General features: G+C 42.6%; 1 protein-coding gene across 2 annotated transcripts; it reads right to left on the bottom strand.

Annotated features, from left to right (window-relative positions):
* Positions 1–70,217: 70,217 nt before the first annotated feature.
* ADTRP (androgen dependent TFPI regulating protein) lies at positions 70,218–140,508 on the bottom strand. 2 transcript variants are annotated; one of them, XM_082847315.1, is made up of 6 exons: positions 140,318–140,508; positions 130,541–130,675; positions 128,892–128,993; positions 97,118–97,233; positions 86,674–86,825; positions 70,218–71,687 (listed from the first exon to the last, which is right to left on the bottom strand). In XM_082847315.1, the coding sequence occupies exons 1-6, from the start codon at positions 140,468–140,470 to the stop codon at positions 71,653–71,655; spliced, it is 693 nt and encodes a 230-aa protein (XP_082703441.1). In that variant the 5' UTR covers positions 140,471–140,508; the 3' UTR covers positions 70,218–71,652. The 2 variants fall into 2 exon arrangements, with proteins under 2 accessions (XP_082703441.1, XP_082703440.1); XM_082847314.1 differs by lacking the exon at positions 130,541–130,675 and having other exon boundaries at positions 140,318–140,507.
* Between the last annotated feature and the right edge of the window lie 3,671 nt (positions 140,509–144,179).

The raw sequence follows: 144,179 nt of genomic DNA, 5'->3' as shown, positions 1-144,179 counted from the left end.
CAAAGGCTTGCTCCATGAATGTCCAGGACCAGTCCTGAGTGGCTTCTCAGCTTTGGGGGACCGTGAAAGTCTCCAACCGTGGCAAAAAACCCCTTCAGTCCTGCATGCCTGGGATCAGGCCTGGGGGTGGGAAAAGCCAGTAGAGGTCAACACATGGACCCACATGCACCGTGCTTGGCTTTTCTGGTGGACCCAGCTAGAGATGTCAGTTTGGCAATAATCTAACATCCACAGCACCATGGGTCTCTTTGAAGAAGCCCAACTCAGGACCACAGTGGGGTGGAGTGGGGCCGCTCTCACTTGGCCAATAAAAGTTTCTGGCAAAGAGTAAGTAATTCAGCAAGTATTTGCTGAGCATCTATTATGTGTGAGGCATAAGCTAGGTCCTAGTTAACTGGACTGTAAATATCACTTTCTTTTGGTCTTACAACTTTCTAGATCACAGGATGCCTCAGAGTCAGCCTGAGGCAGGCCAGACTCAGAGAAGCCAACATTGGGAAGCTGGGCTGGAAAGTGAGAGGCTGGAGGCCAGAAGGGGCCAACGTTTAAGTAGGGGAAGTTTACGTGTGGCTACTCCCTTCCTATACAGTTCACACTCAAGTACCTTGCAGCCAAGCTCTGGCCGTGACTGGCTTCACGTGTCAGATTAACCTGGTTTCTGAAGTTTATCTGATCATGACTGTATACTCTGGGCCTGCGCAGGTCTTATTTTCTGCTCAGGTGGCATTATTGTCTTTCAACTATCACAACACAGAGGAAAAAACGATTCCCAGGGAACTCTGAAAAATAACCTGTAACAATACACAACAGTCACATCAGCAACACCATCATGTTGTGGATTTGTTACTCTATTTGGGGTGTCACCTACACACCTTACTTTTATTTCTATAAAATTGGAATAAACCTCATTCCACAGCATTTCTGTGAGGATTAGATGAGATAATTGACTTCAAGCACAGGGCTAGTCATATTGTAAACCATTAATAGGATTAGGTAATAATGTAATTAATAATTTTATTTGATCTGATTACTAATAAAAATTATAATATGCCCAAAGGAGGGCTCCGTGGAGGAGTGGGTCACTCAGGGAACTTCTGAGCCCATGTAAGATTTCCTTGATGGAGCCAGATAGGACCGGCTTGCTCATTCCAGGGATTTCCTGGGGTACAAAAATCAGCTGGCTACTGGAAGACGTACTTACAGGTCATTGTTTTATTTTAAGGTGTTTGCAATTTGAATGGAGGGGGGGAAAATGCATTTCTTTTTCATGTTCTGGGGAAACTGAAATATAGCGATGGATCTCGATTGCCTGGACAGAGCTCAGCCTCTTATCCATTCCCAGCACTCCTGACTCCATCCCAGAGAGGGATATCTTGTGAAACACCTTTTCTTTTAGAGAAAAAGTCAAGAAAGAGCTGTTGGCTCCTGCTGGCCCTGGCTGGTAGCCCCAAGCCTGGAGAACTAAATTCACGCACTGTCAGGTAGGAGCAAAATGGGGCCCCTGGCTGCGTTGCCGGGAGGACAGGGCACCGTGACCTGGCTGTCACTGTCTGACACCACCCCAAAACCTGAGGGAGGGGCAGGCATGAAAGGCATGGCCAGCAAGGCCTCCAGTCACCGCAAGAGGCTGTCTGGACCTGTGGGCTTTTTGGCCTGAGTGTGAAATGTCTGGTTTTTAACTCTTCGGTTGAGCTGGAAACTTTTTTTGGGAGATAATGTTCCACACTGATCATTAACTGATGCTAAGAAATCTTTTGTGATCATATTGTAATATCAGGGTTGAGTTTACACAATTTATTTCACCCATGTCTTCAATGTATCTTTCTTTCCTTGATAAGTGATAGATTGAGAACAGAAATAACCTCTGAGTCCCCTTCTAATCCTTAGCATTAAGTGCAAACGAGGTAAAAACCAATGTTGTTGAATGAATGAATGAAGCATAATGCAGGAGACACTGTGCCTATTTAACTCATTTTTCACAGGAATTTTATAAATAACATATTTATTTTTGTTATTAGGTATTTAAATTGAATTAGTAATTCAAAAGAACTCGAGAAAAATTTAGGAAGAGACATAAACCAAGAGAAGAAACTACAATTGAGTTTAAGAGGAATTGGCTGAGCTAGGTGAGAGGGGTTTACCAGATGCCTGTTTGCATGAGGAACAAAACAGGTGTGGGCCGAGTGCTCATTGGGAGGAGGACCGACCCAGACATGATCTGACTCACTCATACTGAGGTGGGTGCTGCCGGGCCTGGTGTCCACCCACCTGTGCTCGGTTTGCCTCTTACTCTGCCCTCACTGTTCTCACGCTGCTTAGACCTCACTGAAGCAGGGCAGAACCGGCGCCGAGACACAGTGATGAGCCAGATGAAAGATACCCGCAAGGGACTCCAGAACCACTTGGAGGTGCCTTCAGAGGGCTGGGAGTTCCGTATTAGCAAAGGGAGCACAAGGTGAGAAACTTCAGTAACTGTCATTAAAGTGACTCCATTTCTTCCCAGAGGCCCAGGTGGTTTAGGGAAATGTGGGTGTTTTGTGTGCGTGTGTGTGCTTGAGTGTGTATGTGTGCTTACTTTTAACAAAATGGGTTCATGCTCTATTTATGACTTTATAATAAATAATTTGTATTGTACTGATTATTACCTTGTAATAAATACAAAGCCCAATGTACTGTGAACTTTCCATGTCATTCTTTCTTCTATGTCGTATGCAGTCCAGTGTGTTACCTAAGGGAAGGATGGCTGCCTTTGCTGACGGGGAATTTAAGAGGAATTTACGAGCGCTTCTCTCCGAGACTGGGATGCACTGGGCAGTCGCCCCTGCAGGAGGCTTCATCTTGGCACTGGACTCCTTGGCTCCCTGGACAACATGCTCCCCAATGTCCCTTGTCAAGGCTGTCTGCTCCCAGCACACAAATTACTTCATTCCTTCCCTTCCCATATCTTTAGTTTTATGTAGTCATGCTTTCTAAATTCTTCTTTCTAAATTTCCAGACCTCAAGTCACCTTTCTATTCTCTGGGGAAATCGCAGAGGCTCTCACTGGCTTCTGTCTCTTTATTACCCAGTTATGAACTTACTGTGTCAACTAAACCCATGTGACAAAGTCCTTCTTTCTCCTCCCCTAGACCCTCTCTGCCCACTGCTCTGCCTCCTTCAGTCTTTTCCTCTTGGAGTGCTTCGGGTGCAGCAGTTCCGGCCCTGTAGCCTGAGGAAGTATGTCCTGCTGCCTTCCGTCAGCAGGCCTAGGCTGGGCACGCACCCCAGGCTGGAGGCCGTGGGGGAACAGAACCTCTGGGCAGTGCACGGGGAACGGTGCTTGTATGTCCCAGTAATTTAAGACTCACAAATGAGTGTATGAGAGGTTGTGTTCAAAATCACACGTGTGAAACGTGGTAGGCTTAAGCACGTGGAGGGGAGGAGACCATAGGAGAAGAGCGGGGAGCTGTCTGCTGTGCTGGTGAACCCCCTTCTCTACATGAGGGGGTTCCCCATCTCCTTCTGCCCTGGACCTGGTGCCATGGAGACCCTGAGCACCCTGGCAGAGAGAGCTGAGGTAGAGCCAGCAGGGACATGTGGCTGTATCTACGAAAGAGGCCTCACCAGCTAAATGCCTTATATGTTGAGACATATATGCCTTATATGTTTCCAGAAAAATCTGGACCCTGCGGCTCCATATTTCACTTGGAAAAGTACAGAAAGTTCAGATCACCACCTAAGCCAACAAAGGACAGTCTCAGTTTCAACCCTGCCCCAGCTTTGATAGGTTGATGTATGCCAAGACCTCACCATGGCAGCCTTGTGAGCTGCTTCACCTCGCTAGGTCTCAGCTTTCCTATCTGTGAAATGGGGATTGGAATAAATGTTGTCTGAGTCCTTTTTCCACTGTAATGTTGTGTTCTCCCTCTACTCCTCCTCCCTAACCCCCTCCCCCCCCATCTAAGCCTCATTCTTCACACAGCTGTCCTCGGCACCCTCAGCTGGCCGTCTGAAATTCTCCCCTGGGATCTCCGTCAAACAGAGAGTTGCCAAAAGCTTGGAGGTCTGCCATACCCACCAAGAATGAGAATGTGTGTTGTTTGGAAAGAAAGAGAAGAGGAGGGTCATTAAAGCTAATTATGGAAATAATGAGTTAGCAAGATACCCTAAGAAGAGAAAAATACGGGTCCCATTGCTTGGTAGTGATGAATTCATTCTGGGTTGGAAGTCCACCTTCTCTAGAAATGTTTGGGGGGGACTAGTGAGGGCCAGAGAGCAGGCAAGAGCTGGTCATCTTAAGTCACAGTTGTATCCCCAACTGTCTGAAGAACTGGAGAACAGGGTAGAATAATATGTATAAAGCAAGCTGGGCAAACGCCATGATGGCAGCCTCATTCCTCCTAAACCAGGCTATTTCTAGAAATCCTTTTTCCCCCAAATGTGAGGGAAGAGAGCTGGTTTTTATTTGTCACCACTGAATTAAAAATATGTTAACCATGACTTGCTAGAGCACACTGAGCACTGGCAATCAGCTCATTGAGGTCTGGCTGCTGCATAGGATCCAAAGGATACTTTAGGAAGGGGAGGATTTCAGCAATCACCTAGTCTTACTGTGGAGACTCTTCTTGAATCAGAGAAGATACAGACAGTCACAGGAACACAGATGAAGCTGCTCTGCCGGGCCCCAGCACACCTTTCCCTGCCGCAGGTCCCATAACTTCTCTGGGAAAACCTGAGGCCTTGGTAAAGACCAGTTTGAAAACCGCCTGTGTCGAACCTTCTTATTCACTCAAAAGGCATTTATTGAGCACCAATAATATGCCATGATTGGGGCTTAAAAGAAAAAGTAAATATGGGAAGTCAGCCATCCTTGTTGATGTCTCGTTAACTGTGCTTCCCTGTTTGAAGGTTGCTGCGGATGGTGAGGGCTCTGTGTGGATGAAGTGAGGGCGTGTGACTTTCACCATCCACCTTCCTTTTCTGAATCTGCCTTCAGAAGTTGGATGAACCTCAACCCTACCTCATGCTCATTCTCGCAGAAGCCTCCCTCGTCCCCCTCCACATTTCTAATTGTGGGACAGCCTGTCTGGGTATCTTCTCATCTGTTCATAACTGGGTCACCTTGTTGGAAACTGTGAATTGACAGTGTTCAAGGCAAGGGAAATCCTGGTGTGTAACGACAGAGCTACAAAAAAGTATGTTCGCGTCTCATCCTCAGTACTAAGCTGCTTCTGATAACCCAGGAAACGGATTCTTTATTTTTCAAACTGATTTCAAAGGTGAGTCAAACTGCCAGCTTTATCCTCATAATGAGCCAGATTGAAGGTTGTTTGTGAGAAGGACGCCTGCGTTCCCATGCTCTGAACCTGGCAGGAGTTCTGATCCTATGAGGGGCCTGAGTGAAAGTAAGAGCTGGGTGCTTCCGCCCCTCTGCAACGGGGCCTGGCAGCTGTTCCCAGCAGCGTCATGGAGGACGCTGCAGTCACGGGGCTGCCAAGAAGACAGATGCCCCCAGGAGAGATGAATCTAGGAGACGAAGGACACAGGATGGTCTGGCTCATTCCCGGCCTACATCTATGAGTCCTCCTCTCTCTTCTCACTTTCCAACTCAGGGCTTCTTTCATCAGCTCTTACACGGGGTACTGCAACAGCCTCCTAACTAACTTCCCTGCCTTACCACCCTCCTGAACTTTCTTCTCACTATGGCCAAAGTTATCCAACAGCAGCAAAGATCTCACCAAATCCCTAAATTAACAGTGATGCTTGTCAGGGGTGGAAGAGAGAGAGGGAGAGAGACAGACAGGCAGAAAGAGAGGGAAAGAGGATCCCTTTATGCTGCCATATTGCTTATGCTATAAGGCTAAAATCTCTTAGTGTGGTGGTCAGTGACTTTCAAAATCTGAATCACCTCGTAAGGTCCAGCCACAGGGGATCCCCTGCTGTCTACTGAACACTCCACACTCCTCCTCTCCTCTTTTGTTGCTCCTGCTCTCCCCTTTGCTCATCATGCCCTTCCTGCTTCCTTAGTGAGACCCTCCTCATTCTCCTAGACTCAGCACAGATGTTTCTCTACGCAGAGTTAGTCAATCCTTTATCTGTGTTTTCACATGTGGTATATACACTCCTTCACACCAAACATTTTTATTCTAATTGTCTCTTTTCACAACCATCTCACTCACCAGACAGAAGTGCCCTAAGTCAAGGCCAGCATTCTAGGATGCATAGTGCCTACAGTATGGTAGAGGTTCACCACAAAATATATTTGTTGAGTAAATGAATAGTCATCTCTGGTAGAAAGCCAAAAGAGATACAGTCAGGAGTTACTGTGCTTCTAAAAAACAACTACAGATGAGATGCAGGGGACGCAGGTTCGTGCCCTGGTCCGGGAAGATCCCACATGCCGCGGAGCGGCTGGGCCCGTGAGCCATGGCCGCTGAGCCTGCACGTCTGGAGCCTGTGCTCCGCAATGGGAGAGGCCACGACAGTGAGAGGCCCGCGTACCACAAAACAACAACAACAACAACAACAACAACTACAGAGACACTGTTTCACTTTTACAGAGCTCTGTGTCTGTAGCAGAATTTACAATTTACTGGTTTATCATGGACAAAACACAAAAGAAGCCCATGAAACATGAGCATAGTTGCACCCACCCAAAGGGTCCAGATCTATGTGTTTAAGTGTGTGTTTGTGTGTCCATACATATATGTGTATATGTGTGTGTCTGTGTATGCACGTGTGCCTTTGCTACCTGGGAATGCTTTTCCTTTGAGATGTTCTTGTCACCTGATTTCTTGCAGGGCCCTTTCTCTATTTTGGTAGAGGAAGCTTCCATTTTTCCTCTTTGCTTGGTCTTATTTTTCTCCATATGGAATGTTTCCCTAGACCTTTATAAACTGAATCATTGGCAGTGAATATTTTCCCTGACCTCTCTGAACCCATAGTTGGTAGAAAGGATTCTAAAACATAACAGCAAATATTTTTAAAGAAATATGAAATCTTGAACATAATATACCTCTTCCAAGCCATTCCCCTTACACATAACCATGTGCTTAATGGAAAGAAATGAAAAGCTATATTTTTGTTCACAGAAAACAATAAACAAAATGAAGATGCAGCTAGTTGTGTATGTGCATTCCCCCCCCCCCCCAGACTGTTTTTCATTAGAAAAGAGGTATGTGGAGGAGTGGAGGCTGAACACTGAATTGTGAGCCAAAAATATTCCTATGTGACTGTAACTCTGTAAGGGGACAGGGCTAAAACTGGCGACTTGTTTTGATTGGTGCACGGAACTGACACCTTAGCTCTCCATTTAGTACTAGTTCATAGAAACACAGCCTGTGGGTTTGAATAAGAGCCCAAAGGAACAGCAGAGTGACAGACACAGTATCCAGGGAATTAGGGGAGAGAAAAGGCCAAATAACCTCCAGGAAACAGGCCCAGTTTCTGTAGCTAACTACTTTATAGCTCACCCCTCGGCCTTTATTAGACTCACGGTGCAGTGAAAGTGATCAGGGACATTTTCGCTGAGTTGCCCTTTCCTATGCAGAGACATTTTAGAAACGTGCTGGGAAGTCAGGGGCTGTAGGAACGAAGTGGCAGTTGTACCTCTGTTAGTCAACTCCCAGCTTGGCTCAGGAGAAATCATCAGATGACTGACTGTGTCTCCCCCACTCGCCTACATCCTCACCTTCAGAACTTAAGGGGCCCAGTGCAGCCCCGACTCAATGAACAAATGATTGGGTGGACGCATGTGTCAAAGGTAGCTGCAACAGATCATGGATTTTCTCTTCTACTTTTGATTCCAGAAGGGGGAAGCGTGCCTTGCCAGTGAAACAACGAGGAATGAATGAGTGAGCTAGGGTCCTTCTCACACTTGTCCCATTTATGAAAACATGTGTTCGTATTCATTTCATTTGACACTGAGATGGATCCAACTGAGATGGCTGCTGCTGGATCTGCCTGGTGAGAGGAACTGGTTTCAATAGTCTTTGAACTTTGGAATCTAAAGGCAGGAGAATGAACCCTGCTGTCCTAGAGGCCCATCAGATCTTTACCCTTCAAGGCTCTTTCCAATTACTCAGTGAAAGAGTGCAGCAGGAGCAAATGGAAATGCATGTTGTTAGCAAGCAGATTGATGCCACCTTAAACTCTATTTGTAGATTCGTGATATTCTCCTGAAAATCCCTGTGCCCAGAATAAAATTATAGTTTCCTTTGCCTATGACCTATTTTGATGGAATCGTAGATGGTCATGGCTGCAAGAAACCCTGAAAATCAAATCCCCCATTTACAAATGAGGAGACCAAGGCCTGGAGAGGTTAAGCGTGAGGTCACTGACCTAATTAGTGGGGCTTGAGAGAAAATGAAGCACTGCCTTTTCTTTTTAAGAGGTCCTGATGGCCCCACTTTGTGAATGCATGTTGTAAGTGCTTTTGTGTGGTGCTACCAAAACTTTTTAGTAAAGAAGGGATTCTTTGAAATATGAAGCCAATTCTCTCCCTGCCAAGATACTTAACAACAGCAATGAGCTAGGACATCTGTCATTTGGAATTTGGGAGGCAAATATTTTTACAGAACCGAAGTGTTCAAACAAACATGAGGAGTAAATATGGCCTCAACTCCAGCTAAGCCATTAAAACTTGGACAGAGAAGCAACAGAAGATGGAATAGAAGGTGGATAGGAAATATAGGGTCCAGGATTCTTGTATGGACTACATGAAAAATGAAATTAAGGAAGATTCAGGTTTTCTTTAAATGACATGACTGCATTAGAAGACTCTGCACCATCATCACTGGTTTCTAGGAAAGCATATGAACTTACAAGTCTCTCCTTTGGAATGTAAGTTTCTGGTTAAAAACTGGCAGAGCTGGTTGTATGCTTAGAGGATTGGGCAACCCGAGCCAGGGAGAGCCTTGTTTCTGCCCTGCAGGACTGGGGTGGCCTAGAATTGTTAAGGGGCATGAGTTGGACCTAGAGGCTCTCAAATAGATTCAAGCCAGGACTTGATTAGGCAAGCAGGATCCTGGGCAGGGAGAGGTCATGGATGGGGAAAATGCAGCACGGGAGGAAGAACAGCAAGGGCCGGGCTGTTGGTTTCACGTAAGACAAAATAATTGAGTAAGGCAATAGCTGTCACAGAGGGGTCTATGCCCAGATTTGCTCCTGGTGGGAAAGGGCCAGGTGGGAACAGGTAAATGGGGCTCTTGACCGTGAATCTTCAAGTGCTTTTGAGGTAAGAGGTGGGGTAAGGGCGTGGGTCTTCCATCCCAGAGCAGTCCCTTAGTGGTCCTCCTACACCTACCCAGAACACATGCCATGAGCTCAGGGGGGCCAGGAGTGCTAGCTTACCCCAGGACTAGTGGAAATGGAAGCTCTTGGGATAACCAATGTCATCCAACTTGGGTTCTGATACCACAAATATTGACATAGACCTGATTCTCCCCTTCCTTTTAGGGAAAAGCTGTGCTCTTACAAAAAAATGAGTAGAATTCTTCACTATCTCTTTTGAAATACTCCTGCCTAGATACAGGAGGATCTTATCTCCCTAAAAATTTCAAGCAAATGGCAAACTTAGTCTTTCAGCTTATGAGGAATATGTGATAGCCTACACAATTGACTTAAAAACTAGTTACCCCAGACCAGTGCAATAGCTATTGGAATTCCAATATTAGAGATTCATTCTTTAGCATCGACTGTAACCCTAACAGTGCAGCTTGCCTTTAAAATGCGAAATACTGTTGGGGTAAACACTGCACATGACTTCAGTGTGAATTAACTCAGCAGTTCAGGGCCCTGTGTCAGCTCTGAGTGAGGATGGGTGAGGAAGGAAAACTGAGAGGTTAAAAGCATGGGGCAATGTTCTGAGAGGGGAGAAGAAACCCAAGGTAAGGTTCACTTACTGCAGAGGGCCGTCCTGGAAAACAGTGCTGCTTGTCTGCTTCTGATACAACACAGAAGACCATGAGCAGACTTGGTGCCAGGTAATATCCTACATGTCCAGGGAGAGGCACAGAGGACTAAAGCCTATCCTCCCTGTGGGCTGTACTTTCATTAAGAGAATCACCACGTATTCACACAGCAATCTGCAGTTCCAGTGCACTTCCATAATTGATATTTCACTTCCTCCTCAGAGTATTGTGATGGAGTAGGATGAAGCACTGTGACAGAAGATCATGGAAAAGATGAAACTCAGAGACTCAGGGAGGCGAACTGGTTTTCCTGATGTCATAATACCAGAGGTGATCTATTGAAAACCTTAGTGGGACTCCTGGAAAATTGGAGGATGAAGCTGGTGTTGTTGTTGTTGGTGGTGGTGGTGATGATGGTGGTGATGATTGTGGTGGTGGTGACAGTGATGCTGCTGATGGTGGTGGTGACTGTGGTGGTGGTGATGGTAATGGTGGTGGTGGTGATGATGATGATGGTGATGGTGATGATGGTGATGACGGTGGTAGTGATGGTGGTGACTGTGGTGGTGGTGATGGTGATGATGATGGTAGTGATGGTGGTGGTGGTGATTGTGATGATGGTGATGATGGTGGTGGTGGTGACTGTGGTGGTAGTGCGGGGTTTGTAAACTCTCCGAAATGGTATTTAAAGTTTACTTTTCACACGTGCATACATGCATTTTTATCGAACAGATTTTCACTACATTCTCAAAGTGGTCCTTGAACCACAAAACTAAGACCTTCAGCCTTTTCAGTGTGTAACTGGAGTGGCATGGAAAAAAGGTCCCCAAACACAACCGTTCTGGGAAGAGATAGGGGCCCACAAGTGAAGTGGGGAGTCCAGGCTGGGAGCGGTAGTCCCGCTGCTTCCAACATTGCTTAAAAGGCCTTTCTTCAGGCAGCAGGCAATGTCACTAGGTGGACGTTCATCTTCCATCTTCATTACTTATTCAGAAGACCCTCCAAATGCTCACAGGTACAGTGATCCTGGTATAGTACCAGCATTTTGTCACATGTAAGAGAGGTTCAATTTATAAAATGTTAATTTATAGGCCTCTTGTGATACCTACAAGTTTCTTAGAAATACTTGGCAACTGTGTGTGTTACTTTAGGTCAATCTCAGGTGCTAATCAAGAAGACCTAGTTAGGAGGTGGCCAGCCAGGGTTATATCAGAAAGGCCATTCCCATCTTTCACAAGGCCTCCTTGTTCAATTACCATTGCTTTGATAACTCTTATATTAGGTATCAACAATGGGGTTTTACTGATGAAACTAGAGTCTTGTTAATTATTTCTCATTGGTGAATTTAAAGAGATTCAAAATGTGTAAATCAGAGCTCAGAGGTGCTCCTTCTCTGTGAATGAACAGTTCCTAAGAATCGACTCAACAATGGACCCAGTCCCCTTGGGGATATTTTCTTAGCTTGAGCCCTATTTGGTCCTACATCCAGTCATTGGTTTAAGAGATGAGATGGTGTCAATGACAACGTTTTGACTCTTACCTAGGAATACTGCTGTATCTGCTATGAGCAAACATTTTACAGGACATGTTTACAGTACCTAAAGGAACAGAGAGTTGGGATTTGGTCACATTTAGAGAACCAGCTGACGAACTGTTCTGAGCCTGCTTTATCAAATGAATGTTTATCAAATAGGCGTCTGTCTGTGTATGAGATCTGGCCTGAGCCTTGCTCTCATAATGACTTGCTAATGAGGTTGCAGAGGAAAGTTAATTATTGCCCATTCAAATATTTTTGAAGGCTACTGTGATCTACCAAACCAAAGCAAACTAAACCAAACTCCAAAAGTTGTCCATGACCCAAGTGAATTAAGTTACTTCCAATAATTCTATTTTTCAGAGGGTTGCAATTTGTACATGTAATATAGAGTTTACATACACAGATTTGGAGCATTTTTATTACTCCAAAAATAGTGTGAGGAAAACAGGCTACTGTTGAAGAGGATTTAGTGAGATGGGGAAGAAGGTGTAAAAAGGCAAGTATAAAAAGACAGCTTAGGGGAGGTCTTCAGAGTATAGGTGAAGATCTGCTCTAAAGCATCAGGGAAGACAGGTGGAGACATGGAGGGATGGAGACCTCATCTCTGGACGGAATGAATGGAAACAATGAGCAGAAGCACCACCTCTCCCCCGATCCCAACAGAAAAGTTAGAGAAGGAAAATGATGACTTTGTTGTTTCTAGAAAATGCTTAAATGTACCTCGAGAAAAGTTCTAACTGGATTATAAGTAGGGCACGACCATAATATTTCTGAAAACTTCCTACTTCCATTTTCAGAAATCTGTGAACGTTTTACTTGTCTCACGGTGTTGGCATGGACCACATCTTTGTAGGTATTCCGAGTTCCATGTTTAGCAAAACGAATTAAATGTTTATTTAATGTCTATTATGACTACGTAGGCACTGAGGGGGAGAGTGGTGAAACACTAGACTCAGTTCTGGCCTCAAGAGCTGGTTGAAGATGCCCATTTAACAGGCATTAAATAACTAGCGACCTATTCTGTGCACTTTGTGCTCATGGCCATTATTGTAATGGAATTTAGCGAAAGGAGATCCGTGTAGGTAGACAAGAAGGCTCTAAAAAGAAGATAGGATTTGAACTGAAGCTGTAGTTTAAAAACATAAACATTTGTTTTGATGGGGAAAATGGAATCTTTGGAACAGAGCCAAGGGGTTGGGCACGGGGAAGAGGGAAAGCAAACAGTCCTCTACATCAGTGCAGCAGAGTCACCCATAAACCCGAGGGCTTGGGAGACAAGGGCCCTGTCCCCTCCTCTATGCAGCCAGTCTCGGCTGAATTACACTGTGTCAAACAGGCATCTGGCCAGTGATTTATGTGGCAGCTTAGCAGACAGAGCATCCTGTGCCACCACCGTTAAGTAAAAAAAAAAATAAAAAAGGCAAAACTATAACAACAAAACTCATGTCCAAAAAATGTTAGACCATGATATGATTCACCCACAGGCAAGGATTAATCTGCAGGTCTATGTGTTGCTGGGCTAGCAACCTAATAGTCTCAAAACCATATAGAAAAGGCCCTGAGACATAAGAATGAGCATGGGAGAAACAAGAAGGACTCGTGGGTCCTACTTAGAGTGAGTACAAAGGGGCTTCCCAGGTCCTCAGCTGGGTGCCCCCAGAGCCCGGTTCTAAGTAAGCAGATTTTGCTAGTTCACCCCCAGCCCAGCACACAGAAAAAGGCTGTTGTCAGCATGTAAACAAATCATGCTAATTTAAAATGCTTTGCTTTCATTGAAATCAAACACAATTAACTTACTATTTTTAACTACCCAATGGAGTTCTTGGTGGAATTTTAAAAACCAAGGAAAAGAATATTATAACTTTAGAGAGTTCAAAGAACAGTCAGACTGTTTTCTCGGCACAGTTGTTTGGGATGTCACTGTTTTTGGAAAGAATTAGAAGTGTGAAGGTCCTCAGAAAGCATTTGCTCACCTCACCTCAGAGGTGAGGACACAGGTTGGAGACTAAAGGGACATGCCTGGTTACTTAGCTGTTTAGAGTAGGGTCAGTGTTAGGACAAGACAGCAAAGACTCATGCTCTTGCAATGGAATTTGTCAGCAAATTATGAGTATGTAGAAAGCTCACAGTTGTTTTTTTAATGTTGAAATACAATTCACCTAACACACCCATTTAAACTGTACAGAGCGCCTTTAATAGATTCACTGGGCTGTGCATCCATCACCACAAGCAATTCCAGAATGTTTTCATTACCCTAAAAAGAAACCCCACACCTCTTAGCTGTCAGTCCCAAATACCCTTGTTTGGCCATTTCTGCATTTTCTTTGGAGAAACTTCTATTCAGATATGCTGCCCCCTCAGCCCTGCGCAACTGCTAATCTACTTTCTCTCTCTATTGCTGGTCAGTTCTGGACATTTCATAAAATGAAGTCATAAAATATGTGGTCTTTTGCAGATGGCTTCTTTCACTTAGTATGTTTTCAAGGTTCACCTGTGTTGCTGCACGTACCAGCGCTTCATTGTGTTTTATTGCTGAATAATATTCCGTAGTATGGCTTTATCGCATTTTATTTATCCATTCATCAGTTGTTGGACACTGGGCTGCTTCCACTTTTGGGCTACTATGAATAATGCTGTTATACACACTAATGTACAAGTGTTTGTGTGGATATATGTTTTTATTTCTCTTTGGTATATACCTGGGAGTAGAACTGCTGAATCATATGGTAACTCTACATTTAATTGTTTAAGGAACCGCCAGATTGTTTTCCAAAGTATCAGCACCACTTTACATTCCCACTAGCAGTGTCTGAGGCTTCCAAGTTCTCCACATTCTCACCAACATTTGTTATCTGTCTTCTTTATTATAGGCATCTTAGAGGATGTGCAGTAGTTCTGATTTGTGTTTCTCTGATGGCTAGCAATATTAAGCATCTCTTACGTGCTTTTTGGCCATTTGTATATCTTCTTTGGAGAAATGTCTATTCAGATTCTTTCCCACTTTTAATTGTGTTATTTGTCTTGAGTCGTAACAGCTCTCTGTACTGTATATTCTAGATTCAAATCCCTTATCAGATATATGATGTACAAAACTTTTCTCCCATTCTGTGGGTTGATTTTTCACTCTCTTGATGGTGTCTTTTAAGGCACATAAGTTTTAAAATTTGATAACTTCATAGGCTTTCAAATGGTGAATTATATTTTCTCTGTCTTTGGGTCATTTACATATAGACCTTATTATACATGTAGTAATTAAATATGTGCTAAAGAACATATAGTGTATTGATCTATATGAGGTAGTTTCAGCTAGATTTAAGGGACAATGATTTTTTTTTTTAATTTGGCCATGCCACACGGCTCGTGGGCTCTTCAGGGATCAAACTTGGGCCCTGGCAGTGATAGCGCCATGTCCTAACCACTGGACCACCAGGGAATTTCCTAAAGGACAATAAAATTGATAGATGCTTCAATATTAGAGAAAACAGCAAAACAGTAGGGTGTGGTGTCTGAAAGTGTTTTGTAGAGAAGGGCCCTTGCAGTCTTGTATAACTAGGAATCACTCCAGTTGCATAATACCAAAGGTCCCCTAATCAGTGTCATCATGAGAAGAAACAATATCTTTAGGGAACAGGACTCATGTAGAAAAGGACAATCATAAGAGATTATTGTTTATAATTTTCTGCATTCTCCTGTTTAAAATAAACAGAGCCCCGTAGCAATAACTGTTTATTAATGAAGCCAGGTGTGCTTGCTCATGCCCAGTCCGGTTACTTTATTGCACACATATAACACAAGGTTTTTGATAGATGTATGTGTATTTATGTACGGGTGAGCACTTTTATTACACTTGTGGATGAAGCCAGAGTTCCAGGTTGTTATCATTATAGCATGAATAGAATGAAGCTGTTTTTTTCTCTTGTTATTTTTCTTGTCTTTCTCCCTTCACTTCCCCCAATCCTGCCACTTCCCGTCTAAACACAGGAATATACTAATCAGGGAAATATGCACTGCTGTTTAGTAAAGGGGTCAAATCCATTTGGATGGAATTCCAGGCTCAATGTGCTAACAATGGCAGGAAACCGGGTCCTCGAGCTGGCTGCAGCATGGAGCTGTTGAGCGACAGATTGTTGAAAGAGTCGGCCCTGGGGTATGCTACTTTGGCTTGCTTTGTGTTTGGAATGCTGTGATTGTTCCAGACACAATGAGGGATCTGTCTGTCCACACAGGAGAAGTTGTAATTACAGGAACAGAAGCTAAATTACTGCTCTTAATTGCAAATGGTCTCTGTACAAGGCTGCTAATTTGGACTGTGTAGGGACAGGCGGGATTTTTAATTTAATGATTTTGGTGATTAGGGGAGTAGACCGTGTATCTTAAATCCACTTCATCCTACTGCAGGTGTTGCCAGGATCCCTTCTGACTACCTGTCTTGTTGATTTTGATGACTCAGGCCAGTACGTGATACTGTCTCTGCTGAAAAGACAGGGTGTTGAAAGTCTCTCTGTCTTTGGTGTCCTAAAACCTTGGTTTGTTGTGACCATAACATCCTGTAGAGAGGTCTCCTTGTGTGTTATCACTTAGGAACCATTTCCTAATTAGGAAAGAAGGTTGAAATCTGGCCTGGCGTCATGTTCTAGAAAACAGCTACAACAGGTGAGAGTTTGTAGCCAAACAGAATCACCAAGTGGATATATTTTTTTTTAATTGTGAACGAGGATCTTTGTCTCTTTACCTATGTAGGGCCTACTATATGCCAGATATTGCATTGGGAACAGATTGAAAAGCAGCATAAGAAAAGGTCTACGCCATGTGCTTATAGTCTCAGTGGGGACCAAAACATGTCAATGAATAAAGCAGCGGGGTTGTATCACGACAGAGTTATGAATGTTTCAAGGCCTACAGATAAGAGTGATGACGAACATTTCAAGGAACAGCCAAAATCCTTTCTTCACGTATCACTGCTCAGAATTGAGATGTGGACCAACACTAAACCTTTTGCTATGGCAAATAGTCTGACTCTTAGACCAATCAGGCACACTTAAGGAGATGGAGGGAGGGACGGTTTCCTCTACACAAGCGGTAAAGGGAGTTATAGATCCCTGAATAAAATCCAAGGAGATAGCGAAATGATGCTGGGAGGTAACTAATAACATCCAATGCCTTCAACTGACATGTCAGAGAGCTCAGTCTGGCAGCAGTGTGGAGAATGGGAGGCAGACTGAAGGCAGAGGACAGGGAGGACGTGCTGCAGTATTTGGAGAGAAGTGAAGAGGCCTCGAACTGAAGTGATGACAGTTACCAAGAAGAAGAGGGAACAGTTCTGGGAGCTCCGAGGAAGAATTTATAGTAGTGATTCTTACATGTCTGGGGGGAAATGTACCCTTTTGAGAATCTGATGTAAGCACTTTTGTAGTAAACATCAAGCTTGCCAGTTTGCTCCATTTTAGCATCAATGGCGGGGAAGCTGGGCTGGTGTGCCCTTTGCAAGGCCACAGTCCTTTGTTCCGGTGGGCACCAGCAATTTCTAACCACATCATGGGAGTTGGAGAGATAAAGAATGAGAAGCAGCATTTATCGGGGACTGACTGCTTGTATCATGCTCTGAGGCCCACCAAGCAGATGGGAAAACTGAGACGTTATAATATGCTGTTCAATGTCCTACCCTGAAAAATCACAGCTGTACGGTTTAAGCTTGAGTTTGTCCGAATCACAATACCAAGCAGCCTCCTACTGGTGCTGCCATATTTGGTCCAAATGTGAATTACTATGACTACCAGCTTTTTTCTTTCCTGAAATCCTTTGGTCGTCCCTGTTTGTACAGCTGAAGGAGATACTACCTCATTCCTGACAGTTTTGGGAGCTGACAGCAGAACATTCAAAGAATGACATCAAGCAACTTTCCTCAAGGTCATTTCCTGTCCATGATCTCCACAAGGACCACATTCCTTAAGGATGTGTAGGGGTCGGAAACAGCCCCTGCTCTGTCAGGCGAGAGACGTCTGAGGCAGCTGTAATAGGCAGATGAGTGTATGTGTGTATCTGCATCCTCTGTGACATGCTTTGCTGGTGAGCACACACACCCGACACTTGGCTAAAAACAAACCAGGTCTCCTAGGCTGCATGACTCATGCTTGAACTAAAGTCTTCACCCAGAGTCAATAATTCTCATTTTAAAGGCAAATGCTGAGCTCAACAGCTACTGAGGTTACACTGCCTGGGGTAGCTCTCTGTATTAATTTCGCTTATTAGAAACAGCACCTCCTTAGGTTCTTGAAGCAGGACATTATTCAGTATAATCACGCTATACTGGAGAGTGTTTATGAGACTTGAAGACAATGTGTGAAAAGTATCTGGGCACACAGTACATGCTTAACAACATGGGCAGCAGCATTTGCTTTGCTGCATGCCCTCTGCCTAGCTGGGACAGGGTTTTCTCCCTTCCCCCTTTACTTTACATTAAGAGCTTTATTTCTTTCTTTGAAGGAGAAAGACATTCAGTCTAAGTGATGTATATTATTATACTCCACAGTGGCTCTTGCCACCTCTCCCGTCACCTCTGTACTTTGCATCACCCGAAAGGAGGACATTGGTTACAACAAGCATTATGGGGAGGGAGAAGCAGAAAGTGCAGAATCAGGAGACCTCACATCCAACTCTGGCTCTTCTCTAACTTGATAAGGGCCCATGGAAAAGTCACCTAAACTCTTGGGACCTCCGTTTATTTGTCTGTAAAAAGAGAGGCTTGAACTAAAAGATCTTTCAGAGACTTCAGGCTCTTGCTGGGCTGTTTCTGGGGGCTGTTCTCTCTCAAACAGTGACTTAAATTCTGGTGATGAGCCACCCAGTGCACGAGACACCACCACTCTGCTAAGTCTTGTAGATGTTTTTCTGTACTGGCTGATACTTGGGACCAAATTTCCTACGCCTGGCACACTAAATAATGCCTTTACCATAAATGTTCCTCTAGAGTACGAGGCAGACAGGGCTTGTCTCTGCTAATCAACCTACACATTTCCAGGAAAATGATTTTTTTATCCTTGTTATTCAAATATATGGCTTGTGCATATGGAGATTTTAAAACACAGTTGATTTATAAGGGGGTGGACTTCCCTGAAACAGAATTTGTGTTAATTATGTCAGCTAGCTAAAATTGGTAACCTGGCATGGGTTTGTTAAGACATTAAATATCACTCTTCTTGTTTTTCTCATACTCAGGAATGAATGGTAGGTTAAGAAGTACACTTCCAGTTCATAAAACATCAGAGGGACTAATTGGGTCTATTTATGTTTTACTTGAGGGTGTGGAATGTAAACCTTTTCTCCAAGTGAAAGTGTGAGTTTGCTTGGACCAAGTGTTAGTATCAGAAACATTCTCAAACCTTTTGGAATCCTAGTATGTTAGAGATTGGAAGGGGCCTAAAGAATTTCTGGGCATTTCCTTCTCCTTCTCTCACTTTTCCTTCTTTTAGCTCAAAAATGAACTCTGCATAAAATACATTACTTTAAAGAACAATTTTCACTTAGAGAAGGACACCTCTGCAGGAACACAAATTGCCCCAAGTGGTGAGGTATCGCAGATGGGAATTTTTTTCAGTAAGAAATGTAAATTCTCTATATTCTTAGAAGTTTACCAAATAAGTTGTATCAGAGTTTTTCATATCTAGTTCATTAGAGAGAATGAACGTATTTACATTCTGTGAATGCTAAGAAGTCAGCGTGGATTTTGCCAGCAGGTGGCACCAAATATTTTCATTAGAAAAATAACACTGTGAAAGAAAACCTCGTTTGCATCCTCCCTGCTAGTAAAAAAGCCTTTTAGGTGAGTGTTGTGGTTCATTCACTCAAATTCAGGAAACATGTGCATTTCTTATTTGGTAGCTCTTTGGCAGTACACTGTTGTAGTTCAGGGTGAGTTATTTCCTTGAAGTTTGTTAAAAGGGAAGTATGGTGAAATTAAAGACTTGAAACAAAGCTTTATTAGAGTTTTGCCGACCAATTAAAGTCCAGTCTCTCAGCCTACAAACCCTTCCACCAGCCCCTTCTAGGCCTGCAAGCACACAGGATGCTGAAACAAAGGACAGTGAGATGGTGGATGGTTCAACTTTCCCTTTTTATCACTACCTTATTTTTTTCAGACACCAACCCAGCTTTTACAGTCTGCTTAAAATTTTGTCCTATTTAGAAAAGAGTATCATAAAGTGACGTTACTGATCCAGGCCCTGTTTTGGAGGGACACACACTTTCAGGTGTGTGGTGAAGGGGATGATATTTTTCTTCCTCTGTTCAGAGTCACCAGAAGAAAGTTCTGCCATACTAAGGATCCTGAAAAATATTGGGCAATTTGTGCCAAATTTTCATTCTTATAAGACTTTACTTTAAAAATAAAAGGCATGGTAATGCATTTACCATTTATTTATTTGAAATTTATTTTATTTATTGAGTGTCCACCATGCTGGACATTGTACTAAAGAGCCAGGGATACAGTGATGAAGAAAAACATGTGGTTTCTGCTCTTGTGGTGCTTATTGTTTAATGGAAGAACCAGATACTAATCAAGTCACCCACATGAATGTATAGAAACAAACTGAGGAAAGTGCTTTGAAGGAAAGGAACACTATCGCATGGTATTGTTGAACCAAGGAAGCTGACTTAGATTCGAGGGGAAATGAAAGCAGTCAAGGTTTCTTAGGGAAGTGACCCTGCCTAGAGCTGAGATTTGAAGGATGAGGAGGAATTAGTTAGGTGAAGGGGTGGGAGGAGCTGGGAAGAACGTTCACACCAGACAGCAGTGACCTCAAGACCTTGGGATGGGAGGGAGAAGGGAGAGTTTAAGACACGGAGCTGCAGGTCGGGAAGGAACTCAGCGATGGAAGGGGAGAATGGATGCTCTTACAGGAGTGAAAACTCATCATGATTTTTGCACTCTTCTCTGTGTTTATTATATTTTCCCTCCATTAAATAAAAAAGGCCAACACCCACACTCCAAAAGTCTATTAATCACCTGATCCCCACTAATTTCCTGCTTTTATAGTATTGCTGGTTTGAAGTCAATGACCTAGTATTTCTGAAAAGTCTGGGCATTTTACATTCCCCATTACAGTGAATTATATAAATAGACACAAGTACCTTTGGGGAAGGCAAGGAGGAAAATTTATAGAATATAGCTGCAATATTAGTAGAACATGATTCCTTAGGCATTCTCTTTCCCCCATCATTAGAGGATGTGGCTCTGTGAACTGACTGGGATTTAGAGCTACCATATGATCCAGCAAGCCCACTCCTCGACATATATCCAGAGAAAAACACGATTAGTAAAGACACACGCACTGCAATGTGCACTGCAGCACTATTTACAAAAGCCAGCATGGAAGCAACCTAAGTGTCCATCGACAAAGGAATGGGTAAAGAAGATGTTGTATATATATGTAAGAGAATATTACTCAGCCATAAAAAAGAATGAAGTAATGCCATTTGCAACAACATGGATGGACCTAGAGACTGTCACACTGAGTGAAGTAACTCAGACAGAGATTGTCATACTGAGTGAAGTAAGTCAGACAGAGATTGTCATACTGAGTGAAGTAAGTCAGACAGAGAAAGACAAATATCATATGATATTGCTTATATGTGGAATCTAAAAGAAATGGTACAAATGAACTTATTTATAAAACAGAAATAGTCACAGATGTAGAAAACAAACTTATGGCTACCAGGAGGGGAAGGGGAGGAGGGATAAACTGGGAGATTGGGATTGACATATACACACCACTATATATAAAATACATAACTAATAAGGACCTACTGTATAGCACAGGGAACTCTACTCAATACTTTGTAATGGCCTATATGGGAAAAGAATCTAAAAAAGAGTGGATATATGTATACGTATAACTGATTCACTTTGCTGTACACTTGAACCTAACACAACATTGTAAATCAACTATACTCCAATAAAAATTAAAGAAAAATGAAATGGCCCCAACTTTCATATATAGTGGTAGTCTTGATTCAAAAGACTTGAAATTTTTTCAGTTACATACATCAAGCTGGGCCAGAATCTCCATGACCAATCTACCATACCCTAAAATCTCACCAGGTCCGTCTATTCTAATGAGCCCTAATGTCTATTAAAGTAACCACACCCATTTGTATCTGACTCTTCTAGTGTAACTACTTGCCGTTTGCCATCCTGGGACTTTTTCACATTCACTGTAATCAAGGAGTCCTATTTCTACCAGTCTCCCAAACCCACAGAGAATAGCCACTACACTGCTTTTCAAAGATGCTGGCATTTCCCTTATTGGTGTCTATCTCAGGCCTTGATGATGAGAGATCATCTATAGGGCTAAATCTACAGCCACATTCCTATCTCTTGACATCTTTGAATTCCTTTCTCTAATTGAACGTCACCATTTCCGGCATCTCAACTTTCCCTAGGCTACACTCCCAACTGATCTCAAGTCTTCTTTAGCCAGCAAGCAAACTATCAGAACCACTCTCAGCTGCTCCAACTAGCATCACTACACCCAGAGTTATTGCTAAGTGCATCCAAATTTACGTTGATCAAAATGATGTTCCTTCCTCCGTGATCAGTAGCCCTTGGGATCCCTTTCCTCACACATTTTCAGAACTTTGCCAATATAGTTGAGTAAAGTCCTGTAAATCTTTTGGTGGGCAAATCTCCTACTGGGTTTGACATTGTAAATATCTTTCCTCCCTTGGAAAATGCTGGACTCTTGACTCCAGCTACAGGTCTCAGAATATCAAGAATCACTGTATATGGGGTGGAGATAGAGCATGAAGAGAATCTGCTCCCTCTTCCAAGGTAACTAATGGCCTCTGGAGAAGGTAGCAGTGTTCTCAGGCCAGACATGAAGAGTCTAATCAAGGTAGGGAAGAGGAGGATGCTAAGGGAGGCAAGAAGGGCTAAGAGTGGGCTGAGGGTTGGGAAAACTGGAGGTCTCTATATCCTCCCACACATCCCCATTTCAGCTCTCTTCTGATCAATGTCCTTACACATGCAAAACAAACAAACAAACAGACAAAAAGCCATCATGAAGATACGGGTTCAGCTGATAAGGTAATTCAGTAATCTCAGATCAAACTTCACCTTTGGTTTCCAGCTATCCTGGCCCCATCCTTTCGGCACAGTCATTGAAATCCTTGGTTAAAGTCCATGACTTCATGCTTTTCATCTGTCTTTCAATGTCAGTGCCCTGACCATGTCCCTTTGACCCTTTTCACTTCAGTGCACACATGCTAGACTTCTAGCTGCCAGCATTTATGTTCTTTACATCAAGCCCTTCTCTGGCCTCCAGAACTCCTCTGCCCGTGCACAGCAGACTAGAAGGGCTGGAGAGGAGCAACCGTGGCAGCAGCACTCGACCAATGACTGGTGGGAATTGGTGTACAAACACTCCAGCTGCCGTGTCCCTTGGGTGGGATGCTTCTGGCGTACGCTTTACTTTCTCACCTAGAGCACACCGTGGGCTTGAGCTCCAGTTGCCCATGGTGGTAACTGGCTTGCTAATGAACCCAATTGCTTGGCTTCCTTTTCCCGTCTCCCTCCTAGCTCTCCTGCTGGTGTTCCTGGGCTCACCTTCCAAATAAACTATTTGTACTAGAATTCTTACCTCAGGATCTGCTTCCAGGCAAATCCAAACCAAGATAGGACCTTATTGGAAAAATCCCAGGGAACTCACAAATGGATGAAGATGAGTGAGGGACAGAGATGCCAGGGAATAAGATTCACTGCCACTACTGATTCATGGGAACATCTGGTTGGGATGCCCCTGCTGGACACCGTATCTCCTAGACCCTGCATTCTCAACAGGAGTGATACCACCCCTGAAGGGGCAAAATACATAAATTCTACTCTTTATGTATAATGCATGGATATATATATACAGTATGTAAGCAGATATACTGAATATCTGTTGTCTTAAAATTACATGGTAGGGGAAATTTGGAAAAAAATGTCCAAAAAATCTCCTTATGAGAGCAATAATGAAAAAAAGATTGAGAAACACAGCTCTAGACACAGTAGTGAATACATGAATGCTGTACTGCTGCCCCTGATGGTGCTGCCTTGAATTCTAATCATAGCATCACTCTCTTAAGGATCACGGTCTGATAGGAACATCTGATTGACAGAGGATATATCATGTGACCCAGTTCTAGTTGTACGAGTGGGAAGAAGGAACATCTGCCCCCTTGTCCTTCTGTTGCAGCTGTCAGAGTCCAGATTTCCCCTAAGACTCACAAAATAGGGGAGTTCTCCTCCCAAAGACTGAAGGAGGTCTAGGTCTTCTGAACAGCTGTGGACCTTGAGGAGCTTGAAGGCTCCATCTTGGGAACTCCTGGTACTGCCTCCTTCCAGAAAGTAGAATTTACTCAGCAGCGCTTGTGGGGAGACATCAACTATATCTTGAGTTATAAACGTCTACCAGAGGTTTATTCATCAGAGCAGCTTTTAAAATAGGCAATAGTCTAGTTCAGGGTTCTTGAGTAAAAAGCATGAGATAAGAGAGCTATCCTTGTTGATATCCCCTTGGATTTGGACCTTTAAGTTCATGCACATGTACATTTTGGAAACTGGTATTTAGAATTTCTAATCCAGCTACATGTGCCCCCCACCCCAAATGGGATGGTGGAAAGATCACACTATATTCAGGAGACCTCAGCCTTGCCAGTGGCCAGCGGTGGGAAACGAGCAAGTCTCTTGCTTCTCGTACCTGTATGAGGAGGGTGCAGCAGTACAGGACTTTAGGGTCTTTTCTATCTCTACCATTTTATATATCGAGGGAGGTAGGAAGAGGGGATGGAGGAAAAGAAGAAAGGGAGGAACAAAAATAGGCATTGTGGCTTTTTCATGTGTCATGGCCCTTTAATTCTTCTAATAATACCAAGAAGACTATTATTTTCACTGCATAGTGAGGAAGTGGAAGTTCAAAGAGGTTAAGTCACCTGCTCAAGTTCACTCAGAAACTAAACAGCACTCAACCAAGATTTGTCTGGTTTTGAAAGTCATGTACTTTCCACCAAACTGCACTGTCCCATGCTCTAAGGGAAACATTAGTCAGCAACTGCATGCGTTAGGTGTTTTTCTTTCCCCTGATTTTGGGTGCATTCTCTTAGATGCCTCGGTGTCTCCCATGTTGCTCAGATCCTGAGCTATCTCATCCTGGCATGCATGTCTTTGCCAGTGCCCTACATTCACTCTCTCTCCTTCTTTATTTTCAGCTTTCCTTACTCTCACTGAAATGCACAGTCAGGAGACTGTAAAATGCACTGAATGGACTACCCAGGCTCTCAGGACTGAGTGCTGATAGCTTGCTAATCTAGTTAATATATATGTTAATGGGAGAAGGGTAAAGCAGCAGCAGGTCTTTCTGCCTTGAGGCTGTGGAGTAAATTAGATGTCCATTTCAATCCAATACCTCTAAAGCATACATCCATATAAACTGTGAGTATAGGGCTGAACACCACTAATTCACAGTAGATATTGCTTCTAGCGTAGCAGCAAAAGCCTTGGACCATGAACTGGGAGAGCGCAGTCCTAGCAGCTCTGGCAGGAGGGAGTGTGGTGCAGAGCAATGAGAGGCAAAGGAGAGGTTCTGAGCATGCTCCTTACTTAGTCACAAATCACTCCCATGGGCAGCCATCAGGTCTACCCCAGCCTAGGCTCACTCACCAGGTTCATGCGTGTGTTGCCCTGAGCAGAGATCAGAATGCAGACTGAATTAAAATTTTGGAAATTCGATTAGAAACAGATGATGAGTGGCAATTTCTGAAAAGATGTGATTACTTTTTCTCATCTCAAAGAGTGTAATGATTAAATTTCCCCCATGGTAATCCCAAGGCAATGTGCTCCGGTGGGGAAAGCTGTGTATTGGCAATCAGAGGTCCCTGGTTTGGGACCTGGTCTTCAGTAAATCGAGTAAATCCTCTGAGCTTCCTCCCTCCCTTCCTTCCTTTTAAATCAACTTTATTGAAGTATAATTTACATACAATAAGTGTACCCATTTTAAGTGTACAGTTGATAAGGTTTGATAAATGGATATGTTCACCATAATCAAGATATATGATTTTCCATCAGCCCCAACTTCTTTATTAGATATAAAGCTATAATGATTATTTAATTCTTCTTGAGTGAGTCTTGACAATTTATGTTTTTCAAGAAATTTGTCTATGTCACCTCTGCTATTAAATTTATTGGCATAAAATCATTGATAATGTTTTCCTTTTATGCTATCAATGTCCATAGATCTTTAGTGATGTCTGCTTTTGCATTCTTTATATTGGTAATTTGTATCTTCTCTCTTTAGGTAGAGGTTATCAATTTTATTTTGAAATAGTTCTTTTGAAAGAACTAGCTCTTGGTTTTTACTGATTTTTTTCTATTGCTTATCCATTTTTTGTTATTTCTGCTTTTATCTTTACTATTCCTTCCTTCTACTTACTTTGAGTTTAATTTGCTCTTCTTTTTCTAAGTTATTAATGTTGAAGTAGAGATCATCAATTTCAGATCTTTTTCTACTCTAAGCATTCAAACCTATACATTTCCCTTTAAGTACTGCTTTAGCTTCATCCCACAAGTTTTGATATTTGTGTTTTCATTATAATTCAGCTAAAATATTTTCGAACTTCCCTTTTCAGTTCTTCGAAATTTTGTAATTTGTTGTTTGATGACAAATATGTGGATATTTTCCAGATATCTTTTGTTACTAATATCTAATTTAATCAAACATTATTAGTGTGGTTTCTACCCTTTCAAATTCATTGAGATATGCATTATGGTCCAGTCTATTGTGTGGCGTGGTGGATGTTCAACACGCACTAGAAACGAATGTGCATTCTGTAGTTGTTAGGTCTAGTGCTCTATAACTGTTAATTAAGTCAGAAGGGTTGATTATGGTTTCCAATACTGATTTTTATGTGTATGTGTTTTCATAGTACATATTTTTCTCTTCCTACTTTTACCTTATCTGTATCTTTATAGTAAAGTGATTTTCTGTAAATTGTTGGATCTTGCTTTGTTACCCACTGTGACAATCCGTCTTCCAGTTGGAGTGCTTAGACTTATACACATTTAATGTAATTAACAATAGAGTTAGGTTTAAGTCTATCATCTTGGTATTTTTTTTCTGTATGTCCCATGTGTTCTTTGCTCCTTTTCCTCTTTTTCTGACTTCTCCATCAATTACGTTTTAGTTTTCCGTTTCATTTCCTCTATTGGCTTATTAGCTGTATCTCTTTGCTTCCCTTTTTCAGTGATTTCTCTAAGATTCACAAAACGAATCTTAAAATCATCACAGAATATATTCAAATAATATTGTCATTTCACTTATAATACACAAGTTTTACCCACATTTACTTACATATTTACCATCTGTGACATTTTTCATATCCTTGGACAGAGATGAGTTTCCATTTGCTAGTATTTTGCTTCTGCCTGAAGAACTTTCTTTAACATTTCTTATTGTACAGATTTGCTGGTGAGAAATTCTCTCAGCTTTCGTTTTACTAAAAAAAAATTTACCTTCATATTTGAAGGATATTTCCTCTGGACATAAAATTCTATGTTGACAGTTTTTTCTTTATTTCAATACTTCAAAGATTTTCTTCCAATATCTTCTAGCTCACATTGTTTCAGATAAGAAGTCTTTGGAAATACTTATTTTTGTTCTCCGTGTATGAGTCATATTTTTCCCTCTGGCTGCTTTTAAGGTTTTCTTTTTCTCACTGGCTTTTGAGCAATTCAATTATGATGTACCTTGGTATGGTTGTCTTTGTGTTCATCCTGCTTAGGGTTTACTGAACTTCCTGTACCTGTGAGTTTACGGTTTCCATCAAGTTTAGAAATGTTTTATCCATTATGACTTTATTATTTCCATTTCCCCTTTTTATTTTCTGGGACTCCATTTATACTATGTTAGATTTCTTAATATTATCCCACATGCCACTAAGGCTCTATTCATTTTTTTTTTTCAATCTTTTTCTCAGTGCTTTAGTTTGGATAATTTCTGCACCTCTGTCTTCAAGGGCACTGACCTTTTCTTCTGTGCTGTTTAATTTGTTGATATTCCCATCAAGTGGATTTAACATTTTTTTAGACATAAGAATAGAACTTTTTGAAACCAGCTGGAAGTACTCTATCCTACACAAATACCAATATGACTTCCTCTACCCTAGGGCTTCTATGCAGAACCACTTTAACAAGTGCTAGCTGAATTACAAGCTAGTGTTAAGCCAATCTTGATCTTGATAGTTCTAGACCTGGCCCAAGTCTTATATTAGAGATAATAGCTGACCCCAGGAATGTGAATTCTCTAGATGCTTATCCTATTTTAGCTTTTCATCAGTTTTGGTTCCTGCTCTATACACACACACCTTTTATTTTATTTTTTTTGAATAAAATGTCACTTTAATTGAAATAGGCTATTGTCTAAAATCTTACATTTTATCAGTTTGCTTAAAATCTTAATGAAATAATAAATAAAAATAGTATTTTCAATCATATAGTTTTAGTATTTAAAAGCCCAAGAGGTAATTACATCAGAAATTTACATATAACACCAATGCTTGCTTGCTTTACTTATTTTAAAATTTTTATTGGAGTATAGCTGCTTTACAATGTTGTATTAGTTTCTACTACAGCATAGTGAATCAGCTGTACATATACATATATTCACTCTTTTTTAGATTTCCTTCCCATTTAGGTCACCACACAGCACTGAGTAGAGTTTCCTGTGCTATACAGTAGGTTCTCACTAGTTATCTTTTGGGATTGACATATATACACTATTGATACTATGTACTGAAGAATTCAGAACTTGAAAAATTGCATTATGTTTAGTCATTTGCATTATATTTAGACAATGTTGAACGTTCAGTGGTCTGACTTATTTAAATAGTATCTCACCCTTTCATAGTTTTCTAGATTTGGTTGTTGGAGGACTTCAGTGAAAGACATATTATCTTGTTAAATAAAACTATGCATATAATCTTTTTTTTTTTTTTTTTTTTTGCGGTACGCGGGCCTCTCACTGTTGTGGCCTCTCCCGTTGTGGAGCACACGCTCCAGACACGCAGGCTCAGTGGCCATGGCTCACGGGCCCAGCCGCTCCACGGCATGTGGGATCTTCCCGGACCGGGGCACGAACCCGTGTCCCCTGCATCGGCAGGTGGACTCTCAACCACTGCGCCACCAGGGAAGCCCTAATCTTGTTAAATAAAATAAAAATGTATAAAATCATCCTATTTCCTTAATTAAATTAATGATACTTGAAAGTTGTTTTAGCGATAAACATATATTAAGCCATCACTTGCTTTAGAGAAGGTGTTTTTTAACTGCTTTACACACTACTTAACATAGAAAAAATTTATAATTTATCATGATAGATATTAATATTTATACAGGTATCTCACACTTTTCAAAAGTTCGCTTTATGCCACTTTGCTATTATTAAAGACTTACATGAGTACCTGTTTACACTAAGTGAACGAAATCCAAGAGGATTTTCAGTTTTATGAAAAAAAGACAAAAAGTGAAAATAGCATTTGGTATTTGTTTTGCAGCAAGCCATTATAGGGGCAGCACACATCCCAAGCAGGGAGAGTGGATCATCAAGCTCCTTCCCTGGGAACTACATTCGGCATCTCATCATCAAGCCACCATAGCTTTGAACTGTGTCTGTGAGCATCTGTATTTTATCTTGACTTACTCTGGGTATGCATTAGCAAGATCTGTTCTGAGGTAATTGCTTCTTGCTTTATACCATTTTGGCTTATGAAAGGTTTCTTACGAATGCTCTACTTTTGGATAGGAGGGGAAACCTGTATTTATATATTTATACATATATACATATCATCTTATCTAAGAATAGCTTTGTATATTTTATTTTTATGTTTTTTAAGATTTATTTATTATTTATTTATTTAATTTATTTTTGGCTGTGTCGGGTCTCAGTTGCAGCAGGCGGGATCTTTGTTGAGGCATGAGGGCTCTTTGTTGTGGCATGCAGGCTTCTCTCCAGTTGTGGTGTGCAGGCTCCTGGGCACGTGGCATGTAGTTGTGGCGCACAAGCTTAGTTGCCCTGCCGCCTGTGGGATCTTAGTTCCCTGACCAGGGACCGAACCTACATCTCCTGCGTTGGAAGGCGGATTCTTTACCACTGGACCACCAGGGAAGCCCCAAATAGCTTTTTAAATTGTGACCAAAAATCTTGTTTGTGTGCATAAGGGTTTTATTATGCCCAGAAATAGATGAAATCTGACACCTAAAATAACACTGAAGACAAAACTACAGAACTCCTAAGATGCGGAGTTTTTAACTTTATAAACCATCAAACATGCAAATTCCTCTCAACTTTGTATAGAAGAGCTCTAAAAACAACTGTCTTTATAATAAAGTCAAAAGTCCTCCTCTCTATGACCAGAATAAAACACTGAATTAAGACAGGGTTAATGCATTACAATTTGATCAATACCATCTAGATCTAATGTCACTCAAATTTGAGGCGGGTCTGTATGAGATGACAGGCAAGAGGCATGAAGAGGTGGGCAAGAAGGGCATGAAGCCTGGAACTGTGTCGCCATTTAAGTGAGTGTTGCTAAAAGGTGGAGAGTGATATATGTGGAACCTAGAAAAATGGTACAGATGAACCGGTCTGCAGGGCAGAAACTGAGACACAGATGTAGAGAACAAACATACAGACACCAAGGGGAGAAAGTGATGGGGGTGGTGGTGGTGGGATGAATTGGGAGATTGGGATTGACATGTATACACTAATATGTATAAATGGATGACTAATAAGAACCTGCTGTATAAAAAAATAAATAAAAGAAAAAAAAAAAAAAAGTGTTGCCCAGACACTTAAGCTTCTCCTTGTTCCTCTGAGTCCTGGGTCCAGCTAATAGGGGACTTGATAAATGATAAAAAAGTTGTCATCATTTCCTTTTCAGAACCTACATGCTCCTTCTCACCAACATTTAAAATACTTAAGACTTTCCTGTACTTTAGGGGGAAAAGCCCTTGACTACAAAATTCCCTTGAACTCTTTCCTGGCAGGCAAACTTTTTGAAAATGTTTTCTGTATTTCCTAGTCTCATTTTCCTTTTTTCAGTATATGCTTCCAACACTGCTTCCACCACTCCAATGAAATTGCTCTTCACAAGTCAACAATGACCTTTTTACCAAATATAATACATGGTCTCATTCCTTACCTTTTAATCACATTTGATCCTGTTGGCCACACTGTCCCGAATTCTTGAATTCCACGAGACCACTCTCTCCTGTTTGTTTTTTTTCTCACTAGCTTCTCCATAAGTTCTTCTCCCTTTGATAATTTCCTCAATATTGGTGATCTTTAACTTGCTTGGGCCTCATCTTTTCTCATTTTTTGAACTCTACTAGGGAAGTTCATTAAAAAAAAAAAAAAGGTGGAAAGAGTGGAGAGGAGAAAGCCCAGGAGAAGGTGACAGAGAGCCAATATGGAGGAGGAGATGAAGTACTCACGTGGGTTAACGTCCAGCCAGGATGCCTGGATGTCTCCAGAAGGAAGGAGGTCCCGCATTTGATAGTCCAAACAGAGCCCTCCGGCTCCGGCCACTTGTCCGGGATCATGATGCTGTGGCCAGCCTGTCTGCCTCCAATGTCGGGCCGGCCTGGAGGGCTGGGGGCGACCCCATCCAGGGTCCGCATCCATGACACTGCCGCCACCTCCTACTTCTGGGATGAGGCCTAGCACCTGGTGGTCCTGAAGACAGCGCAGGACCGGGGCATTTCCCCCAGACAGAGTCTGCAGGCGCAAAGTTCCAGAGGCTCCACCACGGGCGCTCCCAGCCCCCCGCCAAGCCGAGCGGGGGTGGGGGCGGGGGCCTGGGTACACCGGCTGCTTGGTGACGCCGGCACGGAGAAGTGGGTCTTCCTGCTTGTGGACGCGCAGGCCCCGTCCGACGTGCTGGACAGAGACATACTTGACGAGGCCTCCACACCCGCCCTCCACTGGGCCTTCATAAAATGACCGTGTCTCCACAGAAGCGGACACAGGCACCGCACGAGCCGAGGCGGGCGGGGCCTCTGCCGGGTGTGCGCGCGCAGCCACGCCTCGCCCAGGCCCCGCGCCCCGCACCACAAGTCGGCGCCGCCACCCGCGCGCCTACAACTGAGCTGGGGCCTAAACGCAGGCGGACGCCGCGCCCAAGCTGGGGCCGCTGCTCCAGACGTTCGCGCGCTGCGGCCCGAGGACCATGTGCCTGCCTCTGACTACGAGTTCATTAAGTTCTTTGTCCACCGGCGGCGGCGGCTCTGTGGGCACAGCCGCGAGTTCCCGTCGCTGGGCCTGGGGCCCCTCATCCTGAGGAGATTAGCCAGCGCGTTGAGACTTTCCCGGAGTGAAGGACGGCGCGGCCTTCTCACGGTAAGGACAGGCCTGGGTGCCTCGCGGGCGTCACCGCCTGCGCCGTCCTGCTCTCTTGGGAAGAGATTCCTGGGGCCCCTCGCTTCCGCTTCCGGCTACCCTTCCCGTCAGTGCGCTGGGGGCTGGGCTAGGGGCTCGGCTAGGGGCTCAGGGCGCCGGTGGCCCAGGTGGCCCTGTGCTGCCCAGGCGTGCCGGTATATCAGCAATTTATAAAGCAACGTAACATGCTAACTTGTTTCATCAGCCAAAAAATAAAAAAATAAAAAATTTTAGACATTAAATTTTGCATCTCTAGAAGGCCCACTTGGTTCTTCTTAATATTTTCTGTCTCTCCCCAAGACATTCGTGTTTCTCTTTACACACTTGAACATATTTATAATAGCTGTATCAACAGTATTTTCTGATAATTTCATCATCTTTGTCATTTCTGAGTCTGTCTTGATTTACTGATTTCCCCCTTGATTGTTTGTCCCATTTCCCTGCTTCTTTTTCCAGGGATTATTGGTGGGATGATGGAGGGTGTGAATTGATTGGGAGCTGGATTTTTCCTTTTTCATCTTTTAATGAGTTTGAATTTTGTTTTGCCAGGTAGTTATTTGTGGATCAGTTTGGTTCTTTTTAGGCTGTTTTAAAGTTTTATTAAGGCAGCCCGAGGGTAGCCATTATTTTAGGGTTAATTTAGCTCCCCTTCTAAAGTATGGCTCTTTTGGGGCCCATACTAATGTCCTAGTGTTCAGTGTGTTCTCTTCGGTGTAGCTAGCTGGAATGCAAATGCTCCTACCGCTATGATGGACTCTAGAAATTGTTCAGCTTTATAATCTATGATAGTTGTTCTAGGCCTGACTTTGTGGAAATTCACCCTATATATATGTCTGTATATATATACCACTTAATATTCAGCAAAAATTCAAGGGTAGCCCTATTCAGATCTCTGAAGCATTTTCTCTGTGTAGCTCTGATTTCTCCAGTACTTTGTCCCATATGTTCTAACCACTTTAGCCTCCCTGGATTCAGATGTCTGTATTCGCAATTCATTGAGACTGACATGCTCTGCTTGGGTTCCCTTGTCCTGTGTCAAGGTCCAGAAACTGCCTGCAGAAAGAAAGATGGCCAAATTGTCGTGCTCACCTTACTTGCTTTTGTTCTTTCAGTGATTACAGTTTTGCACTGCCTACTTTCCAGTAACTAAAAACACTTGTTTCATACATTTTTGTCTAGGTTTATATTTGTTTACAGCGCAAGAAAAAGTGTAGTACTAGATAATTAAATTTGGATGGAAGTGAAAGTCCTCTGAGTCTATTTCTTATTCAGTAAATTATAGGTTCTAACAATATTTGCCTGGCCTATTTCACCAGATGGTTATGAAGATAAACTGAGATAATGTACATGAAATTGCTTTGTACACTGTAAAGTATTATACAAGCCGGAGGTATAACAATAACAGTAACAACAACAATAACAATCATGATTAAATAAATCAGGAAGCGCTTCAGTAAGACACAGCTCTTGGTAATTAAAGAATTACAAAGAAATACCTCCAATCTAGGGAGTTACGATATATACATTGAAAGTCCACAACGAAACAAGATGGCAAATAGTATGTGCCATATAATAACATTATAGCTGCTCTTCATTGAATACTTAAGACATGCCAGCTAAGTTTTTTAGAAACATTACTTCATGTAACCCTTGAGAATCTTGAGAGGTAGATATTAGTATCTCTTCTCCACAGATCAGGGATCAAGGTTCAGGAAGGTTAAGTAACTGAGAAAGTTTACATAGAATGTGCTAAAGCTGGAATTTAGACATATAGTTGTATCTTGACTCTCCATTAGGAGGTTAGACCATGAGTTTTATGAATTCGGAAGATAAAAAGAGATGTGTTGGCTTGAAGGCTGCGTGGATGCTTTATACAGGAAGTGGGAGTTTAGATGGATCATCGAAGAAAACTTAAATAAGAGTAAATAGGGAATCCAATTTTAGAAGAAAGGGATTATTGAAGCAAAGAAATAAAGATAATGTGTTCCAGAGACAGTAACTAGAGTAATTTTACTAGTTCGTAGGAGTAGGAGCTAAGGTTGCAGCCACACTGAGTAAGATGGTGATAAATTAAGTTTAAGATATTAATCCATTACTTCAATCTTAACATATCTTCAAATGTAATGCAAGTGTTGGTTGTTATTCTTGTTACTTAAAAAAATAGTAACCAGTGGCAACATATTTGACTATTAAGTGCTTTCCACAGACATTATTCCATAATCTCATAGTCTTACATAATATCCATTCATTTTTTTAATATCTGTGAGTGTCTACTCTGTAGTACGTGTTGCACTAGGCATGGAGGAGTTAAAATTAAATCTGACATTGCTCCTGCTTTCAAGGAATTCACAGTTAATTTTCCAGAGGGAAGGTCTGTCAAGCAGATAGACATTTAGGGGTAGAATTCCGGAGAGAAGTCAAGGCTAAAAATGTAAATTCTGGAGTTGCTGACATGTGCATAGGGAACCTGTGCATCTAGACAGAAAAACAGTGGTGAGATTTAAGAGAGCAAACAGAGCAGCTGGAAACTTTAAAAAAGTTTCTGAGTCATACACATACACACACACACACGCACACACACACCCCTATTTTAGCTAATCTTGCACTAAGGAGGTAATGAGAAATGTTACTTTGCGGTCATAGAGTAATTATTACAATATGCACATTCCCTTGAATCAGTGGAGTAGGGAAATGTGAATCATTTTCTCAGGACTCTCACTCTTGGGGTAGAAGAAGATAGCTCATTTCCAGAGAGAGCTGAACTGTACTCAGTGTATTTGGGACTCATCTCCATTTCTTCAGGAAAAGATTTTATGGGGAATTAATAGCAATAAAATCTTACCATCCACATATGACATAGCCAGGGATTTCTTTATCCAGCCCTATATTACGATGGAGCAGACTGCGGGAGGGTTCTGAATAAAAGAACTTGGGAGATCCAGGGGCCCTGAAACCTGCTGCAGAACTTGGCCCCTAGCCCGGGATCCTGGAGGTCATAATCATTAAGAGTAGCCAGTGAGGGAGTTATCCCCACTTCCAGCTGGAAATTGGAAGTAGCTCAAGAATATAAGCAGAGTGATTGCACAGTCATGTTTATGTTTTAAAAGATCATTCTAGGGCAGTATGCATGAATAAAATTATTTTTGTATAACAGCAACGGTAAATGAAATTTAAAAGAATTATATACCATGACCAACAGGGGTTTGTTCTGTGATGAAAGCCTGGTTCAATATGAAAACTAGTCAGTGTAATCCACATGTTAACAGCTTAAAGGAGAAAAGTCACATGATCATGTTATCAATCAATGGAGGATAAGTACTTGACAAAATCCAATACCCATTCATGATAAAAACTATCAGCAAAATAGGGATAGAGGGGAACTTCCTCAATCTAGTAAGGAATGTTCATAAAAAAGCCTATAGCTAACATCAGACAATGCTGAGAAGCTGAATGGGGGACAAGCAAGGATATCCACTCTGACAACTGCTGTTCAACATAGAACTGGAAGCTCTAGCCAGTGCAGTAAGGAAGAAAAGGAATTAAAAGGCGTATGGATTGGAAAGGAAGAAATAAAACTGTCCCTATTTTCAGATTACATGTTGTTCCACATAGAAATCCCAAGGAACGTACAAAATAACTCCTGCAACTATTTCGTGAGTTCAGTATAGATACAAGGTCAACATAAGAAACCTGTTGTATTTCTATATACTAACAATTAACACGTGGAACCTGAAATTAAAAATACAATACTATTTACAATTCCTAAAAAAAATAAATTACTTCGATGTAAATCTAACAAGACATGTACAAGATTCATATGCTCAAAACTACCAGACAGTGATGAAAGAAATCAAAGGAAATCTAGATAAATGGAGAGATATTCCATGTTAATGAATTGAAAGACTCAACACAGTAAAGATGTGAATTCTCTCCAAATTGATATACAGATTAAATACAATTCCTATCAAAATTACTGCAAGAATTTTTGTAGATAGTGACAGTATTTTTCTAAAATGTTCATGGAAAGGCAAAGGAACTAGAACGTGTAAGGCAACTCTAAAGAGAAAAAATAGGCCTATACCCAACAGGCCCCATAAGAATTAGGGCTTCCAGGCCCCCATCTGTAGGGCAGCCCGAGGCAACAGGTCAGGTGTCTGTTCTGTGCTACTGTTATGGCATCTAGTGAGACCAGTGGTGGTGGCTTTAAAGAAGAACTGAGTTTTCTTGAACTGTAAGCTCAAGAGAATCAGTTCTGTTTTTCTGTTCATCTTGGTTTTGTGCTTTGAAATCTCCCTGAAATTTTAAATATTTATAACATTCTTTGCATAGAAATTGTGTCTCTCTCTTTGGATGTAGTAATCTGTTTCTGTTTTTTGTTTATTAATTCATTTGGGGTATGTTTTAAACACTTTACCATGAAATAATTTTAGTCTTATAACCAAATTGTAAAAATAGTCCCAAAAGTTTTCACATGCTCTTCTTCTAGTTTCCACAAATGTAACCATAGTACAGTGACCAAAACCAAAACTGTAAAACAGTACACACAATATCTTTGATTATTCAGACTTTATGAGTTGTCACACTAATGTTTTTTCTAAGATCTAGGATCCAAGACAGCATCAACAATTGCGTTTAGTTGTCATGGCTCCAGTCTGGGACAGTTCATCAGTGTCTTTTTGTCTTTCATGACCTTGATACTTTTGAGACCTGTCTCTCAATTTGAGTTTTATCTGATTTTTACTCATGGCTAAATTCAGTTTTGCATGCTTCTCCCTTTTAGGCACTGGGTCTTAGAAGCTTGGGAATAGGAATGTGTATACTATTCAGTCATTATGAGCCTGTGTTCTTAGTGAAGGGTACATTCATTTAGAGGAAAAAGAATCTGCTTCTGGCTTCACCTCTGGAGCTATGAAATTACTTCTCAATGCAACTAATACAACACTTATAGTTCACCTCTTGGGTTTTCATAAAATATTTTTTAGGGCACATGAACTTTAAGTGTTATATTGTTTAATGTGCTATTTAAAACAGCTCAATACCTGGGGTGTCAGTTCTAAATCCCTATCATTAGTCATCATTAATTCACAAAGAACACAGCTAAATCATCAGAAACTAATGCTTAGACCAATTATTGGATCCACTGAAATTCCTAAAGACTAGAGTCACCCATAAATAACCTCAGAGCATAACAGTTCTTTAGGCCAAATGCACCAGCAACTAATCATGGGACATGGAGGGACTGACTCTTTAAGAGATTTACAGGCTGGGTATCATTACTAACATCTCCAAAACAGATATGAGAGGGTGACAGCAGTTAAGAAGTTCTTTCAAGCTTTTAATTCAAATGCCACATGAAACCGATAGCTGGGCCAGTAACCAGAAGCCCAGTTCCAGTTTCCCAACTTACTGCCGTGTCACCGTAGTCAAGGAACTTAACCTAACTCATTCGTTTATTCATTTTTGGAAAATATGGAGTGTCTTCTGTGTGCTCAACTCTGTGCCAGGTGCTGGGCATCTTATGTTGAGTCAAAATAGACAAAGAATCGCCCCAAAGGGGTCAGGAATTGTGCTCTAGGTGCGGGGAACAGCGTGAATAAGAGCCTTTGGCAGAAGAGAGCAAGAGTTCTGAAAAGAGTCTACTGTAGCTGGATGGCAGAGAAAGAGGCCAGCAGGGTTGAAGCTGGGTGGGGAAGGGCAAGGCCTTGGGGAGCACTGCAGGCATTTTAAGGAGTTTGGCCTCACCTGTCTACCTGTCTGTCTGTCTGTCTATCTAAACTCACACTATTACTATTAAAAAGATGTTTAAGTGATAAAACTGACAGGACCAGGAAATAAATTGAGTATATGAGATAAGCAAGAGGTACATGTGTATGTGTTTGAATTCTTATTTGTGAACAATAGATACTGCCTCTGTCATATTTAAGTTGAAAGGAATTGATAAGAAGGGTATTGGCAGAATGAAGTTCTCCTTGGAGCCAAAATGGAATAATAGGGACAAGATTTCCCCTCCTGCCTGAAACAACTAAGAAATTAGAAAAAATATATTGAAGCGATGGATTTCAAGATGTTGGACATTTAAGCAATGAAGGACAGTTATCCCTGAGAGATGATAAAAAGAAAATAGGAGATAAGCCTTACAAATGCCCCACCTTGCTGCCTTGAGAGTTTCTAGGCTACAGTGCAGGGAGGAGGAGCCAGCTGGACACCTGAGTTGAGGAGGTGGAGCTTCTAGGGAGTCCAAGGTAGCTAGAGCTTTCAGGTTGCAGTATGAGAACGGAGAGGGCTGTACAGAAAGATAACTCTGGAGATATGCGTAAGGGCCCCTTGAGTATTCAGATGAGTGCTGAGGAGCACTCATGGTTACAAACCTTACCTGAGGCCAGAGAATGAACTCCTAAAAGGTGAAAGGGCGGTTAGAGGAAACAGTATCTAGAGCTCATACAATGCCACAAATAGTTCCTGTGTTCAGCCTGACTGGAAAATGGGTCATTCAATAGATTGCTTAGAAGAGTCTTACCTCAGTAGGAGGGAAAATAATTAGCCCCAGACTAAATTACTAAAAAGTAGACTGTGATAAGTTTAAGATGTGTACGATATACTATAAATGCTTAAAGTACTGCTAAAATAACAAAACAAAGAGATCTAGCTAAGATGCCAACACAGGAGATAACGTAGAATTATAAAAATGTTCAATTAATTCAAAAGCACACAGAAAAATAGGAGCTATGTAACAAAGAATAGGTAGAAAACAAATAGCAAGATGATGGCTTTAAACCTAATCATATCAGTCATCACATTAACTGTCTGAATACCTCAATTTAAAAATGGAAATTTTCCAGTTGTCTGCTGCCTACAAGAAACCCACATTAAATATAATGATACAAATAGATTAAAACTAATCATGGAAAAAGATATACCATACTAACATTAATTAAAAGAAAGCTAGAGTGACAATGTTAATGTCAGAGAAAGTAGATTTCAAAGCGAAGAATAATCAAGAAATAAAAAGTCATTTTCTAATGAAAAAATGTCAATTTATGAAGAGAACATAATAATCCTAAACCTTTATGCCAATAGTAACGCATTTTTAAAATGCAAAAGCAAGGAGAAATAGACAAATCCACATTTTTAGTTGCAGATTTCAATACCCAACTCTCAATATTTGACAGAACAAGAAGAGAGATAATAAGTAAAGATATAGAAAGTGAGAAAGCCACTATCAACCCATTTGACATATTTAACGTTGATAGAAGACCCACTATACAACAGTAGAATAGGCATTCTTTTAAAATGCATGTGGAATCTACCAAGATAGGCAATATTCTGGGCAATAAAACAAGTGTCAATTTTCAAAGGATTCAGGTAATGCAGAGTATGTTATTTTGCTCAAAAGAGTTAAATTAGAAATCAATAAGAGAAAGAAATCTGAAAACTGTGCAAATATTTGGAAATAAAATAGTACTTCTAAGTAAACCATGAGTCAAAGAAAAATTAGAAAATGTGTTAAACTAAATGAAAACACAATATATCAAAATTAGTAGGATGCCACTGTAGTAGTACTTGAAGGGAAATTTATGGTACTAAATGCCTTTATAAGTAAAGAGAAAGGTCTTTACTTACTTTAAAGCTAGAGTGATAAAAATTCTCATGAGGATAGATAAAAGTGTCAGTGAAGCAGAGTAGAGTCCAGAAATGGACCTACACATATTTAGACACCTGATTTTTTATCAAGGTACAAAGGAGAAAGAATAGTATTTTCAGCAAATGCTGCTATAACAGTCAAATACCTGTGTGCACACACTCACAAGAACTTCATATCTCACACCATATACAAAAATTTACTCCAAAAGGATCATAGAGCTAAATGTAACACCTTAGATTATAAAACTTTTAGAAGTTAATATAGGAGAAAATCTTTGAGACCTTGATTAGGCAAAGATTTCTTGGATGTGATACTAAAAGCAATTTATAATGGAAAAAAATTATAAAGTAAATTTCATCAAAATTAAAAACTTGTTTTTATTTATTTATTTATGGCTGTGTTGGGTGTTCGTTTCTGTGCGAGGGCTTTCTCTAGTTGCGGCAAGTGGGGGCCACTCTTTATTGCGGTACGCGGGCCTCTCACTGTTGTGGCCTCTCCCGTTGCAGAGCACAGGCTCCAGACGCGCAGGCTCAGTAGTTGTGGCTCACGGGCCTAGTTGCTCCGCGGCATGTGGGATCTTCCCAGACCAGGGCTCGAACCCGTGTCCCCTGCATTGGCAGGCAGATTCTCAACCACTGCGCCACCCGGGAAGCCCAAACTTCTGATTTTTAAAAGAAATTCTTAAGATAATAAAATGGCAAGTCACAGGCTGGAGAAAATGTGAAAATATTTGTATCCTGAATATGTAAAGAGCTCTCAAAACTCAGTCATAAGGAAGCAGACAACTCAATTAAAAATGGGCAAATATTGGAACAGATACTTCAGCAAAGAATATATATGGATAGTAAATAAGCACATGAAAAGATACTCAACATCATTAGTCATTAGGGAAATACAAATTAAACCACAGTGAGATATCATTTAATACCTATTAGGCTAAAATTTAGGAAGACTTATCATACCAAATGTTGCAGAGAATATGAAGAAACTGAAACTCTCTTATTGCTGGCAGGAATGGAAAATGGTACAATCACTTTGGAAAGTTCTTTGCAGTTTCTTAAGGTAAACATTACTTACCATATTATCCAGCCATTCCACCCTAGGTATGTACTCAGAGGAAACGAAAGCATATGCTCATATAAAGACTTACATGTGAGTCTTAATAGCAGCTTTATTTATAATAGCCGAAACCTAGAAACAACCCAAATGCCCGTCAGCAGATGAATAGATGAATTGTGGTCTCTCTATACAATGGAATACTACTCGGCAATAAGAAGGAATTAATTATTGATACCTGCAACAAGCTGAATCTCAAAATAATTATGCTGGGTGAAAAAAGCCAGACAAAAAGTGTGTACTTTGAAACAGAGGCTGAGAACAGAGGCATGCTTACCTTATAAGATGGAGGATTCTCCGCATGCTACAAGGGTAATCAGATGCTGCGTAGACAAGAGGAAGAATGGCCAACGTCAAGAGTCAGGGATGCCCTTCAGCTTACCCTCAATGTGCTAGTTTCCTTAGCCAATAAAGGAGTATTTAAGATTTCTGTAACAATCAAACGAGCTCATATATATGGAAAGACTTGGCAATTTTCAGTATAATGTCATTTTTTAAAAAACCCAAAACTTTGGAACTAAACCTTTTTGGGGGCCAACTAAAGCCTTTTTTTAAAAGGAATAAGCGAGAGTTAAATGGCTGAGGGAGACGGCTCAGTGAACAAATAGCAGGAGACTCCAGGAGACAGAGGAAGGCCTAGATAACAGGGTGAGGTAAGAAAATCACAGAGGTGAAGTGCCATTTTCGTCACATCATATCAAGCACACATGTTATCAACATGAGTTATCACAGTTGATATCAACCTTGGTCACCCAAGTTAGATATATTCTGTAATTTGTGTTGTTTACTCTGTGCTGTAGCCATTCTGTCTGCCATTTAGTTTTTCATTGTTTTCCAATATTTTGAGAATTTGAAAACATACAGAAAAGTTGAAGTTTTAAGTTTTTATAATAGTTTTTTACATGCATCCCCAACCTAGATTCTACTGTTGGTCTTTTACCACACTCACTTTATCACATACTTGTCTGTCTGTTCATTCTGCCATCTATCACATCAATCCACCTTGTTTTTCTGATGCTGTCATTTATTTTAGATTCTGCCAGTTTTGCCCTTTAACATAATAGGGAATAGAATCAGCCTTGTTGCAAAGAAACAAAGGAAGAGAATCATGCTGGATTTTAAAATCCAAGTTTTATAGATGAGGGGGAAGGGGCACATTTAAAAGAATGTGAAGGATAAAAATTAGCCTGCAATTTAGGAACTGGTAGAAGTCCTTTGACATTGTCAAGGGTGTCAGAAATATCACTGCAACCGCAAAGATTGCCAAACATTTGCATGGAAAGAAGCTAAAGGAAACTGGTCCAAAGCATGCATGCCCTTAGGACATTTGAAAAGAATGGAAGAGCAGTTGCCAGTTTTAGATACCCAGGAGCGGACCTGGATTTGCATTCCCATTTCCAGGAACCCATTCCCGGCACTAAACAGGGAATGCTGGGATACCGCATTTTAATTATCCATTCCCCTAATGCAAAGAATGAAGCAGTAATGTCCCTTTATATTTCTCCTTGTCTACAAGTGAGAGAGTTTATCCAGGAGAGTGGTCTTTGTATATGGTTTGCTAGGGCTGCTATAAGAAAGTATCACAGACTGGAAGGCTTATACAACAGAAATTTATTTCGCACAGTTTTGGAGGGTAGAAGCCAAAATCAAGGTGTTAGCAAGGATGGTTCCTTCTGAGGGTTCTTAGGGAAAATCTGTGCTAGGCCTTTCTCCTTGGCTTGTTGATGGCTGTTTTATCCCTGTGTCTCTTCATATTGTCATTCCTGTCTATCTCTGTGTCCAAATTTTCCTTTTTATAAGGACACCAGTCATATTGGATTTGGGCCCACCCTAATGACCTCATTTGAACTTGATTGCCTCTATAAAGGCCTTATCTTCAAATAAGGTCACATTCTGAAGTACTGGGATTAGGATTTAAATGCATGAATTTGGTGGGGAGACACAATTCAACCTATAAGTCTGCAAATTTATTTTTTGTATAACCCTTAAAAGAATTTAGAAAAACTATGTGCCCCTCACACAGTTTAACATTGACATTTAAGGATTTAAATCATAGGGTTAAAAAGTTCCAAAGAATAAAATTTCTGGCATTTTGTAAATATTAACACTTTAAAATAAAACGGTTACCTGTTTAAGTGTATCTAAAGGAATCTGAATACCATAACAATTTGACTCAGTAACCATAATTCATTATGAAAAATGCATGCGTAATTTCCTGTGGAAAGTTTCTTTCTTTCCATTTTCTCCTTTCTATTCCAGTTCTCCCACAGAACTTTATCTTCATGTAATATATTTTCATGCCAGAAAGTCTCTTTTTGAACCACCCTATCATACTTCTCCTTGACAAAATTGTAGATAGAAACTGAAATTTTAAAATATGTTTTGTTTCCTGGATCATAAGGCTGTGTTTAAACTTTCTTGTAGATTGAGTTGTTGCAATTGTTATTGTTACACAATTGATCAAGATAAAATTCTTTTACAATATTGTAATTCGTTAAACAGAAAAAATAAAATATCATTGAAAATGCTTCTCTTGAAATGGTGCTCCTCTCTCTAATTAGTTCTTGTATCCATTGTTGAGTGGCATATGCTAGAACAATACAGATTTCTGCACTGATTTTATTTCTGCCCCAACCCCATTTTTACAGCTGAGAATCAGAAAGACTTGGGCCCTTTGCACTAGGTGAAGTGAACTCAACAGGTGGGCCGTTAGGATACACAGCGGGATATCAATAATTCCTGAACTAGCTGAAAAATAAAAAAAAATTGTTAACCTTATTACTGATAAAAATATTTCTCTTACCATGTTTTAAAATATATTTTCATCAAACCTGAAGCTGCAGATTTATCTAATTTAATTTATAAAACAATATCCTCCCCATGTAAACAAAACCAATACCCTTTTTAAACCTATCATCAAAATAAGACTTATTTTCTGACGGAAATAGTTTAACTTCTTTTTTTTTTCCTTTGCGCGGTACGCGGGCCTCTCACTGCTGTGGCCTCTCCCGTTGCGGAGCACAGGCTCCGGACCTGCAGGCTCAGTGGCCATGGCTCACAGGCCTAGCCGCTCCGCGGCATGTGGGATTTTCCTGGACCGGGGCACGAACCCATGTCTCCTGCATTGGCGGGCGGACTCTCAACCACTGGGCCACCAGCGAAGCCCCTAGCTTCATTTTTAATTCAAATGTTAATACTGGATTCAAAAATCTCATTAAGTATTCCTTGAATTTAATTTGCGTCTAATATTGAAATATTAAATACTACTAAAACTACAAGAAATAAATTTCAAAATGCATATTGTAAAGAGATTTAAGTGATGCAGATGTAATATAATTAATTTATTTACCTTATAGTAAGTTATACAAACAAGAAAATGTATTGAGATATTATTTCTCATTATTTAATTTATAATAATGTAATGTACTATTTAGCAAAAATCATAAGTTATTTTTGAAGTGAGGTATATGATAAAAAGCATGGTGTTTCTTTAGCAGACGTGTTCGTGTACGTATATTGATTGTTGGTATTCTGCTATGAGGAATAATTAAATTAGAACCAACTATATGCTATTAATTTCTAGACCTCAGGATAAAACCTTTCCTAGTATTTAAAGGAAGAGAAAGCTACCTACTGCTAAAACTCATTGGTCTAGAAGCAAACATATAATTTTATTATTTTTTTGTTACAGGAGTAGAAAGCATTAAGTGTTTTATAAGTAAAATTAGATGAGAAATAACTTCAACTGGAATACATGTTTAATGATACGCTTTTATCATGTGAATTTTAACTGCTTTATTGAAGCGCACACAGCAGATCAGAAAGAAATTATGAACATGTTTCATATGTGAATTTTATTCATTTTACTTTGGGCAGTTTGGTAGTTCCAGGAAAACATTTCAAGTACACTTAAAAAAATCAGTCACTAACATATACTCCTTTGGCTAGTCAATGCTGCTTTTCTTTCCAGCTGATGATACATTTTAGACATAAATTTTGAGGATAGCCTAAAGGAATTGCCTACACCTGAAATTGCCTATACCTGAAAAAGTTAGAGTATTAAAAATATCTTACCCATTATTTGTTCTCATGAACTGCCCCTACCCCACCACTGCCAATAGTGTTGCAATTTTTGACATTAGTCTAGGAATAATAGAGGCAAAATAATAGAGGTAAAAAAAAATAGAAGTTATCACTTCCATGCCTCTCTACCACATAACAGAGTATCCCATTTTAATTCCAAACTTCACTCTTAACAGAAATGTGTGTTACATAGGAAAGACTGGAAGACAGAAGGCTTTATGGTGCTCTAAGTAATCATTAAAAGAGGCTTCTCTTTTGTTTAGTTAACAAAAGGTTTTGGAACTCAGGAGCAATACACTGAAGATTTGGGATGGATGTGGAGAGAAAGGGCTTTTGCGAACATTTGCAGGCTCTTAGGCCAGTTCAGTAAAACTCTCTATATTTGTGAACTCTTTGAATAGCTCTGGTGTGAAGACCACCAAATTCTTGGATATGCACATGCTCAATTTTAATAAATATTGCCAAATTGCCCTGCAAGGTGTTTGACCAATTTACACTTCCACCACCTGTGTATGGGCATTCCCATCACCCTAGATGCTTGCCAACATTTGATATCATCAGACTGAAATTTTTGCCACCTTAATAGGTGAGAAATGTTATTTCATGGATTTTGCTTTACATTTTCCAAATTATTAATAAGCTTGGGTTTAAATATTTGTTGGCTATTTGAGTTTCTACTGCAGTGAATTGCCTTTTATTTCTTTTCCTCATTTTTTGATATTATTTTTTAAAATTGAAGTTTGAAGTTCTTTATGTATATATATTTTATGCTACTCCTTTGTTTCATACGTTGCAAATATTGTATCCCAGTATGTCACTGTCTTATAACTTCAGTTACAGAGTCATTGTTATCATCATCATTATCACATCATCATCATCATCATTTTAATGCTATTAATAATACCCATATAGTTAAAATATATTGAGTGCTTACCTTGTGCCGGGCCCGCTTAAGTACTGTATGTGTATTACCTCATTTAATTTTCACAGTAGCCCTATGAAATTGGTGCTTATTATATATCACCATCTTAATAGATACAAAAACCGAGGTATGAAAAGGCCTAAGGAAATTGATCAAGGTTGTTCAGCCAGTAAGTGGCAGAGGCAGGATTAGCACCGAGGCCGACTCATTGCAGAGCACTCATCCTTCACTACTGTACTGTCTCATGTAACTTCACCTCAATACAATACAAATAGTATCGCAGTCTTCAAGTAACTTCATTTTGTTATAGTATAAATATAGTTAAAAGCTATTGTCCACTTCATTTTGAGAGTTGACATGAAGTTCCCACAATGGGTTATATATTATGCTAGACTTGTGGATTAAAAATAAAAAGAAAACAGACAGTCCCCACCCTCAGAGAACTTACAGTGTACATGGGAAGATAGACAATTGCAGTACTGTGTGATGAGCATTGTAATAGGGTTCAGCCCAGAGCACTGAGAGAACACATAGCAGGGGTCCCTAACATGCAATCATGTGTGATCATATAAATAACCATGTCATATGAATTATTCATATTGAATCTTCAGTCAATAAAACTGCCTCATCTGTATCACATGTGCCAACCTTCCTTTATTTTACACATTAGTTTGGACCTGAATGTCCTAATTAATCTTGTTGATCTGCTCGTTGAGATCTTTTTGGACTCTCCTTTGCCCGTGGAAAGTTTTAGCTAGCGTTTCTACCAATTGCCATTTACAGTTGCTTGAACATTATTGACATCCTTATTCAAGTTGTTTAACCCTGAACAATTGATAAGAGCCCTAGGGTAGATTTCTCAGACGACTCTGGGGGCAACAACCAGGCTGCTGATCAGCATTCTGCAGGTTGTTCATCAGTTTCCCATCTACTTCTAGAACACAGAAAGGTGGGGAGGGGGAGGGGAGCACAGTGCAAGGTGGTGCTCACCTGGTAAGCAACTCAGGCAGCAGTGTCAGTCGCTGCTGCTGCCTTTCTTTTTCCTTTTTCTTTACCCCCCCCCAAAGCTGCATAATCTCTTCAAGAAATTAATGAAGCTTTAAGTTTTTAATTTGAGCTGAAATTTACGAGATTTATACTAAAACTGCTGGCGCCTCAGTGTATTCCTCTTTCAAATGGAATAAGTAATGCGGGACACTAAGTGAAAAATTTTAATTGCTTAGTGTGTTTTGGAGAGAAGGAAGATTAAGGAATGCAGGAGATTACTTTTGCTTTTAAATATTTGTGGTACCATCAGGAAAAAGTGCATCCAGCAGTAAAGCTACTTGTGACTTCACGGCAGGGCAAATGTTGTTTTATCTGGATTTTTCCAATTATGTCATTCCAGATCGGTTATTTTTAAGCACACAACCACAAATATTTATTTCTTGGCTGCTGGTTTTTGGTATCACCTCAGTTGCTATTTTAGCGATTGTTCTATAAATGGACAATGCTGTGATCTCACAGAGTGCTGAAAAAGGGAGAGAAGAAAGGGAAGAGACAAGCACGATGACATGACTGGAAGGAGAGCAGAGTGTTTGCCGTGAGTGCTGTTAGCGAGCAAAAGTGAACAGGAAAGCAAGCGATGAAGATGCTGCCCCACGGGGATGGGCTCTTTGCCATTTATGGGAGAGTTAGGTTCTTTAGAATTATGAAGAAGTGAGGCTGGGTGACACTGACACCAATGGTAAACAAACAAGCAGCAAGTCCCTTGTTATTCTGTCATGCCCTAATGGAAGAGGCAGACTTGAAGGGAATGGCAAAGCAGAAATGGAGTTTGCAGAGTCAGTGCCAGAATCACAAAGCCAAGTATGGAAGGATGGGTTTGACGTAGAGAGAGAGTAGCTCAATAACTGGCTCACTAGCAAAGTGCGCTAGGATGAAATCCTAGCCGTTTACCATTAGTACACTTATAGACATGGTGAGAGTCAGGACAGTAATTAGGCAAGTAGCAGAGGACACATACCTTCCCTAGGAAGGAAAATATTATTAGTTTCCCTGCGAAAATGTTTATTTCTGAAATAGCCTCCACGGGATTACTCACTTATACTATGAACATTATTCATACATTTATTTAACACATGTCAAGATGTACCATCTAGGTTTACGGTGTTACTTCCTGGGGATTATCTCCCGAAAAGAGGGCTCATTTTTTTTTGTTTGTTTTTGTTTTAATTTATTTATTTTTGGCTGCGTTGGGTCTTTGTTGCTGCACGCAGGCCTTCTCTAGCTGCGGTGAGAGGGAGCTACTCTTCGTTGTGGTGCGTGGGCTTCTCACTGTGGTGGCCTCTCTCAATTTGGAGAACGGGCTCTAGGTGCGCAGCCTTCAGTAGTTGGGGCTCACGAGCCCAGTTGCCCCATGGCGTGTGGGATCTTCCCGGACCAGGGCTCGAACCCGTGTCCCCTGCATGAGCAGGCAGATTCCCAGCCACTGCACCACCAGGGAAGCCCAGAGGGCTCATTTAAAGTTGAGATTTCCACTGTGGCAGTAGCAAATTTGTCTGAAGCCAAGCAGTTTGTTTTGTTTTGTTTTTTTACCATGGCCCATTCTTTATCATCAGAAGGGGTGTGTGTGTTTGTGTGTGTGTGTGTGTGTGTGTGTGTGTGTGTGTGTGTGTGTGTGTATGAGAGAGAGAGAGAGAGAGAGAGAGAGAGAGATTGATTTTAAAATATTAAAAAATAGAAACATTACCTAATCCCTGCTACTTAATCCATTTTTGCAATCTCAGGAAATTTGAGAGAGGGAAGGAAGTTTGAGTCTCTCTCTTTAGGCACTGATTATATAGGGTGAGATTAATTCTCCCATATGGCGCGTGGAATCCACCTCATTGCTTTGCAGTCATACTTCTGCCTCACTTAAGTCTGTTTGCATCTAGCTAAGCACACAGAATAGGGTGTAGCTTAGAATAGAAGAAAAGGTGGTGGGAAGGTAAAAAGAGAAAGAAATGTGTGGAGGGCAAAGAGGGAGATAGTGGGTAATTTATTTCTAAGCTCATCTTTCAGAATGAGTTCAACCTATTAGGGTCCAGTCATTCATTCAGGCATGTACCGTTTATTAAACATTTACATGCCAAGTGTTGCAGGATACAAAGTCTCTAGACACCAGGCATACAAAGACAAATAAAACATGGCCCTTATACTCAAAAAGCTTTCTGTCCAGTGGAGAAGTGCATGAGTCAAATAAGCCACAGTACGATGTGTCAAGAGCTCTGCAGAGGCTTGCACAGGGCACTGAGAAGAAGAGAGAAAGGGTTCAAAATCACGCTAAAAGTCTGGAAGGCCTCCTGGAGGAAATAGTGCTTTTAGCTGGTTGAAAACAAAGGAAATAAGATTTGGGGTAGAGAGACTAGCATCTTTCAAGGCACAGGGGCAGGAAATAGTTCAGTACAACTGGAGCATAGGACAAGAGATAGAACAAGAGACAGGAGGAGGTAGGGCTATCAAAAAGTGAAGGAAATGGAATTTCCCCCTATTTGCAAGCTAATAAGTTAGCTTGGTACAGTCTTGTGGATGCTGGCAGATGACGCAAGGCTACTGGGTCAGAGACAAAGGACTTCATTATTAATGGTATAGCAAGCATATCATGAGCATCAGCATATTTGCATTGGTTTCCCTTCCCCTCAATGTCCCACACGGGTGATGTGATGGACCTAGGTGGTTGCTACATATTCAGTGGGTTTGCATAGCAGCCGAGAAACCCAGAGCCAGGGGCACAGCACATTTTATGCAGGCAGCCAGCTGTCCAGTCCCCCTCTCCAAGGGATGCACTAGTCACGCTGTGGTTGCCTTATGCGACGACTAGCTATAGGAGCTGCTCAGGACCAGGAGATGGATGAGTCTTGCAGTTTGGCAGAGGGCAGGGACACTTAGCACCCATGGTAGACTGTCTCTTCCAACAGGGGCTAGAGAGTTAAGCAGGGGCTACACCATGAAGGGAATTTTAGGCAGTGCTAAGGAATTTGAACTATGTTCGAAAGCATGAGGTGCCACTGAAGACTTCTGACCAGAGAACTGTGATGATGATAACCAGAATTTGAAAAGATTACTCACATAGCTATGTGTGGAAAGGATTAGATAGATAGCTGAGAGAATGCAGAAAAACTAGTTAGGAGGCAATTCCAGTATACCATGTGTGCAGTGAACTGCCTAAAACCAAGGTAGTCGAGATAGACCAGGGCTGGGGAAGGTTTGCAAGTCAAAGAATATTATGTAAGGTAAGATCTCAAACATTTTTGTGGGGTTAGTAAAAAGAAGAGATTTAAGAAAAAGTGTGATTGGCAACATTACTGTTAACTTACTTTGTGTCCTGTATTTTATTAGCATTTTACATGTATTGACTTATTTAATCTCATTCTCTGTGAAGTCGATACTGTTAGTATCCTTATTTTACAGGTGAGAAAACAGGCTTGGAGAACCTAGAAGGTGGCCCCCTGGTTACCAGTTAGGCTACTGGATGGGTGATGCTGTCCTGCACTGAGCTGAGGCACAGCAGAGGTGGAGCATATGTAAGAGGGAAGGGTGAGGCATTTGGTTTTGGCCCATGTTATGGACTGAATATTTGTGTCCCCTCCAAATTCATATGTTGAAGCCATCATCCCCAATGTGATGGTATTTCGAGATGGGGCCTCTGGGATGTGATTAGGGTTACATGAGGTCATGAGGGTGTGATGAGATCAGCGCTCTTGAAAGAAGAGGAAGACAAAAAATCTCTCTCTCTTTCTACACACACACACACACACACACACACACACACACACACACACACACACACACACACACAAGTAAAAGCCATGTGAGCTCACAGCAAGAGGCGCCATCTTCAGCCAGGAAGAGGGGCCTCACTAGGAACTGAATCAGGTGGCAGTTGGATCTTAGACTTTCCAGCCTCCAGAACTGTGAGAAATAACTTTCTGTTGTTGAAGCCACGCATTCTGTGGTATTTTGTTATGGCAGCCTGAGCACACTAAAACAGCCCAGTTGAGTGTGAGGTATCTGGGGAACATCTTAATGGTGATTTCTAGTAGGTATTTCAGTACATAATTGTGGACTCCAGAAGGGAGGTCTTTGTTGGAGAAATACATGTAGAAGCAGTCATTGAGTGGGTGGTAAGTGAAACCATGAGTTTGGATGTAATCCTGAAGAGTGTGAAGAATGAGAGGAGCAGAGGGCCATGGGATGGAGCTCTGAAGAATGCCTACATTTTCAGGGCAGGCGGAGGAAGAAAGGCCCCCCAAAAGACAGAAAAGGAGTGGTCAGAGTGGTAGAAGGGAAGAGAAGGAGAAGGCACCGAATCCAAAGGAGGGAGGCAGTGCTTAACAATGACTCGACCTCAGGCTGGGCAGTGAAAGCACATGCCCACTGAGTAAGGCAATTTGTAGGTAATTTCTGGCTGTGAAGAGAATAGTGTAAGATAGTACACAGGTAGGGCGTCATTGAAATTTGAATTATAGATCAAGTTGAAATACCATTTGTTAAGTGAGGAAGTTACCTCAATGAAAAAGACTTTACAGGATGTTCAGTCTGTGTTGGTTGGAGGAATATGTGAAGCCGAAATGACAACAAAATGGAAAGTCTTTTTTTCTTTTCCTAAAAAATGTGTTTCCATATCTCTTTGGGAAAGAATACAGTTGGCTTTTAAGAAGATCTTAGCAAGAATATGCATTCCTCTTGCATAGTTTGGAAAGACAAAATGGGCACATATCCCAGATACTCCACTTATGTTCAGACAGAGTTTGGACGCTGGTCTAGCATTCCTGTGCCTTGTTCTTCTGCAGTAAAACTTGAACACGAGGGGTTAAGAGGAGAGAAGAGAGCTGGCTATCTTGTTGGTTATGCTAAAATGTACCGCTGTTCATAAAAGTGTTGGGAGTCTTTTAAGATAGTAGAGAGCAGAGACAGGCCAAAAAGACCATGTGATGGAGATCTTTAATCTTTCACTGCAGTTAATTAACAGCCTAAAGGAGAAAGGAAATGCTAAAAAAAAAAAGTAAGTAAAACATAGGCATAGGGTCAAACAGTACACTTGTTGTAGAAGGAGATGATTATTATAATTAATGGTGATGCATATGGATAATGTCAATTTGGGAAAGCTGTGTACTATTTCTTCTATTTTCCTCTCCTTCTGCAGATCTCTGCTAACTCAGCTACTCCTCTCTTCCACTCTGTTAACCTGGTCACTAACTGTCTTTATATTTCTGGTGTGTGTTGGCATGGGGGGAATCTAGATAGCTAGATATATGGCTATGGTAAGTATTTCTACAGTAGACAAATATCCCAAAATGATGAAAGGGGCTGGAAGATGTTCTTAGCTGAATGTAATTCAAAATGTAACCAAGTTCATGGTCACCTGTGATTAAAGTGAACTAACACCCTTCCATCTAAAGATGGTCTTCCCCAAATATTGACTATTGCGCATTATCTAGCCAATTGAAGAATTACCAAATTTTAAAGGTGGAAGGGCTTTTAGGAATCAAATTTTCTAACTTCTTATTTTTACAGTAGAAAATTGAGGCCTAGATAGGTGAAATTATATCTCCAAGATCACGCAGCTGGATGGTGGCAGGGTCCAAATTAGCACAGAGGTTTTCCAGTAACTTACTGTTAACTCATTGCATGTGGTATACATGTAACTAGAAGAGGTTAAATGTGCTATTATGTGTTCAGACACATTTAAATATTTTTTTAAAAGTGCTCTCTCTACACTTAGGTTTTTATACAGAGACATGAGTTCAAAGACCTTTTAAACTTTTACTTATATATCCTTAGACAACAAAATGTTGTTATTTGTAGAATATCAAACTAAATCATTGAGAACCTTACCCCTTTTATCCTTCTAAATCCTGCCTTTCAAAAGCTTCTTTGGTAACCTTTCACTATGATGATAAAGGAAATAACATCGTTAGCTTGACATAAACTCAGGTTCTCTTTGATAATCCTACCCAAGGAGGGTTCCTTGGAGTACAGGGTGGTCTCTGAACTGTAGAGGGGAGAACAGGAAGCAAAGAACACCCAGAGGGGTAGAGCTGGTGAAAGCTACAGGGCCTTGGCAGTGATCTTTCTAGCTCCTGCTTGGGCTTTTCTGGAGACTTTTGTCACCTTGAATATTCACTTTTGAAACTTGCTCTCAGTTGCTGCTTATATGAGCCGTGGCCGCTGAGCCTGCGCGTCCGGAGCCTGCGCTCTGCAATGGGAGAGGCCCCAACAGTGAGGGGCCCGCGTACCGCAAAAAAAAAAAAAAAAAAAAAAAAATAGCAGTCATGTCACAGATGCATGTCATTCTCTCTAACATCAAACAGACAGCTCATGTTCTTAGTTGGCATTGTTTCCCGTAGCTGAAGAACGGCCTCCCCTAGCAGGCCATAGCCTCGTTAGTCATAATTCTCCATTTTTATTCTTCCTTTCTTATTTCCATCAGAACTTGTAGCATCAGTTGTCAAATCATTTATTTTCATGAATGTTTATATTTACTGCTATTGTTTCCATTTGTCTTTGAAAAAAGCACTGTCAAAAGTTTGGACGTCACGCTCCAGTTTAGCTACTTCTTAACTCTGTGGCTACAACCAAATCACCTGACTTCTCAGAGTCTTATTTTTTTCCTCTATAAAATTAAAAAATTTATGCCTGACCTGCTGCTCCAATGAGATGAAATGAGATAGTTCTTGTCATTTTCTGGTAAGTATGATAAACAATGCAAAGATGGACCCCGAGATTCCAACCCCTGGTATACGTACCCTGTGTAACCCCCTCTTCTTGAGTGTGGGTGACCACCTGTGAATATGATGGGATTTTACTCCTATGAATGGGTTAATAATCAGTTGACTCTGAGTTAATCGAAAGGGAGATTATCCTGGGTGGACTTGGCCTAATCAAGTGAACTCTTAAAAGAGGAACTGGGGCCTTCCTGAAGGGAGATATGAAGCCTGAGATACCCTGGTGGCCCTGAAGAAGCAAGCAGCCTTGCTGTGAACTGCCCATGAGGGATGGACCTGTGGATATGGCAAGAACTTGAGTGTGGCATCTAGGAGCTGAGAATGGTCCCCAGCTGACAGTTGGCAAGAAATCAGGGACCTCAGACACACAGCTGCAAATGAATGAATTGTGTCTCCACCTGAGGGAGCTAGGAGACAGATTCTTCTCCAGTTGACCATCCAGATAAGAATGCAGCCTAGCTGACACCTTGATTACAGCCTTATGAGACCCTGAATGGAAAGCCCAACTGAGGCTATGCCAGAATTCCTGGCCCACAGAAACTGTGAGATAATCAATTTGTGTCATTTTACACTGCTAAGTCTGTGGTAATTTACTATGCAGCAATAAAAACTAACATACTCAGTACCGAACACCAAGAGGTGAGGGGTGAAGGAAGTGGGTATTGTCTTTTCTTACCACCCCCCCCCCAACAGCTAGGGCACAGGCTTGGCCAATCAGACGTGCCCACCTGGAACTTCGAATCTGGAGGGAAGGATACAAAGACTCAGGTGCTGTAAGAGGTCAGCCCCAGAGAATGGCAGCAGTGGTGGCAGATTCCCAGTGGTGGCAGAGTCTGGGGCAGCTTTCAGACCAGAAGTGACTGTGGCATGACTTTGGTTGTGCCACAAAGTCCCTTAAGTTCCTGACTGTTCTCCATGCTCTGGTGTTTATGTAAATTCTGTGAACTACTCTTTATCCTTCTAATACATTTATTTCCACTGCAATAGCCAGAAATAGCTTCTGTTACTTGCCACCAAGTATGTGGATTATTATACATCATATATGTAAAAGTGCCTTGTAAACTTCGACACATAATATAAGCATAACTACCATTTTAATTATTTCTCTGCTTTCATTTTCCTTCAGGCTCATATGTCTGACTTTTGGCTCTCTTTGAGTTATTATATTCTTGGTGTCAATCTGCATGCTGATATTCCAATAAATAAATATGCCTTTACTCCAAAAAAAAATGGAAGTAATATGTAAGTCTGTGTGAAAATGAGACTATTAGCAAAAAAAAAAAAAAAAAGAGAGAGAACATTTAGGAGCTCATAAGAGGGACTGTTTTCTGGGAATTTGTAGGGCTTATTTCGGCTTAAGGACATGCCTTCAGTAACACTCAAGGGTCAGACGGAGCAATCTCTGCCTGCCTTAAACCATTTAGAAAACAGGTGTCTGCTACTGTGAGGATCTCCAGGCAAGATGCGTCCTTGACCGTTCTTCTGAATGGATTTGAGGCTTGGAAGCATATGTTGCAGTTGATTCAGATTCACATCTTCACTTGCAGTGAACCACAAATCTGTACACATCTTCAGACTTCCTATATCCCTGCCACTGAAAGGTGCAGATTGGGGAATAAATGCAATGGAAAAAATCATCTGTGAAAATAAATGATTGTAAAGCATAGCTTTACATGCTTTGCACTGCATTTATCAGAGCCACCTCAGGGGATAGGAGTTTGGGCAGCTAATTACACGCAGTCCTTGCAGCCCTGCTCTTAGATTTACATGTTAGGGTTTTGAGGCTATGAAAGTTTGATGATGGCTGATCTGATGGCTGATCTATTTGTTCTGACTGTCTAAACCCAGTACCATTGGGTTAGTTCACATATGGCCACTGGGGCTCCAGGAACCCTTTATGCAAAAAGGCAGCCCTGTATTTTAAGGGAAAAGACTATAACCCTAACTTTCTCCACTTGAGACATTTGCATGTAGTCTCCAGCGAGGGGAAATGAGGTTTTTACCTCTGAGCCGTGGTTGGAGAGCTCAAGGCCAACTTGGGGCTGGAGGCAGTCGGAGAACAAGAGTTCTCTTTAGAGCACAGAGAACGTGGTAGGAGGAAGAGGAGTTGGGCTGTCGCATGGAGCTTTGCTGAATAGCTTCCCCTGTAAAACAAGCAGAGGACTTCACTGAAGTTCCTAAATAGAGAAAAAGCTACCAACATGGCCTCAATAGAGAAAGCTGGAAAAATGAATAAACATAGCAACCTCGGGTAGCAGTTTACCTGTAGCGCTTGGAACAGAAATGATGATGGTATCAGAAAGCCAGGAACCAAGTGATAATCAGTGGGGAGACCGAGTGCATTGGTGGTAAAAGCAGCAGCTGCAGGAAAAGCAGAGCAAGGGCAGCAGGCCTGCCCTCTGACGTCACTGGCATCAGACCCAAACTGAGGCGGGTGACAGGTTTAGAGGAGCAGTCTAGAGGCGGTCCCAGGCCTGGCCGGATCTGTCCTGGAGGAACCTGTTACCCTGAGGTGCCTTATATTGACTCGACATTAATGGTACATCCCCCAGCATGGGAGAAGACAGGGGGTGGCCAGGGGACTTGGCAGTGTTTAGAGTCCCAGTGGTATCTGTGTGGTCGCTTTATTTTGCAGGCATAGGCTTGGCTGCGAATAATGGTTGTGTGCCAATTGATGCAGCAGAATCAACCTGGCCGTCCACCCCTCTGGTTGATATGAGGTCAGAGGAGCTCTGCCTCTGTCCCTTCGGTTTGTGCTTATGAACATGGCCTGTGCTTTAGTGAGACCTCAGAGCTTTTAAATTTCCTATGAAAATGATGCTTCCAGTAAAGGATAATATAATTTCAGTATTTCAAGGCTCAAAAGTTAACAAACAGCTAAACAAAGTTTAAATTATATTCCTTGGTTTATATAAAAATGAATGTGTCTGTATGTGAGGGACTTTATGTTTAGAAAAATTGATCACTGATTTATACACACAGTTCACTTTATTCACATTAGTGAAAAATCAGAACTGCAGTCTTTAAATTAAGGGTCTTGAGAGAACAAAGGACACTGATGTTTGCGAATACTTTGATTATTGCTGGAACCTGATGTGACTGATAACAGGCACTTTTCTAACGGGTATTCTGATTGGTTGCTTTGGTCAAAGCTTTAGTATGGCTGAGAGAGGGAGAATCATGGAGCCTGATTAGAAGCCCTCCTACCTACCAGGGAGTGACGAGTTGGCCAGGAATGAAAATATGAACAAGAACCATGGTGTGAACAAGCCAAGGGGGCGGCAGCAACAGTTCTGTGCCGAGCAGTTATTCAGTGCCGGCTACGGCACTGTGCTTCATGTATGTTACATCCTCGCTGCTGCTTCTTGCTCACTGCCCATGAGACATCGTTCTGGGGGATTCCCGTGACTTGGGTGAGGAGCCCTTCTCCAGGCAGTCTTGCATTTGCCTCTCCAGACATTGAGGGGCACTGCCTCTCCGTAACCAGTTCAAACTAAAGTAATGGCTTGAAGTTTTCTGAACCACTCCTGGGTTTTGAATTTATGCTATAAATTCTCAGAGGGCTCATCACTGGGTAGAACTACATGAGGACAGATTGTGTGTGTGTGTGTGTGTGTGTGTGTGTCCCTTCTTTGCTCTATTAAGACATCTCTGTCTTTGGACCGTTGGGTTTTTTGGGAAATGGGGAGTTGAGGGGTAGGTAGTTTTACTTCTTTACCTTTCTCCTGTAGGTTCTCCCTTTGGGATTCTAGGTTAACATAAGAGGTGGTGTCTAATATTAACTTTTCACCCTGGGTGGACCCTGAGCTTTGACTTGTCTCTCTTACTCTGTGAGATCTTCAAAACAGTAACACAAGTCCCCCAGCATATGTCCTCAGGGCAAAAGGTTTTGGTTGTTTTTCTTGCCTTTCTGGGTTCTTGGAGTCTCTTAGAACTTGGTCTGGTAATTCCTCATTATCTTGTCCTTCCTTTGATGCTTTTAAGGAGATTGGAAAATTATTTTATAAATTTTTAGGAAAATTATCTGACACATATTTAGCAGGAGGGTTGGTGCAAATGGCCCAGCTCTTTATTATTGGAAAAGGGGGAAAATGAAATTTGGAACATTTTTTAATGGTCTCTTTTTCACCATTTCTGAGTATAAAAGTATTCCCCTAAATTGGTAAATTTAATTATGTTTACATATGTCTACATAGTGAATTTTTAAAATTCTGCATGGCAAAAAAGAAAAGAAATAAAAAAGAAATCACAAAGAAGACCAGTAATAAACATTCAACAAATGGAGAGATGCATTTGAAACTCATATAAATAAGCTCATACTCAAAGGAAAGAAAGGACTGGTTTTTAAAAATATATTTAGAGCTATACATTATTATTGATTAAAGTCTAATAAATGACTTCAAAACTTAACAGCTTAGAACAACCAGCATTTATTATCTCTCCGTTCCTGAGGATTGGCAATCTGGGAGCAGCTAGCTTAGCTGGGAGGCTCAGGCTCAGTGTTTCTCATGATGGGATTGCAGTCAAGCTGTTGGCTGGGGCTACAGTCTCATCTAAAAGCTCAGCTGGGGCTAGAGGACCCACTTCTAAGGTCATTCATGTGACTCTTGGCAGGAAACCTCACTTCCTTGCTGGCCACTTGCTGGAGGCCTAGGTTCCTCAGCACTGGCCTTCTCCATCAGCAGCTGGCTGAGATTGCAGCTTATTTCCTTCAGAGTGAGGAACTCAAAAGAGGCGCACCTGGGCTTCCCTGGTGGCGCAGTGGTTGAGAGTCCGCCTGCCGGTGCAGGGGACGCGGGTTCGTGCCCCGGTCCGGGAAGATCCCACATGCCGCGGAGCGGCTGGGCCCGTGAGCCATGGCCGCTGAGCCTGCGCGTCCGGAACCTGTGCTCCGCAACGGGAGAGGCCACAACAGTGAGAGGTCCGCGTACCGTAAAAAAAAAAAAAAATGCACCTCCAAGAGAGAAGTACAACATCTTTTACAAGCTAATCTTGAAAATGACATACCATCGCTTCTGCCATATTGGTATTGGTTCACTCAGACCAACCCTGGTACAGCCTGAGCGGGGCTGCACAAGGATGTGAATATCAGGAGGTGGGGGTCATCTGGGGCTATCTTGGGGGCTGCCTGCTACAAGTGCCTACAGTTCAATAAGGAAAAAAAAAACCCTCAAAACAGAAAAATGGAAAAGAGATATAAAAGTCTGTTCATAGAAATATATATAAATTATACATACTAAAATATCTTAAACATAAAAAGATGCTCATCCTCACTCAAAATAAGAATAATGTAAATTAAAACTATATTGAGATACTGTTTCTACCCATGAGATTGTATAACCCACTGTATTGTTGAGGATTTGGGGTAACAGGGTCTCATATCTTGTCAGTGAGTGTAGATATTGGTAAAACCTCTATGAAGAGTGATTTGGCAATAACTATCAATAGTAAAAAAAAACCACATTTCCTTTGATCCAACAATTCCACTTACAGGAATTTATCCTAAATATATGCTGGCACATATGCAAAATGGTATCTGTATGAAGATCTTTATTGCAGCATCCACTTATAATAGCAAAAGATTAGAAACCATCTGAATTTCCATCAATAGGGAACTGATTACATAAATTACGGTAGTATACATATAATAGAATTCTTTTAATCTCTTAAAAACGAATGAGGCAGCCCTCTTTACACACATTTATGATTTTCTCCAACATGAACTGAAAGATGTGAAAACAAGGTGCAGAACAGCATGTCACTACTGTGAAAAATATATATATATGCTTGTACATGAATATAGTATCTCTAGAAGCATACGCAAGAGATTGGAATCGTCGTTTGCTTTTGTAGAGGGGACCTGGGTGGCTAGGGAATTAAGGGTATGAGAGAGACTTACTTTCTATGCATTCCTGTTGTACTTTTTGAATTTTATAATACGTGCATGCATTAACCACTCAAAAATAATTAAAAATTTTAAAGAGTATATTGTAATAACCTGAAATGATGGTGCCCTAAGCTAAACTGGTGTCAGTAGAAACAAAGAGAAGTAGAATTGGCAGGACATGGTGAGTAATTGGAGTGCTGAGTAGGAGAAGGAGGTGTCCAGAAAGGTGCTCAGATTCCTGCTACAGGCACCCAAGAGGACAGAAAGGTAGAGAACCTAAGGATATAGCTCTTAGAAGAAAATATATATATTTTATAAGACAATTAAGTTTTATAGAAAAGCCGCATTTTAAAAAACTAAAGCTTCTTGTTTTCTGTACTGTTCAATAAGCTTCTTGTAATTAGAGATTATATTTTCAATTTCCTTGTATCTCTTACAGTACATAGTATGGTCTTTGACTTGTTATAGATGCCCAATAGATATTTGTTAGATAAATGTCTGAAAATTAATTTTTAAAAGTGTGTTTTATCTTTTCAGAAGGATTTATCTGCCCAGATATTTGCAGAGTGTGAGCCTCAAATAAATTGAAAATAAAATATCTCATCATCTCTTTATCTGAGGGTGAGGGATCACAGGTGGAGAAAAGGTGAAGTTCATGCAGCAAGTTGCTCATGAGAACAATGCGTAGGGCTTTCAAAACATAAGATAATTTGTTTTAATATCTCCAAGAAAAGGGAAGAGTAAATTTAGCCAGCAGAGGGCTCTCATCATTCCATTTTATTGTAGGCCTAGAACTATTCATGAGATAGAGAAAAGTGCAGTTGAAGACCAGAAGAGGGTATATATCCTTTCCCACTCCATTGACTTTATACTACCATTGTAAGGACATCCTGCCAAGTCATCTTATTACAAGATGAGAGAATTGAAACTAGCAAACTTGCTTTAAATACTCTGTCTCCAAATGGCAAGGAGGGGCTCCTTGTCTTTTGTTAATCGAAAAATGAATTTCTCTCTCATGCCCTACAATAAGGCAAGGACCGCGTGGGAGGTATTCCCATATGTCGGGTGGAAAGAAGTGGGGAGTTACAGTGAGGCCTAATGTAAGCTACCTGAAGTGGTGATGTTTGCTGAAATTTTAGGGCTTTATGAAGACTTAGAGTGTTCTAAAACCTAGGATTGCTGGAGTCTATGGCATTTACAGTTTTTCATTGCCTTCTCTCATTTTTATATTGTTGGGTCACTCGTAATGGTCTCCTGTTTGTATTTTAAGTTAGGGAATGATTGGGACCCTTCTGTGGATTTTGTGAAGTCATGCAGACAATAAGTTAGCTTTCCCATTAAAATCTTCTGACTCCTGGTGCCCCCACTGGCTGCTTTGTGCTCTGTGATTTCACACTGAATCCACCAAGGTCACAAGTGACAACCTATAAATATATCCCTCCTTGGATTAATAGAGCCTTTGAGTTAAGAGAGCAGAGAAGGAAATGGATGTTTATTGAGTGCCACACGCGGGGCTGTGTTCTAGGTTCATTATTATAGTCCATCCCTAAAGTAACTCTAACACAAGGTAAGTATTGCTCCCCCAATTTATATAGGAGGAAACCCAGACCTGAAAGGTGGAATGAGTCGCCCAAGATGGTAAATGTTGTGAGCGAACTGGATTTTGCCTACCCGTGAAGCTCATCTTCTTTCTGACATTGCAGTAGCCCTCATAATGTGAGCTTATACCTTGGGTTTTCTTTATCCTCTGGCTACCCAAGGATTCCTCTCCCCAGGCCATTCAGGGGTCTTTGGAAGTGTAGCTCATCGGTTGAGCAGTGTGTGCCGAGAGTGTGGTTTAATGGTGGTTGCAGCAGCATCACAAGGCCCCTCCACACAGGTGATAGGAAAGGGAGGGGTAGTGTCCCCCAGCCCTCCATCATCTGGAGTGCAGGGAGCAGTGACAAGACCCTTGCAGGTCTCTTGCAGTAACCGCTGTGGTTTGGCCATGGCTGTGGCCATGGCTGTTCTCATCCCAGACACTAACGTTCTCTGACCGTTGGATGGTCTGCAGGGAAACACAGGCAGGGTGGATGAGCCACCAGAATGATTGTACATATTGATCATTCGTGTTGAGCTTGTGTAAGAATGGGCTTTGCCCCCAGGGCTTATGGATTTGTCCTGACCCCTTTACACCTTCTCACCCAGTTCACCTGATAAATAGTGTCACCTGAGCAGGATGGTAGTGTGAGGCTGGTTATAAAATCTGTAGCCATGGAGGGCAGTGGCCTTTAGCACCTCAGTCCGGAAGCCACACCCAAGACCATGGCCTCGTGAGCATCATTAGAACATGTGAACATGTGCCAAAGGCAAACCTCTGCAGTGCAGACCCAGCCTCTTGCAGCCTGGCCCCTAAAGCAGAGAATTTTGAAACACCAAGTCCCCTTATGGTCATGTGTGGAACAGTCTCAGAGTTTAATTTTCTTAGCAAAACTCATACTATTAGATATTTTCAGAAACCTGTTCCACTGAATGGTCTCATCTGAGGGAGGACAGACTGTTGTTTCCTTGATTGGATGATGTGGGATTTGGGGAGACTCTTGAATGAAGAGAGGGGAGAGAGAGTTTGTCACACGGAAGCTGAGGGCTTATTACAGGCCTGTGAGTCACAGGGGCTGCAGGCAGGTGATGGGGAGAGGGGTGAATGAGTGCGGGGCCGGCGTGGAGCAGAGCCTGGGCAGGGTGGGGTGCAGACAGGGAGGGAGGAAGTGAAGCCTGGGAAGAGGAAAGGCAGAGGAGTGAATGAGGCTAACCAGGATTCTCCAGAGAAGCAGAACCAAGAGGGCTGTGTGTGTGTGGAGAGAAGGAGGAATGGAGAGCGAGAGGGAGAGGTTTCAGGGAGGTTGGTTCACGCTGTTGCGGAGGTTGGCAAGACCTAAATCTGCAGGGAGGGCCGGTGGGCTGGAGACCCAGGAGAGCCCAGGCGGCAGTCAAGCCCAAAGGCCGACTGCTGGCAGAGTTCCCCACGGCTGCGTTCTGCCAGTCTGGAATTTGTCACCGCTAGGGAGCTGTGCTGAGATCGGCGGATAGACGTGAGAAAGCCCAACCGGGACGCTCCGGAGAGGACTGTGAAGCATCCTCAGAGCCTGGCCCCTCACTCTGCCTCAGGGTCACCTCTGATACTGCGTGCGAAGCGAGCAGTCAATTACGCCACCAGGTCTGCCAAGCACTAGGATGGCGGGGTTTCAGAAGGCAGCTAGGGTAGAAGACGGTGGCTCTCCCAGGAGACGTTTAAAGCAACTGCAACTTCTTATATTCAGTCAGACCTCAGCTGCTGCCATTTCCAAATAATATTCGATCAGAATTCCCATATATCAGTGCTTCCAACTTTGGCTGCACGTTGGAATGACCTAGAAGTGTTTTTAAAACTCCCAATGCCTAATCCATAGCTGAGAACAATTCAGAATTTCTCGAGGAGGGATCTGGGCATAAGTACTTTTATAAGCTCCCCGGGTGACTCCAGATACACAGGCCAGGCTGAATAGCTCTGCCATGTACAGCTCCAGCAGCTTTGTTCTACGGTTGACCCTGAGTAACACAGATTTGAGCTGCACGGGTCCGCGTTTATACGGATGTTTTTCTGTAGTAAATACGACAGTACTACATGATCTGCCGTTGGTTGAATCTGTGGATGTGGAATAGTGAATACAGAGGAACCTCGGATACAGAGTGCTGACTATAAGTGATATACAGATTTTCCACTGTGTGGAGTCGGCGCCCCTAATCCCTGCATTGTTCAAGGGTCAGCTGCATTTCCTTCCCCACCTCCCCTATGTGAGGCTCCCTCAATGTCCATTTAACCCGTTTCCGTGGCCATTCAAGCTGCTAGGGCTCTGGAAAGGGAGTTTTCCACAATAATGTGATTTTCCTGGGGCCTGCACTTTCTCACATTGTATCAGAGGGTTTAAAATTAAAATGTTTAACGTTTTGACCTTGAGGAGCCAGCAGGAAGGGTTGATCTTCTAGACATCATGAAGGAAACAGAAGCAAGATTTGGTGGAAGTTACATGGTATAAAGAAAAGGGGGCATCTGAACTGACCAGACTGGGCTTGGGCTCCATTTTTCTGGGGTAATTCTTCCTTGGGCAAATTCATCAGCCTCACTGAGCCTGTTTCTTTATCCTTAACATTGGGATAATAATGTCTGCTTTTCAGATAGGGAGGGACTAGAGATAATGAATAAGTAAATGGCTATCCTGTAGCGGGCGTTCAATAGATGGTATAAACTGCTGGTGACTGCTTGACTTAAGACAGACAAGACAGAGGAATTAAAAGCCAAAATTTGATGTCCAGTGACCTCTGACCCTCAGTTCTCTCATTTGTAAAACAGGGATAATGTGTTGGGTTGGATAGCATCCCCCCAGCATTTATGTCCACTTGGAACCTCAGAATGTGACCTTATTAGGAAACGGGGTCTTTGCAGGTGTGATCAGTGAAGGATCTCGAAATGGAATCATCCTAGATTTAGGGTGGGCCCTAAAACCAATAACTCATGTCTTTATACAAGAAAGGAGAGGGGAATTTGGACACAGATTCCAGATTTCCTCTAAGGTAAGAGCACAAAGACATACCAAGTAGAATGCCATATGAAGATGGAAGCAGAGGAGTGATGTGGTCACAGGTGAAGGATTGTCAGAAGCCACTAGAAGGAAGGATTCTTCCCTGGAGCTTTCAGAGGGCACATGGTGCTGCGGACACCTTAATTTCAGGCTGTTAGCCTCTGGGACTGTGAGAGGATAAGCTTCTGGGGTTTTTAATCCACCTGGTTTGTGGTCCTTTGTTATGGTAGCTCTAGGAAACCAATTTAGGTAGTAATATAGTACTTCTGGGTTATTGGAACTATAAATGAATTTATATTGTAAATATAATTAAATTTAGAAATGGTAAAATTTTCGCTAACTGTTAATTAGGATTATTTAGATATTGGATAAACAGCCTAGTCTGATGATATTCTGTGCTAGGAGCCAAGGCCGCTGGCACCTGGAGGGTCTTTCAAGGGTGACCGTTTGAGAGATGGAGTGAAATAACGAGTGTTGCATGTAGCAGGGGGCCACGTGAGAGGCAGTAAGGCAATAAGTAAAAATCAAATTGCCGCCTGCCCTGGGCTCGTCCACCCACCAGTCAGGGGAAAAGGGCTCCCTGCCCTTTGATCTCAGGTGCACTAGCACAACCCCTTGTGACGCACACATAAACACACGCACACTCAGCTAGTTCAGACTTTGCTGGCTCTCATCCTTGGACACCCGCTCCTGGAGTTGTGATTTCAATCTCTGTCCCAATAAGCAGCCACAGACCAGAGATTCACGTGCACATGACATTTTCGTTGAACCCACTGGAATGTACGGCAAAGTCTCCCTTTATCATTGTTGATACAGTCACACAAGTAACCCCTGCAAATACTCCATGCCTAGGGTCTAATGTGGCTCCCAGGTGGGCCCGGGAGAGGTTCATCTGTACGTTGGAAGAATATTTTGCAACAGGTCTTTTCTTTCTCTTGACGTGAAGCTTACCCAGAAATCCACTTCGCTGGGCGGGGAGACTGACTGAATTGGCTGCAGATAGATCTCTTGGCCTCTTCCTCTGAGTTGGGTGATATAAGGGCACTAAAAGGTCACGATGGCAGGAAGTCTGGCAGAGGAAAATATAGGCAGTGCCAATGCAATTTATTTTACAGTAAAAAGAATTTTAGTTAACCCCATGACTTTAAAAATTGGCAAAGTTGAGTCAATGCATGTACATAAAATGTCAACACGAGTGCATTTTAGAATTTAGTTAGAAAATTTTTCAAGTGGAGTAAAACGTGCCTAGATTGAGAGTTTTCAGAACCCTGTACCAGATTCCTGGCAAAGTAGAAGTCGTATAGCATTTGTTTTCCTAACTCTACGTCATCTAACTTCATAATTTGAATCTTAATAAAATTAAGTGTTGAGTGAAAACAAATCCCAAAAGTATAACCAAATATATTGGCTCAGGCCAGACTTAAGCCTCAGCGGAAGGTTTTGTAAGCTCTTGTAGTGGAAGTGTTTTTTCTCTTCTTCCTGTCAGCATCTCAGAGGAGCTGAGTCTGGCAGAGCAGCTGCTAACAGAATGAGCTGGAAAAACAAGGCTTGGTTCTGCATTCCCAAAGGTGCTGCAGGATGAAAGGATACAAATCCCAAACCCTAATGCAAGGGCCTGGGTGATGGCCACCATGTTCCTGTCCTCAGGCCATGACGTGCATATGGCCAGGGCCATACACGTAGTAGGCACTTTACCATTACTTGTTCAGTGAGTGAATGAATCCTACAGTACAGTGGAGTGCAGTGTTGATCAGCTTATTGGTTGCAACCCTATTGTTGTATTAAGAAATCAGTTTAAAGGACTTCCCTGGTGGCGCAGCAGTTAAGAGTCCGCCTGCCAATGCAGGGGACACGGGTTCGGGCCCTGGTCCGGGAAGATCCCACATGCCGTGGAGCAACTAAGCCCGTGTGCCACAACTACTGAGCCTGCTCTCTAGAGCCCGCGAGCCACACCAACTGAGCCCGTGTGCCACGACTACTGAAGCCCGTGCGCCTAGAGCCCATGCTCCGCAACAGAGAAGCCACCGCAATGGGAAGCCTGCGCACCGCAACGAAGAGTAGCCCCCGCTCGCTGCAACTAGAGAAAGCCCACGTGCAGAAAGGAAGACCCACTGCAGCCAAAAAAAGAAAATCAATTTAATGGTCACAATATCTTTCTTTTTTTAAAATTTTATTTATCTATTTATTTTTGGCTGTGTTGGGTCTTCCTTGCTGCATGTGGGCTTTCTCTAAGTTGCAGCGAGCTGGGGCTACTCTTCGTTGCGGTGCTCAGGCTTCCCATTGCGGTGGCTTCTCTGTTGCGGAGCATGGGCTCTAGGCGCACGGGCTTCAGTAGTCGTGGCACACGGGCTCAGTTGGTGTGGCTCGCGGGCTCTAGAGAGCAGGCTCAGTAGTTGTGGCGCACGGGCTTAGTTGCTCCACGGCATGTGGGATCTTCCCGGACCAGGGCCCGAACCCGTGTCCCCTGCGTTGGCAGGCGGATTCTTAACCGCTGCACCACCAGGGAAGTCCCACAATATCTTTCAAACAATAGGATAGAAAATAAAGTGGTCCATCACACGTGTTAAAAGTGTGTGTGTGTGTGTGTGTGTGTGTGTGTGTGTGTGTGTATGTGTGTGTGTGTTTCTGCTGAGCCATGATGTAAAATGTATTTCTGAAGGCATCAGAAGCTCTTCAGGAGCCAATGGAATCTATTTTTCTCTTTGCTGTCTCCTCTCTTCTTAGGTATGGTGACAACCCAACAGTAACTTCTCTCCCCAGCCATAAAGCAGGTTTAAATTCTTGTAGTGCCAGCTAGTTAGTCAAGACTGGAATCATAAAGTGTGGCATGTCACAGCTGTGCCTCCTCTTTCCACTCCTATAAAGGGATGCAGAATTTTGCTGACCCATCAGTGGCTAAGATCACTGTCTATTCTATATTGCGGTACTCTAACCATAGATTAGCTCTCTTAGGGAGGGGTGAGAGTCAAGACACACATACCTAGCCATTTCTTGGCAGCCACGTGGTAAAACACTGTGAACTCGGTAAGGTTTGTCCTCCAAGTCTGCAGCTGACCCTTTCTGTACCGTTGCTTTTCTCACAATATCCCCATTTTTATTCTTCCAAGCATGCTTCCTCCCATATTAAAACTTGCTTTTAAATAATCAAATAACAGGTATCATCTGTGAGGAAGGGGTTAGCAGGCACCTAAAGGAAAATAAATTCAGCTCTAAATGAGATTTTAAAGATCAGTCTCCCTGATTTAGACCCTAGTGGCCTATAGGCTCTCCTTGGGGTAATCAGGGTCATTCTAATAGTCCAATCTGGAGTGTCACCTGCATGCAGTCTTTATTCTGCATGCCTTCCCTCATCTTTTTTTTTAATCAAAATTTACTTTTCCTGTGTCCCATTCTATCAGTATGCTTTCCACTGCTGGATCACATGAAATTATAATATGATCATCATTGTCAATAGGATCCTGGGATTTAAGATGGAGAGAGTATCTTAAATGAAACAGTGAGTCTCATGTTGGGAATCTCAGCTTCTGGGAACGGAGGAAGCTGTTTGGTGATTACGCCTGTAAAATTAATAAGTTGTTAGTAATTCTCAAGTCAGCCTGTATGTATTTTCATTGCTTCCTAATGGTATGGAGTTAGGCGTTATTGGGGATACAGACAACTACCTGGCCTCAAGGAGTTTGCAGTTAAGCAAGTGGAATGGGGAATCTTGGATGCCAAGCACTTGCATCCATCACTTTAAATAATATTATTTAATCGCAGTAGGGATTATCTTATGACTTTAAGGAACCAAGGCTAAGAAACGTAAACTGTTTTCCCCAGGTTCTATGTAAATAGTGCGTGGTGGAGTCAGGATTTAAATTCAGATCTGGTCTGGTTCTGATGCCTGTGTTCTTTTCAGCATTCCACATTGTTATGGACACAGAAGCCAAGAGGGAGAGGTGAAGAGAGCAATAGAAGTCTGTGTGGGGCGGATGTGGCCTCCTATGGGAGTTTAGAGGAGGAAGAGCCCAATGCCCTGGACCAGTAAGAGAAAACTTTTTAGGAGAACTGTTAAGTGGCACTCAGATAGGGCCAAAAGCCATGAAGGACAGCTTATTTGATAGTAGCTGGAAGAAGAGAGGTCTTTCCAGGTAGGATGACCAATAAAGGAAAGGCTTGGGAGTAGGAATAAGAATGTGCTGAAGAACAGAAGCGGGGGAGATCTGATTAAGGGAATGAAAATTATTCATGTGGGCTGCCTTCTCTTTTACTGTATCCTAATTCAGTTGAGTGAGGGGGAGTCATCGCGGGAGATGGTTTCCCTCTAAGGGACAGGAGCTCAGGAAGCTCAGCCTTCCACACAGTCTTACCTGGAACCACTGCCTCTGAGAAGGATGTTCCGGGTCCCCAAGGAGAGGGGCCATTCTCTAAAGTCTCTGATGATGCAAGTGGTGAGCTTCCAGGGAGCCAGGGCAAGGGAGCCAGGTGTTTCTTTCTTCCCTTTTTGGAATCCAGGCCAGTTTCAATTTACATTACACAGCTTAATCCACAGAAACAGGAGCCAGAGGCTGGTTCTTTCTCTCTCTCTCTCTCTTTTTTTTTTCTTCTCTCCAAGACACAGAAACCTTTATTTTCTCCCTACACCACAAACCAGTGCTGTTAAATAATATTGGATAATTGCACCTGTCGTACTCCCCATATTGTGCTGAAGAAAAATAATTGCTGGTTTTCTGCTTTGCAGTTTAGCTGTGACTCCATCATTTGACTTGGAGCATGTCATTTTCTCCCATTTTAGACTGTGTACAGTCAAACTGTGTGAAAGGACTCATAGATAGCGGCCCTGGGTGTGTGAGTGGGCGTGGGCCTCATTCAGCAATGATTTCTAATTTATACAGCATTGAAAATCCACAGCTATAAATAAACAGTTCTGACTGGCTTTGCTGCCTACTCAAATGCTTTATTAAAAAAAAAAAAAAAAGGAAGCACCAACTGCATGAGAATGGGAAATAATATCTGGATATGGATTCTGGTTGCTGACACTTGTGCCCTCGCAGGGGGGATACCCAGACTTGGGATGGGTTCAGCGCTCATCCAGGCAGCCTTCTGGGAGGCCCAGCCTCCCCACTCTTTCCTTGCCCCGCCTCACACTCCCCATGTGCAGGCGCAGCGTGTTTGGGGATTACAGTATATGAAACTGACTTCCTGTTATGACAAGTATTGCAAGCGAGTAGGTGCAGAGGACCCAAAAATAGCTTGAGAAATGTATGACCCATTTGCAGGGAACATGGGGCTAATGTACTGTTTAGGCAAACAAGGTAAGTCTTCTCCCCAAACTCAAAATTGGTGTCACATGTGAGATAGCAACTCCAGAATATAAGCACAGGTATGGACCAGTCCATGAAGCAGTAGTGTAGCTCCCCCTGCCTGTATGGGTGAGAGTTTCCACCAAGTTGGGGTCCCTAACCGCTTCTTTTGTGTAACCTTGCAGATGTACATACATTTTTGCTTTTGAAAATAAAGGCTTCCAGATGCTCAGTTCCTGCTTTGTTCTGTAATAAAGAGGAAGGAAGGTGGGCTTGGGAATCAACCATCTGTGTGACCTTGGATCGGTTTTTTTCCGTTTCTCTGAACCCAGTAGTGTGCTGGAGAGAGTTTGTACAAGCTCACAAGGATTCGGTGGTTCTGTGTCTCTCTTCCCAACTCTGCGTTCACTGACATGTTGGTAGCTTGAAAAAGGTCATGTCGGAGTGTTTACACCATGGCAATGGGCAAACTATAAATCAGGGCCTTAAAGTTTTCTTTTTTCCGGAGAGTTGGATTTTAAACATTTACAGCACACCAACATCAGAAACTCAGTTTGCTCATTTGTAAAATGAGGACATAATATATTTTCTACTTTTAAGACTTTTGTGAAGATAAAACGAGGTCATGGAGGTGAGAGTGGCTCTAAATTACATGACACTGTACAAGTATTATTGCTGGTTTTCTCATCATTTGGTTTGTATTGTTGTTTTCTAACCACTAAGGGCCAAACACAGCCTTATGTAGGCAGGTAATACTGTCTCCCTTTTAATGAATGTTTAGTCAGTGTTCATTACAGGTGTTTTGTTGCTTATCCTTTCTTAAGCTATACCAGCACCAAGGAAGCACTGTGTGCTTACGTATACACTCAATGGGGAATGGTTCTGAGGCGTTTCTGGTGTTGGAATAGACATTGCACAGTGGCCAGTCATGCAGCAACCACAGTTTAATTTGGTCCTGGGGATAGTGAAACCACAGATAGAAATCTGCAGGCTCATCACAGCCAAGAGCTTACTATGACTCCGAGAAGTAGGCAGCCCGAGTCATCTTTGGGGTGTGGAAAATTTGGGTGATCCCCTGCGGGCTTCACATTTGGAGAATTTCCACTGTGACAACTGCTTCTGGGCTCCTGCTGAGACAGGTGCTAGGAGCAGTCAAGAAGCAGCAGGTGTGGGAAAAGAGGTGGTGTTCCCAGCTCAATCCAAAGACTTGAGGCTCATATTTGTATAACTGTAGAGGAGTAGGTTTCAAGCAGTTTGCTTGGTGCCTGTCCTAGTCTTGCCTTGGACTACCTGCCCTGCTGGGATAGTCTGCTCTCTTCTCTACGCCTATCAGACTGCCCTTGGTGTCCATTTCAACCAGATTTCTCCTCTATAATGTTAGGTTGGGAAGCCCAAGTACAATTTACTCTGGTGCCCACACCCAACCCACATGGGCCTGTTGACCCATCGATGGACTTGAACATGTTTACCTACTACCAGTCATTTGTGTTCTTTACAGAATGTGTCTGTAAATAAAGACCGAGAAAAATCCTCTAGGAAAATTAAAGCAGGGTTCATGAATGTGCTTGTTAATCATGTGACGGTCAGCTTTGTTAAACCGTGAACTATCACAGCCAAGTGCTTTGTACTTACAGCAGTCTCAGCTGTCATCATAATCATATCACCTCCCATCCAGATTATTCCCCAAGTAAAATGTACATTTATTTGACAAATTAATCAATATACCAATGGAAGAGATTTTGACAATGTCACTGTGTTCAATGTTTACCTGCCCCAAATGCTTGCTCACAAGAGGGACAGATTTACCAATATTTTTTATAACTTATTTTCTCATTGCCCCAGTTAATTTGCTATTATACTAGGTAGACAGACAACTTCAGAAGCAGCCACCTCCCTACATTTCCATTTAGACTGAGAAAAAACTAGATGAGAAATCCATGAAAATAACTAGCTTATGAAAGTGCCTCTTTTTAGGAAAATTGGGATTTTTCAAAAATGGCCCAGGACTGGGAGTTAGAAGATATGGGAGACAAAAGCTTTTATTTTGGTTCTGACGCTAATTCTTTGGCCTCATGCAGGTAACTTCTCATCTAGGTCCTTAGCAGCCTCCTCTGTGAAGTGAATAGTTTGAGTGATCGATCCTAAGTTCCTTTCTCTCTCTAAACATTCTCTAACACCACATTTACGTGAGTTTTTTTTGCTTTTGGCCAGGTGTTGACCACAGACTATCCTCCACAGAGGTCAGACGGATGTAACAAATTCTGTGACAGCAGGAATTGTTTTGGGTGTGTCCAGTAAAAGTTTTAAAAAGACAAGAGTCCTCAAATTCAGCTACCTTCATAACTCTCTTATGAAGTTTAAATATCATTCCCTGTCCTTTTTACCTTCCTGTGTTGCTCCACCACCTCCCTGCACCAGGAAGAAAAAAAGATGAAAAAAACTCTCCTGTTTTCTTCTTCCTTAGTTCTTGGAAAATGGTGTCTAATCACTTCCTCTTCTTCCTTGGCTGCATCGTGTCACCTGCACAAATAAGAACAGAAAGAGACCTTAGCCTTCAGGGTTTCCCTAATGGGTATTCTTCTGTGGGTGGACATTCACCCTGACTTGGGACAGTGGAAAGTTGAGGAAGCTTTTCTGAAGGCAAGATGATGTATTTTAAAGAGCTCTGGAAAACCACCAGCACTGCCGCAAGGGCAAGAAGGGGCATCTTGCTGTCCTACGTGGTGCCTGGCTCACAGCCACCCGGCTGACCAGTGGTGCAGTTCATATCGCGTGGCTCTGAATATGTCCTGTGAACCACTGATGGCTGTTGCTTTTGGCCATGTGTTTGTAGGCTGCACACCGTTCATCAACAAACTTTGAGACTTTGCAGATGGAGATGAACAAACCGCATCAAATGAGAGAGGAAAGAGAAGAATGGATATTCACCTAACTAGGGGCCGTTCTGTGACCTCTCACCAAATCAGTTTATTGGGCTGGGTACTGGCCCAATAAAGAAAAGTACAGGCATATTGATTTAGTTTTTAGTAAGTTTATTACTAATTGTCATAAGTAATAAGCTTATTACTAATTAGGAATTACTAATTACCAATCTAATTGTAGCATTAGATTTCTAGAATGACTTCCATTTAGCCAACCATGGGTACCTCCATATTTAATGATCACGAATCTTTACATAAACTTTGAAACTTTGAAAACTTCATTAACTCATTGTCCTTCCTGTCTGTTGCCAAATGCAGTCTTTTTTCAGCTCAGCCTCTTCTCATCCATTCTGGAAGTTACAGCCCTATTACTTCTGGCTCAGTATTACCATAGCAATCTCAGCTCCCAAGGCCATGCTTTATGCTTCAGACCCTGCCCCCTCCATCAGTTATATCTTTAATAGTAAATTTTAAATATCTTATAATTTTATTTGCTGGAACTCCCCTTCTCAGAGGCTTTAGTGACTGATGACTTGAAGTCCTCCTGTGGCCCCCTCATCACACTGATTTTCTAGGGCAGACAGCTCCTAATCACACAGCCCCCGTGGCCACACTTGAATTCATGTCTCTCAACATTTTTAGGCACAGTCCTCTCCTTCCTTCTACTCCTCATCAATCCATACTATATCCAGTCACTCCAGTGAAGCCTAGCTGATTTATCCAGCTTTACATGCTTCGTGTTCTTTTCATTTATGCTTCCACTTGTTTTTCATTTTTCCCCAGTTAGGTCTTCTCTACATTGGGTCTATAAGGACAAACACAGTATCTTCTCTTTTCTGAAGTATACACTTAGGGCTTTTAATGAATCAGTTTTCAGATAAATAACACATTAATTCTCCTGTGTTCAAGAGCTTGGTCAGTATAAACTTCTCAAAGTTGTTCCCTCTGTGGTCACTCTGAGGGCACCTAAAACTTCGTTTATCCATGTTGCTACCAACCCTCAACACTTCGAATCTAACTGTAATCAAAACCTCACTTCTTCAACCCAGGGTTCCAAGGATTGGAGATTCCTTCTCCAGTTAGGAAACACAACAGAACATGATGGCTTAGAGAGAAACAGCAGAAGCAGGAGCAGAAGTGGTGGTGGGAAGTTCCCCTGGGGGAGGAGAGCAGATGGCTCCTTCCAGTGGATCCAGGTCTCCCCTGTCCAACACCATGAAGCTAGATAGAGCACCAAGAAATTCCCACATGCCCACCCGTGTGCTAGAGAAGGCACCATCCCCAGATATGTCTCCGTGTGGAGCTCTAACAGTCATTTCATTCTGTAGAGACTTACACAGTGTGACTATCACAGAAATCACGTTTTTCTTTTTGTTTCTAGCAGGTGGGGATGGTTCCTTAGTCCTAAATTCTTATGAGGCTGCACAGTCTCTAGACTCCTTCGAGTCTTCAGAATTTATCTCTGACCGTGTTTCCACAGTGCATGGCTGGAGATGAGGGAATTGTTGACTTCGTAATAGAGCATATTATCTTACCCAGAGTTCACAAAATGCATTTCAAACTGGTTGAGAAATAATGTTCCTTGTTATCACTCTTTTCCTCATTGAAGGGAGTCTTTCCCAGTGGAATACCTCCTAGTTGGTGGTTAGGGGGTTAGGTCCACCCTGATTTCGTTTGTTTTAGTTTTTGTTTTACTGAAGTATATTTGATTTACAATGTTATATTAGTTTTAGGTATACAACATAGTGATTCAATATTTTTATAGATTATACTTCATTCAAAATTATTATGAAATATTGGTTATATTTCCTGCGCCGTACACTACATCCTTGTATCTTATTTATTTTATACATAGTAGTTTGTACCTCTTAATCTCCTTCCCCTTTCTCCTCCCCCACCCCTTTCACCACTGGTAACCACTAGTTTGTTTTGTGTATCTATGAGTCTTTTTCTGTTTTATTATATTCATTCGTTTTATTTTTCAGATTCCACATATAAGTAAAAATATACAGTATTTGTCTTTCTTTGTCTGACGTACTTCACTAATTGTAATACCCTCCAGGTCCATCCATGTTGCTGTAAATGGCAACATTTCATTCTTTTCTCTGGCTGAGTAATAGTCATATGTTGTCTTCTTTATCCATTCATCTGATGATGGACACTTAGGTTGCTTCCATATCTTGGCTATTGTAAATAGTGCTTCTATAAATTTTGGGGTGCATATATCTTTTCAAATTAGTGTTTTCCTTTTCTTTGGATGTATGCCTAGGAGTGGAATTGCTGGGTCATACGGTAGTTCTATTTTTAATTTTTTGAGGAACCAATTTACATTCCCATCAGTGTGTACTAGGGTTGCCTTTTCTCTCTATCCTTGCCAGCATTTATTATTATTTGTCTTTTTGACAATAAGAGCTGTTCTAACAGGCGTGAGGTGATATCTCACTATGGTTTTGATTAGCATTTCCCTGATGATTAGTGATGCTGAGCATCTTTTCATGTGCTGGTTGGCCATCTGTATAACTTCTTTGGAAAAAAGTCTATTCAGGTCTTCTGCCCTTTTTTTAATTGGATTGTTTGTTTTCTTGACATTGAGTCGTATGAGCTCTTTAATATTTTGGATATTAACCTGTTATCAGACATATCATTTGCAATTATCTTCTCTCATTCAGTAGGTTGTCTTTTCATGTTGTTGGTTTCCCTCACTGTGCAAAAGCTTTCAAGTTTAATTTGATGTAGTCTTATTTATCTATTTTTGCTTTTGTTTCTCTTGCCTGCGGAGACAGATCCAAAAAAAATATTGCTAAGATTTATGTCAAGGAATGTACTGCCTGTGTTTTCTTCTAGGAATTTTATGGTTTCCGGTCTTACATTTAGGTCTTTAATCCATTTTGAGTTTATTTTTCTGTATGGTGTGAGAAAATGTACTAATTTCATTCTTTCACATATACCTGTCCGGTTTTCGCAACACCACTTACTGAAGAGACTGTCTTTTTCCCGCTTTATATTTTTGCTCCTTTGTTGTAGATTAATTGGCCATATGTGCATGGGCTTATTTCTGGGCTCTTTATTCTGTTCCATTGATCTGTGTGTCTGTTTTTGTGCCAGTATCATACTGTTTTGATGACTGTAGCTTTGTAGTATAGTCTGAAGTCTGGGCGCATTATGCTTCCAGATTTGTTCTTTTTTCTCAACGATTACTTTGGCTCTTCCCGGACTTTTGTTCTTCCATACAAATTTTGGGAATTTTTGTTCTAGTTCTGTGAAAATGTCATGTGAGTGTTTCGATAGGGATTGTATTGAATCTGTAGATTGCTTTGGGCAGTATGGACATTTTAACAATATTAATCCATGAACACAGAATCTTTCCATTTAATAGTATCATCTTCAGTTTCTTTTATCAGTGCCTTATGTTTTTAGGGTATAGGTCTTTCACTTCACTGGGTGAGTTTATTCCTAGACATTTTATTGTTTTTGATGTTATTGTAAATGGGATGATTTCTTACTTTCTCTGTCTGATAGTTCATTATTTGTGTATAGAAAAGCAACAGATTTCTGTATTAATCTTGTATCCTGAAACTTTAGTGAATTCATTTATTTGTTCTAATAGGTTTTTCTTGGTGGAGACTGTAGTGTTTTCTATATATAGTATCATGTCATCTGCAGATAGTAACAGTTTGACTTCTTCCATTCCAATTTGAATGCCTTTTAATTCTTTTTCTTGTCTGAGTGCTGTGGCTAGGACTTCCAATACTATGTTAAATAGAAATGGTGAGAGTGGGCATCCTTGTCTTGATCCTAATTGTAGAGGAAAAACTTAGCTTTCCACTGTTGTATATGATGTTAGCTGTGGGCCTTTATTATGTTGAGATATGTTCCCTCTGTACCAACTTTGTTGAGAGTTTTAATTATGAACGAGCGTTGAATTTTGTCAGATGCTTTTTTTTGCATCTATTGAGGTTATCATGTGATTTTTATCCTTCATTTTGTTAATGTGGTATATCACATTGATTGATTTGCAGATATTGAATCATTCTTGCATCCCTGGAATAAACCCCACTTGATTATGGTGTATGATCCTTTGTATATGTTATTGAATTCAGTTTGCTAATATTTTGTTGAGAGTTTTTGTGTCTATATTTATCAGGAGTATTGGCCTGTAATATTCTTTTTGTGTAGTGTCTTTGTCTAGTTTTGGTATCAGAGTAATGGTGGCCTCATAGAATGAATTTGGGAGTGTTCCCTCCTCTTCAGTTTTCTGGAATAGTTTGAGAAGGATAGGTATTAACTCTTGTTTATATGTTTGGTAGAATTCCACTGTGAAGTTGTCCAGTCCTGGACTTTTGTTTGTTTTGGGAGTATTTTGATTCCTGATTCAATTACAGTACTAGTAATCAGTCTGTTCAGATGATCTATTTCTTCCTGATTTTGTCTTGGAAGATTGTATGTGTCTAGGAATTTATCCATTTCTTCTACATTGTCCAGTTTGTTGGCATACAACTGTTTGTAGTGATTTCTTCTGGTTTTTTGTATCTCTGTGATATAGTTTGTTATTTCTCCTCTTTCGTTTCTTATTTTATTTGGGTCCTTTCTTTTTTTCTTGATGAGTCTAGCTAAAAGCTTATAAATTTTGTTTATCTTTTCAAAAAACCATCTTTTGCTTTTATCGATCTTTTCTATTTTTTAATCTCTATTTTATTTTCTCTCTGATCTTTATTATTTCTTTCCTTCTGCTGATTTTGGGCTCTTTGTTCTTTGATCCCTTCAGATGGTAGATTAGGTTGTTTGAGATTTTTTGTTTGTTTCTTTCTTGAGGTATGCCTGTATCACTGTTAACTTTCCTCTTAGGACTGCTTTTGCTGTGTCCCATAGATTTTGGAAAGTTGTGTTTTTATTTTCATTTGTCTCCAGGCATTTTCTGATTTCCTCTTCAATTTTTTTGTTGACCCCTTGGGTTTTCAGCAGCATGTTGTTTAGCCTGCATGTGTTTGTGTTTTTCTAAGTTTTCTTCCTGTAATTGGTGTCTAGTTTCATACTGCTGTGGTCAGAAAGGATGCTTGATACAATTTCTATCCTCTTAAATTTTTTTGAGACTCGTTTTGTGACCTGGAATGTGATCTATCCTGGAGTATACTCTATGTGCACTTAAAAGGAATGTGTATTCTGCTTTTTTGGATGGAATGTCCTGTAGTTATAAGTCCAACTACTCTAATGTGTCACTTAAGTCTACTGTTTCCTCATTGATTTTCTTTCTGGATGATCTGTCCATTGATGTACGTGGGGTGTTGAAGTCCCCTATTATTGTAATATTGTCAATTTCTCTTTTTATGTCTGTTAATATTTGCTTTATAAATTTAGGTGCTCCTATACTAGATGCATATATGTTTATGAACATTATAGCTTCTTCTTGTATTGATCCCTTTATCATTATGTAATGCTCTTCTTTGTCTTTTATTACAGACTTTGTTTTAGTGTCTACTTTGTCTGACATGAGCATTGCTACCCCAGCTTTCTATTCATTTCCATTTGCATGCAATATCTTTTTCCATCCCCTAACTTGCAGTCTGTGTGTCCTTAGCTCTGAAGTGAGTCTCCTGTAGGCAGCATGTTTTTTTATTCAGTCAGCCACCCTATGTCTTGATTGGAGCATTTAGTGCATTTTTATTTAAAGTGATTGTTAATAGGTGTGTACTTAATGCCATTTTGTTATTTGTTTTCTGATTGTTTTTGTAGTTCTTCTCTATTCTTTTCTTCTTCTTATGGTCTCTTCCCTTGGGATTTGATGATTTTCTTTAATGTTATGTTTATGTTCCTTTCTAGTTTTTGTATATATATTGTAGTTTTTTGACTTGTGGTTATCATGCAGTTCATATATATTGATCTATAACTATATCTATTTATTTTTAACTGGTAGTCCTTTAAGTTCAAACACATTCTAAAAGGTTTACATTTTTTCTCCGCCCCCCCCCATGTTTTGTATTTTTGAAGTAATATTTTACATCTTCATGTCTGTCCCTTACCTGTTTATTGTAGTTACAGTTGATTTTACATTTTTGTCTTTTAACCTTCATATGAACTTATTTCAGTGGTTGATCCACAGTCTTTACTAGTAGGATTTTTGTCTAGTCTTTACTAGTAGGATATTTGTCTTTACTAGTAGGCTTTTCCCCTTCCTATAATTTATCTCTTGATATAGCCTTTTCATTTTCATTTAAAGACTCCTTAACACTTCTTGTAAGATTGGTTTAGTATTGATGAATGTTAGTTTTTGCTTGTCTGAGAAACTCTCTATCTCTCCTTCAGTTCTGAATGATAACCTTGCTGGGAGGAGTATCCCAGGTTGTAAATTTTTTCCTTTCAGCACTTTATCTATATCATGCCACTCCCTTCTAGCCTGCAAAGTTTCTGCTGCAAAATCAGTTGATAGCCTTATGGGGGTTCCCTTGTATGTGACTCTTTGCTTTTCTCTTGCCGCCTTTAGAATTCTCTTTTTATCTTTAACTTTTGCCATTTTAATTATGATTATGTCTTGGTGTGGGTCTCTTTGAGTTCATCTTGTTTGGAACTCTCTGTGCTTCTTGTACCTGGATACCTGTTTCCTTCTTCAGGTTTGGGAAGTTTTGAGTCACAGTTTTATCAAATACATTTTCTACCCTTTATTCTCTCTCTTCTCCTTTTGGGAACCCTATAAGTCAAATGTTAGTACGATTGATGTTGTCCCAGAGGTCCCTTAAACCATTCTCATTTTTTAAAATTTGTTTTCCTTTTTGCTGTTCTGATTGGGTGACTTCCATTATTCTGTCTTTCAGATTGCTTATGCCTTGTTCTATATCACCTAATCTCCTGTTCATGACATCTAGTGTATTTTTCATTTCAGTTATTGTATTCTTCAACTCTGACTGGTTCTTTCCTGCATTTTCTAGTTCTCTGTTGAATTCTCATCGTGTTCGTCTATTCTTTTCCCCAGTTCAGTTAATATTTTCATTACTATTTCTTTGTACTCTTTTTTTAAGATGTTGGGGGTAGGAGTTTATTAATTAATTTATTTATTTTTGCTGTTTTGCTGGGTCTTCATTTCTGTGCGAGGGCTTTCTCTAGTTGTGGCAAGCGGGGGCCACTCTTATTCGCAGTGCGCGGGCCTCTCACTATCGTGGCCTCTCTTGTTGCGGAGCACAGGCTCCAGACGCGCAGACTCAGTAGTTGTGGCTCATGGGCCCAGTTGCTCCGTGCCATGTGGGATCGTCCCAGACCAGGGCTCGAACCCCTGTCCCCTGCATTGGCAGGTGGATTCTCAACCACTGCGCCACCGGGGAAGCCCCCAGCTTTTCTTTTTTAAACATCTTTTTTTAATTTATCATTTTTGGCTGCGTTGGGTCTTTGTTGCTGCACGTGGGCTTTCTCTAGTTGTGGCGAACGGGGGCTTCTCTTGTTGCAGAGCATGGGCTCTAGGCATGCGGGCTCAGTAGTTGTGGCTCACGGGCTCTAGAGCACAGGCTCAGTAGTTGTGGCTCACGGGCCTGGTTGCTCTGCGACATGTGGGATCCTCCCAGACCAGGGCTCGAACCCGTGTCCCCTGCATTGGCAGGCAGATTCTCAACCACTGCGCCACCAGGGAAGCCCTCTTTGTACTCTTTGTCAGATAAATTATTTATCTCTGTTTCATTAGCATTTTTTCAGGTATTTTTTCCTTGTTTCATTTTGTCTTCCCATTTTGTTTAACTTTCTTCACCTGTGTGAAATCAGGTGAAACAGTTGCCTGTCCTAGTCTTGATGTCACGTCCTCGTGTGGGACCATTCCTGTGCAGTCTGCGTGAGCCCAGTGGCTTTGGTGGGAGAGCTGGCTTTGGGGTGAGCGTGATCTGCATCTTCCCCCAGGGTGTGCTGGTAGCCACTGCCTTGGTGGGAGGTAGGCCTGGAGTTGGAGGGGCTAGAGCCAGAGCCGGATGCAAGCCAGGGTTGTTGCTGTGCTCGATGACTGTCACTGCTCTGTTGGGGGTGGGAGTGAGGGCAGAGGGGCTGGAGCCGGAGCCCTGAGGGAGCTGGGTTTCTCTTGGGTATGATGGCAGTCTCCATCTTGGTTTGGGACAAGGTCAGGGCCTAAGGTCTTGGGGCTGCACTCCTGTGCTGGTTTCACTTTTTCCCCAGTGTGTGCCCTCAGTTAGAGGCTGGGTCAGGGCTGGAGGGGTTAGTGCCATGCCACTAAGCTGCCCCCACCCCTCCTCCCCCAAGTGTGCACAGAGATCTGTGTTCCAGCGAGGGCACTCTCCATCCGAGTGTGAGCAGGGATTCGTGAGCTGGTAATGGTTGCCTCTACCCTGGTCAGAGGCAGGGCCAGGGTTCAAGCCAGCTCCGTTCCCTCCAAGTGTGCACATTCTCGTGGGCAGTGGCAGCCTCTGCCTTAGTGGAGAGCAGTGCTGGAGCAAGAGGGGCTGCAGCAGGAGCCTGGGGAAGGCTGGGGTCACACTGGGACGGTCCCTAGGCATTTTTCAGTCAGCTGCCTCTTTGCTGTCATCGGGAGTAAGTAGATCTGTGCGTGTGCTCTTCAAGAGTGGAGTCTCAGTTCCTCACAGCCCTTATTAGTAAATCCCACTGGTTTTCAAGCCAGCCAAGGGGGCTCGTCTTCCCCATGTCAGACCCAAGGGCTGAGGTGCCTAATACATGGCTCGCACCCCTTGTTCCCCAGGGAGGATCCCTTAGCTTGTGATAGCCCCCTCCTCCTCTGTGTCCCCCACCAGCAGTGTGGCTGCTGACCAGATCGCTTCTTCTCCCTGCCTGCTCAGCTCCGTGTGGGTCTTCCTTCACGGCCTTGGCTGTAGAATAGCTATTCTGCTAGTCCCCAGGTCAGTTTCAGTGAGAGAAGCTCTATACGCAGTTGTAGTTTTGATGTATTCATGAGGGAAGGTGAGCCCAGTGTCGTCCTACTACACCATTTTGATCTCCTCCCACCCTGGATTATTTTAGTCCTTTCTTTATCCTATGTTAGTACCAAGGAGTAGAGGTATTTTAGGCCAAACACTTAATGTTCGTCTCGGACAAGGTTCAAACATTTTCTGCTGGCATGGTAAGGGAAACCATTCCTTTAGTCCACATCACTATGGATACATAGGTAATTATACACCTTCTTATTCCAATAGTTGGGACACAGGATAAGTAAAAGCATATTATTAAAAAAAAAGATTTACACCTATGTATCTACCATCACAAAAGCTACTGCTAGACTTTGAACTGAAAATTTGAAGAACATTTGCCTGGTTTTAGAGGCTTGGCTTGGAAAAGGGTGAGAAGGCAGATTGTGGGGGGGGACATGAGGTGTTAGAAGAATGAGATTTGAACATAGTGAGTACAAGTGAGTACAAGATTTGAATGTAGTTGAGTACAAGAGCATGAGTACAAGTCACAGTGCAGAAGCAGTAGAAGGAGATGGAGTTGAGAGCTGGCCAGAGAAACCCTAGTGGGAAAAGAGGCTGAGGAAGAGGGAGAAGTGATAATCCCTCGTGGACTCTCTTGGAGCTTAGGGAGATGAAGTTAGGACAAGAAATGCAAAAGGAAGATGTATTTTTCTAATGGACTAAATGATGCCCAGTGAGGCCATGCTTTATAAATACACGTGGAGTCAACTCATGATAAGATTTTTTTTTTATGAAATGATTAGGGACAACATGGAAGATAGACAGACCTTATAATAAATTTCTTCATGGGTAAAACTAAGGAGGTAAACTAGATGGCCTCTAAGCAGCTTTCAACAATAAAATCTCCTTTAAATAAATCTGATCTGTAGGAAATAGTATTAAAGGAAGGTTTTAATATCATTCTGTCCAAGGCACTGTCACAAGGTCACTTGGCCAGATTGGAATTTTCAGCTTATAAACTATCCTGTGTGAAAAGGATCTGTGGTCTTGGGCCCTGACAAAGGATACCCCTGGCATATATCCCTCAGTGAATGTAAGGAGAGGGGCCATGGGCCACAGGTAAGCTGACTGCCTCTCCAGCTACACCTACATATAAGAGGCCCTCCATTTTGTCTTGGAGGCACTTAGCCCCTTTCAGTGCCTGGTAGATCTTGTAGATTGGGTTTCTCTTCCTGATGGACATGTGTCCTGGTGTCGGCATCCTTATGTCTTATCAAGAAGGAAAAAAAAAAAAAAAGAGAAAATTAAGTGGTTAAGTGGCAGAGAAGGAGGCCTATACTGGGACCCCCTGACAGCCCCTTTCTCCCATTCAGAGTGGAAATAATCTGTCTGGAGTATCCCTCGATGCTCAGACATGGTGAGCCAAGTTTTCAGTGACCTACCAAAGACTGCTTCCCCCTGCCGGCTTCCATCATTGTTTGAAATCAGTGTTTCACCTATAGCTCTGCCTGAAAAGTAGAAATGGGCTCTTTCCTGGTGGGTATCTGGTCCCAGTAACTGACTCAGTGCCTGCCCACCCTTCTGTTCCGTGACACCGAAAAGCTAGCACAGGTCAGGAAATGAGATGCTGTCAGGTCAAGCAGGGTGGCCCTCTGGAACCTCTTGAGAGCTTTTTGAAGGCCAGAAGGACCTTCCTGAGGGCTTGACCACAGTTGTCTCCCTGGCGCGCAGGGTCAGCTCTCTGCATCTGTATACCCCTGGAGAATGTCACACACTTTCCAAGTTTACATCTGATTCCTGGTATCACTCCTTATTATTGCCCTTCTCAATCTCTTCTTCACCTTCACCCACTGACATGACACACGAGGAGGTAGAAAGTGGGTAGATGTGACCATCATTTCCAACACCCTTCTCAGCCAAGCAGCTGACTTGGGAGAACACCACATCGGACAAGGATGCTTGTAGGCAAAACTATTTAAACTGAAAGGAGTCCAGGGTCCTGTGGCACATAGGGCCTTGCTCTCAGACTAGCAGTGTCAGTGTCTCTGGGGCACATGTTGGAAGGGCAGAATCCCAAGCTGTCCTCCAGATCTACTGAATGAGAATCTACATTTTAACAAGATCCTGATTTTAACAAGATTTGCAGGCACATACAAGTTTGAGAAGCGCTGTTCTGTGACAGTGGTTCTTGACCCTGACTGCAAATTCAAATAACTGGGAAGCTTTTAAAAATACCAGTGCTGAGTCCCCATCTCCATAGATAGATTTAACTGGTCTGGGGTGGACCTGGGAGTTAGTATTCTTAAAGTTCCCCTAGTGATTTTGTAATGTGCAGATTACAGCATTACAGCAAAGATCGAGCATTACTGCTAGAGAGATACTTGCATATTTCCTGGGTCTTGACTGATACTTCTTGATCACTTGGTTAGTTGGCTGGTGACTCCCAACCGGGCCACAGTGTGGCTCAGAAATTTCAGAAGCAGAGATTCTGATCAGTTCTAATCTCAATTAGCCTAACCTATTTCACTCTGTAAGTCCTTCAGGAACTACACCATCTCTGTCAGTTTGCACTCAGTTAGGTGGTTGTTACTTTTAATCACCTTCGGCTGGGGAAACTGGTAATTTATGCGTGAAGTTGAAGGGGATGATTGGAATATCCACATAGAAAAGAAGGTTAGTGATTTTTCCTTGGAAAGAATGAAATTAACAGCAGTAGTGACTAACCCTGTGTGCCAGACTCTATACTTGGCAGTTGACACTTCCCAAGTCATTTATGATCCTCCAGAATCCCAGGAGGAGGGTACTAATATTGTCTCCATGATGTGTAAGAGAAAACTGGAACACGAAGACATTGAGTGCCTCGCCCAGTGAAACAGGTCTATAAGTGGTAAGGCCAAGGTAGGAACCCAGGCAATCAGGCACAGGACTTTTCTCCCAACCGCGGCCGCCCACTGCATCACTAAAGCACTCCTTTGAATTTCTGCTCTCATCCAAGGAAGCTCAGGCTGTGGGAAAAGGTGAGAAAGTAGAATTAGCCCTGAATCTGGACAGAGTAGGTGGCCACTTACATGTTTCCATAGATCCAGAACAGAGGGTTTAGAGAGGGACTCAGAGATAGAGGGACCGCACAATGTGTTGTCCAAGCCTAGACAATGTAAAATTCTGTTCACACTGGCACAGCAGGCATTAACCAGGACTGTCCTAGGCAAACTGAGCTGTGCAATTGCCTTTCTTATAGGTCATCTCATCAGCGAGGAGTTGAAGTCCATTAGTACAGGATACATGGTTGGTTTGTGGCCGGGTGAAGGACACACCCTAGTTTTCTTGATTCCTGTTCCGATGCCCTTCTCCTGTTTTGTATTGCCTGCCCTAATTTTCATCTCCTTTTCGACGACTCTCTCACCACTGTACCATATCATACCCTCCTATGCTCCTAAACTCCCTGTCCAACACTTTAAAACCAACCAGTAGAGTCACTCCTTGACCACTGTCTCCAGAACAACTTTGCACAAAGTCCCATTTAATGCCTAGAGAGAAGAGGCCTTGAATATTCTCTATTTGTGTTGATTGATCCATTTAATATTGGGGAAGCTAATGGAAATGGGGGATTCAAAGATGGATAAGACATACTTCTACCCCTTAAGAAACTCAGGGTCTAGTGTAAAAACAAATCTCGGGGCAGACCAGGGGAGGCTTCCTAGAAGAGGTGAGTTGAAATGAATGAGTGGGTGTGAGACAGGCAAAGACTGGGGGAAGTGAGAGAGCCCATGGAGGTGAGAAACATCAATGTGTAGGGAAAACAAGCGGTTCTGTGCTGCTGGGGCACAAGTTTAGAAGAAGGAGAGTAAGAGTCAAGGCAGGGACTGGGTCACAGTGTGCCATTCCAAGGGCTTGGATTTTCATCTGATGAGGGAAACCTTACAGTGCTTTCAGCGGAATAGGACACGGGATAATGTGTTCACATATATAGCTCTGTTTGGTTTTAGGTGATTTAGGTGTTCACTGCCACTGGAATTTTAAATGATCTAATTTCTCTTTTTAATTTCTTAGTTAACCATCTATAATTAAGATCAGTTCAGAATTTAACACATTTATGATCCTATTCTGATGCTATATAGAACTTTTTACCCATTCTATTCTTAAGGTGTTAAAAATCTAGAGAGAAGAGAGAGACGCATAGCCACTGACGGTAGTGTCCGTCGTTCACATGAACATTCACATATGCATGATGCAAATGAGGGTCCACATGCTGATGCCAGCCTGTTGGCTCATTGGGATCCAACTGTAGTGGAAAATTGGATATAGCACTTAAACAATGAAGCTTATTAAAAAGAGCTTTGTGTTGAAAATAGTATTGATTTAAAAAGTTATTGTTCTCTAAGCACTGAGTAATCACTTTTTTTCTCTGCACACTTTCTGCCAAGTTTTAAATGGATTAGTGTCTTGCTTTCTTTCTTTCTTTTTTTTTTTTTTTAATATAGACTTGGGGACGGCATCAACAATCTACCCAGAACTTCAAGGAGCCAAAACTAGTTAGAATTAGATGTCAGCACATCTGAAATGTCAACACATTTTTTTCTGGATAATTTCCTGTGATTTGAAATCCTGATTTTTTGAGTCATTTTTAGTATTCCATTTTTTAAGTGTTTGCTTTCAAGGAGGATATTGCCTCTGAGGCTTTCTCAACCAGTTAAATTCTCCAAGAGCAGAAAATATGTGAAAAAGCCAAGTTGCATGCTTATTTCTCCAGGGTCTCAGTCTCCTCTCAGAAATACAGACTCTTTTACTGAACCTTCTGAAACTGTCGTTTTTTTTGCATACACAGGCTTATGTTTTCACACCAGTTCATAGATTGGGCGGAAGATGCCACTTCTATTTTAATAGAACAGAATGGCATGTGGGTGTGTGATGTGGGGGACTGTGTGTGACTCTTGCCTTCCTTACATACAAAATCAGAGTGGAGTTCCTGCACTTCTCCTTGGATAGGTAAAAAAATCCTGGATATTTTGCAACCTGACTTTTTCGTGGTTACTTTTCTGACAGAAAATATTCTGGGGGTGAGGGCAGTAGGAGAAGCAGGGAGAGAATAAAATCTTCCACTTTGAAATCAACTAAGTTAAGATTGCTTTTTTTCTATGAAGAAGAGACGTGGTTCTGCCTACCTATAATTAGAAAGCTTAGCTTACTGGCATATTCACGTTGCCTAAAACCCCAAGTGAGAATTTCAGTCTCAAGTACAGGGTGTGACTCCACCTGGAGAACACTTTACTAAAGGTTGAGAAGCAACCTCATGAGAGAGGGATGGGAACACATCAGGGAAGGCACTGCTGACGGTGGAAGAGCTGAGAGGGTCATCTGGATCCGTTTCTTTCAAAGAGGAATTCTTGGCATTTAATAACTTGTGAACCTCAAGTCCTCACTTAAGGGAGGGAGAGACCTTGAGTCCGCTTTTTCATGCAGGGGTTGGTGATACCCTTGCTCTCTGGGTCCTAAGCTCTCTACACAAGATGATTTTTAGCCTTAAAGCTAAATGAGGTGTTGTTTGGAGGAGGCGGGGAGATAATTTGATGGGGTCCTTTGAGAAAGTATGAACTTCCCCCAGGCTTTTCCTTTGCCTGCTTTGGACAAAAGCATCAAACATCACTGCCTTCTGCTTTCCTGGTTTCTCCTTCTGTTTCCAGGAGGAGTCAAGAGAGCATAACGAAGAAGTGTTTCTGTAGGTAAGAGAAATGAACTGACCCCATTTCCAGTGGTTGAGCTTCTCTCCAAATAGGTAGATGCCGACGCTAAAGATGTAGCTGAGAGAGAAGAAGGCTGCTAGACCCACTGGGCTGAGTTTGGCAAACACGGGATACACCCATGTACCCGTCTCGGAGTAGATCCATAGAACCCTGCAGAAAATGACAAATCACAGTGATTAGGACAGCAGGGGAGAGAAGCCATAGTCCCTTCAAGGTCACTGGGGTTCTGGAGTCCAGGCAGAGGAAGCGAAGCCACAGGGGACACTTAACAGCCGAGGTGTTTCCCGAACCTACAGAAGTGAGGATTTTCTGGATAAATAGACTGATTCATTGAGACATTCTGTTTCAGGCGCTGGGCTTGGCTATTTTACCTAATCCATTAAAACTCAGTGATGGTAAAAGAATATGGGAGAACACTGAACACATCATTAACCAAATAAAATGTATAAGAACGTGAATGATTTCTTTCCCTGAAAGACATGACCTGCTGAGACATTGAACTTGCTAAGGTGGTGCCCATTTGCTCACTCTCAGCCAGACAAGTGGGGTTTGCTTTTCTGTGCCTAAGAGTTAAGTGTAGCTTTCCATTAGCTCTCCGAGCCTGTTGGGGTAGGAGAGGCAGAGATTGAGCATTATTACTATAATACAGTAGACCTGGGGTTTAATTATGGGCCTAGATTTCAGCTCGTGGAAATAGCCACGGATAGAGTATTAAGTAGGAATAGATGGATCTCCGGGAGGCTCAGATCCTTCTCATGTGAGGATAGAATATAAATCATTTCTGTCAGCCAAGAGAAGGAAAAGAAATGCTAGGAGAGGAGCCACAATGTCTAAGTGAAGCCTAAAAATGCAGTTTGCTGGAAACAAACTGCACCGGAAGATGCCAAAGTCTGAAATAACTTTTAAAATTAAATACGGGGAAGATGATGTATCAGCTACAGTTTATAATCGGTTAAGAGTATGGAATATGGAACCAGGCTTCTGTGATTTGAATCCTAGTTGTGCTACCTACTAGCTGTGTTACCTTCACTAATTTATTCAACTTTTCTCTCCCCCTACCCTCATGTATAAAATAGGGGTACAAACAGCATACAGCTTATAAGGCTATTGTAAAGATTAAGGGAGTTAATGTAGCACATGTAAATTACATAGAACAGTGCCTGGCAGATTGTAATCATTTTATAAGAGTTTAAAAGCTTCTCTCCTCTGAGGGAACACACAGTGGGTGTCGCCTCAGCAATCTTTCTTTGAGGCTATTCATCTCTTGTAAAAATTAGCATAGCCTAGGTTATGCTTCAGAAACAACGTTCATATTTGGATATCCCAGGTTGTCAAAGGAGTTCAGATGGAAGAATGAAATTCTGTGCTTAACGAAACTTTCAGAACCCAAGTGCAATCTTGGTTGTTTCAGATACTTTAAGTTTGGTCAGGTGCTTTGTTGGAAGAGAGGGGCTAACATCAGGGCCAGGACTAGGGTGAGGCAAGGGAGGCACCTATGGCATAAAATTTAAGAAGTCATCTCTGTGCATCAAAGGACACCGTCAACAGAATAAAAAGGCAACTTATAGAATGGGGAAAATATTTGCAAATCATGCATCTGATATGGGATTATTATCCAGAATATATAAAGAACTCCTAGAGCTCAACAACAAAAAATAAACAATCCAATTAAAAATGGACACAAGACTTGAAGAGATATTTCTATGAAGAAGATATACAAGTGACCAACAAACACATGAAAAGATACTTAGTGTCACTAATCGTTAGGGAAATGTGAATCAAAACTATAATGAGATACCACTTCACACCTATTAGGGTATCTTCTATCAAAAAACCCCCAGAGAATATCAAGTGTTGAAGAGGGTGTGGAGAAATTGGAACCCCTGTGCACTGTTGGTAGGAATGTAAGATGGTGTAACTGCTGTGGGAAACAGTATAGCAGTTCCTCAAAAAATTAAACCTAGAATTACCATATGGTCCAGCAATTCCATTTCTGGGTACATACTCCAAAGAATTGAAAGCAAAGACTCAAAGAGATATTTGTACTCTCATGTTCATAGCAGCATTATTCACAGTAGTTAAAATATGAGAGCAACCCAAGTATCCATTTAAGGACGAACAGATAAATAAAATGTGGCACAGTTATATACACACAATGGAATATTATGCAACCTTTAAAAGAAAGGAAATCCTAGGACTTCCCTGGTGGTGCAGTGGTTAAGAATCGCCTGCCAATGCAGGGGACACGGGTTTGAGCCCTGGTCCGGGAAGATCCCACATGCCACGGAGCAACTAAGCCCGTGCGCCACAACTACTGAGCCTGTGCTCTAGGACCTGCATGCCACAACTCCTGAGCCCGCATGCTGCAACTACTGAAGCCTGCGCGCCTAGAGCCCGTGCTCAGCAGCAAGAGAAGCCAGCGCACCTCAACGAAGAGTAGACCCCGCTCGCCGCAACTAGAGAAAGCCCATGCGCAGCAACGAAGACCCAACGCAGCCAAAAATAAATTTTAAGAAAAAGGAAGGAAATCCTGACATATGCTATAACTTGAATGAAACTTGAGGATATCATGTTAGGAAAAATAAGCCAGTCACAAAAGGACAAATACTGTATGATTTCACTTATATGAAGTACTTAGACTCATCAGATTCATAGAGACAAAGTAGAATGGAGCTGGGGGGAAGGGGCAAATGGGGAGTTTGGGAAGAAAAACATTCTGGAGAAGGATAGTGGTGATGGCTGCACAACAGTGTTAATGTCCTTAATGCCACTAAACTGTACACTTAAAAATTGTAAATTTTATGTTACGTGTATTTTACCACAATAAAAAAGGAAATTTAAGGAGGCGTCAGTCTCAGGGTTCTGCATGTGTAGTATTTATTGTTCCTTGGGCCCTAGTCCTGGCCCTGCTGGTACCACTCTGCTGCCCCAGACTTGTCTAGATGCTACTCTCATGTACTCAAAACTGCACTAGACTGAAAACAAGTAATAATTGTTATCATGGTTACTAATATTAGAGTTCTGTGAGATGTGCGTCCATGGGTGCATTTTAGAAGGATGTCCACAGCACTTCTTTCCTGCGTGGCTGTCTCTCATGACAGGCCGGAGGAAGAATAAGGGACAGAAAGTAAACATCCTCAGGTAGCTAAGGCCAGGAGTTTGGGGTCAGCGAGGAGATCTAAATACGCTCCAAACGGGTTGCGTTAATTAGTTCACTTTGTTTTCTTTATATACTTGAAATTAGGGCTTCCTAGTTTCCATGCACATTTATGTAAGATAGTCTACAAATAAGGACATTTCTCTGGAAGCCTGGAAAGTTTCTGTTTATTTACTTCATGTTTGTTTCCTCCAGCATAAGGTTTGTAAAGGAAAGTTCCTGAAGTAAGCTAATGAAGTCTGCACTTTCACAGAGAAGGTGCAAAGAGAGTTATAGGTGTGTTAACTGACAGTGGGAAAATTACTGCAAATACAATTAGAGCGTGAGGCATGATTGCAGTCATTTAATGAAGGGCAGTCAGCAGAGAGGCCTGAGTGCAGAGATAGTCATGGTCAGGTGCTATCACCTCTTTACGGCTTCTGGAATATATGTTAAAAGGGGAGAGAGAGAGAGAGGGAAGGAGAGAAGGAAGGAGGGGGGGGAAAGAAGGAAGGGAGTGGGGGAGGGAGAGAGGGAAAGGCACTCAGCACATGTGCAGCTGAACTGTCCTTGTCCTACATCTCAGTCAATGTCAGCTCTTCCCTAGCTGCCATATATGATCCCATGGAATCATATTTAAATATTTCTGCAGTGGGGGCTTCCCTGGTGGCGCAGTGGTTGAGAGTCCGCCTGCGGACGCAGGGGACACGGGTTCGTGCCCCGGTCCGGGAAGATCCCACATGCCGCGGAGCGGCTGGGCCCGTGAGCCATGGCCGCTGAGCCTGCGGGTCCGGAGCCTGTGCTCCGCAATGGGAGAGGCCACAACAGTGAGAGGCCTGCGTACAGCAAAAAAAAAAAAAAAAGATATTTCTGCAGTGCACTCATTTCATGATCTCAATCCAGGCTCCTTCATCTCCTATAGGTTTCTATAATTGTCTGCTCACTGGGCTTTCTTGCTCACGTCAATCCACTTTCCACAATGCAGTAACCCAATAATCTCTCTGAAAGAAAAAAATCGTTCATGGTGCTCCCCTGCTTCCAGTGGATCCACGTTGCTTTAGGAAAATACCCTAGCTCCTTCCCCTGGCCTACCTGGCCCTGCCCTGCCCACCTATCCACCCTTCCAGTCTCAGATCTGCAGTCTAACCCTTTCTGTTTCTTGAATGAACCAGCTCTGCAGCTTCTGGTCTTCACCCATGCTGTTGTCTCTGCTTGGAACACCTCTGCCTTTACCCTTCCTAGGACATACTTCCTGCTCTGTCCCTGGCTGAATCTTACTCATGCTTTGAATTTCAGCTTAAAAGTTAATTTCTCCAGAAAAAATTTCCTGACCATTCTTCCCACAACCCACATTTGGTTAGGTTGTTATGTGCTTCCCCTACCATGAGTTTACCCTTGTTGCATATTTGACTGTCTTTCTCCAGAGCTTCTGGAAGCTCTGTAAGGACTGGGATTTTATCTATTATGTGCATCTGTTTCCCAAATGCTAGGAACATGGCAGGTTCTTTAGTTTTAAATAAATGTCTGTTTAGGTGGCACTACCAGCACCTATGGTTCCTTTTAACTGCTGTTAGCTGTGGCTTCTATAGACAGGTCTCAGCTGCCTGACCCGCCAAGAACACTGCAGCCTCTGAAAACTGGAACGTGTAACCAGTAGCCTTCCAAACTGTAGTTAATTGGATGCTCACATTAATGGAATCACCATCTTCCCAATCCACCAGCTGAAAATTCTGAGAATTATCCTTTATGTTCCCTTTTCATTTGCCCACTACACACCAACTAATCCATAAAACCTATTCTGTTACACCAACAATGTGTCTCAGGTATGTCCCTCATTCCTAATTGTACAACTATATCCCTCTTCAGGCTCTTCTTATTTCTAACTTGTGTAACAGGCATTTTGGGTAGCTGAGATTTGGACAGGAAGGATGAAAAGTGTAGATAAGCATTTCCATTCTTAGCCCTCCACCTCCACCCCTCTTCAGTTTGCATGCTGGCTGGCCTGGACCCCAGATGCTGATAATAGGGGAAGTTGTGTGGCATCTTCATGTTTATTTTCATATATTAATTTACGTGAGGGCTAGGGAGTCCTTCTGTGGAAAATGAGGCTGGGGTTCTGATCCCCACTAAGATTTTAGGTTGTAAGACAATGGTGCCATCTAGATGGTCCCAGACTAAGGTCATATTTCAGGAAAGGGCAACAGTGGCTCTGGGAGTGAATTCACATAGTGCGCTAGCGGTAGTAGGAGAGGATTGTTGGTACCGCGTGTAACAAGGTGGCTGGTCCTGGAACTCAGCTGAATCTGCCCCTCTGGCAGTTTCTAATGGCTTCTGGGTGTAAGATGTGTATATGTGTAAGTGTGCATGTGTAAACGGGTGCACGAGTTTAGAGGGTTATTACACTTGGGGTGTCCAGACAGCTTTGCTCTGGGGCCTCACCTGAGTGAGCATAGAACAGAAGAAAGAAATCATCTCTCTTGCCCCATAGGAACTGCTATCGAGAGGTGACTTTAAAAATATCTTTCCCCAGGCTGGGTTACAGCTGTATATCTGTATGATACTTGCACTTGGCATGCAATACCTTACACGCTAGCAGAGACAAATACAGCATCAGCTGATTTCTGGTCTACCAAGAGCAAGGCGGTGGTGCACTGCAGGCCAGCTGGGGCTGTTGCAATAGCCAGTAGCGTTGTTCTACTTGCACCAACGTAGGAGACTAATGGGCAGTGGCATTGTTGGCAGTGACAGCAGCGGGGGAGGCATGCTAACCTTAAAGCAAGCCCCGTGGAGGTGCTGGATCCAGGAGGCTGGGTATTGTGGCTTTACAGTCTGTGTGGGAGAGTGATTCTCAGGACTGTGTACTACATGGGCATGTGTGAGCACTCACTGGATTATTAGAATATTTTAGAGATGGAGGTCCTGGAGGACTGGACCACCTGCAGAAGGGTGTTCCAAGCATCCAGATATGGGATGACACTGGAGCTGTGAAATATCCATGGATGAAGAATAAACCATTGTGATTGAACTAGATGACTTACGAGCATCCCGGCTAACCTTTATTCGTGTGTTGCTTTATTCTGTTGTGCTTCCCATGTCTTGCCACTTCAATCCATTTTAAGCACTGTTGTCAAGATAGTCATTTTAAAGCATAATTGTCTGGCCATGTTACTAAGAATTCTCACTCCTACCTCCATGTCAAACAAACAACAGCAGCAAACACGTCTCACATTGTCTGTACCATGTCCAGCCTCCTCCAGCCTGCTGCCTGCAGGACTCTGTGAGCGGGCAGTTTCAGGGTGATTTCCTGTTCGTCTCTTTCACTAGTAGGTCCAGCTAAAGTGAATTGCTAGCCATTGCTTCAACGTGATGTGTGCCCCCTTGGCTTTGTGATTGTGCAGTGTTTGCTTTCTCCCAGTTTTTGCTGCTCCAATCCAGCCAGTCCTTCAGGGCCCAGATCCAGTGACACCTTTCATGAAGTCCTTCCCACGCTGCCCAGTCAGATGTAACTGCTTCCTCCTTGTGTTCCCTTTGGCACCTCGTATTTGTTATGACATTTTATCCCTTCCCATCTCGTGTTCTTATAATTTGTATGCATGGCTCATCTCCACTTACGAGGTACAAACCCCCTACGGGCTGGGGCTTGGCCTTATATAACTTTGCTTTTCCCAGCAGGACCAGCCCTGTGTTAGGGGAAATATTTGTTCAATAAAAGAATGAGTAAGAGCCAGCAGTAGGAACGTTTCTATTTTCCTGCTCCTTAGGAAGAGCTAGGCGATGTGTTTTGGGGTGAGAGAGAAGCGGGGAGTAAGTGAGCTACCATATATATAGATGACTAATGCTTTCCAAAGGAAATGAAAGATTTACAGTTATTACTACTTTGCAAAGCTTTATTTTCCCGCTTAGGGGCCAGCCCTCCAATTTTGCAATCTGATAAATAATAAAAAGCAAGTGCAACATATGAGGCAGTCCCCATGGTCTCGGTGGATATTTTTAGGTCACTGTAACATGGTTCCAGCAGTGAAGTACTTCTCCAGCTCAGGGTTATTGCCGTTTTTTTGACTCATGTTTGTTTCTCACGCTCTCTGTGGCCCGGGACTGTATTCTTTACCTCATTCCTGCTATGCTGTTTCCCCATTTGAGCATCCAAACTGGCACGCCTGACAGCTGACCTATAGCCGCTTCCCTAAAATATCTCCATGGACATCCCCAGCTTGTGGAACTTGTTGCTGACCATCCGTGGCCATGAAGGTGCCTGTGCCCCTAGAGTACTGTGTAAGGGTGGAGGCAGCTGGCAGCAAGGAGTCTGAGCTCCCCTAATTAGGCAACGGACAGGGAGGGAAGCTTCAATCAATAGGGCAGCATAAAACGCCTGCGTACAGGTGTATTTGCTTCACTCCAGCAAACATGAGGCCCTACTGGACAGAACGCTGACTCTGTACTTCGCTAGTGATAAGAAAGTCCAAATCCCAAACCACTTCAGCTCCCTGCCAGGGTCTACCCAGTCACATTCCTGCTAGTGATAGGTCTCCATCCCTTCCCTTCATTTGCCCCATTACATCACGTAACATACAATCAGAGCACAGCACTGGAAGGAGCAACATGGTGAAAGCATTTAGACTGTAGAGATCATGGTAAAGCTTTTTTGCGTTCTCACCCCTTCAGCATTTAGCAGAGTGTGTTTTACACAAACAGGGAACTGAACAAATACCTGACCATCTGAATACATGGAAAAGAGAACTGGATTTGGAAATAGAAGTCCTTGAGTTAAGTCTCAGCTTTCATTTTCCCCGGCCACGCGACCTTGGACACGTCATTTAGCCCAGTGGGGCTTCAGGTCTCCGAAGCCGGATGACTTCTGAGTCGCCTTCCACCACCCACCCTCTCTGACTCTATTTGCAGATTGATTGATATTGTCATCTGTGGGCCAACATCAACTCTCTTGAGTTACCACAAATGCCACCAACTGATCTCCCTGTCTGATTCCTCTTTAATTTCCGTACTTCAGCCAGCATCATCTTTCTAATCATCTTTCTTACATAGGCCATGTTATTTCACTTCTCTGCTTATAACTTTTGCATAGAAAAGCCCTCATTTTCAAAGTCCAAATTCACTAACTTCTCCCCGTCCTACAGTTCAGCCACGCCCTCAGCTCCTCCAGCCTTTCACAGATGCTATTCCCTCTGCCTGAAGGTCTTTTCCATATCTCTTTTGACTTATTTCTACTTATTCTTTGCATCTCAGCTTAGACACCACTTCCTTTAAGAAGCCAGTCCTCCACATCGCCCAGCACCCTGCGCTTATCCCCGTTAGAGTCTCACCACCCTGTCTTCCCATTGTTTCTGTACTTTCCTCTCTCCCAGGCAGTCCCTAAAGGCAGCATGGTGTCTTGTACATCTCTATATCCTCATACCTTAGCACAGTGCCTGGCACTGAGGAATAATTGACTGGACGTGTGATGTGTTCACTCCTGACCATCTTGCTGCACTTCCTTTCTCCAGCACCCCAGTTCCCTGCATTGTCAGAGCTCACACCCAGGCACCAATGAGCCAGACCCTCTCGACCACTACTTTTCATCCTTATGGGTACCACAATTTTCCCCCAATACCAGTCACCTTAGGTGCTCTGTTACCTTCTTGGTTTCTGAGGAGGAAAAGAGCAAGGGTAGATATGAGGATTGATGATCAACTTCCAAGTCCTTAGGTAGAAGAAAATTAATAACCAAAAGTGCCATCTCATATATGAACTCTGAAAGTTATACTTGGCAAGAAAGAATAAATCAGATTAAAGCCCACCAAAAACACAGAGTATGGAAATTCATGTGCATAATCAACCAGCTACCACCCTACTTCTCCTCAACACATACAAGAGAAAAAAATATATCTTTTGTGTATATCTTACCCGACCCGAGGTCCTAGATATTCTGTCTTTAGGGATTTATTCCTTTGGGTTAAGCCAGACTTGGAATATACTTGGCGCATGTCCCACCACTCTCCATTCACATGCTAAAGGCAGATATTGCTAAATGATAGCACAACTCTTTTGGTAGGGCCTCAGAATCCTTCTCAACACAGTGCTCCAGACCTCAACTACCAGTAGGTCCCCAATTTATGCCTTATTCTCTAAAAGTGTCCTTTGTTAAAATGCAAAGGCCCCAGGCTAGTGAACAGTGTAAATCAATTGAGTCTTGGGGTGGATTTACTGAACAAGTGCTTTCTTTTAAGACAGGTGAAACACGAACGACTTTAGGCACTCGGGGAAAGAAGGGTGCAGAAGGGTGGGAGGAACATACCTTGCAAAAGGGAAGGAAAGGCTAGGGAGGAACCATCACCTGAGTTCTGGGCACAAAGGTTACTGGCTCTAAGACAGAGGCTGCTGAAGCACATGAAGCAGGCACCGCTGGAGACCAGTCCTTTGGAATGCGTTCTTTTCCTGGCTTCTGTCTCCTGCAGAGCACTGCCCTGAGCGAAACTACCCCTCACATAGGGAGTGGGGGATTATACGGATTGGCAGATGTGAAAAGCTTATGTGAGGCTAGGCTAGAGTAGGAACATCATGATTCGCTTCCAACTGCAGGTATTATGCTTGGCATGCCCCTCCCAGTAGAGCAAGAGCATGCTGTAGGGGAGAAGGCTGCAGAGTAGAAAGGGGGGTTCTCCAGTTGCTAGGTGGAAGGCCAAGCACTTTCCCTTGATTACAGACATTGGGCAGAATTCCAGAGAATTAGTGTCACCAGGTGGTTGAATGATGAAATCTAGGCCAGCTACTTAAATTCTCTCTCATGCCTCCAGTTAGGCTGTTCTACAGGCCCCTGGACAATTGCCCAAATGCCCTTTCAGGGCTCCAGTGCCAGATGTTGATGCAACTAAGCCCATAATAATACAGGCAACAGGAATGGACCAAGCCTTTCCTGATCAGCCTGTCAAGTGCCCTTTTAGATGGAATATATTTAGATGCCTTAGATCATTCAGCCATTCAAACATGTCAATTACAAATGAAGCCAAAGATTAATGTTTTCCTAGGGAAAGTAACATGTGTAGCTTTACAACGATTAATTCTTCATGAGAGGGAGGGGGAACTCATGACTTGCTGTGTGTGTGCACGCATACCTGTGTATTCTTGGGCATTTGATGTTTCCATGAGTATCAAAAGGAAACACTAAGGTTCCTCTTTTCCTGAAATTTAAAGATGGCAAAATCCCTGTTAACCCAAGATAAAGGCACTCTTATAGAACAGTGCGCTTCTTCTGGAATATTCCTCAGAGTCTGGAATGACAAGTCTAAGTTGATTTTCTCTCTGCAACTCTTACCTGCTGACATAAGCAAGGCTAGCAACAGCCAACAAGGCGAGTCCTTTCTTCTTCAGTGGATAGCAGTGTGGCCTGAGGATGACTTCAGCCAGAGAGAAGGGCAATATAGATGTGTGCTGCAGGAGAAAAGACGACAAATCATCAATCCAAGGTGCCCCGGCTGCCTCCAGCACCCCTAATTCTCTCTTCCCCTCCAGTCTACCTTCTTACACAAATACCAGATGAAACTTTCCAAAACCTGGCTTGGATCATACTCCTTGGATGCCAAGGACCTACAGCAGGTCCCTACTTCTACCATATTGATCCAGACTCCTTTGTCTGGCTACCAAGGCTCTTTATAATATGCTATCACCCCCTTCCTAACACACACACACTCACACACTCACACACACACACACACACACACACTCCTTCATAGAACAAGGCTGTCTCCTTCATTCTTTGCACTTGGCATCTTTGCTCCCCCTTCACACTTCTGTTCATGCTTCGACTGTATGGAGTGTGTCTTTTCTCCCTGTATTCACATGGTCCATGGTGTTCACAGCCAGTACAATCTTCCATGATGCTGTCTCTGTATTTTCCTCTTGCTAATTTCTCTCACTCAGTTCTGCTGCATTTATATCCTGTGCCATGTAGTCTAACACTTACGGTGCGTATTGGTAAGCTCGGTGCGGGGAGAGGCCGAGAACACATTTAGCAGTGCACTTGGCACCATGCAACTGTCCTGTCGACAGGTGATGGGTGCTGTAGGGGCTGTGAGAGTCTCCCTCTGAAACCTCTGTGTTCTCCCCCACTTCCTTCCCTGCTTCACCTCCTTCTTTATAACCATCTGTTTTCTCACATCTTTCAAACTCTTAACACTAGATTTTTTTCAAATGACATAATCAAGGAATAGTGGTGTTTTTGGGTGTGAAGACTTCTGAGTCCCACTCTTCCTTGGTTATGGGAACTGATTTGGGAAAGGTGAATTGAGTCTCTTTGCAATGTCCTTTCATTTCTTAAACACATTTATTAAGTTCCTCTGCCACACTCTGTGCTTATTGGTAACATCTCATAGTGTTAGTATTTTATACGTTTTACGTTTACATCATTCCTCTTTCATCCCTGCTCCCCAGTTTCCTTAGCTCTTGGAAGCCTCTTGCATCCGTAGCTTCCACTTGCAAGCCCCTTCCCAGTCCCATTCTTGAGCCCCGAGACAGCTGTGTCAGCACCTCAATTACAATAGGGGCTGGGGCTTAGGAATGTCACAGTACCCATGTCACCATGCTCCCATGCCCAGCTGTGCTGCTGGAACCCTGGGTACTGACTCTGGCTGGCCTTTGCTGTCAGTCATACCAGTCTGGTGCTCAGAGGCATCCACAGGAGGTGGAAGCTTCTTCCTGCTCTACCTGTGCTAGCTTGGGTCCAGTCAGGAGATCAGAACCCTCTGATGACAAGAAATGCGACAAGTTTTTATGGAGCAGGGGTGGGATGAGGAAGCACAGGTCTTAAATATAGGGCAGTACTGGGCAGAGGGAGCCTGCAGTTCAGTGGCACAGAGCAGTCAGGCTTCTTGAAGGCCCTGGGTACCCACATTTTAGAAGCAAAGCTTGGAGGAAGAGCATTGTGGACAAACCACAGCTTTTACAGACTTTCTACGAGGTTGGTCCTGAATATACTGACTGGTTGACCACACAATGGAAAGACTTCCAGGCGCACTGTCATATCCTGCATCTTTCTTTGGCCTAATTTTAGGGACCAAAATCTCCAGTTTCTCTGTCTCTCCCTCCAGTAGAGGAGCGTGGTGTTTAAGGGCACGTATTTTTGAATCTGACCCTGGACTAGTTACTCAATCTGTCTGAACTTCAGCCTCCTCGGTTGTAAAACATGGCAGTAAATAGTACACATGTCACAGAGGTACTGCCCTGAGGATTGGGATTAGTGCATGTAAAGGGCTTAATGCGTAGCCCAGGAGAGCGTCCAGTGAGCGCTAGCTGTGATGATCAGTGTTGTTCTTGATTCTCATCCTTCCTCTCATTGGTGGCCCAGTGTGGAGTGGGGTGAGGCAAGCGGCTGGGGTGTCCACAGCACCAGGTGTCTGTTTGCACCCTTGCCGGTGGCCTGCAGGCGGCTGGAGTGTGGGAGCAGGGCCATCCCCGTGGCCGTCCCATGGGTCCCTCTCCCGCCCACAGCTGGTGCCTACGCTCCCAGTGGTGGCCACCTCAGAGCCCTAGCAATACCCTGTGATAGACACTGATGCTCCTTTAATCCAGAGGCCACTTCAGGAGGCCAGGGAGGGGGCTGTCTACCCAGTACAGTTGCCTGCCTTTCTGCCCACCGTCGCTCTATCAGGAAGGTCCGACTTCTGTCAGGAACCACTAACAGCCCCATTATGCTGGCCATTGACCTGACAGACTCTATTATCCCTGCTCACAGCAGCTTCCGTTCTCTACATTAATGATCATTTGGAACAGAATTCCTGTGGAATAGTGTAGCGCGTTTGCATTAGGAGCAAATGAGTTCACAGTGATTAATGCTTTTATAACAAATAACTCAGGAATGCATGACTGGTCACCTCTTCTAGGAGCCTGCCCTTTGCAAGTGACATTCAGTTGCGCTTCCAAATGAATTCTCCCTGATGGCTTCTGGGAAGTTTACTTCAGTGATGTCATTAGTGATGGGCCATATACTATGGCTTAATACCAGCTAAAAGGTCTCTAAAAGAATCACATTGTTTTGGCCAGGGCTGGGGGGTACGAATGAGGAAAGGAGGAAGATTGTATTCTGTGAGCTTTCTAAATGTTGAGCTACTGTGAAGAGCCAAGCATGACACAGTAAACCCCCTGGTATTTCAAACCCACTGGTATTTCACCTCACGTTGATATAAATTATATAACCTTTGTCAGGCAGCACATATTTTTCAAAAGAGGAGGGAAAATTTAGTAAGAGAAAAATCAAATATGCTTTCTGCTTCCAAAAAATCTAATAATTAGGCTGGGATTGACACAAATTAGAATGCTGCCAAAAATTACTGAAAACAGTGACTCATTCTGTATTTCAGTTAACAGTTTTTCAGTTTCCCTTATAAACAGTGAAGCTGACAAAAATTAATTATCTCAGAGGGGGTAAAATATTGCCTTCCAAAGTAAACAGAACATCATGGACTGAAACAATAGTATGTGTAAAGGGAGGGGATGGAAGGAGGCTGTCTTCCCTTGTTAACTGAGCCGTCATTTTGGTAGATTTTTTTTTAAATACCTCATTCCGAAAGCATTGGTTAAAAGGAAAAGTGTTGTTCTTTTTTCATCCTTTTCTACTAAATTACACCTTTCCTCCTGTCCTTTGTGTGATGCCTGCTTCCATCGGAATATCTTGGAGAGAGAACTATAAGCATGAAAGATTGATTTAAGTGTTAGTATAATAGTTGCCCTGTAGATTCCTTGGTTGCAAAACAGCCTTGTAGATAAGTACTACAAGTTACCAGCCCATAGAGAATTCCTATAAGGTTATATGAGTGGCAACATAGAAAGTAATGAGCACTTATTTTTACTAGCCTCATGCCAGTAGATAAGTAGCTGCTCTAAACAGCTTCCCTGTGTCTGAGGCTCAAATTAAAATGAGGTGCATTTATTTGCCTGACTCTTGAGAAAGAGGCAAGCCTCCATCACTCAGGTAACCCACGGAGCCGACAGTCTTCCATCCTTGCTGTGCAGCCTCCAGAGACTGACTCCAGAAGGCGAGGACGGCCACACTCTTATCTCTAAGATCCTTGGAGGTCCAAGAGCACTTAATTGTCTTCAGTGAAAGAAATTCAGAGAGCCTCCACATTGTAAAAATCAGACGCTAACACTTTAAAGTAACTTCTCTGCCTCTCTCCTCTGATTCATTTCCTTATTGCACCAGCTCTTATGTTGAGTGGAGCGATATAAATAGGTCAGCTTTTGCCTTCTCGGGCTGGTCATTGCAAGGCTTTCTCCTTCACGTGCTGTTCCTAATCATGAGCTTAGGTAGTATTGCCCACTCCACAGCTGCTTCAGTCTTCTCCTTCCTTCCTCTGTTCAGGCAATGCCTGGATCTGAGAATTCATTCCTTACACTGGCTCTTCCCAAGTTGAGTTTCCTTCTCTCAAGTCTCTAAGATAACGTCTTTGGTTCGTTTATGGTGCTACTGGGTAGATATTTTAACATGAAGTTTTAGCGCACGGACAAGAGTTTACTTCTGGGTACATCAAGGAGGATATTTTTGCTTTCTGTACATTAAATATATCATTTTAAAAATTTATTTAAAAATGAAGGCCTTCACAAAACCTCCTCGGGGCAAACACATGGTCAAAACATCAATTAAAACTTAAACATAAATACAACAACAGACATGAAAATGGAGGCAAAACAAACCTTAATAGCACGCCATTGTACCCAGGCTTGTTATTACAATGGCGGATCATGTTCCTTAAGCTTGAAAACTACACACAGTAAAAAGATGCAGTAATAGTTGTTTTGTAAATCCTAGTAAGGCAATCTCCGGTTTTGATAATATCCATTTACCAGCTAAAAAACTTTACCTCACTCCTCACCAACTTCCCCCACTGCAGTTTCTGCCTCTAACTCTTACAGTTTGGGACAGTGGTGATGGTCTTTCTGGGAATATTTTGTATCCAAAAGCAGAGACCGTCTGTATTCTCTATGGCCCCCGCTATGTTACTAAAGGTGCAGTTTTGCTTTAAGTCAGTCCAATATATGGTAATCTGGATATGTAGACACAGGTTATATTGCTTACATGTCTAGGGGACTTTTTTTTTCACTCTTCCACCTGCACTACCTGCAGGAGTCTTTTCCATCTCAAATTCTAGAGTTTAGAAGATAACTGGATTTGTAAAAACTTCCTTTTCTACTTTCTAGGAACTTAAGTGCACAGACTAAGCATCACTGTAATTAAAGAGTCAGCGCCTGGGGATGAGGGATTGAGAGGATAAAGCACCCATAGAAAGAGCCAAAGGCTTCTCTTTGATCTCCAGTCTACCTAGGTGGGCTGACACAGCCCAGTCAGGTAAAACTTCAGAGGACAGAAGTCAAAAACCAATAGTTTTATTTATTGCAGAAGAGTAGTAATGTTTGCAACTTACTCTGATATGCACCACAAATAAGATGAGTTGTTGGATGGATAGATGCATAGGTTTGTGATAAAGCAAATACAGTAAACTATTAATAGCAGAACCTAAGTGGCAGGCAATACAGGTGTTCACTGTAAAATTCTTTCAGCTGTGCCTCATGTTTGAAAATGTTCATAATAAAATGTTGGGAGAAATATGAATAGTCTTACTGACCTGGCAAGAGAGACGAATGCTCCATTGGGCTGAGGAAGAAAAGCATGCCATTATTTATGAACTTGTATGTGAAACGAACAGGTGGTTAAATGATAACTTTCTGAATCTTTTATGGTTAAATGATAACTTTCTGAATCTCTGAACTTTCTATGTGATTTTTTACTTGCTACACTATTGTCCTTTGGGTTAATATGTAGTTTAGCCAACATTTCAAAGCAGCATTCTTCCAGGAAGCTAGTCGGCTTTGACGGTGTCCAGCCTGGTGAAGAAGTGAGTTAGATTCTATTCACTTAAGGGTAAGACAAAAGAAAGATCTGGGCTCTTGAGAGCCTGCAGTCTGGAATATATCCGCCTCTTCCCATTCTTCTCCTCTCTGTCCCTGCCTCTCCAAAGCACCAAACCCCTTCCTCTAATTTAACTCTCTCCAGCAATAATAACACCCTAGACACCAGCTGTAATCAGTGACTCATTTCTTTCCTTCTCAATCCAAACTTGATTCACTTTCCTCCTCAGATGCTTCCCATAGCCGTCTATTCTTTTATCTTCCCCAGCATCACCTCCCTAGCTTTCTTCTATTTTGGTCCATACTCAACATTGCAATTAGACCAACCTTCTTCAAACAAGTTTCATGTTAGTACTCCCCCCCAAAACCTTCTGTGGCTACCTGTTGCCTCAGTCCACTGTCTACTCCTCTAATCTTATCTCTCTCCCATTTTCCACAATATCTCCACAGGCTCCACCCCTTCCACTCAATCCAGTCTCCTCATTATTCCTGTGTTTCATTCTGTTTCCTTCCCTAGAACTCCTCCCTCTTTTCATACACCTAACTCTCTTCTTTAATTTTTCTCTCCCAGTCAGACCCACACACTTTTGAGATGCCTTCCAACCAAAAGCGCACACATTAACATGAGGAGACGTGAAAGAACATCAGGACCCAGGAGAACACTGAAACAGAAACACGCCAACCAGAGACTTGCTGGGTTGCTGCTGTCGAGATTTAATTTTAGCAATTTCTTTCCAGACAGCCAAAGTGAAAAGAGAGAGATGGAATGTATACAGTTCCTGGTTTTTTTGTTTTTTTTAAAGGGGAAATTAAGTTTTTCCACTAGTAAGTAGGCCTCAAAGAAATTTTCACTGTTGCATCTCATTTAGGGAACACTCAGTAATAGTAGGCAGTGCTCTCACCAGTGTCCCCAAAGCAAAACATTTCAGAGATCTAAGTTCCATAAAATGATAATATCTGATAAAATCTGAAGGCAAAATAATAAAACATATTTTGAAGCGGATTCTGCCAGTAAGGAGATAACATTGTATGATTATGTAGGCTTCTGCTGATCAGAGCAGTAGAGGGACTCCAGAAATAACATTTCCCCCCACGAGAGTTTTTGTTTGTTTTTACTCTAATTGTGCATCATAAAACAGCCAGTATTTTATTCTGTGTTTAGAGCCTAGAGTGTAGGTATTATACACTGTTGATGACACGGAGATATAAAAGCTTGCAGGAATTCAGAGAGTCAGTGGTGATGTTGACACCCTTTCACTGCAGATCAGAAGCGTCACCAAGAAAACCATCCTGCCTCCAGGAGCTGAGCACCCAGCGCTTTCTGCAACCTCTGGGGCCCGTGTCACATGCATGGCACACCTGTGTCACATCCTGCCTTTGCATTAGATGCTGACTCTCCCCTGTCCTTCCTGCAGCTCTTTTGGTTTGCATTAGACTCTTCTGTGCTTAATTATGTTCAGTTTTCACTTTTACACTGTCAATTCGTGTACTTTTTCTTCTGTTCTCAGTTAGATTATAAACAAGTTGAGGTCAAAGCTTTCACCTCCTATCTTTTTCAGGACTCCCCTCCACCCTCTGATTAATAACTACTTTTCGACCCATCTTCTTCATTCAAACCTAAGTGTTACAAAGTATTATAGAATTAAGCCCTTAATATGGCCTGCAAAGCCCCTGGTGATCTGGTTACCTGTCCCATCTTCATTTCCATGCCCTGCTCCGCATCCTGTGGCCTTCACCCAGCCCTCAGCCCCTGATTACGCTGTCCTCCACCCACAGTTCCCTTCCCCACCACTGGTACATTACACACACTTATGTCTCCCCTTCCTCAGCCCCCTCCACCTTCTTCTCACCTTACAGGGCTCAAGGTAGATACCCCTGCCTCCAGGGCAGAATCTGGACCTCCGGCAGGTGCCCTTCCTTGGCACGGCGGGATCTCCCTTTGCTCGTCCCCATCCCAGCGTCACATTATTGTGTTCACCCAGCACCGGCCAAACCTTCCACAGATGGAAGCAACTCGAGGCTAGGGCTGTCACCATTTCATCTCCAGTGCTTAGAACGGTGCTTAACCTCTCTGGCCACTTACTGTCTGTGGCGTTAATGAATGAATCAGTGAAACAGTGGAGTGGAGCAGAAGAGGAAGAAGAGTTCCTCTGCATAGCCTGGGAAGATAATCAGTGTCCCAGAGTGAGAAGACAACAGCTGCAGGCCAGACTCACCTGGCTTGGCAGCCACATGTCGGGCTGTGCCCGTGGTTAGCAGGGCCACAGAGTCAATCCCACTTCAGGCTAGTCACCTATACCCTTTGTCATGGCTATAGATGGCTCCCCAAATCCTGAAAATGGGTGTTGTGGGTCACAGGGAAACCTGTGAGAAAATGTGACTCCTGGGAACAATCTCTGGGTGCCAACATTACAGCAACTAAACTATAGACTCAATAAAGGGGTGTCACCAGCCCTGCAGCCCTGCAGGAGTTGACAGCCCTGGAAGAAGAAGTCAGGAAATTTTTATCCAGCAAAGGCTGTTCTTTGGGACGCACTGGCCCGTGGCCCTCCATTCTGAGATTGGGCCAGGTGTAAACAAACTCCCCAGGTTTTGTTCGGTATCTTCTTTGTACCCCCTCCTCTATATCAATCTGTAATCCACGCTTCCTCCGTGCTTCTGTGCCTGGCTCCACAGAGCACACATGGAAACTTGTTTTTAAGACATAGACAGATGGGCAGCTCTCTAGAAAGCTGCTCTGAGTTGGAGAAAGGGGACTGTTCTTTTCAAGAAAGAGAAAGTTTCAGAAGCACAGGAATCTGCTCCTGCTTTAGAGCCACCACCTCTCAGGGCACCTTCCGCTCCTCTCAGCTATCTTGTCTCCATGTCAATAAAGGACTCAATACGTAGGCAGCTGCTTTCCCTGGGAGATAAAGCAGTGAATCAGGAAAGTACCCTGTAAGCACAAGCACCAGGGCAGAGTTCCAGATTCTCCATGTGACGGATCCCATGATGGACCAGTTTCCACACTTTCTCCTTCCTGCCTCTGGCTTTCCCTTGCTGACCCATCAGGGTATTCCTAGAAGGACTCACCAGCTGTTCTGCAAGAATGGCAGTTGCCCACTGGTGATTTTCCCAGATGTGTGTACTTGGTTGAGTTAGGGTTTGTCTGCATGAGGGGCACATGAGCTCACTGTGGGGTTTTGGTGGTGGGGGGGGGGGGTCTTCCCAGTAGAGGGAGGAGATGGATGGGAGTGGCGCCTAGAGGCAAAAGAAAAGTTTGCTTGGGAAATGACCTCATTTGCTATCCATCAAATATCTTATGAAAAGCAGTTATGTTTCAGCACTCCAGGCAATTAAAAGGTCCATAAGATATGGTCTTGGAACTCAAAAAAATATTAATGAATTTCAACTTACATTTACTGTAACCCTACAGGTTTCACACTACGCCTGGGCTAGTTCTAAAGCATTATGTAGTGGAGGCTCTGAAAGTGTTAGGCAGCAGTAGGCAGCACTGGGTTGAGCCCTTGAAGTCCACAACCAAGGAGGACAAGTTCTCATTTACTGCAAAGACCTGCTTCTCCTTCACGCACTTCATAAAAATCCTTCACACCTAAGAGACTCAAGGGTTTCTCCTCATCAGCTTTTGTGGCATCCCAAACTGTCTTAATATCTCATAGGCAGTCACTAAGCTGTGTTTTGTTCTTTCAAAATAAAAGTCAATTTTAATTCCCTTTTATTAAAAGCAGGTAGCTATAATCACAGACTACTTTTTCAGTTATGAACAATTATTTTTCTTTCTGAGAATCAAAAAGCAAAACAAAATGAAAACAAAAGGGCATCTGTAGGATATCAAAGAAGAAGTTCTGTAAGATAGTAGATACACAAGTTTGGTGCTCAGAAGAGAAATCTAGCTGGAGAGAGAGATATGGGAGCAGAGTGCAGAACTTTTTTTAGTGGTAGTAGATGAGATGACCCAAAGGGAGTGTGTGAGTGAGAAGAATAATAAAGGATCTAGAAGTAAACACTGTGAAAGGCAGGGTTTCTCAGTCTCTGAACGATTGATGTTGAAGAATAGATAATTCTTTGTTGTGGAGGGCTGCCTCTGCCTTGTAGGATGTGTGGCATCATCCTTGGCTTCTACTCACTAGAAGCCAGGAGCACCTACCCACCCACAGTTGTGACAATCAAAACTGTCTCCAGATATTGCCATGCATTCCCTGGAGAGCAAAAGCAATCCCAGTTGAAAATCCCTGATTTAAGTGATGGACAAAAAAAGAACATCTTGCAAAGGTGGTTGACAAGGAGTGTCAGAGAGTCTGGAGGTAAAGGAAGATAATATTTTGAGAAAAAGATGTGGTAAATTTGTGTCAAAGATCAAGGAAAGATATTAAGACGTGAGCACCAGCCTCCCTGGTTTTAGGGACGAAAATGTGTGGTGAGCAGAGAGGAGCTTGCTCCTTGTGTCCCAGATTGCTCCTTCTTCCTTCTAGGCTGACTCCCGTGTTCCTTGTCCAGTCTCCTGCATCTCTGGGTTTCAACCTCCTGTTCGTAGTATTTTTAGACCTGAACCTTGGAGCCCCTGGGCTCTGGGAGGAGGTTAATCCAGAGATGTCTCCAGGGCTGCCATTGCCTTCCATTCTACAAACCCCAAGAGTGGGTGGACATCTAGACAAGTTTTTAAGTGTAAAATTTGGGAACCTACATGTGGCACAAGTTGATTACAAGTCCACTTGCTCAGAGCCCTCTACACTCCTGGGAATGCAAGCCTGTGGCATTGAAATTCTCCCATTGCCAAGAAATTTGGCTTACTTCCTTATTGTGGTCCTCTTAGGAAAAATAAAACAGAATTTCTCAAAAGGTCACAAAATTCCGTCTCACCAGAGAATAGTAAAAACGTGACTTTTATGAGTTCCTAGATGTGTTTGGAGAGAGATGTCAAAAACACACAAGCTTTTATTCCCAAGAAGTTTGTACTAGCAGAGCTCTCCAGAATACCCCTCTGAAATGACTGTGCATTTTTTGGTCTCCAAACTCAGGGGGGAAAAGCACAAAGGTTTTTGTTTTGTTTTAGTTTGGTTTTTATAGCTTTCAGATCTGAATTTTCACTGGTAAAATCTCTTCTGATTAAGGGAAGTGAAATGCTGAAATCTCCCCTGGCTTTATGAGGGTTTTTTTTGGTTTTTTGTTTGTTTGTTTTCCAATTCTGCCCTCAACATAAGACTCTTGATTACTACTGAACTCTTAAAACATTAGGTTCTGGCTTTATGGAAGCGGGGCTACAAGAAGTTGCTTCTGCAGGTGGCCTGGCTTTAGGAAGACCAGTATAAATGCCATGAAGCCACACATTCTTGACTGCTTTTTACTACTGAAATCCACGGATCTACATTAGTTCCTGGTTCATAATTTTCAGAAAGACTGGAGAAGAGCAGAGATTAGAATGACTCTCAGAATTATAGCAGCCTGGAAATCCTGAACAGAAGCCAGTCTAACAAGGTAGAAAGGTTTGCTTTTACCATTTGTCCTACGGTTCTGACTGGGGGTTTTTTGTTGTTGTTTGTTTTCTTTTTTTGAGTGTGTGTATGTATGTTTCTTTGTGTGATTTTTTTTTCTGTTTGGTTTTGCTTTTACCATTTGGCTTGGGGGTCTATCTTTTTGTTTTCTTTTTTTTTCCTTTTTTTCCTTCCTTTTCTTCCAAGCCTTGTGACTGGCAGGGTCTTGGTGCTCTGGCCAGCTGTCAGGCCTGAGACTCCGAGGTGGGAGAGCCGAGTCCAGGACATTGGACCACCAGAGACCTTCTGGCCCCATGTAATATCAATCAGTGAGAGCTCGCCCAGAGATCTCTGTCTCAGTGCTAAGACTCAGCTCCACCCAACGACCAGCAAGCTCCAGCACTGGACACCCCATGCCAAACAACTAGCAAGACAGGAACACAGCCCCACCTATTAGCAGAGAGGCTGCCTAAAGTCATACTAAGTTCACAGACACCCCAAAACACACCACTGGACGTGGTCCAGGCCCACCAGAAGGACAAGATCCAGCCCCACCCACCAGAACACAGACACAAGTTCACTCCACCAGGAAGACTACACAAGCCACTGAACCAACCTAACCCACTGGAGGCAAACACCAAAAACAACAGGAACTACAAACCTGCAGCCTGCGAAAAGGAGACCCCAAACACAGTAAGTTAAACAAAATGAGAAGACAGAGAAATATGCAGCAGATGAAGGAGCAAGGTAAAAACCCACCAGACCAAACAAATGAAGAGGAAATAGGCAGTCTACCTGAAAAAGAATTCAGAGTAATGATAGTAAAGATGATCCAAAATCTTGGAAACAGAATGGAGAAAATGCAAGAAATGTTTAACAAGGACCTAGAAGAACTAAAGAGCAAACAAACAGTGATGAACAACACAATAAATGAAATTAAAAATTCTCTAGAAGGAATCAGTAGCAGAATAACTGAGGCAGAAGAACGGATAAGTGACCTGGAAGATAAAATAGTGGAAATAACTGCCGCAGAGCAGAATAAAGAAAAAAGAATGAAAAGAATTGAGGACAGTCTCAGAGACCTCTGGGACAACATTAAATGCACCGACATTCAAATAATAGGGGTCCCAGAAGAAGAAGAGAAAAAGAAAGGGACTGAGAAAATATTTGAAGAGATAATAGTTGAAAACTTCCATAACACGGGAAAGGAAAGAGTCAAGTCCAGAAAGAACAGAGAGTCCCATACAGGATAAATCCAAGGAGAAACACATGAAGACACATATTAATCAAACTATCAAAAATTAAATACAAAGAAAAAATATTAAGAGCAGTAAGGGAAAAGCAACAAATAACATGCAAGGGAATGCCCATAAGGTTAACAGCTGATCTTTCAGCAAAAACTCTGCAAGCCAGAAGGGAGTGGCAGGACATATTTAAAGTGATGAAAGGTAAAAACCTACAACCAAGATTACTCTGCCCAGCAAGGATCTCATTCAGATTCCACGGAGAAATTAAAACCTTTACAGACAAGCAAAAGTTAAGAGAATTCAGCACCACCAAACCAGCGTTACAACAAATACTAAAGGAACTTCTCTAAGCAGGAGACACAGAGAAGTAAAAGACCTACAAAAACAAACCCAAAACAATTAAGAAAATAGTAATAGGAACATACGTATTGATAATTACCTTAAATGTAAATGGATTAAATGCTCCAACCAAAAGACACAGACTGGCTGAGTGGATACAAAAACAGGACCCATATATGTGCTGTCTACAAGAGACTCACTTCAGACCTAGGGACATGCACAGACCAAAAGTGAGGGGATGGAAAAAGATATTCCATGCAAATGGACATCAAAAGAAAGCTGGAATAGCAATACTCATATCAGACAAAATAGACTTTAAAATAAAGACTATTACAAGAGACAAAGAAGGACACTACATAATGATCAAGGGATCAGTCCAAGAAGAAGATATAACAATTGAAAATATTTATGCACTCAACAGAGGAGCACCTCAATACATAAGACAAATGCTAACAGCCATAAAAGGGGAAATTGACAGTAACACAATAATAGTAGGGGACTTTTAACACCCCACTTTCACCAATGGACAGATCATCCAAAATGAAAATAAATAAGGAAACATAAGCTTTAAATGACACATTAGACTGGATGGACTTAATTGATATTTATAGGACATTCCATCCAAAAACAACAGAATACACTTTCTTCTCAAGTGCTCATGGAACATTCTCCAGGATAGATAATATCTTGGGTCACAAATCAAGCCTCGGTAAATTTAAGAAAATAGAAATCGTATCAAGTATCTTTTCCAACCACAACGCTATGATACTAGATATCAATTACAGGAAAACTGTAAAAATTACAAACACATGGAGGCTAAATAATACGATAGTAAATAACCAAGAGATCACTGAAGAAATCAAAGAGGAAATCAAAAAATACCTAGGAATAAATGACAATGAAAACATGATGACCCCAAATCTGTGGGATGCAGCAAAAGCAGTTGTAAGAGGGAAGTTTATAGCAATACAATCCTACCTTAAGAAACAAGAAAAATCTCAAATAAATGACCTAACCTTACACCTAAAACAATTAGAGAAAGAAGAACAAAAAATCCCCCAAAGTTAGCAGAAGGAAAGAAATCATAAAGATCAGATCAGAAATGAAGGAAATAATAGCAAAGATCAATGAAACTAAAAGCTGGTTCTTTGAGAAGATAAAGAAAATTCATAAGCCATTAACCAGACTCATCAAAAAAAAAGGGAGAAGACTCAAATGAAAATGAATTAGAATTGAAAAAGGAGAAGTAACAACTGATACTGCAGAAATACAAAGGATCATGAGAGATTACTATAAGCAACTATATGCCAATAAAATGGACCACCTGGAAGAAATGGACAACTTCTTAGAAAAGTACAACCTTCCAAGACTGAACCAGGAAGAAAGAATAAATATGAACAGACCAATCACAAGCACTGAAATTGAAACTGTGATTAAAAATCTTCCAACAAACAAAAGCCCAGGACCAGATGGCTTCACAGGTGAATTCTATCAAACCTTTAGAGAAGAGCTAACACCTACCTTTCTCAAACTCTGCCAAAATATAGCAGAGGGAGAAACAGTCCCAAACTCATTCTATGAGGCCACCATCACCCTGATACCAAAACCAGACAAAGATGTCACAAAGAAAGAAAACTACAGGCCAATATCACTGATGAACATAGATGCAAAAATCCTCAACAAAATACTAGCAAACAGAACCCAACAACACATTAAAAAGATCATACACCAGGATCAAGTGGGGTTTATCCCAGGAATGCAAGGATTCTTCAGTATACGCAAATCAGTCAATGTGATACACCATATTAACAAATTGAAGGATAAAAACCACATGGTAATCTCAGTAGATGCCGGAAAAGCTTTCGACAAAATTCAACACCCATGGGGCTTCCCTGGTGGCGCGGTAGTTGAGAGTCCGCCTGCCAATGCAGGGGACACGGGTTCGTGCCCCGGTCTGGGAAGACCCCACATGCTGCGAAGTGGCTAGGCCCATAAGCCATGGTCGCTGAGCATGCATGTCCGGAGCCTGTGCTCCACAGCGGGAGAGGCCACAACAGTGAGAGGCCCGTGTACCGCAAAAAAAAAAAAAAAAAAAGAAAAAATAATTCAACACCCGTTTATGGTAAAAACTCTCCAGAAGGTAGGCATAGATGGAAACTACCTCAACATAATAAAGGCCATATACAACAAACCCACCGCCAACATCGTGCTCAATGGTGAAAAACTGAAACCATTTCCTCTAAGATCAGGAAGAAGGCAAGGTTGCCCACTCTCACCACAATTATACAATACTTTTTTGGATGTTTTAGCCACAGCAATCAGAGAAGAAAAAGAAATAAAAGGAATGCAAATTGGAAAAGAAGAAGTAAAACTGTCACTGTTTGCAGATGACGTGATGCTATACATAGAGAATCCTAAAGATGCTACCAGAAAACTACTAGAGCTAATCAATGAATTTGGTAGAGTAGCAGGGAATAAAATTAATGCACAGAAATCTCTTGCATTCCTATACACTAATGGCAAAAATTCTGAAAGAGAAATTAAGGAAACACTTCCTTTTACCATTGCAACAAAAAGAATAAAATACCTAGGAATAAACCTACCTAAGGAGACAAAAGACATGTATGCAGAAAATTATAAGACACTGATGAAAAAAATTAAAGATGATACAAACAGATGGAGAGATATACCATGTTCTTGGATTGAAAGACTCAACATTGTGAAAATGACTTTACTACCCAAGGCAATCTACAGATTCGGTGCAATCTCTATCAAGCTACCAGTGGCATTTTTCACAGAACTAGAACAAAAAATTTCACAATTTGTATGGAAACACAAAAGACCCCAAAGAGCCAAAGCAATCTTGAGAAAGAAAAATGGAGCTGGAGGAATCAGGCTCCAGGACTTCAGACTCTACTACAAAGCTATAGTAACCAAGACAGTATGGTACTGGCACAAAAACCAAAATACAGATCAGTGGAACAGGGTCGAAAGCCCAGAGGTAAATCCACACACATATGGTCACCTTATCTTTGATAAAGGAGACAAGAATATACAATGGAGAAAAGACAGCCTCTTCAATAAGTGATGCTGGGAAAACCGGACAGCTACCTATAATAGAATGAAATTAGAACACTTCCTAACACCATACACAAAAATAAACTCAAAACGGATTAAAGACCTAAATTTAAGGCCAGACACTATAAAACTCTTAGAGGAAAACATAGGCAGAACACTGTATGACATAAATCACAGCAAGATCCTTTTTGACCTACCTACTAGAGAAATGGAAATAAAAACAAAAATTAGCAAATGGGACCTAATTAAACTTAAAAGCTTTTGCACAGCAAAGGAAACCATACACAAGCCGAAAAGACAACCCAAAAAATGGGAGAAAATATTTGCAAATGAAGCAACTGACAAAGCATTAATCTCCAAAATATACAAGCAGCTCATACAGCTCAACATCAAAAAAACAAACAACCCAATCCAAAAATGGGCAGAAGACCTAAATAGGCATTTCTCCGAAGAAGACGTACAGATTGCCAACAAACACATGAAAGGATGCTCAACATCAATAATCATTAGAGAAATGCAAATCAAAACCACAATGAGGTATCACCTCACACCAGTCAGAATGGCCATCATCACAAAATCTACAAACAAATGCTGGAGTGGGTGTGGAGAAAAGGGAACTCTGTTTTGAGAGTTCCCACTGTTGGTGGGAATGTAAATTGATACAGCCACTATGGAGAACAGTATGGAGGTTCCTTAAAAAACTAAAAATTGAACTACCATATGATCCAGCAATCCCACTACTGCATGTATACCCTAAGAAAACCATAATTCAAAAAGACACATGCACCCCAATGTTCATTGCAGCTCTATTTACAATAGCCAGAACATGGAAGCAACCTAAGTGTCCATTGACAGATGAATGGATAAAGAAGATGCGGCACACATATACAATGGAATATTACTCAGCCATAAAAAGAAACAAAATTGAATTATTTGTAGTGAGGTGGATGGACCTAGAGTCTGTCATACAGAGTGAAGTAAGTCAGAAAGAGGAAAACAAATACCGTATGCTAACACATATACATGGAATCTAAAAAAAAGAAAAAAAATGGTCATGAAGAACCTAGGGGCAGGACAGGAATAAAGACAGAGACAGAGAGAATGGTCTTGATGACACGGGGAGAGGGAAGGGTAAGCTGGGATGAAGTGAGAGAGTAGCATTGATATATATACAGTACCAAATGTAAAATAGCTAGCTAGTGGGAAGCAGCTGCATAGCACAGGGAGATCAGCTCAGTGCTTTGTGACCACCTAGAGGGGTGGGATAGGGAAGGTGGGAGGGAGACGCAAGAGGGAGGAGATATGGGAATGTATATATATATATATATACATACAGCTGATTCACTTTGTTATACAGCAGGAACTAACACAACATTATAAAGCAGTTATACTCCAATAAAGATGTTAAAGGAAAGAAAAAACATTAGGTTCAGTGGCAGCCACCGAAGTAGTTATTCTCTTTCTATTGGTGGAATTCCACATTCGTGGGTTCACTTTTCACAAATACTAATGCACCCCATTACTAGCTTCTGCTCATCAGTAGGAATCCTTGGTTGTGTGTTATCAAGAATCTCTCTCAGAGGGATTTCCCTGGTGGTCCAGTGGTTAAGACTTCACCTTCCAATGCAGGGGGTGTGGGTTCAATCCCTGGTTGGGGAGCTAAGATCCCACATGCCTTGGGGCCAAAAAACTAAAACATAAAACAGAAGCAATATTGTAACAAATTCAATAAAGACTTTTTAAAAAATGGTCTTAAAAAAGGGCCGCCGAGGGCCACCGGGTCGCAGTCGGACCTCCTTTTGCAGCTCGGTTCAGTCATTAAAAAAAAAAAAAAAAAAAACGAGAGAGAATCTCTTTCAGAGCCACTGCTAGCCCACCAACAAAAATGGAGGAAATTGGCCTTCCACACACTTTCACAGAGATAAAAGGAGGCTGGTTTTGCAACCAATTCTTCTCCTCTTTCTTTTGACCACTTTTCTTTCATCTGGTTTTTTCTGTGGTCATGTCTTCATTCCTGTTCTTAAATTCAGCCTCTGCCACCCTTCTTCCTTGATTTGATGGTTGTTTGAACTCTCTTTGGCTACATGAATACTCAGTTCCCTAATTAACATCTGAGAATGGTGATAACAGAGGAAAATGTAAGCCTGGAAATGGTTTTTCCAGAACCGCTTTTGAGCCACAGTCCAGTCCAAATCAGAATAAACATCATCTCTCCTTTAACAAAATATATGTAATTACTATGACTCTGTGCATCTCTTTGAACATAAATCAGTCACTAATATAGCATATGTCTCAGATACAACAACGAAAAGCCCCATAGATATTTCAAGGTACCAATAATGTCTCTAGAATTTTCCTCACTTGTAACTTTCTGTACAAAAGAACACCTCAACGTTTCAAACGTATCATGTCATCCACAGATTGTAAAGGCAGGGCTGCTAAAGGCTTTCTCTCTGCCTCCAATGCCCTTTGGTCCCAGCACACCTCACTCTACCCCTGAGGAGGAACTCTGGGGTCAGTCTAGGGCACAGAGAAGCTACCAGAGCAAGAGGGAAAGACTTCATTCTTCCGTGCAGCCATCTTCATTAGGCGCCTACCCCATGCCAGGTGCTGCGTGAGGTGCTGGGGATGAAACAGTAAACAAATATGGGCCCTGCCCTTGTAGACCTTACAGTCTAATCAGCAAGATTTTCTGTAAACAGGTAAACAGCCACATAGATACCAGTCACGACATGGGCTATAAGGGAAACAAACAGGAATCTACTCATTGGAAGGAACGCGGAGGCACATGCTTTACGTAAGGCAGTCAGGGAAGGTCATTCTGAGGAGGTCATTTTTAAGCTGGGACCAGCTTAAATGTACAAGCAAAGCCAGGGAAGAGCAAAAGGAGAACATTCCAGGCAAAGGGGACACCATACGCAGAGGTCCTGTTGTGGGAAGGAGCTCTCATAGTTACAGAAACAAAGCAGAGGCCGGAAGAGCTGTAACATAGTGTAATGGGGAGACAGGCTCTACTGGGGTCTGGAGCATTAAGCAGGGGCCAGGTTCATCAGGCCTGTAGGCCATGGGAAGGAGTTCCCATAAGTGTAGTTTCCACTACACTTATTCTAAGTGTAGTGGAGAGCCACTGCAGAGCACTGGGAAGGGGGACACTATTTCCTGTGTATCGTGCTGCTGTATGGAAAAGGTTGAGAATGGAAGCAGGAAGACCAGTTTGGAGGTATTGTGTGGTTTAGAGGAGAAGTGAAGGTGGACACCAGGGTGTTGGCAGTGAACAGAAAGCAAACTAGAAAGCAAACAGGTTTGCTACATATTTTGGAGGTAGCATCGACGACATTAGTTCATAGATGGGATATGAGGGTGGTGGGATGGAGGGAGGTGGGAAGGTCAATGCTGGTTTCTGTCTTGAGCAGTTGGGAGGATGGTGACTCCATTTTCTGAGATGGAGGTGCCCAGGACAGGTTTGGCAGTGAGTATAACAGGTCCACTTCTGGACACGTTGATTCAGAGATGTCTGTGGCACACCTATAGGTGTGCCTGTAACAGCGGTGTCAGGTAGGCAGTTGAGAAACAAGTCTGGAACTCAAAGGCTATCTGAGCTATAGACTCAGCACATGGATAGAATTAAACCCATGGGGATGGATGTGAGTAGTTACTGGAAAAAGAGTACTGGCAAAGAGGGTCCAGGACAAGCCGTAAAGAGGGCATCACTTAGAGGGCAGGTAGAGGACACAGCCAGAGACTGAGGTAGGAGGAAAACTAGTCAGTCTGCTAGCAACAGAGCCAAAAAAAGCACGGTTTCAGGGAGCGAGAAGTGTAGTGTGCTGAATGCTGCTGAGAGTAAGATGGGGGCAGAAACAGGAGCCCTGGGTTTGGCAGTGTGGAGATAGTTGGTGGCTAGAAAAAGAGGAATGAGCAGAATGTATAGATAATTCCGTATGGGTCTGGGGCAATGCTCTTGGACTTTGTTCCGTTCGGAAAGGCATACCTGCTTGTTTTGCGTGTGGCGCAAATAGCACCTTCTGCCCTGAAGGAAACTCCTAATCAGCCAACCCCACAACCACCAGAATAGAATAGAATAGAAGAACAGAAGGGATGGGGAAATTGGGGAAAAGAAAAGCAGTGCCTGTGTTGGCAAAGTCTCCATTTTGGGGCATTGCTGAGCTGGGGAGAGCTGAGAACTTGGTTTCCAGTTGGATCTCTCAGTGGGGGGAATCTCGGGTAACAAATAGAACTTGCATTTCACCCCTCCCCTCACTAGTAGGTCCAGGTTGTTCTGTAGATTTGTGTGCAGAACTCCCATGTTGACATTAACAGGAAAGTAAATCAGACAATCCTGAGACATTACAACCCAACCCTGAAAATTTAATTATATACAAACGAATACACAGCATGCACCACAATATAAAAAAGATACAAACCTTGTGCTTAATTGTGACATTGCCTAGCATGGAAGGCAGGCAATTTGATCACCTCCAGAGATCACTTTATGATCAAGAGCCTTTTCTTTTCTTTTTTTTTTTTTTGCGGTATGCGGGCCTCTCACTGTTGTGGCCTCTCCCGTTGCGGAGCACAGGCTCCAGACGCGCAGGCTCAGCGGCCATGGCTCACGGGCCCAGCCTTTCCGCGCCATGTGGGATCCTCCCGGACCAGGGCACGGACCCGTGTCCCCTGCATCGGCAGGCGGACTCTCAACCACTGCGCCACCAGGGAAGCCCAAGAGCCTCTTCTTAATTGCCAGAGAACTCTACGGGCCTCCTCTCCAGGGACAGCTGCCGGGATTAGAAAGGAGAACACTGCACCAAATTCATCTATCATCACAATTTAGTATTTTTAAATAGTGGCCTGTGGAATAAGCCTTCGGGAACAGGGCTCTTGTCCCTACTAAAGGGATGAACAAAAAGGATGATTTAATCATTAATTCCCTTTTCTTTTGCCTACCCCTTTAAAATGAGTACTTCAGAAGCTTAGCATTTTACTCTCAAATATGTTCTGACCTTCCCATCCTGCACCCCAACCCCCATCATATCACCTACTTTATTAACTGGAACAGCTCAATTAGGGGTTGGTTGCATAATTTAGAGATCTGTGCCTGCAGGAACAGTAGAAATGATTCTCGGGGGATGGTAACTTACTCCTGCAGGAAAGGCCTTTCCACCATAAGCCACTTCCCATATTCATGGGTTTGAATCTACCTCATACCAGGTCCTGTTCACATGCTTTTCTCCACACCTTAGAACAGTCTCTGACCATGGATTCCAACTCTCATCAGTTTATTTTTTTTTTTCTGTTTAGTTTTTCCTTTTCTACTGATGCATAAGTCATACACTCCATTTGTATGTGGCTATTCTAGACATTAAAACACGCGTATTTAATGTAGTAACGGCTAATGTAAGTCATTATTTCTAGCCCCTCCCCACCAGCAATCCAGGGGGGCTTAGCGTGCCTTAATTCTAATCAGCCCTCTCTCAACTTACATTCTGTTTGCATCCAGGATTTTAATTCATTCTTTTATTTTAAAGTCACCATAAACTGAACACATTGCTTGCCATTGTTTTTGGTATCTCGTACCTCCCTTCTGAGATCATTTTCCTTCTTCCTGAAGTACGACCTTTAGCATTTTCCATTACTGAGGGTCTGTGGGTGATAACGTCTGTTTTCCTGTGTCTGAAAATGTCTTTACTTTGTCCCTGTTTCACAAGATACTTTCGGAGAGTAAATAGGTTGGCTCTTTTTTTCTTCAGTACTTTGAAGCTGTTATTCCACTTCTTCTGGCTTCTTTGTTGGTATTGAGAAATCAGCTATCAGTGTAACAGTGGTTACTTTTTGGGAAATCCATTTTATTAATCTGGCTGGTTCTAGGATCTTTCTGTCTAAGGTGTCTGTGATGTCATACAAGTGACTAGATGTCTGCCCTGTGTCCTGTGTGTCTTTTTTTTTTTTTTTTTTTTGGCACTTCTTGACTCTGAGGATTAATTTTTCATAAATTCCAAGAAATAATCAGTGATGCTCTCTTCAGATATTGCCTGCATCTCACTCTCTTTCTTAGCTCCTCTTCTGTTTTGTTTTAACTTTGGGGAATTTCCATTATTTTCTTGTCCGTAAGTCAAATGTTTACAAATATTTTTAAAATATTTTTTTCAGCGTTTGAGGTGTCTTGTGATGTTTGTATGTTTGTTTGTTTCAGGCTACTGTTGCTCTCTATGGCCAGAAATGGTCGGCACTCGGGACCTTGTTTCCTTTGGGTGGATAACTTTCTCCTCCTGCTAAGGGTTGTGGGCATGATTTGGAAGGATGCAGGAATTTATGGTCATTATCAGTCGGGATCCCATCAGGAACAGGGAAGCCCATTGAGGAATTCCAAGGATGAAGGTTTTAGTTATTGGAAAGGTCAAAGCCGTAAAAGTGAGGGAAACTTCTACTACAAGGGGATGGTTTGAGGGAGCTGGCTCAGAAGTGGTAAATCTCAGAAGTCTCTGCCCCCTCGCTGCCTGTAGTATAAAGCCTGTGATTCCTGGGTGCTTGTCCAGAAGTTGATGCTAACCTCGTGTCTGCACATCTGCTCTCAACTGCCACTAGAGAAAAAGGCGTCCTCACTTTCACGTCTCCTGAGAGTGCCTGTCATTGGCTGACTCTCACCTGGAACCATATGGAGAAAGGGATTCTAGGACCTTGTGTGTGATTCCAGGCTTATCCCTTGCTATGCAGAGGAGAATGGAGGAGGGGTGACAGTGATTCCAAGTTGACAACAATTTGGCATAGGTTGTTACGGATCACGGATAGCACTTTATGTTGCACACGTATTATTTTATGTGCTCCTAATAGCATCACTGAGAATTAAGAACAGTAAACACACCTGTTTCAAGGAACCAATACCCAGTGTAGGTCTGTTAGCTTTTCCAAAAATCACACAGCAAGACAATGGCAGAAATGGGACCAGAATTGAGGTTTTCTGGCACTTGTCAATTGTTTTCATGAAATCAAAAATTAACTTGTAGAAAACATCTGAGATCAATTATTTTTGCAACTGAGACACAGGGCTAAGACATTTTGCTTCCACTCATCCCAAACCAACTCTTAGGCATCAAGCTGCAGCACTTTTCTTCCTAATAATTTATCCCGTCCAACTTTTTAGCCCAAGAAGAACCTTAACAGATGTGAAAGGACTTTTGTGAAGATAGACTATGATTCACCAGATGGTCCATTTCCTGATGACCTGTACCTGGAGATGTCTTGGACTGTCTGCACCACGCTCTAAAAGTCACCACCTCAAAAGATACCACTAAGATTGTGTCATTCCCTGTGGATATGCAGCTTAATATTCCAGTTGTCAAATATCATTCAACAAATATTTCTTAAGCACCTTTTTTTCTAGGCTTACAATTTCTGTGATCATCATGATATTTTAATGCCACTAACTCTGACATTATTAGGTTAGCAGAGTATTTTAAAATATGTCAGAAAAAGTATGCATATTAATTAAAATGTTCCCACATATAAGGCTTAAACTGAAGTCCCTGGGTTGATAGGAGACAAAAGACTTTTATTAAATACTATTTGATAGGTTAAGTATTTTAGTGTCTCTGCCAGTCATTGCTACAAAAGAATATTTATCGTCAAACATGAATTGGGTAAAAAGGGAAATATCACTATATTATTGTCTGTTAGTCATATGTACTAAGACAATAGCAAGAACAGCATTTTCAAGCAATGGCCATGCCCTCTTGCGCCCTGATCAGCAAGCTTGTTTCTAACATCAGGTTTTTACTGTTTCTCAGCATTCAGAATTAGATAGCTGATTCTTTGAGTGAGTACATGGAGTGTGCACCAACATGCCTATAGATTTTTGTATTAATGGAGATGCTCTTTAAATGGCATCTGGGCCCTTTTATCAGACCACTGTTAAAAGACTGCAAGTATACACTCAGAGTAGAATCACTGAGCATAAAAGCAGGAGCTCCACTTTGAGCAAACCTTTTGCTCACACGCTCACAGACTCTGGCAGTGGCCCCTGTCTCACATGGCTCAACATGCATGAAGTCCCTAGAGAAAGAGCTCATTCTTGTTCCCATGTTCTCACTCTTCTTTAGCTTTGCTCTAATTATAAACTTTTAGAGAAAGTAAATGAGTCTAGTGAATACGTGAAGGTGATAGAAAAAGGATGAAGCTGATAAGTAAGGCTAGTGGTAGGTTGGAAGAGTTGTTGAGATTTAGGAAGCAGTTGGGAACGCAGGTACCTATATATTAATGACTGTGCCCATCGGATTGAGAGGAATGAAGGGCAGGGCTGAGAATTCAAAACTTAGGACATAAGCATGTGAGAGCTAGGAATCCATGTGATGGGTGGATAATATGTGGGCAAGTGGAATAAAGCAGACAAGAAATCATCTACTGGCTGATAATCCAAGGACCTGGAGGTGAGAGTAAGATTAGAGGACTTGGAAAAGCTCAATTCCCAATTAGGCACAAGTGGTTGCTCTGTAGGCAGAGAAGATAAAGAGACCAGGGAAAAAGATGTGGAGGCTGGTTGAGAGCCTGTCAGCAGCTCCCTGTTCAAGGACGGGACTCTGCAGCTGTCCGAGTGTCTGCCTGCGGGGTTATGAAGTAACTAGAAGCATGAAGGGGGCTTTTCTGTGCTGGCTCCCTAATCAGGAAGGGGATGTCCGTTCAAATCTGTGGAGAAGGCTCTCACACCCTCCACCAGGCTTCTCGTGGGCATTTTCACTTCTGCTCTGAGATCATGGGACTTTTGTCCTCTCCTACCCACTTAGATTTTATTTCTTTCGGTATATCAGAGAGGTTTAGGATCTTCTCTTGTGAGTTTCTCCACCTTGGTTATTCTCCAGCATAAAGTCATTCTTCCTGTTGGTAGTATTACCCGTGGTTGCCATGGAAGTGGGGACTAATTACATCACACAGGAGGGGAGACCCGCTAGCGAACCCTCAAGGACACCGAATGATTTCAATTATTCAAATTCCCAGTAACTTCTTAGAAGACGGGTATAGGTTTTGATCATTAAAAATCTTTGACTTTGATTTTGAAATTGGGATGTGTTTACTGGATAATGGAATCGTAAAAGCAAGCTGCTGTTCAGCACACACTGGAAATTCTCAGAACTGGGATTTTGTTTTTAAAAGGATATACTTCCACCATTCTGGTTTCTGCTCTCAAGAGATGAAGAAAGTGGGCACTGTGATTGCTTGGTTCTAGTTATATAAAACCTTAAGTGGACTGGTAATCCTTTGGCAGTTCATTATCAGAATCTCCTGTGTTTACCTTAAGACCTCCTTAAGGAGGACAATAAGTAAGGACAATTAAGTAAGGACAATAAAGATGGCTTTATTGTCCTTACCCAGCTAACTCTGCTTCCTAATCCCAGCTTAGCTTCTGACTTCTCTGCTGAGCTTTAAGCATTCATTTAACCCAGTGTTTCTCCAGTGCCACTGGAGAGTCTAAGCTACCTTAGATTAGGAAGCGAATGGAATGAATAAAGTGTTTTAAAACAAGAGGGCAACTCTTTATAACACTGTAGTGATTAAACCTGAAAAAAAAATCCAAGTAAATATCAGGGTCTGATAAACGATTCTATCTTCATTCTTGCTCAGAGATGTAGAGCAATGCTCTGAGAAAGGATCTTTCCTGTGGTACGCCGTCGGCTTAGCTAGGGCAGCTCTTCCCTCTCTAGAGTCACATGACCAGTTATTTCCCAGCACCATTTTCTGGTCATTGTTGGCAGTCATCGTTTCCCTTTCTAATGTGGACTTGGTCTAGGGTAGAAAATGGCCAGAGAAGATTTTAGAATTTAATGGTACAACAGATATGAAGGAGGAAGAGACCGTGAATCAAAGAAGGCAGACAGACTGTAGATGGAAGAGGGAAGGAAACAGATTCTCCTCTAGAGCTTCCAGAAGGAATGCTGCTCTGCTGACACCTTGACTTTATCCCATGAGACCCATTTTGAACTTCTGACATCTACAACTGTAAGATAATTTGTATTGCTTTAAGCCATTTAAGTTTGCGTTTATTTGTTACAGTAGCAGCAGGAAACTAATACATACAGCACTACCAAGGCTCTCCCCTCCCCCGAGTCAGACTGCTCTTGTTGGGCTTCCCTGGTGGTGCAGTGGTTGAGAGTCCGCCTGCCGATGCAGGGGACGCGGGTTCGTGCCCCGGTCCGGGAAGATCCCACGTGCCGCGGAGCGGCTGAGCCCGTGAGCCATGGTCGCTGAGCCTGCGCGTCCAGAGCCTGTGCTCCACAACGGGAGAGGCCACAACAGTGAGAGGCCTGCGTACAGCAAAACAAACAAACAAACTGCTCTTGTACAAGTCACCAGAGAGTTCATTACTGCAAATCCAATGATCATCTTACAGTGTCGTTCTTACTTGACCTCTCAGCAGCTTTTGACGTAGAAGACTTCCTCTTGAAACATTTATATACTTGACTTCCAGGAGACTAAACTGCACTGGATTTCCTCCTAACTCACTGGCATCTCCTTTTCAATCTCCTCTGTTGAATTCTCCTGTTTTTCCTCCCAAGTACTGAAAGTTGGAATGTTCTAAGGCTTAGCTCTGGGATATCTTCTCTAACCATACTTACTCCCTAGGTGATCTTATTTAACTTTAAAAACAATCTTTATAATGAAGACAGCCAAATTTATGTCACCAGTCCAGAAATCTCCCCTAGGCTTATGTGTCCAGCTGCCTATTCTGCATCTAAAGTTTGTTGTCTAATTGGCATCTCAAACATGTCCAGACAAAACAATTTCCTTCTCCACAATCCTTGCACCTCCCCTACCATCTCTATCCATACCTCCCCTGTGTCTTAAGCTAATAATCTTATCTCCCTTTTTTTTCTTGCCAGATATTCAGTAAATCCTGATGGCTCTACATTCCAGATCTATACCGAGCACAAGCACAGCACGTCTGCAGACTTAGACCAAGCCTCCAAAGGATTTCACTTACCACCCTGTGAGTGACATGGGCCGGGACGCTGCTGTATCAGCAGAACATACTCTGGCTGTTGTCTTATATCATGTGGAAACAGAAGTAGATGGGAGGTGGAGTTCCCCATAGGAACCCTGACCAGGACCCTCTTCCTTTTCCGACATGGACTTTCTGGGGAATAATACTGGAGGGGCGGGGGGCTGTTTTTAACTGTGGCAAATGTTCTGCCAGAGTTCCTTCAGAACACAGCCTCTACTTACAGCAAGTTAAACAACTGGGTGGGAGTATGTGTATAGATAAAACTATAATTTAAGCTTCTTGAGGTTGGGAATCATATCTCAAACTTCTCTTGTCACCCCATGAATAATTCTTGATTTTGTATTTTTTATTTGAACTCAGCATTAGAGCTCATCTGGGGGCCCAGTTTTCAAGTATATGTTCAGTTATGTCAGGGAATTTTAACCTGCGGTCCATAAATGGAATTTTGAGGGTCTATGAACCTGCTAAGATTGTACACAAAATTTTATGGTTATTTGTGCTTTCCTTGGGAAAGTGTTCCTAGATTTCCTCAGATTCACAAAGTGTTCTGTTTCCTAAAGGCTGAAAACCACTGAGCTATCCAGAGATATCTAGACTGTGGGTCCTCTCTGCCCAGAAGCGCTGGGGTAAAGAACCGAGGAGGCATGGGCGAGGGGTTTGTAACGTTGAGGACAAAGGGGGGCCTTTTGATGCTGATGTCCCCACAGGTGACCTTCTTTACTCATTAGGACTCACCTACCTCTGCCTAGCCGCCCAGCAGTTTCACAACCAAGCTTACGGGTGGGAGAGAAAAATCTGAGACTGGGGCCTGAATTTAGTGATGGACAACATGTGGCATACTGTGAGTGAGGAAGAAACTGGAAGGTTTAGAGTTTCCCTTGACATTTTGACTCCCCAGCAAGCCCCCAGAGAGGGCTAAAAGGCCTTCCAGGTTGTCCAATCATGACCCACATGCCTGTCACAGCCAGGCTGGGACACAAGGGGCATAGCAGCCCTCCTGTCTATGTCATTCACTTGGCAATAATAACATACCGCTGCATGACACCATCTATGTCAATGTCTTGTATTAGCATTAACTGTTATTTGTATTATTTCAACGTTGTGTGTGTAAACTAGGCTCCACCAGACTTAAGGTTGCCAGAAGTCAAAACCCTTGTCAAATGTCCATCTTGGTGTTAACCCTTATAGCCGGTACTTAATCATTATTTTATTTCAAGTGAATAAATGACAACACATTCAATAACTAGGTGGCTGGATTTGGTATTTCCTCCGATTTAAAGAGCCGAGGCCTGTCTCTTAAGAGCAGATTGTTTTGAAATCTCCATTAATATAAATGAAGCCTTTCCAGTTCTAAAGCTGTGTGATCATGGATTGAGAGTCTTACGTGATCATAACCATGTATGCAGTCCTCGGTAGTTTATCAGGTGCTTGTAACTTGCTCAATAATCGTGTACTGATCTCAAATGTGGAGGGCCTCTGGGGGGGTTCTCTCATCTCTTCCCTCTCCTTTAGGGAAACCTGAATGGTTTAGGTTGACTTCCGGAGAAATAAGTTCCCCCAGCTCCCTTCAGGTTAGGATCTGAGCGTTTCCTCAGTTACTGAGTCCTCTTCCTGCTGTTTGAATCTATCTGTTCTGGTTCTATCTTGAGTAGTCATTTAGATAATGCCTGAGGAGTTAATGTTTTCCTGGCAAAACCTGGAGGAGTACTTTGCTATTCTTTCCCTTCTTTCTTGAAGACTGGAGAACAGCTTAGCAATAAAACAGTCCGGTTGATCTACTTTAAATAAGGCAGCCTGCCCACGGTTGATGCAAATATTACACTGATGTTACTGTTTGGTTTGAATATATAACAAGGATAGAAAAATGTCCATTAGAGATGATAGTCAGCTTTGAACGATCTACTGCAACGGCAAGTCTAGAATGAGCTAGAAGGGTTGGGTTGGGAGGAGCCCAAAGACTTGATGAATCATGAAGGTTTTAGAACTACACTGTGTCAAAGGGGAGAGTGGTATTTCTTAATCTGACAAATCCTACTCATAAAACCCAGGGCAGCAATGCAAATGGCAACAGGGAGAATATTCCAGAGCTAAGGCTAGGATAGTAAACATAAAGACTGTTGCGAAATGCAAGAACCTTCAGGAAAGTATGACGCTGGCTGTGTACAGCAATAATTCTTATATTGTGGAAGAAAAAAAGGAGCAATACAGGAAGTGATTCATTTTAAGATCAGGCCCAGCCCTGCATGGAAGCAACTAGTACCAGTGACCTCCCATCCTCACTTTGGCTGCCACAGTGGTGGTTTCTGGGTATTTACTCATTTGAGTTGTCATGGAAGGACACTGTTAAAATGCAGAAAGTGTCAACAAATTAACCCAGTAACAGCCATTTCCATATTCTTTTATACTAGTATTTAAAAAGTCAACAGAGAGCATTCCTTGAGGTAATAGACCAGGAGTATTTGATAGTGAGGACAGAAAATGTCCAGAGTAAGGGACACAGTTTGGGGAAGAGGGATGAGATGCAGTCACGAGCACACTGGATTTGGAGCAGACACCATACGGAAGCATGGACGTTTGGGGATGACCCCGTTAGGAGCACCCAATGCTGGTTTTGCTGATGCCAACATTTTCACTAGAAGTGGCTCCATTGGGAGTTTCTCCAGTTAAATTAACAGAATCACAGAAGAGTCTGTGTCTGACCCAAGGCAGGTTGCCTCTTCTTTTCTCTTTTTTACTGTCATTCCACTTTTTTGGACCCTAGCCCCTTCTCTCTAAGGGATTCAGGTTACTTGATTGACCAAAAGGCAGAGAGCAGGGTCAAAAGAAACCCCCAGGTTGTGAAGGCACACGAATATTTTATGTTCTCTGTTGTATATTATCTGCCCTGCTAATTAACTGATAGATATGACATACATTATCAAGCTATCTGCTTCCAAAATTACCAAAAGTCCATATGGCTGTTTAGCAAGGTCACGAATGCTGGGCATCACCATCACAACTATTTGGAAGAAATCTAATCTTACTTCCATGTGGAAAATGGTACCCCAAAGAGGTAGGAAGCTTGTAATAGTTGTAGGAAAACTACTAGCTGAGCTAACAAAACCTTGAAAAGGTATTTGATATATGTGTTTGGCTCCAAATAAAAGACACTTTCAATACTCTGCCTTTTTATTTTAGTAACATCCAGCTCAGTCAGTTGTCCCAAATCGCTTCATTTTCTTAAGTAGGGTTTTGGCTTATTAGCATACAGATGGGGATTTTGGATTTTTTTAAGTGAGAATTCTCACTTTGCTTTGTTAATCAAGCAGTGACATCCTTTTTGATTGCCTGGTGAATTATGAAACTAGACTGAACCACAAGTTCTGCACTTACTATAGTACAAGGCAAGGAAGAGTGAATTATGAGCTCAGTGGCCCCAGGCAAATCACTTAACCTTTTAGAGTTTTTATTTTTTTAATTTGGAAAAATCCAGGATTGTAATTGTTATCTAAAGAAAGTTGTATGAATTAAATGGGCTCCTATTTGAGGAACATACTTAATATAGTCTAAGTGCCATAAAAAGCCACAATATTCCCTGTGTAGGGGTTTCAGATCAACGTTAATGGGAAACTGGGAAGATGAGGAGGTGATCGGACAAAAAGAAGCTGGTAGGACGGGTCTCGGGGAGGTGGGACTTATTAAATATATAGTTTTTGGTCCTGAACTCTAAATGAGATCGGGACTTGTATACCTTAGTTAATTAATTAGTATCTCACTGAGCACATATTTAAAGTGAAAGTACGTTTTTCTGAGGGGTGGGGGGCAGGGCACATGGTGGACTGAGCTGCTTTTCCAAATTGGTAATCATGTGAGTTTTAAGACAGTGGAGAAGTTGGAGGTAGAAGAAAGTCTGTGAACCTGAGGAGCCTTGATATGCTACTCCCTTGTGACTTCCCCCTGTTTTGTTTTGTTTTTTTTTTTTTTTTTTTTGCGGTACGCGGGCCTCTCACTGCTGTGGCCTCTCCCGTTGCGGAGCACAGGCTCCGGACGCGCAGGCTCAGCGGCCACGGCTCACGGGCCCAGCCGCTCCACGGCATGTGGGATCTTCCCGGACCGGGGCACGAACCCGCGTCCCCTGCATCGGCAGACGGACTCTCAACCACTGCGCCACCAGGGAAGCCCCCCCTGGTTTTTAAATGTCATTGGCTTCACAGACTCTCAGACCTCCTTCTGAATTCCTGACTAATGTGGAAATACATTTGTAAATACTGAGAAGCGGAGCAAGTACTTTGGTTACTCTGTGCGTGTGGTGCTGGTGACTCAGACCTCCTTCATCCAAGGCCTGGACAGTCCTGCTCCAGCTCTGCTTGTCCAGGCCACTGTTACTGGTATTCAGATACTGTGCCCCGAATAACTCAGAACAGGTTCTGGTTACTCTTCAGCCCCTCAAAAATAAATACATGAATAAAAACCCAAATGGGAAGCAGAAATGTGTAAATCATCTGTGATAAATAGTTGTGATCAAGTGTTAGCTAAGAAGCTGCTTCTGAGCCGTGAGTTATTCTTTGGACATTTGGGTGGATTTTTTTGAGGTATAATTGACACGTATAGCATATTAGTTTCAGGTGTACAACATAATGATTTGATATTTGTATGTATTGCAAAATGTTCACCACCACAAGTCTAGTTAACATCCAGGGTGGATTATTTTTAAAGCTTGCTTGATTCCATTCCTAGATAGGAATTCATTACATGTTATTTGCTGAAGTTACTTCTCTTTCAGGACTGCAGGCTCCAAGAGTTTGCTTGCCCTTATGGTTTCATGTCTTTTCAATAACTTCATAAGCAACTTGGCAAAGAGTCTTGCCTGGACATCCCATCTGCTCTCTGTATCTCCAGTTACAGCACCGCTTTTTGTTCATTTCGTATTCTCAAAGTGTTCTTTAAATAAATAGCGACGGGATGAAGAGGGAGGAGTGAATGGGATTTTGGGGGTTGAGGAGCAGTTTGGAAACATAAATAAGGCACTTGGAGTTCTCAGAACAGAGGTTAATTGCTGTTCTGTATTCACTAAATTTTCCTTTCACTCACCATTGCATGATTCAACCACACTGGAAAGATACCATCTAGGGCCTTAGGGTAAACGAGTTCTCGATCGTAGAGAAAGAGGATCCAGAATGACAAAAATACAAACTGGAAAATAGAACACAAAAATAGTATCATTAGGTTTATTTTCAATGAGTGCTTCCTAAGATAATCAAGGAAACGTAGCAAAATAAAAATAGATGCCAGTTTTAAAGATACATTCCTATATATACATAATGAAATACTAAATGAAGGAAAAAATTATTTATTGTAGAATTACAATACCCAGTCTCTGGGGATTTCAGAGAGTTAGGGATCAATTATTTGTCATTGTGGCAGGCAGAGAGGATGTAGATAAATGGGATTCGCAGACCATTTCATTTTAACCAATGACTTCTCTCTTCTCTGAGCTTTACCAGGAGTGCTGAGAGCAGCCACATGGAATGGCTTGAGTCTTCCACTTGCGTTGCCCACTCTCTAAACAGGCATGGCAAGGGGAAGCAGGAAGGCTGGGGCGAGGATAGGTGACAAGCTCCCAGGGTAATTCACAAGCTAGTTAACAGAGAGTTGGATCTCCTTATTGCTCAGAACTTTGGATTGATCCCCATCCTCTTGTACCCCTTGGCTATCTTTTCAAAGTGTCTGTCTTCCATGCTACAAAATCAATGGAGAGATGGGGAAAAATAACTATTAATCTTCTAACGATCTTCTTAAATTCCAAAGGCTCAATTTCTAAGTCTTAAAAAATGAATAAACTCCATTGATACAAAAAAAAACCTTAGCCTCTCTAGAAGATTTTTGGGGGTGGAGGAGGAGGTGTCCTGCAGAGTAAAACTGGAATGCCAGTACTCACTCCGTTATCTGCGAGCTCATCATTAGTGTTTGGAGAGTTTCATTTTGGATTTAAGTTTGAGGTCTCAATACTATAGGAAATGGAATGATGACGGGTAGAAAGAGATAATCATTTCTAATTATAGGCCCTGCTGGGCAGCCCGTGTGCCTGGTCTCAGTTTGTTTCCATTCTAACTAATGAATGAAAACATGCGCAATGTTGTAGAAATGTGGACAGTATCAGCAACAAGCCGACTGTCCCTTGTATATATATGTCTTGCTTCTTCCCAGTGTCCATTCATTCAACAAAATGCGTGAGTCACCCACCATGTGTCCCACACCAGGTATTTCAAACAGCCTCTCTCTCCTCCATTTCAAAGTGTCAACTTTGAAAGTTTTCATACCTTTTTTTTTTAATGGTTTCCACTTGCAGAAGTAACAAATGCTTATTGCAGCAAGTGAAACAAGATGTATGAAAGGGAAATTAGTCATCTGCCTCCTCAGCAGCCTCCATTCCCATCACCCTGACGGAACCAAGGTCATCGCAGTTGTATTTTGGTTAAGAAAAGTCCTTCAGACTTCCCTGTTAGACAGTAATAAGGATCTTGTATCAAACGTTCACAAAGGTACAAAAGCTAATGATAAATCTTGTCAGTTAATGTGCCTTATTTCCCCGAAGACACTGGGCAGTGCTATGCAGTCCTCAGGCCATTTATGCAAATGCAGTTGCCCTGGATTATAATAATGGGCTCCTTGCTGCCCAGGAGAAGTGTCAGTCCATATGACATGTGTATTATATTACCTGCACATCTTTGTAAACTTACTGCAGATATCGGAAAAGCCAGCGTGGTGAAAAGCAGGTCTCTGAAGGCTGTTATGAACTTAATGTCTTTTTTCCCTTTAGCTCGTTTCAGCACATCTTCCAGACAGGCCACCCCGTAGAAAAGGGCCTGCAAGGACTAAATTCATTACAACAAATGAGGACCTTTTCATTCCTTTAATTAATACATTCTTCACTGACATGAAGCACCATCCCTCTGGGAGCAGTGTTGATTTGAGAAGGAGGGGCCGCTGGCTGTTTCGGTTGGGAGCCAGTTCGAAGGTTGGTCTTGCAACTTGCTGGGCCCTGACCTTGATCACTAAAACCGATTGTGTAAAGTTGTTTAGGGGATAATAATGTGTACAGTATTTAGCATAATGGACTTGAGCTAAAATGGAAACAGAATAGAGTCAGCTTAAAAGGAGAATGTAATGAGATAGATAGCTTGGCTGCACAGAGGTGGGAGAAACCAGATAAACAGCACAAGGGCAGAGCACCAGACACAATGGTAGATATATTCTGGCCTCTTCCTAGGAAGAAAAAAATTTTTAAATGCCTAGTGTTGCAATCTCATTAGAGAAGCCAGAATCAGCATCAAGAGCCCCATGAAGGAGCTCTGTGCTCTCCTGAGGGAGACCCGCAGCATGGCAGCTTGCCTTTCTGAGGGAGAAGCCAGAGGAGAAGGCCTCTGAGGACCTCACAGAGACAGTCTGTGTGAGGGAGTGATTTAAATCCACAGGGCTACACAGCAAGCCGTGGGCTCGGGTGCATCTCTCGGTACCTGAGGGCCTTGAAGGTAAAAAAGAAGCAGGGCCTTTTTCAAGGACACAAGATCACAATCAGAACAGACTTTGTCCATTCTTACAGTGTTCCACAAACCCACGGCTTCTAATTTAAGGGTCACAAGAGTACAGAGTTGGAGTTGGTTTTGAGTTACTGCTTCAGAATCAATCCTATTCCTTGAAAGCTCTGACTGGTACAAAAGGAACAGCCTGGACTCTGCTGTGAGTCTGAGTCAGACAAGGTCTGGAACCTGGGCATCTGGACTAATGATCAACCAAGTCGGCTTTTGGGGAACAAGCTCTGAGCTCTGAACCCTAGGAAACCTCTCGCAGGGTTGGCCTCCTGCCACTCCTCAGGCTGAAGGGTGGGCAGGAGAGGACACAGAGGTGGATTAGGCCAGCGAGGTCCCCACGGGGGTCCTCAGACCAGCAGTACCAGCATCACCCCAAAGCTTGTTAGAAATGCAGGCCCTCAGCCCCACCCCAGACTATGGAATCAGAATCTCTGGGAATGGGGCCCAGGAATTTGTTTTTCAATAAACTCCCAGGTGCTCTGTGTATACGCTAAAGTTCTAGAACCACTGGATTAGACATAAATTTATCACTTAAAAATCTTACTGACTACTCAAAACTATAATAGCTGACTTTTTTTTTTCTTGTAATAGCTGGCTTTTATTGATTTCTTGTTATGTGCTGGCCACTGATCTAAGCTTTTAATTTCTTATAACAACCTTATGAGGTAAGTCCTATTATTCCTTCCCCACTTCCCATTTTACAGGTGAGGAAACTGAGGCACAGAGAGTTAAATAAACTTGTCTAAAGTCTAATGGTTGATAAATATCAAGGCCAGGATTTGAAACCCAAAGTCTGCTTCTTGAGCCAGACTTTAAAGAAACCACACACACCATGTGATGTGTCAGGTTTCTAAGAATAAGGATAAAGCACTGTGGGAGTTCAGAAAAAGAGACCATTATCTCCAGGTGGGAGAATTAAAAATGACTTCAAAAAATACCGATGCCTGATTCTCACTCCCAAAGATTCTAATTTAATGAGTCTGGGGGTGCAGCCTAGGCTTCAGGATCTTAAAACATTCTCCCAGGTGATTGTAATCAGGGCAGCCAAGGTTGAGAACCACTTGCCTAGAGGAACTTCCATTTGGAAATGCAGACCTGGTAGCCTCCAGGGAGGCGGGGCTGCGGAGATGAGCCCACATGGTGGGATGAGGTTTCTAAAGAGAGGACAAAGGGAAGAGGAGAGAAGTGGGAAGCAAATGCTGAGGAAATGCCCTCCTCTAAGGGACAGAAGGGCTAAGGGGGAAGCAAAGTAGCAAAGAATGATCAGATGGTAGAAAATCAGGAATGTGCAAGAACCCCATGGCCCTGAGGGAGGAGGAAGCTTCAAGCCAGAAGGGGCCACTCCAGGGAGGGTGGGCTACAGTTTTAAATGCCATGAAGAGGCTGCCACCCCAATACTCGTCGTTTACTTTTGCCGTTGAGCCCTGAGCACTGCAGAATTGGAGTGCTGTCTTTGCACTGAATGCTAGGAGAAGTCTCCTTCTCTCCCCTTCTTCCCCAGCAGCTCTCAGCTCACCCCTGAGGCCATAGCAGGCAGCTGCTGGAGTTAGGAAGGGCAGACGAGGGGCCTGGGCCCCGGTGAGGAGGCCTGCACCTTTCTATCAACACAGCAATTAATCCACACAGCAACTAATCTCCCACTGAGCGCTGAGTGCCTGCCAGGTTTTCCCTCCTTGGGGAGAGGCCGCCTCCACCCAGCATGTGAAGTCCCTGTGACCGCTTTCCTTAGCGAGAGCTTCCTAGCGTCAGCATGAGTCAAGCTCGTCCTGACTTTCTCTTGCCTTTCCCAGTCACAGAATGTGGAAATTGGACTGGGGAAAGAACACATTACTCAGAGCCTCCGTGGCTTCTCCTTCACCGATAAAAATTTGCTCCACACCACAAACTTGCCAATCACTTCTCCCCCTCTCCCCTCAGCTCACACGTTATTTCACAGGCATATGTCACTTTGGAGAGATGCCAGCTGTGTGCGTGAGGCAGCCTGGTCTCCATCGATCTTAACCCACGTTGATGCGCCATCATCTGTGTCAACAAGGAATATTTATGAGCCCCTGCATAGGAGCCCGGGGGGGGGCGCTAGGGTGTTGCCAAAAGAAATAAACAGGCGAGAACTAGGGCATAGAGGATCCACACAGCAGAGCTGGCGAGCAAGGAGAGGGAGGTGGCATGGGCTTACTCAATGGGGAGGCCTCCTGCAGGGCCTCAAGGGCAGGTTTGCATCAGCTCACAAAACCAGACACTGGTCTGCTCATTCTCTAAGGACAGTACACGGGGATGTTTATAAGACACTCACAGAAGGAATAGTCAAGGGGGAAAATGGCAGCTGTTAGGGACTGAATTGTATGCCCCCAAAATTCATATTTGAAGTTATAACCCTCAGTACCTCAGGAAGTGGCTGTATTTGGAGACAGGATCTTTAAAGAGGTGATTAAGTTACAATGAGGACAGTAGGGTGGGCCCTAATCCAGTAGGACTGGTGTCCTTAGAAGAAGAGGAGATTAGGACCCAGACCCACACAGAGGGTAGACCACGTGAAGACACAGGGAGAAGGCAGCCATCCACAAGCCAAGGAGAGAGGCTTGTAGAAACCAACCCTGCTAACAACTTGATCTTGGACTGCTGGCCTCTAGAACTCTGAGGAAGTTTCTGTTGTGTAAGCTCCCCAGTCTGTGGTACGTTTTTATGGCAGCCCCAGCAAACTAATAGAGTAGCATTGAAAGAAGATAGCAACAACTGGCCGCCTTTTACGACTCTTACAGCAAAATTACTGTTGTTTACATTTCTCAACTATTTGGGCCGCTCAGAAAAGCAGAGTTAACGGTATCTTCTTGGTGAGGGTTTACTTCAGAGTTGCTGCTGTCTGATTTAATTTTTTTCTACCAGTTCTTCCCTAATTCCATCTGTCCTTTCTTCTGAAATACTGCTGATCTAAGATTGTTAGCTGTCTTCCATTTTTGTTGCTAGCTGACAAACTTACCACCTGGGAGAGCTTAATTTACATTTTTTTTAATAACTAGTGCAACTTGAGAAACCATAGCTAAAGGATGTTTCATTTTTACATTCATATGTCTTCACAAAATTCACAACAATCTTGAAAACACAGAAGCTTAACCTTTCTAAGTCGTCAAGTTTATTTTCCTTGCTCTAAGCCAGAATCCTCTTAAACTATCCCAGGAAATGAGAATTTCTTCATTTAAAAATAATTCCAGAGAGGGAGATTCCACAAGTTTCCTGAGCAAGACATTACAACTCTGACTGAATGAGTCAAGTAATCCAACGCCCAGCTCAGCTCTCTGTGCCTGACTCAGACAGGCCGGGACTTTCTCAGGTCTCGCCTTCAGAATGATGCAACGCTTGCCGTGGAGATTAATTCAGAATAAAACAGCAAATGGGGACTCATTGTGACGAGCATTTTGTATAACTGTGGTGGTGAGGGTGGTGGCATCTGGGACAGGTAGAGGAAGTTTGTCAAATATATCTGTATTATATGTAATATTATATTTCAGACATTATTCATGTGCATTGAGCTTATGAAACAGATGAAAGAATGAGATCGAGAACATGGGAGAAGAACTGATATGAAGAACACAAGAAAATAAAGAGAAGAAACTAAGAACATTGAGGGACAGGTTGGAAGGAAGATTTGTAAGAATGCTTAGCCAGTGTTGTATAGCTGATAACAGCTGGCTTCAGTGTAGCAGTAGGATGGCCGTGCGGTAGGCTGTCTTACAGGTGGGATGGGGTTCTCTAGAAAGTGGCTCTTACCAGTTAAGAGTTATGTTCTGATCATTTATTCATGCAGCCAACATTCACAGAATGTCTCTTAGGTGCCAGAAGTTAGGCATAATACAGACCAGGGCAGGTTCTATGTTAATATGTCTTTATTAGGAAGAAGAAGAGGCGGCAGAAGAGGAGGAACCTTTTTGGTACATTTACCATTTTACGTTTTGTAGGCCAGGTTCCTTGGGAAACAGAATCTGAGATGCTGAGATCTGCCTGAAGGGTGTTCATGGAGTGAGATGCTGAGATCTGCCTGAAGGGTGTTCATGGAGGAGTGCTCTCAGAACATCCATGAGAAGAGGGAGGGGGAGGGAGGGAGAAGGACTGAGCACCAGGAAAACCGGAAGGGCAGTACAGTTGCATGGAATCAGCTAATCCCCGAAGGAGCCCTGGAGTTGAGCTGTCCCTTCAGAGTTGTCCTGGAGCCCAGCCTTTGTAGCCCAGGTCAACCAGTCTTTGCACGCAGCAACCTCAGGGAGGTCTTAAGCCTTGGTCCAGGTAGCTCCCTTCTGCTGAGGACAGTTGTGGGATGAGAGCTCAGCTATGAGTCACCAGCAGGCAGCACCCCTTCTCCCAGGAGCTGGGGAATGAGTACCTTGATGCTGAGGAGGTAGGGGAATCTGTGTGCCGCACCACAGATCCACTACATATGAGGCACAGAGGAGTTAGGTAACTCACTCAAGAGCACATGGCAAGTGAGTGGCACCCAGGCAGTCTGGCTCCAGAAGCTAGGCCTTCGATCACTAATCTTTATACTGTGCACAAGGAACCTACCAAAATGCTGTCATGGTTACTCAGTAAACCACAGCTGTTTTATTTTGGGTGCTGGTGGTGACTCTTCCCTTCCCTCAGCCCTCATTCTTTCAACTATCTGAGAGGTAAAAACAGTGATCTTAAGCATTTTTGTGGAATAGACAGTTAAGTGTATTTCTGAGTCTGCTGAGCTTAAGAGTTCCACAGATGAATATATTAACCCGATGATGGAAATTAAAGGTTGGCCCCAAGTATCGCAGTGGGTTCTATATACTATAAATGGATCCCTGTCTTCTCACTGTTCATGGGCTACCTTGGAGTTTGAACGATGGAACGTCCCCAAGGATCTCTCAAGGATCTCTCTTCCCCTGGCCCTGCTTTGCCATCCCTGAGGACCTATGTAATGAAGTGGCTGTTGTCATCCTGAGAGCTTGACGATAATAAGGTCAGAGCTGCCTGCGGCTTGGGCAGCTTTATATGAAGAGAGGAGGGCAATGTCATGCCTCTGTTGGTGAAGTGGGGGGAGGGAAACAGGGAGGGGCCCGCCCAGAATCTCCCCTGGAGATCCCAGTTATGAGGCACCACCTCTAACCATGTTTCAGAAGGAAGTTTATTTTTAAAAAGAGGAAAACCCAGCAAACTCTTATGAATTCTGCAAGCCGATTTCAATTGCAGCTGAAAAATCCCTCTGTCCCCTCTCCCCAGCTTGCATTCCCTGGGGTCAGGGACAGTCCCTGGGTGGAAGTGGAGTGGATGGAGAGGAGGGAACACAACATTGTGGAAGACCCAGGCACTGGAAGCCTGAGCCAACGTGAGCACCCGAGGATGTCCACAGCACTGCCTTGTCTCCTTGCCCAGCTCCTGGGGGCTACCGCATTCAGCAGGATTCACTACCCTCTGCCTGAGCTTGCAGACTCTAGCTCTAGGGCTTCCCCAGTGCCTGAGGGCATCCACCTAGGCAACTATTATATAGGGAAAGCATTGACTCCACAGTGGTCCTCCTCTAGCTGGGAAGCTGAAGTGTGAAGCCTGTGGAGGGAAGTACTTGAGCAGTGAGACAGTTGGGTGACCCTTGCCTGAATCCATGACCCAGCACCCATGGTGCTCAGTGAGGGGACTGATGTCCCCCCAAATTACCCTCCCCTCTGCACCATCCCTTCTGTACTCAAAGATGAGATGGCTAGAAGCTCACCAGCACTCTCCTATCTCCTCATTCCGTTTTCCACTTCTTACACCATTCTGAGTGCTTCCCTTACGTCCTTTGTCCCTTACGGTCACTCTGTGGTTATGCACTATTTGACAGATTTGTAAATAGAAGACAAAGAAATACCCAGACCAGGGTCAGTAGGAGGTGGAACTGAGGAACCATCCCAGAGAGCTCATAATCCTAGAGCTCCTGCTTATGCCCACTAAGCTATACTGCCTTCCCTCCCAGCGGGGAATTGGCTGCCTCTTCCCTGGGGTCAGTTTACTCCCTCATTAGACAGAGACTCACCTCTCTCCTCTTCTTCCTTTACTCTCCTTAGGCACTAGGCAGGAATTGGTCGCCATTCCTCAGTGGCACCCCCACTAACTCACCTCATGCCCCAGGCATCAATCCTTTGAAGCCCCTGGGGTAGCTCCGGGAGGAAATGGGGCCCACTTAGAATGCTGACTTGCATTAAGTTGGACTTTGTTCTTAGGGGCCATGACGGATATTCAGCCAACTAGAAATGAAAGCTGTTTAAAGGGGCGGGATGTAAATTTCCTGGAAAGCAGGATGGGGTACTGACTTCAATATGTTTACATAAAATGAATTTAAGAGTGTTATAGCAAGTTATGAGACCTCTGTGACTTTATAAACGCAACCGTTAACGAATTATTCGTTAGTTAACACTAATTAATCATTAGGAAACACAACCATTAATCAGCCCACAAGACCTCAAGAGCTAGAAATTTTAAGGCGCAGTATTTCATGTGATGTCACGTATTTGAAGTTTGACCTTAAATTGATCCTCTAAAACACATTCAACCCATCTTCACCAGTTGGAAAACGTTGCATTAAGTCACAATTTCAGGATGACACCTAACAGCAGAAAGGAAACAGCCATAGGGAAGCCCCTCTCTGCCCATTTCAAGGGTCAGAAGATGTCAGAAGAGACTATACTGCTCAGGAATACAGAAAAGTGAGGTCAAGTCCAGTCAACATACCAAGGCACCCAGCTTTTATTATGGGGATAATCTGCGCCAGCCACTGTGGCAAATACAGTGTAGAATCCTAGAACGTCAGGGCTGGCAAAGACTTAGGAGACAAAACTCCTGTTTGGGAGCCACTTACAATTTGATTGAAATGTTGAGAATCACATGTGGGTGGAAATGAGAAAACAATACTATACATAAATAAGCGGAGACTGAGAGAAGCCGTAAAAATTCAGGGAAAGGAAAAAACGAATTTGGTTTAGAGTTGCTCAGCAGAGATTTTAAGGAGAATATGGGATTTCAGGTGGTCTGTGAAAGCAGCAGGTGGTGTAGAAGCAGGTAGGCCTTTCATTCAAGGATAGTGTGCATATGGGTAGAACAGTGACAGCAAAAGCCTAGGGACCAACACTGGAGAAGACACAGGCCTTCCTGGAGAATAGACCAACCTTCCTAGGGAGGCGAGCGCCCGACGGCCAAGTAGGCAGGTGAGCTCTTAAATCAGGAGTTTAGATTGGTCCTGTAAGGTAGGAGGGAGCCCCTGTGGTTTCTTGAGTAGCTGACCACACTTCTCAAGCAGGCTTATGATGTTTGAAGCGAAACAAAACCCAGAACAGTTCTTTGGGAAGATTAATCTGAAATCTGAGTGATGGATGGACTGATAATGGGAGGACAGTGAAGAGGTGATCTGGTCATCTAGGTACCAACTAATAAACACCTACAATGAGAGGGGCGGTAAGATTGGGGAAGAAGGGATGAACCTAGTAAGAGGGAAGACACAGGATTTGGTGGCTATTAGTCAGGGAGTTAACACTAGGAAATAAGTATCCTGGACAGATGAGTGTCTTTTTCCATTCTTGGAAATATGGTGCCTCTGGGACATGTAACCGAGCTATAATTAAGAAGCCAGGGAGATGGGGTTTGGGAGTCAGTGATGAATCTGCTCTTAGCCATGCTTAGTGTGAGGGAGGACAACCATACTAGAATTTGGATTTGATTAGATCATCAATCCTGGCTGACACTGCTCTCTTTACCTTGACTATTCTTAATGTGAAGCTAATAGATACATCAAGCTGAGACTTTTACTGTATGATTCTAATTCCACAAAATCATTTTTTGTTATTTTCTATTTACTTGTTTTTTCATAAAATTCTATTATTGAAACAAGCCATCACCTTGATAGTTTTCAGGCACAGTAGAACTGTATTCAGGGCTCAAATCTCAAAATCAAAAGCCAGCAAGTTACCAGAGAGGAGGAAGCTGAACTTCCAGGCTTCTTTGATTTGAACCTTCTGAATTTCCTCTCCTTAGCATTACAGAGAGTCATCTTCTTTTTTTTTTTTTTTTTACCATGCATTACCTCTGCCTAGGATTATGATGCCAAAGAACTGGAATATTTTGTCTAGTTTCTGCAATCAGATGTTTATATGGTACCCTACATTTAGGTTAAAAATCTCAAAACTTTAATTAGCATCCCCAAAGCCTGCAGCATGTTTAGCTTTTAACTCTAAAAATAATTTTACATATTTCCAAAACATTTTTTAAAAACCTATTTTTCTCCCATTCATTCACACTTCATCACTTCATTCATCAGATTGTGGTCAGCTGGGCTAGGGAGACAAGAAAGGATCAAGTGATGTGATTGGTTTGTAAATAGTTGAAAATGTGTATTTGCCATTTGGTTGGGTGATTTGTCCTTTAAGATGGAGCCTGAGCCTATAAAAAATTGAAGTGGGATCCGAACATGGCAAAATGTATTTGCTTTTCTTAGATAAATCTGTTAGTCTGTGTGTGCTATAAAAGGGCATTATTCCTCCACTGGAAATTGCACTTCCCACGCAACATGCACCACTCTGCCTTCCCTCACAGACTCCCCCAAGCAAAGTTCAAAATTCCTCCTGCATATGTAGTCAGTCCCATGGTGAAACCATTAGTTTAGTTCCCCACTTGGGCTCATCTGAGAAGAACTTCAAGACAAGATTCTTTTCAAAAGAGCATTTAACAAGTAGCACAAAAGGTAACTATGGATAACTCCAAAATGGGGTTTCTCAGAGCAAATTGTCAAGTAAAAGAGAATGCCAAAACTCACAAACAAACAGTGAAGAAGAAAGACAAATATTGGAATTTTGTACTTGATAAAATCCAAAGGTGTTATGTGTAGAGGCACTGATATTACAGACAAATAGCTTGCTTCCTGATACAGCCGAATGGACTTACCAGGTTAAGGAATGTTAAGTACTTCCATTGTCCACCATTTAGAAAGACTTTGGATTTCCGCGGATCCTCTCCTTGTTGTGAGATATAAAAATTGAGGAAAATATACCAGCTCAAAACAAAAAAGTGGTATATGCACGTAGAAGTCCTCGTCATGGCTAGCTCTGACCAGGGGACTGTAACGGTCTCAAAGTAGCTTCCCTCTGGCGTACTTCCGCAGGTGACAGCGGAAGTCCTATGGCAAGCCGGGCCAGAGAAGGAGAACTGTGTAACACACCCCTCTGGGATTGAGCGTTCCAACATGGCTGAATTTTGCTTCTCTCATAGGCTCCTTTCCTGATAAACGTGGGAGACAGGATTATTGCTGATTTTCAGATGCCTTCACTTAGATAATAGCAGGTAATCTGCAAATTTGCATATGTTTCAGTATTTAGGCTTTGAAGAGGGCAGGGAGCAATGTAAGAAGTGCACTTTGCACTATTTGACTGGGTCGGGGCATGATTAAATGACCTTATCGTTAAGTACCAGAGAACTCTAATGAAAATACCTACCGTCATGGTCGTATTTTCTTTTCTTGGGGGCAGAATAAGGAAGTTGCCATAATATATCTTGAGAGAATGAGAAGCAGGTTGACAGACCAGGAGGGAGAGATTGTGGGCGTGTTTATCGCATGGAGGGAAGTAAATATTTAGAAAGGGGAAGGGTGTTGTAATCTTGCTCCTAAGGTCTCTGAGGCCCTATAAAATCTGAAACAACCTTTGATCCTCTAGGGAGCAGCCCCAGCGTTTCAGTTAGTTGTTCCCCCCCCCCCCGCCCCCACCCCCCGCAGTTTTTTATCTATACTCTAGAGAATCAAGAGTTACTGAGAGCTGTCCCAGACACTCCATTTAAACAGGCATTTCTGTTCCCTTGGAGGGAAGCATAGCAAGTGGTCTGTGGCCAGAGAATCAGGAAGAGGTGTGTGGTCACTACCCCAATATACCTGAGTTCAGACACTGCTGAGAGAGGATGAGGGTCTCTGCATTGCCTTGGAGAGGACAAGAGTATGCTTAGGCTGGGCAAAGTTGTCAGAACCGGGCCCTGCCTCAGGCTCGACAGAAGGGACCTTGTGACATCACCAGCTTGTTTCCCTGGGCAACTGACTCAGAGGGTTTTGAGCAGATCCCCAAGGGAAATGCTCCTGATGCAGTTATGTAAGTCTGTAGGTGGTGCTGTTCAGTGATTTAATCAGGGTTTACAAGTACTGGGAGAAAGAACTGCAGGCTACACATGGAGTACAAAACAAAAACAAACCTACCTCCTAAGTCACTGGATCCCAAACATCAGGAACTGTAAACGGGGGTAGGGCAAGCCTGAGCCAACAATATAGGGTCTGCATTGTAACCATTCCCAAAGGAGAGGATGGTCTGGGAAATGAGAGACGGAAAATGCTGTACACAACTCCACGGGCTAAGTTAAAATGGTAAATAACAATAGCGGCTAATACTTTTACAGTACTTACTATGAGGCAGGCGATGTTCCAGATGCTTTGTGCATATGAACTCAGTTAACACTCTAAACACTACTATGAAGTAAGTACTATTGTAATCCTCATTTTCAGATGAGGAAATTGAAGCCCAAGCTGGATGCATTCAAAAGCTGGTAAGAGGCAGGCAGAGCTGCAGGCTGCACTCATAACCAGTGTGCCTGGCCACAAAGAAACGCACCCTCCGACTCCCTTTGCAATGTTTCTCCACTCCCTGCCGAGCCCCTTTCATTCCTCTACCTCTCCCATCAGAAAATTCTCTCAGGAAAGGATCAGTTATGTTTTAAAACTTGGTGCATATATGAGGTACTGTGCTATATGTCTCCCAGGGTGTTTTCATGGTAAGCATCATTATAGATTTAGGGATTTGTATCCCTTTATACAAGATCCCAAGCATAGGTCTGCAGATGGGTAAAGAATTGAGGAAATATTGGGAAAGGAGAGGAGACAAAGACCTAAATCTCCCTGGTGTTTCCCAGGGACCTGGCCCAGCTGTTTGTCCATCGCACACTACATACTCACCATAGCAATTTTGCTGACTCTCATGATTTCTACCACTGCTTTCTAGTTTAGGACCCAGAATTTTATACCTCTAATCCCAGCCCTCTCCCCATCTCCAACAAGCTTCAAACATATCTTTGACTGCTTGTTAGACATTTCCTCAATTAGTTAGATGCACCTCAAACTCAAGATGTTTAAAATGAATTCAGCACCTTGCCCCAAACCTGACTATTTACCTCTATTCTCCGTCTGTGAGTATGGCCCTGTCTTCTAACTGGGAGTCTTCCTTGTTTCCTCTCTCTCCCTTACTCCTCAAATCCAGCTAACCACCAGATCCTGCTAAGTTCATCTCCCAAGTCAAGCTCAAGTCAGTGCTCTTCTTTCCATTCCTTCTACAACTGACCTAGTTCAGGTCTTCTTCATCTCTTTCCAGTACTTTAGTAACTGTCTTCTAACTGGTTTTCCTAATTCTAGTCTTATCCCCCAACTCTGTTCTTCACAAGGTCAGGGAGTGATTCTACCTAAAATGCCAGTCTTACCACATCTCTCCCCCACTTAAGTCCCTTTACTGCATCAGTATCATTAACAGAATAACATCCAAGTTCCATAACTTGGTGAACTGGCCACTCCCAGCTAGCTTTGATAGTCTTTCCTGCCTTACTCGTGTCTCATAGTTGATGTTCATCCTACAGCACCAAATTGGCATAGTTTTCCAGTCACAACTGGCTATGTCATGTCCTAGTGCCTTTACTCTTATTATTTCCTCTCCCTGATGGCCTCCTCACAGCATGTCTTTGACTGGTTATTTCATAACCATGTTCAAAAATGCAGCTCAGCAGTTTCCTTCTCTAGAAACCCTTACCTGAACCTCTCCTCAACCAGGCCATATTAATTAGCCACTTCTAGTCTCCCTTAATACCCTGTGCGTCTCTGCAGATTACATGATGATTAGTGTCTTAGTCCATTCAGGGTGCTATAACAAAAACGCCGTAGATTGAGTAGCTTGTAAACAACAGAAACTTATTTGTCCCAGTTTTGGAGGCTGGGAAGTCCAGGATCAAGTTGCTGGTAGATTCTGTCTGGTGAGAGCCTGCTTCCTAGACAGTCATCTTCTTGCTATGTCCTCACATGTGGGAAGGGGCCAGAGATCTCCCTAGGACCTTTTTTGTAATGACACTAATCCCATCATGAATGCTCCAGCCTCATGACCTAATCACCTTCCCTCCTCCTAATATCAATACTTTGGGGATTAAGATTTCAATTCATGAATTTTGGAGAAACACAGTCTGTAGCCATTAGGATTTTATCTTTTTTTTATGTGCCATTATCTCCCATTATTATATCCCAAACACACAGAGGTGGTATGTTTGGATTCCTAGAGCTTAGCATATTGCTAGGCACACAGTAAGAACTTAATAAATATCTGTTGAATAAATGAATGTGTGCAAACCAGGTGTGGTCGTCTATGGAGCCTTACTATAAATAGCTGCCTCATTCATTAAATACCTACGACTTCAAAATGTTCAGCGGCTGGGTTCTGGGGAGGAGGTGGAATACTAACATGAGTAAGACACAGGCTAATCCCCGTAGGAACTCACAGTCAAGTGGCAGAGACAGATATGTAAACAAAAAATTACAGCACAATGTGATAAGTACTGTAATAGAGGCATGTATAACATACTAATGGAGCCTAAATTATCCTGCAAATTATTCTGTCATTCTAAATATGCAGAAGATGGAGTTAAAGATGAATGCATTGAGTAAATCATAGGAGACTCTCGATGTCATGTAGGAGAAGGTAAGAATTAATGTAATCTCACTGAGTAAAGTTGTGGTAAC

This window comes from Leucopleurus acutus (genome assembly GCF_964270905.1).
Source record: "Leucopleurus acutus genome assembly, chromosome: 10".
In the NCBI taxonomy this organism is placed as follows: domain Eukaryota; kingdom Metazoa; phylum Chordata; class Mammalia; order Artiodactyla; family Delphinidae; genus Leucopleurus; species Leucopleurus acutus.
Note: the sequence above shows the minus strand (reverse complement) of the source record. Positions and strands in the feature narration are given on the sequence as shown.

Coding starts and splice junctions, on each gene's coding strand:
- ADTRP (XM_082847315.1), bottom strand. CDS start 140,470: ATGACGAGGACTTCTACGTGCATATACCACTTTTTTGTTTTGAGCTGG. Junction 97,234..128,891: donor TGTGGTTGAATCATGCAATG/GTGAGTGAAAGG, acceptor TTTCTCCTGCAG/CACACATCTATATTGCCCTT. Junction 71,688..86,673: donor GCTCAACCACTGGAAATGGG/GTCAGTTCATTT, acceptor TTATTTGTGCAG/GTGACACGATGCAGCCAAGG.